This window comes from Equus przewalskii, chromosome 8, assembly GCF_037783145.1.
Source record: "Equus przewalskii isolate Varuska chromosome 8, EquPr2, whole genome shotgun sequence".
NCBI lineage: Eukaryota > Metazoa > Chordata > Mammalia > Perissodactyla > Equidae > Equus > Equus przewalskii.
Window position 1 is genome coordinate 70,114,759 of NC_091838.1, and position 121,896 is coordinate 70,236,654.

General features: G+C 39.8%; 2 long non-coding RNA genes across 3 annotated transcripts; one reads left to right on the forward strand and one right to left on the reverse strand.

Moving 5' to 3' along the window:
• Positions 1-36,862: 36,862 nt before the first annotated feature.
• Positions 36,863-42,006, reverse strand: LOC139085127 (uncharacterized). Of its 2 annotated transcripts, none has more exons than XR_011543190.1 (4): positions 41,383-42,006; positions 40,743-40,789; positions 39,987-40,056; positions 36,863-39,035 (listed from the first exon to the last, which is right to left on the reverse strand). It is a non-coding gene; the product is annotated as an uncharacterized lncRNA (long non-coding RNA). The 2 variants fall into 2 exon arrangements; XR_011543189.1 differs by having other exon boundaries at positions 39,896-40,056.
• On the forward strand, positions 41,724-113,861 carry LOC139085125 (uncharacterized). The gene is made up of 5 exons (XR_011543188.1): positions 41,724-41,832; positions 42,554-42,678; positions 58,708-58,771; positions 61,566-61,673; positions 113,704-113,861. It is a non-coding gene; the product is annotated as an uncharacterized lncRNA (long non-coding RNA).
• Positions 113,862-121,896: the final 8,035 nt, after the last annotated feature.

Consider the following 121,896-nt stretch of genomic DNA (forward strand, 5'->3'; position numbering starts at 1 on the left):
AGAGTCCTACAGTAGAGATAAACCAGGGGCTATGAACACGCATAAGAAGGGGCAACTCCTCCAATCTTCCCAGACCTCTCAAGGTTATATTAACTGTTCTTCTTATGTGTGTTCATTGCCCCTGGTTTATTTCTACCACAGGACTGTGACAGTAATAATAACAGCCAACGGTTACTGAGGCCTTGCATTTGTCAGGCAATGTTCTATTTGCTTTCCATGTATTATCTCATTTAATCATGGCAACGCCCTCTATGATGTAGCTACTATTGTTAGCCACACTATACAGGTGATGACATTGTGCCTTCGAGAGATTAGATAACCTGCCCAAGTCATGCAAGAGGTAAAGGGTGGAGCCAGGATTCCAATCCAGGCTCTCACTGTTCAGTTCAACTGTCTTCTGGAGTTAGCCAGGAAAAGAAGGGAGAAAAGCCTTCTAGATACTGGGATCAACACAACAGCAAAGGTACAGAGCAGTGAGAGGGCATGGCCAGTCCAGGAGCTACGAGAGTTTGGTGTTTCTGAAACCCACAGTGTACATGGCGACTAAGGGAGGGGGTGAAGGTGAAGAGGGGGCATGTGATAGATTTTGAACCTCTTTCTCTGAGCTTTCACTCTGATCGTGGCTAACATGCTAAAATGAAATTTTTGTCAGGAGAGAAGGAAATGAAGAAAAGAAAATCCATGCATTAAAGAAAAAAATCAAGAAAAAGAGTGAAATACAAAATTGCATTGACCAGAAAAAAAGGAATAATTTAGTTTAAGTGGAATGAAGCCTAACATGGAAGAAGAACCCACACAAAACTGGGAGCTCCCTAATGTCAGGGATTATAATAATAACAATAACAACAATAAATTAAATAATAAATTATTATTATTGTTGTTGTTTTGGTCTATTTTACTCACGATGTCTAGGACAGTACCTAGCTCATACTAAGTACTCAGTAAATATTTGTTGACTGACTGGATGAATCAGTGAATGAGACTGATAAAATGAGTTGGACCCAAATCATCGAGGTGTTTGAGCGCTACATTAGTAAAGATTTTAAATTTCGTTTTTCTCTGTAGAAGGATTTTGATCAATGGTTTTTGAATGGAAGAATGATATATGTGAATCTAAGAAGAATATCTTTGGCTACAATGGGCACTATGGATCATGACCAGGAAAAATGGCAAGACTGCAGAAATGGGGCATTTAAGGAGCCTTTGCAGAAGCAGAGCAAAGTGTGATGAAAGCCACACATTCCTTTTGAGACATGTATTTGCCTCGACCATCTAGATGGAGAAGTCCAGTAACTACTAGAAATCTGATGTCTGGAACTTGGGGAAAAGGTTAGGGCACAGAGAGGGAAATACAAGTTCAACATTCACAAAGCAATGAAACTGACCGAGGAGAAGGAACAGGAACAGAAGGAAGGAAGAGAGACAACAGACTTTGGGGGAAAGCCTCCAGAGGTGGTCAGAAAGCCGGCATACAGGGAAGGACAGGGAGAAGAAATAGTCAGAAATGTTTCAGAATAGCACTCAGAATAAAATGACAGAAGAAGGAAGGCTATTTCAAGAAGGTGGCTATCTTCAGGGCTAAATGTTAAAGGAAGGAAAGAGAAGTAACATGACTACTGAGGAAGATCCTTTGCGCTCGTCACTAAGATGGCCATGAGTGACCTTGGAGAGAGCCATTTGTCTCAGGGGTTAAACCACATTCCTAGGAGTGGAGGAGTGGATGGGAGATCAGTTTTAAAGTGTTAGATGTGCTTGGGATGTTTAAAAAGGAGAGGAGAAAAAGAGTGACAGCAAAAACAAAACAGAAAAATGCTTGTTTTGTTTTCTGAATGGAAACTCTTGAAATAATTGAAGAATAAGGAATTGGCCAAAGAGAAGAAAAGAAGAAATGTGAAAATGAATAACAAAGGAAGAGAATGGAGACAAACGCAGATGAAGGCAGTAGACTTGCTAGGAAATAGGAAGCATTTCTTCCTTAGACATCAGAAGAAAGTGTGGATTCAGTTTAAGAGAAAGTTTGAGAGGAAGGAGAGAGAAATGTATTAAAGATCTTGGTGTTCTCTCTGAAGTGTTAAGACCATTTTTAATAGATGAATGAATGAATGAATGAATGAACAAATAAGCCTCAGACTTCCCTTAGTGTGAGTAGTCTTCTTGGAAACCACTAATCTAGCCCACGGACGAGACTGAGTAAATATTGACTGAGTGAATTAGGTCCTGTACGAAGAAAAGAATGTATTCATGCTGAGAGGGAAGGGCCGGCATAAGAGCTTCCTGTATGGAAAGTGGGAACCTCATTATGGAAAGTGGGAACTAGGTATGACTAACAGAGGTGCCTCTTAGCATTCCGAACCCAGCTGAGGCTGGGTATGAGTTTATAGTGTTGCCAATTAGCATCCATAAGCGTTTTTCCCCGACAGTACTGAGGAAGGTTAAGGAAAGAGAGTAGGGGGCTTGCAAGATTGCTGTGGAGACAGCTCCCCCATGGTCTCCAGCTAGCAGGAGACTCCAGAATGACAGATCCAGGGAAATGGGAAAGATTTAGGAACAGAGTTGGAAATAAGGCCAAAGTAGCGGAAATGAAGAAGTGGAATATAGAAGAATAAAAATTTGCTTGCATTTTTTTTTAAGGTAACATTTATCAAATGCTTATATGTCAGGAATTGTTGTATTTAATATTCCCATAAAGAGATAAATATCAATATCACTCCCAATATTGCAGAGGAGGAATCTGAGGTGTACAGAAGTTAAGCAATTTGCTCAAGGTCACTCAGCTTGTAAATTTCAGAACAGGACCCAGCACCCAAACCACCCGAGTCCTGAGACTGAAATCTTAGCCCCAACATTATGGCAGCACCTTAGGTTGTATAAAAAAACCATGAATTTCAGACTCTGAGACTTTAGAATTGGATTGGTTTTTTGGTGATGGTGATATCTAAGGGAGTGGTGGTGTGCGTTGGGTGGTTAAAGGGCAGTGAAGGTGAAGGTTAAAGAATTACCTCTAGATACTGGGTCAACAACAGGAACGCTGAAATTTCCCCAGTCAATTGCCAGAAAAACCCAGGCATATAGAGCTCTCTTGGACACCATCATCTCCCCTTGTAACCATGTGTGTGCACATCCAGATTGATCTAAATGTACAGAAGCTGAGTTAGCATCTGTGTTTGGGAAAGCTGCACAAGATGCCATGAAGTTCTTTTTCCTTCCTCTATCTGTCCTCAGCGTGTTTCCCAGGGGGATCACTTGCACTTTAATAGCAAGAAAAAAGACATTCATCTCCATGGCTGAACAACTTTTCGGAAAAATAAGAACTAATGTAATCCTAACTGTCTGGCTTTTAAGTCAACTCCTTAATTGGGAGTTGACCAGTTATTGGCAATTAACTTGGAGTTTAATGGACCTTGGTCTTCTTTGTCATTAGCTTGACCACACTCTGATAGATTTGCCTTCTTACTGAATGTGGCGTGTCCTGGTCAGGCATGTATTACCAAAAGATACTCAGGTTTTGTAGATAGTTGTTAAGACGCTTCCAGCCTAGGAATTGAGAAAATTCTCTACACAACCTATCCAAGTCAAACAGGTTTCAAAAAACGAGAGGGATGACGCCTGATTGATCACGTGTCCTCATTTCACAAGAGAAAAAACTGAGACTTTAGAGAGACAGTAGTTTTCCTTCCCAAAGATCTTGGATAGTTCATACCATAGCTGGCTTACAAAACATTGTGTTTTTTGTTTTTAGCTATTTCATGGATGACCATGGCAGAGATTATCTATAGCTGAGCTCATAAACCATTCTACTTTTTGTTTAGTATCAGACCCTAAGTTTTACCTGGGCATATTGCTGCCCGGTCAAATTTCCCACCTTTCAACAAGATGTGGTCATGTGAGTACATTTTGGCCAGTGTAATATGAGCAATAGTGTCATTGGGATCTTCCACGAACTTGCTTTAAAAGAGAGGAGGCTTGTCATTCTCTCTTCATTCTTCCTTTTTGCTTCCAGAATGTGAGTGTGCTGGCTGACTTCAGAAGGAAATTTGGATCGTGAGGATATTTTGGGAATGGAAGTCATACATTTGCTGTTAGTGCCATTGAGTCAATTCCAACTCCTAGTGTACTCCAGAGCAGAACCCTGCCCCATCCTTTTGCGCCATCTTCTTACCTTCCAGCACTATATCAGACAACGTTACTGCTATTCAGAGGGTTTTCATGGCCAATTTTTAAAGAAGTGTGTGGCCAGGCCCTTGTTCCTGGTCTGTCTTGGTCTCAAAGCTCCGCTGAAACCTGTCCACCATGGGTGACCCTGCTGGTATTTGAAATACCGGTGGCATAGCTTTCAGCATCATTACAACATACAGCCACTGTAATGACAACCGATGGATAAGTGTAGTTCCCTGACTGGGAAACAAACCCTGGTTGCAGTGGTGAGAGCCGCGAATCTTAACCACTAGACAACCAGGGAAGCCATACAATAGAGGACTACATATGGAAGGATCCTGGTTGCTAACACTGTAGACCCCATGTATCAGCTCTTGAATGCCCACCTCAAGACTTGTTAAACATGAGAGAGAAATTAACTTCTTCTTTATTTAAGCAACAATTTTCTAGATCTCTTTAAGTCATAGCAGAACTTAATCCTAATGAGCTCAAATATGTATGACTTTCTTCCTTGGAAATACCATTCTGATGTCATTTTGACCTCTGGTGTTTGAATAAATACCAAGATACTTTGGGTTCCCACCTACTTTTCCATCAGTGTCAGTAATCTTGAGATGCTGACAGCACTGGTGGTTTGACACATTCCCTGTTCCTAAATCATCCATTGTGATGTTTGGGTCTCCTACATTGCTGAGGAATTAAAGAAAATCAGGATTCTTTGTGGCTAGGTAGATTTTGAAAATCAGGATTCCTCTGATTTGGGGGCTCCCATTCTGTTCCAAAGATATCAAAAATTAGGATTTCCCTGGGTCTCTGGCCTTCTGTAACTGCCTCCAGCTTTAATGGTCCCTCTGAAAACCCCAAGACTGGTTGGTGGCCAAAATCAATCTGATCTTGACCAAAGAAGTCATTTTCCAGTAATGACACCTCCTCGTATGTGGAGCACTCACACACACAGCTCTAGGCTGAACCACTTGCAAGAATGAGTGTGAGAAGCAATTTTGCAACATTCTAGATTCTTTACGTGGAAAATCCCAATAACCAGAAACTATGTGGGAGAAGGACATATGGCAGTGTTGTTCTCTCAGTGCTTGGCATGGGGTCGACCCTTTGAAGAATGAGTTAAAAGAAAGAAAATAGAAGAGAAACAAAAAGAGGATGCAAAAGATGAAGAGAGGATTTTATGCATAAATGTCTAAATAATATATAAATATGTGTGTGTTTAGATCAGCTTTAGGCAAAACTTTTTGATAACTAGACTCCTCTTTTCCATTTCTCACCTAGGTTCTGTCGGTTATTAGTGAATTTGGCCAAGGAGGTTATTCTCTTGAATGTCAAGATGCCACTGCCTTTCACCCAATTAATCTCCCAATGCAGAGTTAATTCTGCAGCTGGTTTTAAAAGGCCCCAAGCCATTGACCAAACGGATCCCTCAGAGTAATTAGCTTTAACCTCTCCAACCTTTGTTTCCCATTTGCTGCCCCTACAGGCTGGAGATTTCTGCAGCTTCCTTGAACTCTGCTATAGGGCATCTTTTTGAGGAAATGGTTTTCAGGAAGGGCTTTGGGAGATTGGTCAGTTTCTATGAATACTTGGCAGGCCCCGAGGCACCTGACCTGTGACATGGAGATTGTTCTCGAAAGACTCCCATTTCAAAGATTCTTGTTGAAGAAAGACTGGAAGGCTCAATCTAGCCCCGTGGGCTCCTGTGAAGTAAGGGAGATGATGAGCTCATGGCACCCAAGGAGATGATAGGAGGTCACCAGCTGTCTCATAATCAGGAAGGTTAATGGTGGCTTTATGTCTCTCCAACTTAATTGCAGCCTAAAGGCATAAAGATACCTCCTTTAGCTTTGCGGCAGCTATACCTGCGGTAGCAGAATGTACAAGATAAACAAATGAGGTTACTTTTTAAAAATCACGTTATTGAGATATAATTCACATATCATACAATTCACCCATTTAGAAGTGTATAATTCAATGTGTGTTACTATATTAGAAACACTTTATTCAAAGAACTGCTGATCATCCTCCAAGATCTTGCTCAGGATGAACCCTTATTCAGATGACATTGCCACTGCTCAAAACATGTTTGGACATTCCTGAGAACCGCCTTCAGAGCTTACGGCACATACTTTGCAGTCTTCCCCATGGTGCTGAATCTTTATTCTTTGAAGGTAGAGTTGATTCTTTGGAAACAGAGCCAATTCTGTTGAATTAAGGCTGTGATCAAGTTGTGTAATAATATTTGGGGTCAAAAACCAATGGGTGGATTTAAAATCTTCATTTATTTTCTCATGTGGCTAGGAAGCAGGTCCTAAATGGAATGAAGAAATCATTTGACTTTAATCTCACTAGCTAGCCTTGTTGGATTAATTGGCCAAATTTCCTTTCAAAAGGATAAATCAATTTCTTTCCCTTATAGTCACACTTATATGTACACATGTTCTCTTCACCAGAAAGAGAGGGGTGGACAGAACACTGGACCAGGAAATATAAGATCAGAAGAAAACTCCAGGTCCCACCACTTAATATCTGTTTGACCACAAATCTGCCACTTAATAGGTTTCCATTTCTGCTTGTGTAATTGAGAATAATACCACCTACCTCATGTATTAGGTGAAATTATACATGTGAGTCTGCTTTATAAACAGTGAGTTGAAATGTGCTATACACGTGAAAGGGAGAACATCTAGTCTAAAAATGCTCAGCGTTGCCACTTCAAGCAAAAATATCATACAGAGTTGAAAACCATGAGTGTTAGCGATTGGATGGAGATTTTTCCTGGAGGCATCAGTTTCTAAGAGGGTCAGGTCTGAGAGAGTAAATCTATGAATCTCTTATCCTGGTTCAATAATCTTGGTTAACTCGTCCTTAAGGAATCCTTATGGTTCACTTAAGATACATTTTTCTGTGTTTCTTTATTCCTACTCTTCACCTGGTTAACTCCTGTTCAGCCTTCATATTTCTGTTTAAATATCACTACCTCTTGTATTCCTTCCTGATATCCTCTTCCCGCAACCAGTTAATGTCTCCCTGACACATGGTTCTATAACATATATCCTTCTCGTCTATGCAAATCTTTATCTATTTACAATATTTGTTAATATCTTTCTCTGTTTAGCTTACCTCTACGTTTCCAGTACTTACCATGGTGGCATGAGTTAGCAGCACAGCAAATATTGACTGTGTTTACGACCAGTTTCTTCTTTCCCTATTATCTTTAAGCTTGATAGGATATTTCACACAGGAGCTCATGCTATATTTTTCTAAAAGTTCTCATGGGGTGGTAAATTTGAAGAAGAAGTCTTAATTTAATGCCCATATTCTGCTGAGGGGAAAACTGAGGCTTTAAAAAAAGAACTTTGTTGAATGTTAACAAGCTAACTAATGATAGAATCCGGACCAGAACTCCCCTTAGTTGTTATCAGTTATCCAGTAACTGTTTCCCAGTCCAGGGTTCATTGTGTTGCAGCAGGTTGAAAGAATAGCTATTTTCTAAAGGTTTCTGAGTGTCAGCTCTGTATGAGTCAGGATTCACTTTAACGATATGGGAGAGAAAACACCAAAACACAGTTTTTGTTTTTGTTTTTTTAAATTGAGGTCTATGTCTCTTTTAGGTCTGAAGGGGTCCATATTAGGGACCAGAGTTTTCCTATCTTTTACTTTTTACATGTGTCTTCCATGCCCAAGTTCTTCCCAATATCCAAGATGGTCATCCCAGCTAGCTCTTCTGGAGAAAGAGGGAAGCAAGAACAGGCCCCTCTGGTTAAGGACCTTTCCAGGAAGTTGCACTCAGCACTTCTGCTCACGTCCCATTGGGCAGAACTAATCACATGACCATATCTAGTTTCAGTGGAGGAAGGAAAATACTGTGTTTATCTGGGGCAACCATGTGCCCAACTGAAAAAGCAGGCTTCTGTTACAGAGGAGGAAGGGGTGCATGGACATTGGAGAACAACACCTACAAAACTCTTAGATTTCATAGGACCTTTTGTTCATGTATGTATGTATGTATGTATGTATGTATGCATGTATGTATGTATTTAAAATATCAGAGTGGAATTTTCCAAGGCTGGAAGAAAAAACAATTGTGTGGTTATGAATGTAGAAACATCAACAGAGTAAAATACCACGGCGTTTTGCCTTCAGATAGACTAACTTGGGGAGCGGGTAGGTATGTGTGAAATTGAAAATTCACAGCACTGGTCTTATAAAATATTCCATTCTTTTTTTCATTTGTACATTAATTCACTAATTCATTCACTGAACACGTATTGGGGACCTGCTAGGTGCCATGCATGAATTCAATTTCCAAATGTTGTCAAGGCTAGGCTAAACAAATCTTGACTCCCCACTTCTGCAAGTCCAGTGCTTTAACTGAGTGCTGATGGAGCCAGGCAGCTACCATCCGAAATGTTCTGTCATCTCAATGATCTTATCTCAAACCTTGAGAACTAAGAACTAATACAATATTTCCTAAGAGAATGAGCAAATGTGCTCTCGGGCAAGAACGTGAATGTTCAAGTCACACCGTGGGAACCCCCTGAAGGGCTGTGTCCTTGTTTCTACAGAGCTAACTGCACTTGGGGCAGGAGGATGCTGATTGCTAATGTCTGTGCACAGCCAAGTATCTCTGCAACCAGGCAGTGGACCACTTAGAACTTTAAATCAGGACATTCTTTCAAGAATTACATGCACTCCTTTATTTCACAGTAGAATAAATGGCAGCCGAGAGAACTTCCCATGAACACACATTGAACAGGAGTGAGACAATAGCCCAGGTCCACTGCCTGCTGCTACTGAAGACACTTTCTACTCCACTACTTGCGGAATGAGTAAAGAAGGGGTAGATTCATAAGACAAAAGGATGTGTAATCGCAGAGTATAAGGATCTTCTGTTTACTGTATTTAGACGTTAACGTTTGAGAGCTGTGGAAAGATTAAATTAGGGCTGATTGGTAAATGATGGAGGGAAGGACATTTAAATCATTTCCTACCCCCTCTTGGACTGCGTGGATATGAATAAGGCCACTCACTCCCTTCCCACTGGAAGTGGTTCACACCTTAGTTGTTATCAGTTACACCTTAACTACCCTATCCTGTAACCATTTAATAAGGATTAGTTGATAATCAGTTGAATAGAGGCAGATGATGTCAGAAGGAGGATCATGGGGCCTCCTAACAGTGTACTTTATATATTTCCTTGGTGCTGATCATATTTCTTGAGAAATTTCATTTGTGCCAACATCATATGGCAGAAAGTGCTCCTCAGTTAGAATCCTGGTTCCCTCATGTGCTACACTCACTTGGGGCACAAGTTAAGCCCAACTTCAGTGATAGGAAACTAATGCTCCCTACAAGATGTGTTATGACAGGGGCCCTGTCAATCTGTTCATCGATGTATCCTCAACATCAAGTGCATGCTGGACATAGTAAGTCTTCAATTAATAATTGCTGAATAAATTGAGACTTTTGAAAAATACTCAGAATTAAAAGGGTACTAAGAGTTGGAGTGGGACTATTTAGAAGCTATTTTCATAATAAGGAGAATAAGGAAGGAAGAGACTCTTTGCCCAGTACAGAAAACACGATGTTAAGAGATGACAGTGAGGAAACAGCGCTATATAAGTCTTATAAAATACATCACCTCTTCAAGGAGAATAATCTTCCAACTGCAAAGGGTATAACATGGAGAGGAGGATGCAAGAGGAAACACTATGAAAGCATGGAGGTCGAGATGCAGAAACAAAACACACAGATCTGCACGGGACAGGGACAGACTTTTATTAAAGGACATGTCAGGCACTGTGTTAGGAGTTTTAGATATGCTATTGAATTGCTTTCTCATAACAACTCTGGGACACACAAATTATATCCATTTTACAGATAAGAAAACTGTGGTGCAAAGAAAATAAATAATTTACTCAGGGTCACCACCTTGAATAAATTACTTTAAATAAAGACAAGATCTGAACTCACATCTAAATGGCATGCATTTCCTACTAAGAACATAAAAATACAATTGGAACTCTAAGTAATCTCTAAGGAACTGAAGAGGACAATTCCAGAGGACTGAAGATGGACAAATTACTTAATGTTAAGTAGGAAGGGAAGATGGATGTTAGAGTTTACATGTAAATTTTATATCTATCTCTAAGAAAACTCTGCAGTTGAGAAATATATATATATATATATATATATATATATATATTTCTCAGCACTTAGAGAAGGAAGCAGTGATCACAAGGAACTGGTATGGATTACCCAAGAATAAGAAGAGGTGATGACAGGAAAGGAGATTCCCCTTTTTCCTTTCCTGATAAGTTTGTTAGACCAGCAGAGCAGTGGGTGCCACTGAGGCCGTATGTGTCAATTTCAGCAAGGGACTTGGAAGTTTCCTTCAGATTATTTTGGAAGAAAAACTGGAGAAATGAAGGCTGAATGATGGCAAATTTCAACAGATACACACTGGTTGAAGAGCAGGGTAACCTTTGGCTACCCGATGTATCTGTCTGTCCTTGCCTTTCCTTGTAAATATGCAAGTTATTGTGTGAAATGAAGACTGAGTTCGTTAAAATGTCTGATGCCATGGCGTCGGGAAAGATTTCTGGATAGGGACCTGGGATCAAGACTTCAGTCCAAGAAACAAGTGTGATGAGAATGGACCAGTCATTAAGAAGGGTGAGTTTAAGACAGGGACACACTCAGGAAATGTCAACAAGACCCAGTGAGGAACTGAGCTACCAGTCGGACAGTTGGGCAAAGGGACACCGAAGGAATATAATTGTAATAATGACCACATAATTGCTGAGCTGGACCATCAGCAAGCTTCACTTTACAGGAAGTCTCCTCAGCACATCATGCTTTACTTAAGAACAACATCAGTAACAAAGTTTTAAAGAAGGAGAGTTGAACCCGCCAATTGACAGTGTATGTGTGCATGCATGTGCATCTGGGGAGAGAGTCATGTGACTCTGGACCTGGGAGTCAGAGCTAGGCAGAAGTGGTATTTAAGCTGATGGAGAAGAGAAAGATTATAGGGATTCATTAGTCATCTTCAAATAATCAATAGGCTTTTTATGTGGAGAAGAATTCATTTGTTTATTTTATTCATATACATTTGCTCTTCATGTCTTTCTTCCAAAAAGGTTTTGAAGTCACTAAAAAGTATTCAAAATTGACTCTGAGTAGCTTCAGATGTCAGAACTAGGACAAATGGTGAATACTGTAAGGAGCCCATTCTAACTACTTGAGTTATGAAACAATGGTGTGACTTGCCTGGGCAAGAAGTTACCTCCCATTCCTGGAAGTATGCAAGTGCAAGAGTGACCAGAAGTGATGTGTGCGCACACACACACACACTCACACACGTGCTTACACTGATTTGACTCAGTTAGCTTGCTAAGGTGTCTTCCAATGTAGTTTCTATACATATTTACGTAATTAAGTTGGATCACTCTCTTGCATATATTGGTTTATTTTCAAGATTTTCTTTTTTGTTTCTTTGGGTGAGGAAGATTGTCCTTGAGCTAACATCTATGCCAATCTTCCTCCATTTTGAATGTGAAACGCTGCCACAGGATGCCTCAATGGGTGGCGTGTAGGTCCGAGCCTGGGGTCCGAACCTGCAAACCCTGGGCTGCCGAAGAAGAATGTACAAACTTAACCACTAATCCACAGGGCTGGCCCCTAGATTTTCTTTTTAATAACAAACTTGCTATGTTCCAGCAAATTTTAGGCCGTGGCTCCAGTCGTTAATGTCCTGCACAGCTAAACCCAAGCTTGTGAGGATAAGATTGTCTTTTGGAAATATAGCTAGTTAGATCTATGTTCCTGAAACACATAGTGATCACGAGCTTATTATTAAATAGTTTCTAGTTATTTTGGAATGAGACTAGAAACTGTGGCAGAGATGGGAACAAAATATACAACAAGACTTTTCTCCAGTGCCTCGGCCCCTTGCTCTCTAGGCAACTCTCTTCTGCATATATGGACTTTTCGTTTTCCCTCTTCTCTGCCCATGTGCAAACTTGCTTGCCCTTGACTTCTCTTTAGCTCCTGGGGGAGAGGGGACTAGAAGAAGCTGTTGACACAACCGAGAGAGGCATTTCACATTTCATCAAGGGAGTTTATGTTCAAAGAAAGGGAAAAAGAAATAGAACGACTCACTGCTCCCCACCCAACCAAGGACAAATCAAGCAGGTATGAAATTACAACCATCAGACTCTCTCTGTTGTCTTTAAAGTCTTGGCCAGAAGAATATGGACTCTCGTATTTCTGCAAGACTCAGGTTTGCAAATGCAAGAAAACAGACAGCATTTCCTGAGGAAGCCTTCTCTGGCTTCCCTTGGAAAGTTATCCTTTCCTTCCTCTAACCTTTGTACGTGCATCTTCTGTGTTGTCATTTATTTCCATATACTTGTCTGTCTTTAAGAGGAAAAGTAACAGAATGCTTGGAGCATGCAACATGGAGCAAGAGTGCCTGGGTTCAGATCTTGGGTTTGCCACCTACTAACTTTGTCTTGGACAACTCACTCATTGGCATGATGAGAATAATAATGTCTACCTCATGGGGTTGTTTGAGCACATCCTGAGATCACGATGCATTCAAGACCCTCGATCAAAGTTAGCTACTGTGATGACAGTGGTTAATAGAATGGGCTCTGGAATCTGACCTGCCTGGTTTCAAGTTCTTTAGGTTTGTTACAATTCTCCCTCATTATCCTCAGTCTTCCTTGGCTGTAAGATGGGTATAACAATGATCTCTGTCTCAAAGGGATTGCGCAGTAACGCAGGGGAAGTGCCTGGCTCATAGCCCTCAGGAAAGGCTACACACCAGCCTCAGGTGTTTCAGGGCTGTGACTTGTTTTAATTCATTTCTGTACTCTTAGCAACTATCCTGGGGCTGGCACATAGTAGGGACGGGAGAATCTTTCAACTCTGACTCCCTTGGCTAATCCCCCTTATCCTGCCCTCCCTCAGCACACACACACCACAAACACCATACATACCACACATATATACAGCACAACACACCACACACATAAGCACCACACACACATGTATACCCTGCATATACAGCATACACATACAAATACCACACACACCACATACCAAGTTCACAGGCTCAAACACCATACACGCCACACACACTCACACATACATACAACACACATTACAAACACAAACACCACACACACACATATGCACACCTTTGCCTTCTCCCTCAGCTGCTCTATTGAGCTGAAGGGATCTGTGTCAGTTTCAAGGATGTGATTCAACTTCCAGGGCCTGTTGCTGCAAGCATGAGGTCCCTCATCAGCTGTGGCCACGTCCCTGAAAAGGCATTCAGGGTGAGTTCCAGATTTGCATTTTGGTCTAAGGGAAAGGGTGTGGAATTATTTTCTTTCCCCTTCTGATTGTCAAATAACAATCTGCTGCGGCCAAGAGACCATTTCTCCAAACAGAGCTATAGGTGAGGCTGGTTATTCTTTCTGAAATTCCACACAGCTCTAATGAATGCCATATGTGTCACATTTAACAGGCGTTTCTCCCTGAGTGGCCAGCAGCAGAGAAAATGATATACTTCAATGCTACCTTCCAGAGAGGCACAGAACGTCGAGGCTGGAAGGCTTATTGGAGAATATTCCTCTTGTCCAGTTGTTCTCACCTTACTGGATTTTAAGAATCCTTGGAGCTCATATTACTCATACATATTACAAGGCTCCAATCCTCAGAGATTATAATTCTGTATGTCTGGGGTAGGTCTGGAGTAGTATCCAGAAATTTGCCTTCTAAATAAGCAACCTAACTGATTCTGACACAGATGGGTATACAGATGATACTTTGAGAAACACTAGACTGTCTTATTTTATTTTATTTTTTTAAGTATGCTTTTTGGTGAGGAAGATTGGCCCTGAGCTAACATCTGTTGCCAATCTTCCTCTTTTTTTCCTCCCCAAAGCCCCAGTATATAGTTGTATATCCTAGTTGTAGGTCATTCTAGTTCTTCTATGTAGGCCACCGCCACAGCATGGCTTGATGAGCAGTATGTAGGTCTGCACCCAGGATCCGAACTTGTGAACCCAGGGCCGCCAAAGCTGAGTGCAGGAGCTTAATCACTTGGCCATGGGGCTGGCCCCCTGGAATCTCTTATTTTATATGTGGGGAGAACTTGATCCCAATCATCAACTGACTCATACGGTTAGTTAGTAGCAAGGCTGGGACTGGCCTCCCTTGGTCTGCTTCTTCTAGTCCAGCACTTTATAAGTATTTGACTTGAGTCCATTTATTCTTTCTGACTTTACATCTCCAACCTCTTTAGAGTAAGTCTGTGGCAGAGAAAAGCACTGAATTTGTCTCAGAGGGAAACAAGGCTCCTCTGTGGCCACAGTCTCATTCTTCCTGGGAGACTCAGTTTCCCCCACAGAGCCTGCCTCTTGGCTGTCAAGTCTATTGGTTATCCTGTAATTCTTAACCAAGTCCGGCTAGGTTCCAATTGCAGAATATCACAAAAAGGGAGAAGTTAAACTTCTCAGTTGAATTGGCCTGGGCCTCCTCCTGCTCAGAAGCCAAACCTATTCTCCAAAGCAACATGCTTCAAATCTTCAGAGACTTCCAGAAAGTTTAGATCAGTTTTCAGAAAATTATAGCCTGCAGCCCAAATCTGGCCCTCCATCTATTTTTCTAAATAAAGTTTTATAGGAAAACTGCCATGGACATTTGTTTACATATTGTCTATGGCTGCTTTTGTGCAAAATGGCAGAGCTGAAACATAGGCCAAATAGCCTGAAAAGCCTAATATATTTACCATCTGGCTATTTACAGAAAAAATTTTATTGACTCTTGGCTTAGATTGTTACTTGGGGCACTCCCAGTGGCCACAGAACATATAATGCAAATTAATTCCAAACACTCGAAACAAAGAACCTCCAATAAGAGCTATGATATACTCTACAATGTCGCTTTCCACCCCATAGTGTATAGCCTTTATTGATGATGAAATCACAGCAACCCAAAGACTATCATGCTGAGCACTCTTGGTCATTTCAGAAGCTTATTTAATAGACTAATGAAATTTTCATTAGATGAAGTGACTTTTTACTTCGAGGAATTTATCGAAGAGTCTATTGTGTGAAAGTATGTCTTAAGACAGGCTTGATAGGACATGATGTTGGTTTCTTTATTAAGTGCCAGGCATGTCTTCTTCATTCTCACCCACTATTAAACATGGTTAGTGGTGCTTCATGGTTGCATAGGTACGTCCCTTCCTGGATCCAGCTACTTTGTGAAAGCAGGTCTAGAAGGGAAGGACCCAGAGCAGAGGGATGCTTCCAGAAGCACATTCTTTCCCCTTCCCATTTTTGTTGTAGTTGCTTAGCAACAATTTGAGAAGGGCAAGAGAGATTCCAAGAGCCTGAGGAGTTGGCACAAAATGATGCAACGGCCATTACTGAGAAATGATCCCTGAGTTATATTTTTCATTGAACTTCTCAATTTCGTATGTGCTTTATATTCACACACCCATTGGCCATTCAAATAATTTGCTCTATAAGAAGAGGTTTAATGTACAAATTCTTCAACAAAGAGTTTTACTGGGAGACAAGAACAAAGTATAGCAAAAGGCCATCATCATGATAGATGTTCCTATAGGAGGCATAATTTCAAACCTGCTTTTATAGGAAAAGCAGCCTCATGCTTAAGCCCATGGAGTTTGGGGTTAGAACACTTGACTTGAAATAATAATGGTATCTACTTTATAGGGTTGCTGTGTGGATTAAATAAGAACATTTATTTATAGTCTAAGCACAGCAGTTGGTGCTACATGAAGGCTAGTTGTTGTTGTTGTTGATGATAATGTGATTTCCAGCAGGGATTAAATTAGGTAGGGCATTACAGCTATACTCTTAAGAGGTACGCAAGTCAGAGGGAGAATTTGGAAAGTGGTAAATCAGTTGCACTGATGGGCCCACTTAATGGCTTCTTGTTATTCATGCCTTTTCTCTTGTAAGTTGAAGCCCCTCCCCCTGTGACTTTGGACTAAGAGTGTTCTTTGCCTTGACTATTAGGATGCTGGCAAACATGCCACAAGTAGAGACTCAGAAAGCCCTTGAGTGTCTTTGCTTCTCTTGCACTATTGAGTTTGCTTGAACATAGAATCCTACCAACTCCGACAGGACCCAGCCTGGATTAGCCTGCTGGAGGATGAGAGATCAAACACAGCTGAGTTGTCACAGCCAAATTCATCTTAGACCAGTCCATTCGCAAACATGAGACACAGAGCCAGCCCTGATGGCCTAGTTGTTAAAGTGCATCATGCACTGCTTCGTGGGCCCAGATCTGCTTCCCTGTCATGGAACTACACTACCCATCTGTCAGTTGCCATGCTGTGGTGGTGGCTCACATAGAAGAACTAGAACAACCTACAACTAGGATATACAATCATGCACTGGGGCTTGGGGAGGGGAAAAAAAAAAAAAAACATGCAAAATAGAAGCTCAGCCAAAATCAGCAGAGCTGCCCACCTCACTTGGTTGACTGCAAAGGTGTGAGTGAGCCCAGTCAAGATCAACCAAGCTCGGCTTAGATTAGCAAAACTTCCCACATCGTCTATAAATTAATGAGAAATACTACATGGCTGTCATTTAAAGCTACTAAATTGTGTACTGATTTGTTGAACAGCAATAAGCAACTGGTAGAGAGAGTGTAGTGTCCGTTCAGTACTAGCAAATGATTAGTTCATGAAGGGACTTGAAGTGTGAAATGTTCTGGTGTCATCAGATATTTTCCTTCCCCATACAAATGGTGGTGGTCTAGAAGCCCAGAAATTAAAATCATGCTCAAGTTAACATCTATGTCCTTTGTCAAAATATCAACCCAGCCTATTGAGATGGCTAGTTCATAAATACCATGATTGCTAACATGTTAAAATTGAGGATGCATTCTAAAGTATTTCCCACTGCCTACAGAAAGGAAGTCTCCTGGAAAGAGACACACCTAATTCATGCTAAAAATAACACAGCTAAATTTCTGGGAAAGAGAACAAGATTGGAGGAAAAAATACTCAGCCAAAAAAAAAAAGTGGTTTTCTTTTTCTATAGACATCACGGGCTTCCTGAATGTCTGTGCCAGCTTGCTTGTGATAAGGGAGGCTGAGTGAGATACTGTTATGGTTTAAAGTGCAGCAAGAGACAGAGCTGGTTTAGCAAGGGAGAGCAGAAAAGCATAAAGAGAAGACCATGGGTGAGAGGGATGCTGTCACCCAGCTTCGATATTGTGATTTGTGGATGATTCAGCTCTGGGTTGAAGAGTTCTGCACCTCCCTGGCCAAATTTAAGTGTTCTCAACCCTGGGAAAATCAAAGCAGAGAGGAAGAGCTGCAAGTTCTTCAACTGTAGGCTTGCAGCGAAATTGTGAGGTGCAGATTGTTCAAGCTGGTAGGCAACAGGTGATAAGGAATCAGAGTTAGTTATAGAGAGTACACAGGTATATGCCATTCATTCATTTATTCATGCAATTCTGTTATAAGATAAATTACAAACCGTAAGTATGGTATAAAGTTTTCATTCATCCGTCCATTCACTCATGATACTTATTGGGCCAGATAATATGATAGATACTGGAGACATAAAAACAAAAAAGAACATCATTGCTGTCTTCCGGAAATTTACAGGCTAAGGAGAAGACACAGAAGGAGAAACTGGTATTGACTATACTGAAAACCATCATGAAGGAGGTATGAGGTGCTGCTTTTTTCTCTGTCAAGTTCTGAGTCCATTGAGAGGCACAGGGGAGGAAAATCATGGACAGAAACATGTCAGTTCTATTAGTGATAAAAACTGGACTTGAGGATATGATGCTAAATCTGTCACCCAGAGGTCCCACTAAGAACACTTCAGGCTGGAAGTGAACTTAGCCACCCAGCTTCTGTTATACTAGGACAGCCACTGCATCCCCCACAGAGAAATGCTCTTACTAATTGGTGAAGAGCTGCCCATAATGCAGACATCCTGCAGATAGTCAAGCTTCGGGGAGTAGAGGAACGGAGAGAGAGAAAAGAAAGGAGAGGTCAAGATAAACTTGCTGAGTCCCTTCTCCTGGACTCAGGAATCAGATACCTTGCTCTTTCTTCCATGGGAAGAAATGAGTGAGGAATGGAAAGAGACAATCCAAGTGTGTTTCTCTCTCAGTGCTGTCTCCTTATGGAAGGAGGAAGCCAAAGATAGATGAAGGTTTTCCCCTAAAACTTTGGGATAACACAGAAGGAACCCTAAACCTAACCTGCACTTGAGAATCAAAGGACATTTCCCTAAGGAGCTGACCCATTCTTATCCCTGAGGAGGAGCTGTAAAGAGAAAGAAACAGTGTGTTATTGGGTTTCAGAAAAGACAGCCGTGAAGACATAGTTCACAAAGACATAGTATCTAAAATGGGCCTTGATTGGTCAGTATATTGCAGTAAGTGGAGTAGCTTGGTAAGCTCATTCAAGACAGGGGGAAAAAAGCTAGCTGCCATACAGTGATAGGAAAGCCCATGTTCACGGAGATGAGCTGCCAACTTCAGTGTGGAGAATATGTAGAGTGTGGGGGATAAGACGAGAACTGTGTTTGGGGCCAAGTACTGGAACTTCTAGGATGCAAGGATATCAAGATGGAATGTGAGTCCATTTTCTTTGTACTCTATCACACTTGACCTCCTGGCAGGAGCCCAGTGAGGGGTAATGAGGTCCTGGTATGAAGTAAAGTGGGATGGAGAGAGGAATAGATATGGGTAAGATATCATGGAGACCAAGAATGTAGAATCTATGGGACCCAGCATAACTAGTATTGGTGAATGAAGACCCAAGTATGATAATAAGATGTTTGAGGAAAGGGAGATACGAATAGAAACTAGAAAGTCAATACCCATGGGGACCATTCAGTTCTCTGAATGTCCGGTTATAGAACATCATTCTCCCCAAGGTGGAAATGCCTGGCAAAAGTTGGAAAAATGGACAAGGTAAGAAAAAAATGTTGAGTCGAGATTTAAAGATTCTGGCTAAATTCTGAGAGTAGACGAAATCTCATACATATAAAGCAGTAGGGAAGAGAAATAAAAAGGTCAAGGAAATTACTTTGGAGAAACTCTTCTGTCTAAGAAGTAGGCACAAGAAGAGCATCTCTCAAAGAAAAACAGAAGATGCAATTATGTTGGACAATTTCCAAAGTGCAGTGCCACTAAAGTGACAGATATTTAACTGGAAGTGTTAATATATCAGGATTGATGTCCACTCACTTTTATTTCTGATTTTCTTTATTTTTGTCTTTCTTCTTATCTGCAAAATGGGAAGCAAAACTGCTGCTCTAGCATTTGGGGACTGAGAAGCTGGATATCTAAGGACAAAAATAATGTTATTTTAAGATATCTATCAATTGATTTTACTTTAATATTTATGCCGTTCCGCATCCTGACTGCCAACATAGCACAGGGAATGGGGGAGGGTTGGATGTCCTTGGGACAGAAGAGGATCCTGCATAGGGTAAGGCTCCCTCTCTCTGAGCCTCCAGGACTGACAAGGAACCCAGAGATGGGAAAGGAAGGCATCCCCATTTCCCCCATAGGATACCTCCAATGCCTGCTCTGGAGGGGGAAGGAGGTGTGCTGGATAGACTGGGAGACTCTGTAGGGCAGAGGGCTCTGGCCCAGCTCCCTGCTGAGGACTTCAAGGAGGACACTATAAGGCAGAGCAGCCACAAGCCAATACAAAGAGCTCTGGCATGGCTTAAGAGGATGACCTGACATACAGAGAAGGTTTTATTGGCAATTCTGAGAATCCCTAGGTTCCAGTAGCAGCATAAAGAACACTAGGTTTAGAGCCCTTGAACTTGCAAAGGCCTGGCTAAAATGGGGTTGAGGAAAGCCTTCAACAGAAGCCAAGGGATGGCTTCTCAGCCAAGGCTAGAGGGAGGAAGTGGTGTAGACTCAGAGAATTCTGTGGTGTCAGTGAGAACTGAGGAGGGTCTTGGTGGGGGCTTATGGAGTGGAGGCATCTGACCCAAGTGGGCTGAGAAAAGTCTGCAGAAGAGTTTACTATTCATCAATGTCAGCATCAGTGTCCCTGAAAACCTGGGGATGAAGCAAAACCAAGGATATTTAAGAAGATGGTGACCAACATACACTCAAATATCAGTCCTTGGGAACTGCCTTCCACACAGCTCCATGGGGCCGTCAGCCATTCTCTCACATAACCAGAGATGAGCAGGGATGCAGAGGGCACCGAGAAAAACAGCAATTTTTTCAAAGAGATGGCCTTAAATACAAACAAATTATTTGACTATTGACTAGATTCATTCTTTAATTAGCAGGGACTAAATTTTCAAATATTTTTTTCTTAAATATTTAGCAAATTGGGGTTCAGGTGAAGAAGAGTGAAGTAACAGTAGAGAAATAAAAGAGCCACATGTCCTTTGTATATCGAAGTTTCACTTAATTCTGCTTCAGAACTTCAATCTCTCTGGTTTGCCATAATTCATTTACTGTCTGCCTAACTCATACAATCTCGTGACTAAGATAGCAAGCTCTGTTAAAGGTGGGTGCACTGTGTATTGTTTGCTGTTTAACTTGATGTTTGTGAAATAGTAGGTATTTGATACATATTATGAAAAATGAATGCTTCTTTCTACTGTTTAGCATATCTGAACTGTAATCATGGGTCTTAGCAAAAGTATAAGAGGGTTGACATTTGGTTTGGGGCCATCTCTTCACTCCCTCTCCATCCTTATGTCTCAGAATCCGTGTCTTAGTCTTTCTCCAACCAATTTTTAATTGGAAGAAAGGATCAGAATCTCATTTAGACTAACAAATGGCAGATAACAATGTAATATGTCACGTCTGCTACAGATGTTGGTTCATTAACTGATTCCAGTCCTTGGCCTCAGGATGGCATTCCTGCAGTGAGGTGGGACCTATGACAACAGTTGGAGGAGAGATCTTAGGTTGAGAAACCCTTCAATTTATACATCAATGGCACTGGGTTATTCTGCTTAGGTGAATTCCCCTGCTCCCATAGCAAGTTCTACTTGTGATGACTAACCCGTACTGCAGAGATTTTCATGAGGGACAGAAACAACACTCTCTTAATCTCCAGAAAGGGAAAGAAAATCTAGTCTTGAAGTTTTAAATTCCCACCCAAAATGGGCTTTTTAGTTTAGCTTTTTTTTTTTTTTAAAGTCCAATTTCATTGCTTCCTCCTTGTGAATGAAATATCACACAGGCATGGGTTTCTGAAGGTTATCTATAGCATTGCCTAAAATGGTTATAATTGGAGAAATGAAATAGCGCTAACTGCAAAGGCTGAATAAAATTATAACATTATGCAAAATGAAGGCACTTTAGAAGAATAAAGGAACGATGACAATGCAAATCAGAGCCAGTGAAGGTCAGATGTTTTGCATAAAGTGCCTTGCAATCTAATTCATGTGAACTTCGCCCGAGGAGAGAAAAGTGAGTTATTAAAGCACAATGCTTTTTCAAAGAGCATTACTGTGGAGCTCTGGATCTGCTTACAAGTCCCACAGGCAGCTGCAAGGATTGGGTGAGGAGCTGGTTATAGGCATAGCCAAGCTGAAATTATAGAACCTTTGTTCAGAAATAAAATATCTCAACCTCATGATTGCACTCAAGCTGGCTTTCTTAACCCTTTGACGGCTGAACTGAATGGATGTTGCTTAGGGAAACAGACGGAGCAGTATTTTAGTTACTTACAGGCTACCATGATTATTATCTCCTTCTGTTTTCAGAGCCATTTAAAGCAGAAAGTTTTATTTTGTTCTTTTTACAATTGAGGCTTTTGAACCTCAGAGTGTTAAAGGCATTAGCTTATGGGGCCCATACTTGTAAGTGTTGGAGCTGACATGCAAACTCTGTTAGACTCTGAGGGTGAAGGTTAATCCACTGTATCATATGACCTAGAGATAAGTGTTATCTGTTCCTGATGAGAATATTAAGTCCATGGACTTAGGGTTAGGTCTTGGATGATAGGAAGCTTCTTTAGCTTGACATCATTGCATTCTAAGTCCCCTGACATCTAATGGCTGCCCTTGTTTCTCCTATATCAGATTTCCTTGCTCTAAGACAAAGGTCCAGCCCGATCATGGGTTCTAACTCCTCATCCTCCTTTCTGGCTCAGTAGAAAGGATAATACTTTATAATACCATTGAGAGGCTCAAATGTGATCTAGATGGGGAAGCACTGTATGGAGCTAAAACCAGAAACTAAGGGTCAGACTTCCTGGATTGGACCCCTAGCTCCACCTTGTACTAACTGGGTGACCCTCCGCAATTTTCCTTGTCTGTAAAATGGGGTAATACAAATATCCAGCTCAGTAAGTAGTGTAAAGAAGAAAATAATCAGTCATTTAAAGTTCTTAGTGATTTACATTATAGTAGAAGTTCTATAGATGTTAGCTCTGTTACGTTTTCCAAAAGCTCCTAAGATTCTGCTGGTACACTCAAGCTTAGGACTGGAATAAATTCTCCATCATGACCAGACCCAAGAAAGAATTTGTACTTTTCCTTCAAAAAAGTCATATATGTGGCCAGTCTTGCACAGGCTAGCCTGATCATTTGAACCCCCTGAAACTGTTGGGTGAACATCTCAGTTCCATCTTAGAACTGCAATCTGGGGTACACATGAAAACTTAGAGGGGTTTTAAAAAATGCTGATGTCTGGCCTCCGCTCAGGTCCCACCCAAGCCTAGCTAAACCAGCCATGCTGAACTTCCACTGTATACCACAGTTTTAACAAATGTACCTTATTCCTTGATAAGGCAAGGACACCAAAGTCAAATGTTCATTGCGAAGCTTTCCTTTAGGCTCTGGGTATAAAACCCTACAAAGAAAGCTGGCTTGGCTAGTCAGATGTGATTGGGAGTAAATGACCAGGACAGCTAGAAGAACTTCCTGCCTCTAGGAAGTGGAATTCTTTTTGCATAATTTACACAATAAATAATTCATAGAATACAGGAGAGGACAGAGGCTCTGGTGATACTCTAAGTTCCACCGGAATTCAGTAGAGAAAATGAGCACATATGTTAGAGGGAACAGAGAGAGAAGGTCTTTGGCTCCAGATAGAGTTGAGTTCAAATCAACGTCCCACTTCATGCTGATCATGGTGACCATGGTAAAGTTACTACATGATGAGGGATGTTACCTATTTGGCAAGATTGTTGTGAGAATTAACAGTAGTGTTTCAAATTTAGCCTAGTATCTGGCTTATAGCAAACATTCAATCAACTGTAGCTATAATTTCTATGGGCCAAAGTCTTCAGAGATGGTTTCCTGGAAGAGAACATTGGGAAAATCTTAAGCCAAGCCTTAAAGAATGAGAAAGTTGTATTTTCTGTTTGGGTTAAAGGCAGAGGAAGGGAAAGAAGAGACTGAGAACAAGGCACTGAAGATAGAAAATGGTCATCTGATGTGACAGAGGTGTTAGTTATCTGCTTAACGTCCACTTCCACCATCCTCCTTGATAACAACAGCCTCTGCAATGTGCGCAGTCCCAGGCAGCAAGTCATGATTGATTGAATTCAGTCATCAACATCTTTTTCTTTTTGCAAAAGGCAATTTTCTTGCCTTCCTTCAAGCTAAGGGAGATGTTGTAACCCAGTTCAGGCCAATGAGAGAGTAAGTGGAAGTTGGCTGGTAGACTGAGACATTTTCTTTCCAGATCAAAGGGACAGATAACCTCTTCCCACTTTCTTCCTGCCTTTACTGAAGTTGTGTTTCTTGAAGCTTTGGGATCCATTTTGTAACCATTAGGTGATAGCAATGAGTATGCAAGACCAATCTACTAAGGATAGCGAAGTTGAAAGAAGCAGTGGGTATTCCTGATAGGTATCCTTGAGCTGCCATATTACTTTAGGACTATCTTTCTACACATTTCTTCATATATGAGGGAGAAAAACCCAACATTTGCTTAAGCCACTCTTAGGCCAATTTTCTCTTATTTGCAGCCCAAAGCATTCCTAACTGATATACATAGCTGAGGAACTGAGAAATATTACTTCCTTTTCCTTCTCCAAAAACACATGGCTTGACTGATCTTCTTTATATAATTATATTCACAGATCTAAGAGAAGAAAGACCCAGAAAGGGACGTTTTTTGGTAGAAGATAAATAAGATGAGAAAGAGACCTTGATCACCTAGGGTTTTTCTTCCAGGAAACACTTCTCAAATCTTTCTTTTTATAGCATATATTTCTCTGGAAGCTTAAGGAAAGGGCACCTGGAGTCCAGCCAATATGGAATAACCATTACCTGCTTGAGACAAATGATTCATTGGGTTTCTGGAAATCACAACCACACCACCCAAGAGAAGAGAGCCAGTCCATTGTTTCAATACAATGTGAAGCATTCCCAACAGTTTGCTCAGTGTCTTCCACAAACCATAAGAGTTAAATTCTTCCTCCTGAAACCTGAGTGAATTTGGGCACTCTGAGGGGATTGGAGTCACATTTTCTGCAAGCAGATGATTCCTTTGTCACTTCAGGTGTAAGCCATTATATGTGAGGACGGCTGGGCACAGCTATCAGTGCAAAATTTGCTTCTATCAAGTTTCATGGAACATAAGGGTATGAATCATACCAAAATTGTATATTCTCATGAAACCACCATGTGTTTGGTCTAATGCGCTGATCATTGTTGCTGCTTAAACATCAGATGATGTTTTTCCTGCGTTCAGAGCTATCAAATACAATATGCTGATAGATGGAGGGTGTGGATATCCATATAATGGATGGGCTTCCATGGAGCCCATGAAAATTGCTGTTCCCCAATTTTTCCCCCATCCTGGTGTCACACTGCTTGAAATTCCTGCATTCTTTTGCTTTCAATTCTCTTTTAAACACATATGCTGCTAAAAGAGATGCCACATTGACTAGCTTATTAAGGTAGAGGTGGTTAATTTGACCCTCTTGTCTTGGTTGGAGGACCCAGATAAGCTGGGGCAGGAAGTTCTAGCTACATCGCACCATATCTTGTTCCACAAACATGCCCTTCACTTTTTAGTCTTGATTCCTTTGATCACACGTTCTTGGCTGTACTGTAGTTTCCTCTCCCATCTATATCTGCCAATATGGTATTGGCCATCCAGTATTTAGCTCAAGATGTGGTTCAAGGGTCCTCTCCTCCATAAAACTTCCAGCATACCTGCTCAGAATTAATGCTTCTTTTACCACCTTTGTGCTCCCTAACTCATGTGTTGGTTCATTCACTCATTCACTCACTTGTTCATTTCTCATCATCCCTGCCCTGTGCGGAGTTTAGAAAGGGAAATGGAGGTTACTCAAACAATCACAATATTCAATATAGTGTGACTCAATATACTGGAAATCATTATAACGAAGAGCTGCTTGGCTGTAAGAGTGTGTTGTAGGAGAATTTGACCTGGTCCAGTAGGTCAGTGCTTCCCTAAGGAAGTGAGGATCGATCTACGTGTGGAAGGGAGAAAGGGGGTTAACTCAGAAGCTGCAATTGACTCTGGGTATTCACAGGGTTGTGAATTGTTAGGAGGATTAAATGAGTCTGTGACTGCTCTTGTTAGGGTTTCTGGCACCGCATTCAATAGTATGGCCTTTTAGCCTTTGGCAAAGTAGGCTGAAGTCATCTAGATACAAGGTCTGTCCAGGAACTTATTCTTTCGGTAGTTCAAGTTTTATACCATGGTATGTGGGACTGAAAAAGCAACCGGACTGATACCCCAGGTATGATATTGGTCTCATTTCTTTTCCCTCCCTCCTAAGATATGGATTTTTCTCTTCTGGCCACTATTGTAAGTTGAAAAGTAGAAATCATATTTCAATGTTTATCAAAATTGTAAATGTGCATATTATTGGACCCAGCAATTCTCTTTCTAAGAATCTAACCTGCGGAAATATATAAATTCCCAAAAACTTAAGTCCAAGATTGTTCATTGCAACATTCGTTATAACAACAAAACAACTAGAATCATTTAAATGCCCATCAATCAGAAAGTGGTTCCAGGGGCCAGCCCCATGGCCAAGTGGTTAAGTTCGTGCTGTCTGCTTAGGTGGCCCAGTGTTTTGGCAGTTTGGATACTGGAGGTGGACATGGCATCGCTCATCAAGCCATGCTGAGCTGGTGTCCTGCAGAGTAGAGCCAGAAGGGCCTAGAACTAGAATATACAACTATGTACTGGGGGGCTTTGAGGAGAAAGAAAAAAAAAAAAAGGAAGATTGGCAACAAGTGTTAGCTCAGGTGCCAATCTTTAAAAAAAAAAAAGAAAAAAGAAAGTGGTTCCATATATTTCTCTATATCCTATCTATGAAAGACTACACAGGGGTTAAAAAAATGAGGCAGATGTACATGAACTGACACATCAGGAAGTCCAAGGTGTGTTTTGAGTGAAAATAAAATAAATCATATAGAGTATGATCCCATTTGTGAAAAACAAAGCCTAAAGCAAAAACACTACATGAATTGTTGAGATAACAAATAGCATAATGGTCAACAGAGCATGCTCTGAAGTCAGACTCCCTGGGTTCAAATCTCAGTTCCCCAACTTCCTGAATGGGTGAGTTTGGGGAAGTTATTTAACTTCTCTGGCATCAGTTTTTCCATTTGTAAAATGGAGATAAAAATAGTACATACCTTAAAGGGATGTTGTGAGGATTAAACAATTTAATATGTATAAAGTGCTTAGAATACTGCTATGCTCTAAGGGCTTATATGTAATGATGATGATGATGATTAAATATTTACATAAGTACATAGAAAAAAGACTGTAGAAAGATTGCATACTTTTCAGTAGGTTATGGATTAAAAAAACAGATGACACCTATATATTTATGGTAGGTTCCTGCTTCATTTAACCAAGGATGCTCAAGGTAAGGAAGGCAAGCATGACCCCACCCAGCTCACCTTGTCATGGCTTTCACTCTGGGGACTTGGATCCTCATCAGGGCCAAAAGCTGGAGGTGGCACTCTTTTCTCAGGTTGGGCTCTGCAATGTTGAGAACAGTCGCTGTGGGGAGAGACCTCACAACACTGCAACCGCGGGGGAAGAACTTACTTTTACCAACTGGGTATTTCGGTTTAAGGAAGGGTTTGCAAACTTCTTGATGACAAACTGAACTCAGTATTAGGAAGGTCATATTCTCCTACCGGGGAGAAAGCAGAGTGAGCACCCAGGTGTCTTTCCAAAAATAATATACCGGCATCCAGCCTTCCAGCGATTCAGAAAGCTCGTTTCCTCTTATTCTGCTCCTGTTCCCTACCCCGCCCCATGACTCTGCTTTTATCATTTTCTTCCTGGATGATTTTGGCATTGAGTTTGGCCCAAGGACACAAATCCGTTTTCCTACTCACTTCCACTAAACTATTAATGGTGGGGAGAGGAGCGGGGCAGGAGCTGCTGGGAGGAGTTGACGGGGAGAGGGAAATCCACAGGGAGGGAATTCACTTATTACTCCTCATACTTCTTGATGGTTGGAAGCTTTTGCAATGAGTAAATATTCATGTCTTAGTTACCTGTATGCATTTTTTACATAAAAGACAGGAGTTCTTGTTTTCTTTATCCTAAGAACAATTTTGGTGGTTGACCTTTGGTTGGTCAAATAGGATAACAAGAGATGATGTTCCACGGTTTTTTTTTTTTTTTGCTAATTCTAACAGAATAACTTTACTTCTTTTTTTAATTTTTAGTATTCAATTTTTTACACACAGAAAAGTAAAGAGAATATGATAATGAGTATTTATACCTTGACTTAACATTTACGAAGCTTTTGCTGCATTTGCCTTATCCTTTTTAAAAATTTTCTTGGTATTTTAAAGTAGCTTATATTTTAAAGCAAAATACAGACATCATGACATTTTACTCCCAAACATTTCAGAATGCATCTCTAAAAAGTGAGGCTATTATCTCACATAATAATAATAATACAATTTTCATACTCATTAAATTAACAGTAATATCTTAGTTGCATGTAATGCCCGTCCAATTCAAATGTCTTCAGTTGTCCCAGATGTTTCTTTCGGAGCTGCTTAGTTTAGACCACACACTGCATCACTGCACTGGGGAGTCTCCTGTGGCTTTTGAAAGGCATCTGAAGGGCATCAGGACTAGGAAGGCTGCCTTGATCCTCAGCAGGAAAGAGGCAGTGATGGAGAATGGCTTTGCTTTCCTTGGGTGATGACTGCCTGGCAGAGGCCAAGGTACTCAGCATTCTTGCTTCATGACCAAGAACCAAAACAAGAACAGGCCTGTGATTACCCACTGAGGTGAGTTTGGGATTGGGTGACCAGTATGGAAATCACATGCAAATCTAAGCAAACTTCACTAACTTCCCTCAAAGGGGTTACTGAGAAATGACAAGCGTGAGGACGATTGCATCTATTAGGAAAGACAATATGTTCTGTTCTTAAATTTGTTGAATTGAGGCTTTGTTGGTTGATACCAGTTTTAACTTCATTTTCCCTCTCCAGAGAGGTGAATTTGGCCACTTATCCACAGCTTCCTGCTTAACTGTTGAAACCTGAATTATTTGTGTTGAGTGGCAAATCTCCTTAGCTGATCACTGCTTATGCTGCCCCTTGATTGCCACAGGAGTCCCACATTCAAGTCCTAATTCTACCAATAATTGCATGTGACCTTCACTTCAGCTTTAAAAATCGCTCATACACATTGGAAAATGGGGAGCTTGACTCAGTACTCTTTAAGACGATTTCTGGTTTTGAAGTTCCAGGTATCTTTGAAAAAGTCTGACTTTTTTCACTTCAAATTTCTCTCTCTGTCGTTTGGTAGAGATTGAGGTAGTAGATATTCCTTTAGGGTGCGCTAATAGGAAAAAAATTCCTGTTAATTTTACTAGCTCTCTTCTTGTATTGCAATTTTATTGCCCCATTTTGTTTTTCGTTTGTTTATAAGACAGACTATCAGTAGGGTATTTGGATGTCTTCGTCAAAACTGGAGTTTTGCTTTCTCTGAAGGATTTTAAACAAACAAAAACATTTTTTTAAAAAGTGTCATGGGTGCTCTGTGACAGATCTTGATAACTTGATACTGGTTAAGACAGAAAAACCAAACCCCTTCAAAGATGGAGGATGAGTGAGGGGGCCTGGGAGTTTGCAGATTGTGTCTAGTTTCCCTGCACAATGGCCAGCTTCTATCCTTGAACTCCGGAAGGGGAAGGGAGAAAACATTCCTTGAGCCCTTGCCATGGGCCACGCCCCATCCAAGCATGACTATTTAATCTTCACCACAACTATAAGAAGTATCATTATCCCCACTTTCCAGATAAGGAAGGTGAGGTTTAGAAAGCAAGTTTAAATCATCTTCTCAAGGTCACACAGAAAGGAGATGTCAGTGGCTCCATGGCCAGACTTGAGGCTGAAGCCCTCACTCTTCCTCCTTTTCACTGCCGGCTCACCTGTCCTTCATTTTACGTCTTAAAATGACAGATGTTGACACTGGCCAAGACTGAAAATTGAGAATGTGTGTACGACAGAAGTAGCGTTCAAGAGGTTTTATTTGTGCATATATTTTTAACTGGTTTGTATTTGAGTTTCAGTCTTCTTCAGAAATCAAGCACTATTCTGTCATCTAATATTAAATTAACTAAGCTCTCAGTTACTTCTGGTCCTTCAACCCTATTCTTGTGCTACTGGGATGACTCTTTGCCTCCTTTACCTGGGTTCTCATCACCTTCTCATCTTCTTTCTCATCACCTCCTTGGAGAGCCTTCTCTGACCCCTCAGACTAGGGTAAGTCTCCTGGTACACTCTCCTAGCTCTCTGGCTATCTCCTTTTTGATCATCTAATATATATATTTGATTGGCACATTAGCACAGAGCTTAAGTGGGCTCCAGAATGGACCTGTCTGGGTTCTTAACCTAGGCTGTACTACTTGCCAGCTGTATAGCTCTTTGACAGGTTTCTTAACCCCTGTGTGCCTTAATTTCCTCACCTGTAAAATGGGCTAATGATAGCACCTAGTATCCATTGGCCATCAGTGATGATTAAATCATTTCATCCGTGTAAAGTCCCTAGAACAGTGCCTTGCACATAGCAAGCACTCAATCACTCTTACCTATTATTGTGTCTTACTTTCTCAATGGACAGTGGTTCTACTGGAGCAGACACTACATCTGTCTCATTTACTGTTGCATTCCCAGTGTCTACCCACATTGTGGATACTCAATAAATATTTATTGCATGCTCTAATTACTACCTTTATGAATCACACAGCACTCTATCCTACTGAACACTTGGGGACCTTCATATATGTATGTATAATCTCATGACTCTCGTAAGTTAGTTATTATTGGTATAACGATTTTACTGATGGGGAAAGTAAGGTTCAGAGAGGTAAACTGCTCTGCTTTGGGTCACACAGCTATTAAATAGTAGAGATTGTATTAAAACCCAACTCTGGACCCACTGCTCTTGCTCTTTTCTCTTCCCTAGGCTGCCTCTTTGTGCCACAGAAAGAACAATGAACCTTATGTAAACCCTATGTAAATAGGAGGTTCTGGTTTCAGGAAACTAAAGCCAAAGCAAAGTAAGCAGAAGTTAACAAAAGAGTCACAGTCATCTGATCTTTTAATTAAGAAAAAAAAAAAGATATCTCCTCCTTCTTTCCTAGATACCAAAATGGATGTTGATTCCTGAGTGCAGATGGAAAATCATTAAGGCGTCTCCCATGGAGGTCACAGATTTCTGTATGGAGGACTAAAGAACCTATCACCAATGCTGACTTACAAGTAACCATTATGGTCCTCTTGGGCCACTCTGAACTATAATAATTCCCAGTGTTGGACGACTGAGCTAGAAGGCTTTTGGGAACTGTGACTGTACTGAATTAAGGACAGTTTATGTTGGTGCTTCTCAAACTTCCCTGTGCACATGAATCACTTGGGGACCTTATCACAAAAGCAGATTTTAATTGAGTAGGTCTGGGGAGGGGCCTGGGATTTTGCATTTCTAACAAGTTTCTAGCTGCTGCCGATGCAGCTGGATCACAGACCACCCTTTGTAAAACGAGGGTTTATAGGACTTCCTTGGGCTGTATTCTAACCAAAGGACCCCAGTAAATGACGGCCTTTGAAATCACAGAAAGAGCAGGAGTCTCCTAGAGGAGTCATCTGCAATCAAATCCAGCTCTGTTACTTAACAGGAATGGACCCATTGGCCAAATTCTTTCCTTCTTTGGGTGTTTTCTTGTATAATTGGGCATGCTGAGTATTGGGAAGGAGCAACAGTTTGATGCAAATTATCTCTAGGGCCCTTTTCAGTTCTAAGATTGCATGACTGCTTGACTCATTCTAATGCTGGCATTAAGGTTGAAATTTGTATTTTTTAAGAAGGGAGCCAGGAGGGGCTTGGAATCTTGTGAAAGAGACTTCTAAGCAGTAGCCTTGGGAGGCAGTCAATGCCCACAAAGACCCCTGTCCATGATCCAACTCCTCTGCCCCTTTCTGCTCCTCTGTGGTCAATGACCACTCCATCAGATAGCCAAGAACATTTTGTCACCATGATACACTGGTATTTTGTCCTAAAATTTCCGGACCATGAAGGCAGCCTTGGAAAAATGATGGTAAACTTGAGCTAGAGCCATACATCCACGGACCATCAGAGATGGAGTGACACGGATGCCACAGAGCCAAAAGACCTCATATCAGAGAGGAGAAGACACTTACCCAAGGACAGTCAGCTTGAAAGAGATCTGGGCCCAGAGTTCTTGTTGGCCTACTGCCAGCCCCATGTTTTCCTGTGGAGTAAATGAACACAATGTGCAGGTTTTTATAATATGCCCTGGATGTCCTTAGGTAACTGTCATAAAATAAATTAACACTCCAATGTGAGGAACACTACCTGTGTTTTCAAGTTCCTCTTGATGTTCTTATTTTATTTATTTATGTAGGCCGTCTAGTTTAAAAATAAAATCCCTAAGACTGGTCTCAGGTATTAGGTATTGTTGGCAGTAATTGAAGACACTGAACTTGAAAGCTACCTTCCTCCTCCAATTATATGTAGGGAGAATTAGGCCTATTTCCCAGGAACTGGTACTGCCATCTTGCTCCAAGTACACTGAACACTGAGAAGTGCTTTTTTATGTGAGAGAGCGAGGAGAGATCAAGGAAAGGCAGAAAAGAAGACAAGAAACACAGGGAGAAAGACTCTAATGCAGTTCACGGCATCATGGAAAACTAGAAAACCCACTCACCATCCTTCATGCTTCCCATCTTCCTGGGTCCCATACTTTCTGTGAAATTTGCATTCTCTGGCACATTCGGGGCTTTTAGAATGTTACTATGAACAGAAAGAAAGTGAGAAGGAAGGAGAGAGAGAGGGAGGGAAAAGGAGAGAGAGGGAGGGAAAAGGGGAGAGAGGAAGGAAGGAAGAAAAGCTTACTGTTTCCCTATGTTTATTAACATAAAATTTTATGAAAACATGCTTTATCATAGAGTGTTATTAATATTGGCTTTCTTCCCATGAAATGAGATATTAGGACTTCTATAAGAAGAAAGATGTTCACTCACAAGTAGACAGAATCCACATGTCACAGTGAGACCATCACTGTGACCACTGTCATTGACTTCTTTGCATAGGCCGTCTGGCAACGTATATTCAAAGTTGATTTAGTGTCAGGTGCCATGGAAGGTGTCATAGGAGGTACAGACACACATCGTACTCAGAACCAGGTTCCCAGCATGGTGAATTGTCAGGTCGTCTCCCGTGAGAGCTGCCAGAACTATAAACTATCAGGCATATCCTCGCCTTGTCACAACACAGCCAAGCATTTCTCCCTCCCATCCCTCCCACTGTTCACAGTGCCTGTCTTGACCCTCTTACCCCTTGCTCCCTATATCATATCTTACCCCGCCCTTGATCTTCCCAGTTCCTTACCTGGCTATTTGCTTCATCCTGTCATTCCATGTTAGTGCTGAGGATGACTATTCAGGCTCTGCTCATCTTTCCTCGATTTGTCAGGTCACATTCTGTTCCTGGCCACACTATTCTTGGCCATCTGAATAAACTTTAAGTCAACACTGTCCGTGGGAGCTCCCACGTTACCTAACCTCATGGGTCAGTGTATTCACTTCCTATTGCTGCTGGAAGAAATTACCGCAAACTCAGTGGCTTAAAACACAGTAATTATCTTACAGTTTGGAGATCAGAAGTCCAAGATGGATTTCACTGGGATAAAATCAAGATAGCAGCAGGACTTTTGTAGGCTCTGGGGAAGATTCTGTTTCCTCGCCTTTTCCAGCTTCTCAAGGCTCCCACGTTTCTTGGCTCATGACTCCCTTTCTCATTTCCAGAGCCAGCAATACCCCGGTGAGTTTTTCTCATGATGCCGTCTCTCTGGTTTGAATCCTTCTGACTCCCTCTTTCCCATTTAACGACCCTGTGATTACAGTGGGCCACCTGGATATTCCAGGATAATCTCCCCATGATAAACATAGCTGATCAGCAACTTTTATTCCCCTTACAATGTAGTATAACCTACTCATAGGATCCGATCTCCAATTTGTTCCCTGGACCTGGGAGAAGATTACACCTGGAGATAGGCAGGAGACAGCTTGGGTAGGCAATTGGTCAAAGAAGACAAAACATTCAGAGACATTCTTGCCACTGTACTGCACAGCTTGCTCTCACCAGCTTTACAGTTTTGCCAAGAATCATCATATCTTGCTGAAAACATCTTACTCACTCTGAGACTACAACAGAAATTTGATATGTAGCTATTGCCATCAAAAAGACAAAACAAATATGCATTAAATATTTAGATCACAACCTATGGAACATCTATTATTCAATGCAACATAGTTATAAATGCAATAAATAATAATAATAATAAATAGTTTTAAATATTTTTAAGACACCTCTGTCAAACAATGAACTGAGTACTCTACATGCATATTATCTCTTAATTTCTACAACATCTCTACGAGTTAGGTGCTACTGATATTGACACTTTTAAAGGAAGTATAGGCTTAAAGAGGCTTGGTATATTACGACAAATTACACAGCTAGTATACGGAGCAGAGGGATTTGAACCTGGGATGGATTCCATTGCTCAAACACAACCACTAGGCTACACCACCACATTAGCAGGTCAGAGGAGGGGACGATCAGAATGGCATGTGCAGTAGCTGAGAAATGCTTCCTGGAGGGGGTGATACACGAACACACATTTAAAAAGTTGCTCAGTGGGAATCTCCTTAAAATTCCTCTAAGACTGTAGGGGAAATCACAATTTATTTAACTCCATCTACCTAAACAAGTTCACTCCCTAGGGCTTGCCTGTGCTGGTAGGGCAATGTGCATTTACGAACAGTGCTCCTTTTATTTCAATTTCCCATTCCCACCTTGGTGAGGCCATTAAAAGAGAAGTCACCTTTGTTTCCTTTAGGTCTTAGATTGGCCTCTTCCCTGTAGCCCTTGAGGGACCATTTCCCAGCATGGCCAGATGAGGGTGTGTTTGAGTGTGAGGGAAGGACAGGTGGGAGGTACTGAGTACCGCGTATACGCCTAGCGGGCTCTAGAGGCCAGTTTATGGAGCATGAATCAATATGATAGAAATTACTTGTATCCCATCAGAAGCTCTGCAGACCACACATGTCATTCATTCATTCGTTCATTCATTCCTGATCAAGCATTCATTTTGTAGACAATGTGGATATAGAAATGAGCAAGATATGGCCCCTTCCTTGAAAGATCCAAGAATCCATAGGAGAAAATAAACAAAAATCATCTTCTGTGAACAAATAAATTCAGACGCAGATGCAGCAAGTAAGTATTAAGTACAAAGTGCCAAGAGTCTATCGTCTGAACATACACCATATGTATATCACCGTATTCTAAACTATTTGTATACACATTGTAACTTCTACTAGGGTGAGATCTCTTTGAAGATAGACTGTTTGAGCCACCATTGTTTCTTTAGAGAGCACCACATGAATTCTTACCCATAGTAAAGCCTAATAATGCTGGTGTTGGGGCAGATATAATCTGCTTTAATGTACCAAGGAGACTCCATGGAGATGGCCATGCATATTTGTTTTGTTTTGAACCAAGTCGTTAATTCTGAGACAGGAAAAGACATGGTTTTTCTCCTTGGAGTGGCTTTTGGAAAGGCCCTAGAATTCATGGGTAGCTTGGTTTTCAAGCATCACAACTCCCGGGCATGTAAAGCAGGACAGCCTAATGCTTAAGATCCTGAGCTTCAGAGGAAGACAGATCTGGCTCCTAAATTTCTTTCTGCCACTTTTCCTTTCTAGGAGACCATGGTTCCATAGGTTAAAATATATCCATGCTGATAATGATGATGTTTTGATGATAATGATAAAAAGTTCATATTCATTGAATCCTCATTACGGCCAGATACTAGTTTGAGAGCTTACATATGTAAAGTCATTTAATTCTCACACAAACATCATTATCCTCATTTGTGAGATGGAAAAACTGAGGCACAGACAAGTTAAGTAATTTTCTCAAAGTTACCCAGCTAGGAAGTGGCAGAATGGGATTCAAGTGGCAGATTAAGCTGGCTACAGAGCCTGTACTCAATTATTGTTAAAATTCCTATGATATTTGTGACTTCTCCAGGGGAATTTATATGAGGAATTGTGATTTCAATAGAACTGGGATGGAAGTTTCTCAAACCTGAGTTTGGAAGCAATGATGGCTCTCTCTTTTATCTTTTCCCTCTAAAATTACAAGCACTATAAAAGCAGAGGTCACCTCATCTGCTTATGGATTCTTTTGATTTTGTTTTAATCCACTGAGCAAGTGGCTGGTGCTGCCATAGAGTGGAATTGCTCACCACACCCTTCCGTTCTTCTATTAGCAGATGAATCTTCTGCTGTGTGATATGAAATTGTTCACGCTATGGTGGTTAAAGAGGAATTGAGGGGAACAGCTGTGTTCAAAGGAGAGAGGCCATTTTGGCAAGAAGACTTGAGACAGTGGTAATATGCAGGTGCTCAGTCTACAGAAGAGAAGACTTGGGGGCCATGGTTGTGGTCCTCAACCATCTGACACACGGATGTTCCCTCGAGGCCACTGAGCATCATGGGTAAGACCCTGATGCACGGTATGCTATGGAGTGAGGATGACCTGTGTCTCACACCACTCCACACTTCTGAGCTATGTGCCTCAGGGAAGCTACTTCCGGAGTCTCAATTTCTTTACCTGCCAAATGGAAATAGTAATACAAATCCAAAATGCCTCATTTGCATTCCTAAAATCCAAATATATCTGAAAACAGAACATATTTTCATAAGTCCATGACAAACTCATTTGGCAGCTAAACCTGACCTGAGCTGGCATGAGGCTTGTTATAGTCTGTCTTTATCCTACTCTGTGTGAATATGCATGTGTTTTGTTGTAAAATATTAATGTGTTTGATTAAAACGCATATCCCAGGTCCTGCTGATGGTATCAGATTAATTACAACATATACACTATATTACCTTTCTAAAATAATAAAAATAGTTATGAATTTCAAAATACATCTTGCTCCGAGAGTTTTGGATAAAGGGTGGTGTGCCTGTACTAACTACCTCATTAGTTCCTATGTGGATTAAGTGGAATAAAATACAGACAGGGTTTAGCAGTTACTAGCACATCATAGATCAACAACAAATGTTTCATTTTCTAAATTGTTATTGCACTTAATGTATTAGGCACATCAGTTAAGCCATTTGTTGTATGATGCCATTAATTTTATTCTCTTTATAAGAACATTGTAATACACATTGTTGAAGAATGCTCTACTATGGTCTTCACCATTTTTTTTTTCAAGATGCCTTCTGAACGTTTTGATGCTGGTGCTGTTGTGATTTTCAGAAAGTTTAAGTTGTTAAGGTTTTTTTAGGTCCCAAAAAAGACTTCTGTTCCTTATTATAACAGTACTTCAATGGTTTGATGACTGAGATGTTGAGAGCCGGTGGTTTTCACCACACTCCGAGGAACAGCCAAGCTCACACATGCACAAACAACATATATGTCACATCCACTGCCCAGCCAAGCACAGTCAAAGATGCCTTCGATTGTTAAGAAGCACTCCAAGTTCAGAGATAAAATGTAAACAAATACGTATCTATGAACTGATGAATTGCAGGATGGTCCTACAAAGAGTAGAATTTAGTTGGGGTTCAGGGGGGCCACTTACAGCAGGCTATGAAAAACCAACCATCGACCGCAACAAAACTTCCTCACAAATAGATTTGTTCAAAGATGGAATGGGCTACCTTTGGTTTTGTTAAACTCCAGTTCTCCGGCAGTGGGGAAGCTGAGCCTGGATAAATGCTTACAGGGGTTATTGTAGCAGGACTTCAAATCCCTCAAGGTGGTTTGCATTAGATGACTTTCGAGAACCTTCCCAACTCTGAGATTCTGTGAGACTCGAGGAGGCAGAGGAAATAACCCAAGCATCCGGGAAAGAAGCCCATGAGATTCCCTCAAGCTCCCAGGTTTTGCTTGGCTCTTGGACTCTTCTCTTTCGAGTGACTGGTTTTGAAGGCTGAGTTCAGTTCTCATCAGTCATACATTCTGCTGTGCTACTGTCTAAAAAGTATAGAAAAAAAAGGTGTTGAGTTTTGAGACATCTTTCAACGGGGATGAAGTAAAGCATTTACATTTCCCATGGAATTGTGGATCAACTTGACACTTGTAGAAATCTTGAGGATGCTACGCAGTCTTTAAATTAGCTACTGCTAATGCATGTTGACATTCGCTGATGGATCGGGTGAATGCAGCATGCCCTTTATCCCTGTCGGAAGTCTAAATCAACAGGAGACCCAAGAGGGTTGACAGAAGGAGAACAAAATGCCAGCTTTAATACTGACAGAAAGAATACTGGAGATTGAGGCAATAATGGGCTTGGTAAAATTGGTTGACTTTTCCACCTGGCCACTGACAGTGCTAGAAAAAAAGACATTTTTCTCTTTGTGGCAAGATCTTATCCTACATGGCAAGGAACACAGCTGCCCTCTGCAAGCAGCTATGGAATGTTAAAGGGGAACAGAAGGATGGTCTATGTCCCAAACTCTCCAGTTAGATGACTTTGGGGGCTCTCTCTGGGGAACAATAGGCAGAGGGACAGGAGTATTTAAGGGGAAGTTTCCTTCAGGGAGACCTGTGAAGTGGGGAATAAGTATTTCCTACCAGATTAGCCTTTCCTTGGTTGAAACCTTTACTTTGGAGAAGAGTCTATATTTTTTATGGTTTTGGAAGCATTCCACACTCCTGAACAGAATTTTATATTTGCAAACTTTCACATACAAAAAATTGTGAATAACCCTGTCCTCGATATTTGGGAAAAAAGAAGTGATGGCCTCTATCAAAAGAGGCCTCCATTTAATCGCATACCGATGTGATGGTGAAGCATTTTGGGAAGAGTTTTCTTTAGATAATTCTGTGCAGAACGAACCAGCTGTGTGAGCTTGGCCAAGTCACATCACTCTCTGGGTCTCTTTTCCCTCAGGGGTTAACCCAGTGGTGTGTTGGTTGGCTGCCTTAATCCCTTCCATCCCTCGCATTCTCTCATACTCTGCTCTCCTATTTCCAAGAACAATAATTGCCGCAGAAAATATCATCTTGCCCTAGATCGTAATCTTCATGACTTCATCCGTGTGAACGGACAAACATCAAAAAACAGCTGAAGCAGAACACAGGATCTACGGCGATGTCAAGCAGCCCTTCCTTAAAATCTCCCGTTGAGATAAACTTTCAAACAAACAGCACTTGTGTGTCAGCGGGGAGGCGGCGGAAGGTGGTACAGGATGAAGCAGAGTCTTTATTCAGTGTATACGCTCCCATTTCCTGGGACAGCGGGAACTTTGTCTTTTCTGACATGCTTGCCTGTGTTGTCGCTTGAAGATAGGGAAGAAAAGGACGTGTATGAGCTGCTTCCTTCCTCAAACCTTCAATCACTCTCTCAACCTAAGTCTGCAACTTTTGTGGCTCTGAGCTAGGCTCCTGTGCAAGGGAAGCCAGGTCGGCTTGCACACATGTACACACACAAGAGTAATGATACACACACCTTTCTACTGCTGAGCTGAGCCAGGACTGAGACCCCTGTGAAGGAAGGGGCAACGTGACACAATGCCCTCACGCGGTGTCCACTCCTCTCGGATCACATCCTTGATTCACCTCTGAGGACTTCACTGCTCCCCCCTTAACGTCACCACAGCACAATAGATACATGTCTCCATTACACTTTTTCTTTTTTGAGGAAGATTAGCCCTGAGCTAACATCTGCTGCCAATCCTCCTCTTTTTGCTCTGGAAGACTGGCCCTGAGCTAACATCTGTGCCCATCTTCCTCTATTTTGTATGTAGGACGCCTGCCACAGCATGGCTTGATGAGTGGTACACAGGTCGGGCTGTGCTGCCAAAGCGGAGCCCAGGAACTTAACCTCTAGGCCACTAGGCCAGCTCCCCCATTACACTTTTCTATCTAGTAGGGCACCTATTTTGTCTTCATATATGTCTATTCCTTCTAGACCATGAGATCTTAGAATGCAAGGACTGTCACAGATTTATTTTTGATTCCCTGGTCCCAAGCCCTGGCATATAAACAGCAATCCATAAATGATTTTTGAATGAATTTGGGGCTAAGGAACACAGTAAACACCTTCAGACTCTCTGCCCATTTCACAATCACCCCCATTTCCTGAAAACAACCACTGTTCAGTAAGAGGGGTGGACCCCTGGCAGTGGGTTTATAGTACCTGAGACCCCCCTCCCCTGCAACAGTGGAATAAACCTTGACTCAGTCTGGCCAATCAGATTCCCTCTAGCAGGTTCAAAGGTCAGCTCCACCTTTCTCATGACAGGAACCAAATGGGAGGCGTTTCTCTTCCGCCAGGTGCCCAAAGAAACAATGTAAGCTCTGTAGAAGATACAGAAATGAAGACTGTTTTTATTAATGGAAGAAACGCCTGTTTACTATAAAAATACTGACAATGTATACATATACGATGTAGAAGTTAATGTTTAATAATGGCTAAGAATATGTTGTAAGAGAAAAGTAGTAAGTGGTGGGGCCTTGTCCTACCAGATGAAAGCGGTATGGTAGTCGAGATGCATAAATATGTTGGTGGAATAGACAGGACCCAGCTATAAATGTGCACTCACTCTATGATAAATGTGCCATTTCAGCTCAGTGGGGAAAGGACAGACTGTATTTTAACGGTGCAGAGACAACTGATTTCACATTTGGATCAAAGTGAAGTTAAGCTATGTTAAAAGAAGTATAAAAATAAATCCTCATGGACTAAATGTAAACATAAAAATAAATAATTGTTAAAAAATAATATTAAAGGGGCTGGTCTCGTGGCCAAGTGGTTAAATTCGCATGCTCTGCTTGGGTGGTTCAGATCCCGGGCACAGACATGGCACCGCTCATCAGACCCTGCTGAGGCAGCATCCCACACAGCACAGCCAGAGAGACCTACAACTACAATATACAAGTATGTACTGCGGGGATTTGGGAGAAGAAGGAAAAAAAAAGTTTGGCAACAGATGTGAGTTCAGGTGGCAATCTTAAAAAAATAATATTAAAAACTATATTCATACTTTGAGGTGGAGGACGCCTTCCTGAGCAAGATGGAGAAACCCATAAGCTGTAAAGGAAAAGGAAAATTAGCAGCTATAGTTACGTTAAAAATTAATATTAATAATTAAAAAAATTCTAACTGTTAAGAAACTCCACAAAGAAAGAAGGCAAATAACTGATTATGAGAAAGTATTTGCAACTCCTATAACACACAAAAGGATAATGTCGCCAGGATACGAAGAGCTTTTACAAATTAAGAATTAGAAGACACTCTAACAGAACAATGGATAAGGGCATAGTTTTAAAGCGTTTTGGGGGGGGGGGTGAAATACTGATTTTTATTCAAAGCAATAAGTCAGCAAAAGCATAATTTGTTCCGTGCCCTCTAGATGTACAGCCTATGAAGTTCTGGGAATCAGCTCTTCTTAATATGAGCTGCACAATTTGACACTGAATTCACCCAACCTGTTTTAACAACAGAGTCATCAAGAATGTGTCGAGTGCCCGCTTACTTTCATTTGACGACTCTGTCAATATCACCGCCTACCACACAGGGCTTTTGTGAGAATTAACTGCGATAATACACGTAAAGTCCCAGGAGCCCAGGAAAGGGGCCTGGCAAGCAGTGCGCTTAACTCAGCTACTTCCCTTCCACCTTACCTTGTCTCTTTCGCCACAGTGCTTAAAAGCAGGAGCTGTTTCAAATGCATGTTTGTATCGCAGAGTTTGTCCCAGTGGAAGGAAGGAGGAAGGACAGAAAGGAAGAAGGGAGAGGAGGAAGAAAGGAGGAGGGAGGGAAGGAGGAAGAAAGGAAAGAAGGAGGGAAGAAGAAAAGGAGGAAAGGAAGGAAGGAAGGAAACGACAAATGGGTCCACATCGAATGTGGCCGAGTCCATTCACGGAGCAGTTCCTCCTCCAGCCACATGATGGCGGCATGAGCATTGCGGCGCTCCCGCGCTTGCAGGCCTGGCGCTTTAAATCCCCATATTTTAAAGCCGAGGCGCCTGGGTGTGTTTGTGTTTGTGCTTACGAGTCAAAGCTACGCCCAGGATCAGCGCTCTCAGCTGAGCTGTAGTGCAGGTCGACACGAAAATCTTCGAGGGTTTCATGGTCTGTCTTTCTACAAAAATCCCAACAGACGTTTGGGAGTAAAAAGGACTTTGTAGTCCTTTTCAAAATGGGGAGAATTTCCTTAGATACACAGCATCGGCTCCGCTGGGTTTGCAATCTGAGGGCAGGTATTGCGGTTAATGAGCCACTGGCTTGCTGCTCCCCGGGCTGGCTGGGGCGGTCAGCTGGTGGCATGATGGGAACGGCAGTGAGCCGCGCTGCAGCAACATGCCCGGGGATGGAAAATGTGATTTGTGACACAGCAGCTTGGGAATAATCATGAAAACATAATTGCTCCGGGCGGATTGCTGTCTTGTCTTTCCATTGCAAAGCTGCTTCACTTCGTATGAGAAGAACCGTGGGTCTTAGCTTTTGTTTCTCGAGGACAACCAGAGGCACACCCAGCAACTGTTCTGCCCCCGGTTACTTCGATGTGTCTTTGAACCCCAGAGAAAGGCTATCCCCAAACCGGGAAGAACCTGCCTGAGCTCCAGGCTCCCTGTGGCAGCCTGTCTGTTCAAGCAGAACCACCCAAGTCATGGATGTGGCTTGGAAACCTGTTCATCCTATCCTCTCCTACCCGGGAACGTGCTATTATATATAGACAGATGAATTTATTTTTTTATATTTTTGCCTTTTGAAAAAAATGTATAAGTCTTTTCATATGCACTTCTCTTTATAGTTTACACACATTTCTCATTTTGTCTTTGTCATGGCCCAGGAAGGAGGCAGAGGTCATTCATTGACAAGAACTTACAGACAAGGACACAAAAACTCAGAAAGATGAAATGCTGTGTCCAGAATCTCCGTTTCCCAGCTCAGTGGTGAGGAGCAGAGGACTCTGAGGTAGGTAGCCTGGGTTTGAGACCCTGTAGGGCCACGTTAGCTTACCTACATCAAGCACCTTTTTACATGACTCCCCGTCCTCCCAGCCCCGGATTCTGTGCCAACAGTTCCTTATAGTTTCAATAGCTTTTGTTCCTGAGCCGTCCTCCTGCCTGGGGCTTCTCGGGCTCACAGTAGGACTATTGCGCAGCTTTTAAGGACTGTCTGAGAGATTGATGCTGGAAGAGCCACCCCTGACCAAACAGGGGCTGGAACTGTTGGATAAATGCTTCCCCTTTTCATCCCCCAGGTGGATATTTCAAATGGGGCCGAGACTAAGCCACAGTCACTCCCAGTGGGAACCAGATTGACAGCAGATTTTCCCACTTGTGTTCCTTCTGTGCTGTTTCATTCACCGGAGCTTCACTCTTATTCCTTGGGCTTACCTCCCGGATCAACGACCTCGCTGCGAGCTCTGACTCAGGCTCTTCATTTAGGAACCCAGGCCAGGACAAGATGGGAGGGAAGCCAGACCTCTTACTCCAAGGTCAAGAGTCTGTCAATTCATAGACACACACACGCACACACACTTTTCTCCATGTCCACAGCAAGCAGGTGAATGAAGCAAGAGGCAGACTTGATTAGCTCTAGAATGTTTCCAGAGCATGTCATAAGTTGTTGGGGGCCCCCAAAGGGCAGGTCCTTGAAGGACATGGGTTCCTGTGCATTAATGGGTGCTAATGGACTTTCAGGCCCAGACACCTCTGGAGCAGCCACCTCCTTAGACCCGAGGCTGGCATCAGGCAGAGCCAGAAGCTGTCTCCATGGTGTGATTTAAGGGCACCATAAGGCTCTGTAATGCAAATATATGATATGGGTGGGGTGGCACCTTAACCTCAGCCTCTTTGCCACACCGGGGGTACGTTGGAGCTTGCAGGGGAGTAGGCAGTCCCAGGTGAATGCCTTCTGCCCAACCCCACTTTAAACTCCCATTTATTGACCGGTTATGAGTCACTGCCGTTCTGACACTTCTATACACATCAGTCTTTTCTTAACAAGGCTTCACAATAGAATCACCTGGAGAAACTTGAAAGATGCCAGTGCTAGGGACTGGCCAGGTGGTGCAGTGGTTAAGCGCGCACGTTCCACTTCAACGGCCTGGGGTTCGCTGGTTTGGATCCTGGGTGCGGACATGGCACCGCTTGGCAAGCCATGCTGTGGTAGGAGTCCCACATATAAAGTAGAGGAAGATGGGCACAGGTGTTAGCTCAGGGTCAGTCTTCCTCAGCAAAAAGAGGAGGATTGGCAGCAGATGTTGTTACCTCAGGACTAATCTTCCTCAAAAAAAGAAAAAAAAAAAAGCCAGTGCTAGTCACCACTCCCCGTTCTGTTTTAATCAGTCTGAGGGTGGGGCGTGGGCATCCAGAAAGTTCCTCAAGTGGTTTTCATGTGCAGTCAGGTTTGAGAACCATTGTTTGGAATTGTCTGCATTGTCTCTGCTCACTGTCACCCACACCTTCCGAGGAAGTTACCCTTCCCCCTCACTTTGTAGAATGGGAAGCTGTGGGTGTCTTGGAGCACTTCAGACACACAGCCAGTTAGCCATGGAACAGAAAGTCAAGTGCAGGTCTATCTGACTCTGACATGTCAGGTTCCAACAAAGAGAACACTTGTCAAGTTTCTCTTCTAAAAATCCCAACACAGAGAAGGGTGAGCATGTCCCTCCTGGGGAGGATATTCTGGGGACCAAAAGCAGATTGGGAGTTTTTTTGCAGTCCCATGCTTCATCTTCAAAGCTTCATATTTGTTTTTATAAAAAGATAACATTTTACCTGATTCTCTATAAAATTGATACTCCGGGGAGAGTGCCTGGGGTCATTCATACTACACCATGGTTACAGGGGGACCGCACACTCTGGTTGAGCAACTTGGTCCGGATCTATATCCCACCCTGCTAAATGGATGAGAGAGAATTGGGGGTCATGATGAGGGGATGGGGGTGGATGGAGGAGAAGGAAGAATGTGGGTAGCAAGAGTGATGAAAGTCTGAGGCTCCTTCAGGGTCAATTCTGTTAATATTTCTCACCATGTTGAAAAAGAAAAGTTCTTAGCTTTGGAAGATGCAGGCGCTAAAGATGGGCGCAAGGACAGCAGCTCACCAGCTGGTAATGTGAATGTCACTTATCTTCCATTTCAGGGGTAAACAAATATTTTCTGTAAAGGGTCAGATAGCAAATATTTTAGGCCAGTGGCCCATATGGTCCCTGTCAGAACTACTCAAGTCTGTTGCTGTTAGCATAAAAGCAGCCATAGACACTACAGAAATGAATGGGCGTAGCCGTCATCCAATAAAACGGCATTTACAAAGACAGGCCCAGATTTGGCCTGTGGGCAGTATTTTGCTGAACTCTGCTCTATTTTGCTTACTTATAAGCCTGACGGAGGCAATTAGCCTAACTCCTCCTCTCCTCACTGATTCAGCTGTAAAATCTCCAAGTAAGGGCTGGGCTCGATACTCATCACAACTACCATTTTTGCTCTCTCTACACACACATGCACATACACTTGCAGGCACGCACATGTGCACACACGCTGCTCATCTTCACAACCTGGATTTGATTTCTTGTAAGAACCATGAAGCTTAGGGCAATTTGGTCTAATGCTTCCCATAGAATAAGTACCAGGCCAGAATTTATACCTAGACCTTCTGGTTACTAAAGCCCAGATTCTTCCCCAGGCTATTGCAATGCCTCTAAGCAATTGTTTGAAAATACTTCTAGCCCATGAGTCTACAAGGCTATGAATTCATTTACCTTCTCTAGGTGGCTCTTTGCCCAATATGCAGACAGCACAAAAAAGTACCAGCCAAGCCACTTTTTTTTTTTTTGATAATGTACCTAAGATTGAAATCTTTTCAGCTGAGCATGTGGACTTGGCATCCTTTAGGCAAGTGTCAGGAAATCAATTTCTATTGGACCCCACCTCCTGCAGCAAGGAAATATTTGGAAATGCATCTGAAGCATCTCCTTATGTCTGACCTTCCAGCTGTCTCCATTATCAGAGGGTCATTTAAGCACTTGGAGAGTCCAAGCCCAGTGACACCAGCCTGCTAATGCAATAAATGCACTTTCTGTGTGTATTACCTTTAAATGCCTTCTCTGGAAATATCCAAGAGGCCAAAACTCGCTGTGGTCCAGATGCCTACTCACCCTGTCACTCATTTCCCTCTACTTAAATTTCAGCTCAGCATGTATTGATGTGTCCAATGATTCTAGACATATAAACGAAGAATAAAAATTTGATCTCTGCATTTGCCCTCTAGGAGCTGTGGTACCAGGGCCTATGTTAGATAGTTAAATATATTACTTTCATTATGCCATTTAATTCTTCCAACAGCCTTATAAGGTAGAGATTGTTATCTTCATTTGACATGTGTAGAAGATGTCTACTGGGGCGGTGCCTCTTGCCCCAGAAAACTGGGTAAACTTGGCTCAAATCTCCACTCTCATGGGTGGGGAGAGTCTTGAAACTTCCCCTGAGATTGCTGTGAGGCTGTCAGTAGGAATGGCCTTCATGTCTGCTCTGTGGTGCACTCAACATGTTTTCAAATGGGTGAAGGGAAAAGGGACAAATCTCAAGTCAGATAGTGTCATATACCATTGACCCTTTGGGGTCATAAATACTTCTGAATATCTGATTAAAGTTTAGCAACTTTTCCCTTAAAAATGTATAATTATCTATAGTTTGTATAACATTTCAGAGGGTTTGTGAATAAAAGCAAGTTCCTGCTAAATGTAGGTTACTGGGCTAGATACTGGGCTGTTGCTGACATACAGTAGACACTTGGAGCAGATGCTTCTGGAAGCACCCCTCATACCCCATATCCCAGTGCCCTTACCACTTCAGTGCTCACGGGACCAGCTTCCACCTGCAGCTCCTGTATTTCTCTGCCTAACAGCTTTCTCTTAGAGCTAGGTTCACCACCCTCCTGGCAGCCTGAAGTGCCAGGAAATGAATAGCCCCTGGAACAGCCCTCAATCAAAGATTGACCATTGTATAAATACCCCAGCTCCATTTCTCTTTGGTGGGATCAATCTGAGGCTCACGTTCTACCTTGTTTCCCCATTTATTCAGTGGGATCAAGCTCCATTGCCCACACTGGTGGTTATCTTCTTTTTCCCCACTCCTCTACCAGTGTTGCATTCATTGTCAAATAAATTAGTGGCGCTAGAATCCTTGTTTCAGAGAATGCTTCTGGGGAACTCAGACTAAGACAGCATGTAATAATTATGTGTAGAATGATTTATTCCTTATGCTTTATAAGGTGGGTCTTAATGGGTATTCACTTTACACATGCGGAAATCTGACACATACAGGCTTAGCAACAAGCTCAAAAGTCTGCAGCAAGGTTGATCTAAGCTCAGCCTGGACCAGAGTCTCTTTACCCAGAGACTTGCCCTCTTTACATTTATTTAAATAATAAAACTGCTATATTGCCAGGCATTGGGTGAAATATTGGGGATACATAGAACAGCAAGTCAGATACGGTCTCTCATTATATGGAGCTCATATTCTAGGGAGAAGAGAGAAACAATAAGCACATATAACAATGAAATAATTGTGAGTTTTGATGAGGACTATCAAAAAATACATAGCATGGTATAATGCAAAAAAAGAAAAATGAAATGGAAGAGAAGCCCAGCCTTAGAAAGATTTGAGAGAAGTCCTCATCCTCCTGAGTTCTCCATCTTGGTTCATTGTATCTCCATTACTTACCTACAACAAATTCTTACTGAATGCATATTATGCAGCAAAGAGAATAGACAGTCTCTACTCTTCAGGAGTGTATAATCTAGGCAGAAGAAATAGGGAATAAACAAATAAGTAAATAAATGAGGAAAAATACCAGACAGTAATAACCACTTTTAGAAGAAGAATAACAGGAGATGAGAGAGCATATTTTGCCTTATTCAGAGGGGTTCCCCTAGAGAATTAAGTCCAACTACTCTAAGGCATACATTGGATATAGTTAACTAACTTCTCTTCTGTGCATCTGGAGTGGTGCTAGTAATACACAATCCTTGAGAAAATTCGGAGGAAAAGTTATTGAAATCATTTGCTGTGTTCTGTGGTTCAGATGAGGAACCCCAGTGGAGAGTCTCCCTTAGGAGGCATCATTTAAGCAGAACTCTGGATGTCAAGAAGAAGCTAGCCATTGAGGACCAGAGCTTGCAAGGTAGGGAGAAGGGCTACTTCAAAGTGCTGAGAAGGCCAGTGAGACTGGAGCAGAGTAGATAAGAGGTGAAGGGAAAGGAAGTGGTACTAGGGAGGTGGGAGAGCGCCAAAACATGGAGAATCTTGCACATCAAAGTTAGGAGCATGTGTTTTATTCAAAGTCTGGGGAATAGTTTATAGAAAACCAATAATCAAAGAAGGAAGACCAGTTAAGATATCATTGCAGTATGTAGCCAAGAGGTGGTGGTGGCTTTATCCAAGATGGTAGTGGAGTCAATAGGACTTGCTGGTGAATTGGATATGGGGAAGGAGGAAAGAGAAATCAAAGATAATGACTGGCTTTATGAGTGATGGAGCCATTTACTGGGACAGGAGAGACTAAGGTGGAACAGGTTGGCAAGAATAAACACAAGAATTCTGTTTTGCCCTTGTTACACTTGAGGTGCTTATTTGAATCCAAGTGGAAATATCAAGTTGACGACTGAGTATGAGTCCAGAGTCTGTAGAGAACTGTTTAAGAATCTTTGCCACGTAGAGGATGTGGTCACCTAGAAACACATCTGTGGTCCTATAATACTTATTGCCTGGTTTAGCATTTTAGCTCCCTCACAGTGGATGAAGGTGATTTTGAATGATAAATTAAATCAGCACCCTCCATCGAGAGAAGAATAGATGGAGAAGTAAAGAGAGTTTAAGACAGACCTCAGGATGCTTCAACATTTATGGGTTGAGGAAAAGAGGAGGAGCCAGCACAAGAGACTGAGAAAGAATAAAGAGTGAGGTAGGAGGAACACCAGGAAATTGTGTATCAGAAAGACAAAAGAAAACATGTTTTATGAAAGTGAGATGTCAACCATGTCAAATGTTGCTCGAAAGTCAAGCAAGCAAAAGACATCCATTAGATCCCTATATTTCACCTGCTGGAAGTCATGATTCTAGCAGAAGAGGTAACAACTCTCTTCAGGACACAAAACCAACTGCTCCTGAAGCAATCTAGTCTGTGGCATCACACGTGATGTAAGGACAATCTGCAGTCTACTTGGAAAGACCACAGAATATTTTATTTAGCATGCTCAGAACAACTTAGACAAATTGAAATTTCTTGAGATGAAAGAATGATGTCTTGCCTATGACATTGACTCATACTAAGCTCAGAAATTTATTTCAGAAAATAGAGAGCCTCCAAGGGCTCAGGTTTACTAATGACTGTTCTACTACCATTATTACTACTGTCTGTTACTACCACTACTACTTCTATCACATCAGCTCTTCCAACTCCCGTCTGGGGCTGTTTGCTAGCAGATCATGCTGTCTCAGCAAAGCTCCCTGGCTGGTTATATAAAAAGCAATGTGGGAAAGAGTTAACTGGCAAACAGTGACTACATTTGCAACCCAAGAAGGCCTGCTGTGACTTGTTATCTGCAGAGCTAAGCAGCTTGCTGTACAAGTGATATTCCAAGCTCATTGCTGTTAATGCCAATGGGGGCACTTAACACCTCTCTGTAAATGGTCTCAAGATTAATATCTTGCCACTTATTTTATGTTATTTTTTCCACTTTGGAGGGGAAGCCTTTCCTCATCTCTTGCCTTCAGGAGCCAGAGCTGAGAGAAGGTCAGATCTGGGAGAAACCTGGGGTGAGCTGCTAACTTGACAGCTCCTTCCAAGCTTCTCCCTGTGTAGCATGAATCACAGAGTTGGAGCATTGCTCAGCAGAATGGAAAGAGCATGGGTTTTGGGATCAAAAGCCTGCATCCAAATATTTAGTAACTAAGTGAAAGAGCTACTTAATTTATCTCAGCATTATTCTTTTCATTTGTTAAAATAAATATATATATATATAATGAAACCTGTACCACAGGCTTATTATAAACAATCTATTCTGGCTTCTGCCTGATCCACTTACTGAATCTGGTCTTGAACTGCTGTCATTTCAGTTGTACGTTCAGCACAATTGGCCCATCCTCCTGCCTGAAACGTACTCTTCTTTTAATTTCTGTGACCTCACCCATTCCTGGTTTTCTTTCCACCACTGTGGCTACACCTGCTCAGTCTTCTTGCTGGCTTCTTCTCCTCTGTCTGATCTCAGAACTTGAAAATAGATCCTCTTCTCTCTTTTCTTTATAATGTCTCTAGATAAGAGCCATTATCATCTCATTAAACACTGTGTATATGCTGACAACTCTCAAGTTTCTCTCTCCAGCCTAGATGTGTATTTTGAGATATGGTCTTGTTTATCCACCTGCCCAGTTGACATCTCCACTTGAATGCCTCCCAAACATCTTACACTTCACATGCTTATGAATCTTGAGTTTCTTAAGAATCCGTTAGACCCCAAGTCTACCACATCTTAGTAAATGGCACCCTAATCAAGCCCATGACTCCAAATAGAAGCCTAAGATTCATAGTTAATGCCTCTCTCTCCTCTGCTTTCCATATAGAATGTATCTGCACCTTGTGGGCATTCTATATCCAAGCATATCTTGAATTCTTTCATTTGCCTTCATCTCCACCATACCTGGGTGGCATATTTTCTATTTCCCTTCCAATTCTATTCTCCACCCTTCTCCATCCGGCTCTGTTCTTCAGCAGGCTGGTCTAAATAAGCTCCATCAGTAAGCCCTGTTGCCCTTGGGCTTCCGGTTGGATTCAGTTCATCGACAGTACTAGCAGGAAATTGGAGGGAAGGAGAACAGTGAGGTCATGGTGTGTGTTCCATGGGCTCCTTTCTTTCAAGATTGCAACAAGCTTGCAAGGATGCTCAAAAGAAAGTCTCATTTCCTGCCAGGAGGCAGCCCTCTGTCTCCATGCTCTAGTTACCCTTCCATCCATTTGTGCCTTTGTGTGTGGTCTAGTAATGGCTGTCTACTGTTCCTTGTCCCCAAGGTACGGCACTGCCCTCTTCTGGCTTCCTTATACCCCACCTCTACCTCTACCCTGTATTAAACTCCCAAATTATTCTTGTTCGAAAGTGCCATCGGTTCCTTGCTGGAGCCTGAATCATGAGTCACTGAAAAACAAACAAGAAAACAAAAAACATCCTCCTCATTGGTCTCCTCCAATACTGAACCCAGCCCAGTACAGTCTCTCTGCAGCAGCACTGAGTGATCATTTTAAAACATATGTCATTTTACCCCTCTACTGAAAAGCATTCAGAAGCTTCCTGTTCTGTTTCTTGTAACCTCCTTGTTAAGGATTAAGTCCTTTCATGGTCTGTCCCCTGCCTATTTCTCCAAGCACATCTTGCACTCACTCTTCTATGGCTTATTTCTTCTCCTGCAGCCATGTAGATATTATTAAATTCTCTAAAACACTCCAAGCTCTTTACTGCCTCATAGATTTTACATATATTCTTAAGGAGAACATGCATATTTGCCTCCTTCCCATTGTTGAGGTCTCAGCTTAGTTGGCACCTCATCAGAAACATCTTTTCTGTCACTCATCTTAAGTAGTTCCTTCCCCATTATTTTCTGTCATGCTTTCTCTTCTTTTCTTTCTTTTCTTTTCTTTTTTTGAGGAAGATAGATGAGCCCTGAGCTAACTACTGCCAGTCCTCTTTTTTTGCTGAGGAAGCCTGGCCCTGAGCTAACATCCATGCCCATCTTCTCCTACATTATATGTGGGATGCCTGCCACAGCATGGTGCCAAGTGGTGCCATGTCCACACCCAGGATTCGAACCGGCGAACCCTGGTCCGCCAAGAAGTGGAACGTGTGAACTTAACCGCTGTGCCACCGGGCCAGCCCCTCTCTTCTTTTCTTTCATAGCAATGATTTCCCTAATAATTATTTATTATTTAATTATGTAATGTATGTATCCCTGCAGTAGACTATATAAGCTTAAGGCCGTGGTGGTGGTGGTTGTTTTTAACCTCAATATGCACATTGCCTGATGTATAGTAGGTACTCAATAAATACTTATGGAATTAAGAATTAGGCAGGTGGAGATACCTCGCTCATAGTGTGTGCTCTATTTATTGAGCATACACTATTTACCGAGTACTCTCTGATATCTCATGTTAGTTAATAATATTAGTAATATCATCAAGTCCGCTTGCTCTTCAGGTGATTCTGGTTATCATGGGTTGGTTTTTGAGACATAATACATGGAAATATGTAAGGTGACTAAATCAATTGATTTTCCTAATTAGGGGGTGTGGGGATATCTGTTCTCTAAAGGCACTATTTTCTAAATACTGATATTGTTTTGATAAGTCAGAATAAAGAGAATAAAGCATATTCACACTTCTAGAAGCTCAGAAAATGGAATTTATTGGTGGCTATTAGAACCAAACTATCCTAATAAATACATGTTACTGTTTTTTTTTGTTTGAGGAAGATCAGCCATGAGCTAACATCTGCCAATCCTCCTCTTTTTGCTGAGGAAGACTGGCCCTGAGCTAACATCTGTGCCCATCTTCCTCTACTTTATATGTGGGACACCTGCCACAGCATAGCTTGATGAGCGGTGCCGTGTCCACACCTGGGATATGAACCGGCGGACCTCAGGCTGCCAAAGCGGAATGTGCACACTTAACCGCTGCACCACCGGGCCGGCCCTACATGTTACTATTTTTTTTTAGAATTTATTATTCATGTTAAGTAGATTCCAACATGAAGAACTAGAGAAATGCTTTTGGATGAACATAGCATGGTCTGAGACTTCTCCACCTAGTGGTGTTTATCTGAATTACAGGCATAGCCCTGGAAAGAAAGCAACCAGCCTCCAGGATGCTACTATTCCCAGTATGTTTGAACAAAGACACGTAATAAATACAAATGGACATAATGGCTAAATAGCATCACAAACATTTTTCAACAATTTAAATGATGGGAAAGAACAAAATGCCTGCTGTAGGACCTAGATTAAAATAAGTATTTTTTTTTTTCTGTAGAATTATAAATTTCAAATGTAGAAAAAAATCTCAAGTGATTGTCTTCTGGGGCCCATGGCACATAGACGTATAGAAGAATCACCAGTCACATCATTCAGTAAATGAGGTAACTGAGGGCTATGGAGATTATACCTTGTGCCAGATCAAAACCACTCTTTCAGGTCGTCACTGAGAACATCTGTACTTGACTCCCTGCCTCCTGAGATGCTGATGGTCTGATCCACGTGATACAGAAGTCCTCTCCAGGCTCATATTTCAAGTCTTTTAAATTCATTCAGCATCCATTTTGCACCATGTATGGAAAGTTTAACAAGATGAGCGGTTGAAAGCAGGAGCCCTTTCATATTCCTTTTCTTAGTTAAGCCCCATAACCACTGGGCAAAGTTGGTATTTTGATTAAAGTGAGACTCAGAGAAGGAAGAGAGGAGCTTTCCTGTGGTCGCACAACCAGAAAGTGACAAAATAAGGGCTCAAACTGTGGGGGTGCTGATTCCAAGTCTTATCACCTTTCTACTTTGTGGTGCAAAACCAGTGGAAATGGCACAGAGTCTCTTTTATTCTTTTCTTTCTGTTTTTGTTTTTATGCAGCAATTTTCTTTTAACATCTGTAACAAAAGTGTGACATACTTTCTTATTTATCCCCAGCGGCCAAAGGGTGGCTCCTTCCTCTGACGGCTGCTTGGGTCAGCTTCAGTGCAGAACCACCTACAGGATCATGAAAAGAGAATTTAGCCCAAAGGGCCTTCTCAATAAAGGCACTAAGGAAAAGAAAATAGAAGGGAGTGGGGCTTTTCCCTACTATCTTTATTATTACTTTTTATAGGCAATATTGTAGTAATGGATAACTACAGGCAAATAATAATAGCTCTTGTTCTGGTCCCAGGATTCAGGCTACAAGGTTTTGCATAAATAGAATCCATCTGTCAGTGCTGTGAGGTATGGGGGAAGGAGAGCAGGTCAGGGAGGACACAGACTGGGGTTCAAAGCACAGCTTCATCACCTGCTTGCTTGTGGCCTTGGACAAGATACTTAACATCTTTGATCCTCACTTCTTCACATCTCAAAGAAGGATAATAATATTTACCTTATTGAGTTTTTGGAAGTTTAATTGATAAAATGTATAGAAAGTGCATAATATAGTACCTGGAATCAAATAGACACTTTAAAAAATATTGGTTTCCTTTCCCTGTCCATCTGATGGTGGGTAGAGTAGACTTCACCATAACATCCACTAATGGCAGTGCAAGGGAATCCTACTTTCACCTTGAGTAGAGGTGTGCCTGCAGGGGATTGCTAAATGTTGGGATGCTGTCAGCTTCTCCAGGGAACCATTAGCCAAGGAAGTGACGTTTAAGCTGAAATTTAAAGGATGAATAAGAGCCAGGAGAAAAGGAGAGAGAAAAGAGTTTGGAGCAAATGTTGTGGTGCGGCTGTGGAACAGAACCAAGATCAGGTGTGAGGAACCCAGAAACTGAGAGGGAGACGGGCAGGGGAAGCTGGAGAGGCCAGCAGGGGCCAAGAGCAGGTGGCACCTTGGAGGCCATGCCAGGGATTAGGGACTTTGTTTTAAGAGCAAGAGAGGTCATTACAGGTTTTAAGCAGGAGGATGAGGCATGATTTTCTGAGTGCTTGGCAAGTATTGGGTGTTATCATCCTCACACCAACTTTATGAGTTGGATACAGTTGAGTAGATTGAGGCCTAGGGAGACTGACTAACTTGCTTAAGAACGTATAGGTAGTATGTGGCCAGGGCAGGGTTTACCCAGAGGCTAACCTGCTCCAGGGCCTAAACCTTAACCATGGCGTGGTCCTGTTGTTCAGGATGCACCACACACTCCATGTGATAAATCTCGCTAATCTTTCATGTGGCCTGATTCCATCCAGTCCCATTGATTTCAGTCCCACCCCCACACCAGTGACTTCCTCACTGATGTGTCCAGTTCTGATCTTCCCCAAGAAGGTCAAACTCACCTATCACTTGCCGTCTCCACTTCTACGCTTATTGGCATCTCAAACTTAACTTGTGAAAATGTGAACTCTTGATTTCTCCCCAAAGTTCTTCCTCCTGCAGTCTTTCACAACCCAGTCAAGGGCAGCTTCATTCATTCTGCCCCTTTTCCAGGTTATAAAGCTGATTGTTGTCCCCCACTCCTCTCCCTCATACCCCAGTCCAATCTGTCAGCAACTTACTTTGGCTCTACTTTCAAAATATATCCTCCTACTCAGTCTGAATGCAAACTACCAACATCTCTCCCCTCAGTATTGTAAAGGCTCCTTAGGATTCACCTGGTTTCCAAAGTGATCATTCTAAATGGAAGTCACATCTTGTCACTCCTTTGTTCAACCCTGTCTGTCTTAGTGAAAGCTGAAGGCCTTACCATGGCCTTTAAGAGACTACTTGTTTTGTTGGATTTTTATTGTCCGTGTGCTTACCTTCAGTCTATAACTGCTTTCAGCCTACAACAACAGAGCTGAATGCCTGCAACAGAGACTATGGGGCCCACAGTCTGAAATACTTGCTCTTGGCCCTTTGCAGAAGAAGTTTCCAGAGCCATCCTCTATATGACTGCACACACTCCCCAAGATGTGCACACACACACACATACACATACCTTGCTGAACTCATATTCCAATACTCTCACCCTCTCCTATTCTGTTCTAGCCACTCTGGCTTCCATGCAATTTCAGGAACTTTCTAAGCATGTCCCCATCTCAGGAAATTTTGCTTGCTCCTCCCATTGCCCAGACCACCCTTCACTCATCTATCCAAATGCAAACCCCCCTACCTGCCTTTCAGGTCTCTGTTCAAATGTCATCTGATTTTAAAAGTCTTCCCAGGTTGCCCCAGATAAAAGACCACCCTCCCACCCCCCACTCTCTTGTCCTCTTACTTTCCTTCTTTATCTTTCTTTTATCCCCTACCTCCACTGGCAGTGTGTGGTTATTGTATATCCTCTGCCCTCCTACTAGAATGCAAGCACCATGAAAGCAGAAAATTAATTTTATTGACTGTTTTATCATGTATGACTTGTAGGGATCCAGGCACATAATACATGCTCAATTAGGATTTTTGAATGAATCTGAAAATACCTAGAATGTAGTAGACAATTACAGCGTAAGTTCTAGAATGTTCCTTGGGTGTCTGCTGTGTACTAGGCACTTGCTGAGCACTTTCATATACGTTGATTTCATGTTTACCCTCTCCACAACCTTGGTAGGAAGGGGCCCTTGTTTCTCTCCTGTGCTTTCCGTAACAAGATAAGGCTATCTCTGAAACAAAGCTGTTACGCACAGAGTGGCAGGAAGAGGCCGTCTCTCCGGTGTGCTCACCAGTGACCATTCCTGAGTTCTGAGCCACTTCTTCCCTCCAGGTGGCAGCTGAGAAAAGCACTGTCTCTTTAAAACAACTCACAGCATTAAGATACTAATAATACATCAGAGTTATGTGATTTTTCCTAAAAAGATTAAATCCAGGATCCTTCCCCAGAAATCCAGTTCCCGCCACAATGAGCATCCTGTTTACTGTACTCTCAATAATAGAGTCCTAATTGGAAGATGTCACAATGGAGTTAAAGGCCAAAGGACATATGGGTGGAGCACTTTGAATTTTTCTTCTTTGTTAAATACTATATATATCTCTCAAAACACTGCCTGGCATTAATCTTTCCTTTTTCGTTGTGCTAAAATGTACATAAAATAAAATTTATCATTGTAGCCATTTGAAGCATATAGTTCAGTGGCATTAAGTACATTCACAATGTTGCATAACACTTACCATCATCCATTTCCAGAAATTTTTTGTCTTTCTAAGCTGAAACTGTGCCCATTAAACAGTAATAACCCATCCCGCCCTCCTCCCAGCCCCTGGCAATTGCTATTGTACTTTCTGTCTCTGAATCTGATCCCTCTAGGTACCTCATTTAAGTGGGATCACTATTATGTCTGACTTATTTCACTTTGCATAATGTCTTCAAGGTTTATCCATGCTGTAGCATATGCTAGAATTTCATTTCTTTGTAAGGCTGAATAATATCCTGCTGTATGTATATGCCACATTTTATTTATCCATTCATTGATGGACACGGATTGCTTCTGCCTTTTGACTATCGTAAATAACGCTGTTATGGATGTGGGTGGACAAATATCTGTTTGAGGCTCTGCTTTCAGTTCCTTTGGGTATATGCCCAGGAGTGGAATTCCTGGATCATATGGTAATTCTATGTTTAATTTTTTGAGGGACTACCATACTGTTTTCCAATCAATCTTTTATTAAAGTTCTCTTAAGTAGTGTTTTAAAATCTGAATTAGAAGACGGGTTTTCAGAAATGTTACAAAATAACAACAAGTACTGGTCTCCCACCTGGTCTCAAGTCTTAATGAGTTAGTCACTGGCTTCCCAGCCTGCTCTAAAGTCCCCTTTGTCATTATAATAAGGCGCAGGTACTCTGTATTTTTTTCCTGTGTTTTTGTTCCCCAAATGAGTCAGCGGAGGAAGCTAGGAGGCTAAGGGAGCAACGCCAAGCTTTTTGTATTTTTTCCTTCCCTGTTCCCCTAAGTCCTCCAACTCAATATCATCCGACCCGAGCCAGGGAGCCAAGCATCCAAGCTATTTCCTTATAACCCCTCGGTGACCTCATGAACCTCCAAATGGGCATGAACAGACCCTGCCAGACCAAGGTAAAGAGCCGGAATCACACAATCACATTAACTCAGCACCTGGATTGGAGTATTAAGTGTGTGAACTCCTGCACTTCAGGGCCATGAAAATAGCTCTGGGAATAGAAGTTGGAAGTTGTGCTGGGTCCTAGTCTGTGCTCTGCATCCAACCCATTTAGCACAATCTTGGTTAAGCTACTTAACTTACTCTGGGAGTGAATTCCTCCTCTCACTCCCTTTTTTTTTTCCATCAATAGGTCCCCAAAAGCAAATAAAATATTACACAGAATCTCACTATATGACACAAATAATAATAAAAGTGCTAAAGGAAAGCTTTCTTTACTCACAATTCTTCTGACACCAAATGTGTGGGATTTTTCCTCACAGCAATTCTCCAGCTCTGCACACCAGCGGGGTGTCCTACAAATTAACTCAATTCTGACACTATTTACCTGGACTAAGCACAGACCCCATAAATTATGGGCTCAGTCCCACAAGACTGCCCTCACTTCAGATGCCACGGAAGTCCAGATTGTTATCTGTACTTCTAACCACCCAGCTCTAACTCAGGGATTCCCACAACCCCCCTCCTCAGATTTGATAATTTGTTAAACTGGCTCAGAGAACTCAGGGAAACACTTTACTTACATTTGCTGGTTTATTATAAAGGACATTGTAAAGGGCACAAAGGAACATCTAGATGAAGCGGTACATAGGGTGAGGTCTGGAATGGTCCAGGGCACAGGAGCTTCTGCGCTCCTTCTGGTTTGGGCTCTGCCAACAACTTAGATCAGGGATGCATTCACCAACCCAGAAGCTCTCTGAACGCTAGTTTAGGGGTTCTTATGGCGGCTTCATCACGTAAGCATGATCCATTGTTAACTCACTCTCCAGCACCTCTTCCCTCTTTGGAGGTTGGTTGGTAGGGCTGCAAGTTCCAAACTTCTAATCATGGTTTAGTCTTTCTGGCAACTAACCCCTATCCTGAAGCTATCTAGGAGCCCACCAAGAGTCACCCCATTAGAACAAAAGAGGTTTCTGTAACCTGGGAAATTCTGAGGGATTCATGTGCTCTGTGTAAGACGCTCCTATCAGCCCCATCACTCAGGATTACAAGGATTTTGGGAGCTCTGTGTCAGGAACTGGGGCAGAGACCAAATATATATTTCTTATTATGTCACAGATGCTTTGCCTAAAAGAAGATATGGAGGGTATGAAACTCATCTACTCATTGTCAGTTACCTACTTCACCTTTCCTGTCCCCCTAGAGACTTTTGAAGCTCCATTGTGGTACCCTGGTGTCCAGTGGATCCCAGTTTGTAAGCCAATGAAGTAAGTAGATAACTTGATATGGATATGCAGCTGTAATATGCAGTGGATGAAATTGGGTTTCCCAGACCCCAATATGGAAGCTCATCTAATTATCAACTGGCTTCCCTGAATGCATTTCATAAATACAGTTATTCACCAGAAGTCTAAAGATACACAGCTAGGTCAGGAGGATTCCTGCCATCTGTTGGCGGTGAGCAAAGCTGATGAAATGTTACTCTGATTCATTGCTTTGTTTGTATTTATGAAAGTTTGTCAGTATTTTAGAGATGGGAAAACTGAGGCTTAGGGATGGTAATAGGCAGAGGAGCCACAATCTGAACCTAGGAAATTTGGCTCTCAGAGCCTCTACTTTAAAAAGTCTACGTTACAGCCTCCTTTTAAAGCCAGAAATAGATGAGTAGAAAAGCTTCTGTATACAGCAACTGTGAGAGACAAGAGCTGCATCCCTTGGACAGCCCACCACTATTGTTCCAACACCGCTGTGAGAGGTGACTATCCCTGACCAAGTCACCAACCTTACCTTCAGAGAACCAAGTTCCCTGGGCCAGCCCTGTGCCCACATACACATCAGCAGAGCTCTTCAGCAAATCCTAGCAGTTAAGGTGACCCGTTAAATGTTCAGAGCTACAAAACAATTCATTTGGTCCAAGATTGAGTCTTTGGAATTGAATCCTCCATCAATTTCCGTGTCTCTTTCACTCCATCTTTTTTGCATTGTAAGGGGGGCGGGGGAGGCTTGTCCTTTTTAATTATGCAGGTGCTTCCTCTTAGGTTTTATTTTCTTCCTCAGGCCTTGCCGCAGAGAATTTACTCTAGTTGATTGCTAAGAAATTATTAATTCCAAGGGCAGAGTTCAGGAATATTCTTCTAGGTGGATCATGTTGTTAATAAAGGGTCATCCCAAAAGGGCTTTGGGGTAGAGATGTTGCTGAAATCAGAGCTCTCAGCAATGGTAGCAAGAGAGAGAAAATGGCCTGATGACCCATGCTCAGGAAGGGAAATTAAGAGAAAGAAGGGATGGGATCAAAAGTACTATACCTCTGGCATGCTAGAATCCTGGATCTGCTAATACTAACCTTATAACCTTGGACATGCTTCTTAACATCTCAAATCTCAGCTGCTTCTACTGTAAAGTGATATAAATAACATCTTCAAAGGGTGTTATTGGGATTAAGTAAAATAGTATATGTAAAGCACCTTACAGTGATCCTGCCACATAATAGGCAATATAGAAATGGTTGTTTTTAATAGCTATTATTACTGTTACTGTGTGCTTTTGTTAAACATTCACCAGCCTCCCAAGTGATAGGTATCAGCTGGAATTCTCGGTTTCCAAATCATGAAGCAAAGATGTTGCACAACTCTTGCTTGTTGGGTGATGGAATAGTGCTTCTGTTTATGACTTCTGTATGAAAATCAGACAGAATGATGGCTGTCGGGCAAGAGAAAGATGCAGAGGAATGAAGCCAGCTGAGGGGGCAGAACTTGTAAATTTTGCAACTGTCCTCAGTTTAACATTTGGCATTCTATCCTCATTACTGACTGTGTATGTCTTCACAATAAATTGGGAATTTGCTATGTGAGAAAATGAAGATTTATATAAAGCCAAATTGAACAAATGGTGAATAATTGATTTAGCTGACCTGACAGCTTCCACTTGTAAATAACACAGAATGTTTTACTCTGGCAGTAATTTAGTTTTCTGGGCATCCTGACTCCTTTTAGCAGTCACTATAAAGATCCAGGGCTTTCTGACCTTCCTATAAAGCAAAACACTTTAGATCATGAGCTCTGTTTGCATGTCATCTTGGCTTAATCTATAGGAAGTTGGTCTCATATTAGATACTGTCTGAAGAATCTAAGGGTAGTTTATTTAGTCCTCTGATGCTTGGCCTCAACTTAGTAAAACTTGAGATATATTTGGCTGAATTCAAGAATTAACTGTGTTGACAAGTCCTATAATACAGTGTTTAGGAATAAAGTAAAGTAAAATAAATAAATTAAAATAAATATAAACAATGTGTATCATTGTTTAAAATCCCCTTGCTGACATCTGGGTACAGGAAATGCCATGTGAGAACACATTAGCAAAGGAAGCATTTATTTCCAAGCTTGGTATCCCAAGGAATGGTATAGATGAATGTATATGAATCTTCCATTGGCATTCCCTCACCCAAGGCTGTATGGATCACAGACAGCTTATTAAACAAGATACGAAAGCAAATGGTGGTATTTTAGAAGACTTCTTTCTAGCACTCCAAAGTCATGGATTCCTAGGATTAAAAGTGTCCTTGAGAGGTCATTCTGGTTAACCTCTGTAGATTCAGTTTCATTCAATAAACGCAATGAGCCCCTAGAATGTGACAGGCATCAGGCTAGGATTATTGGTGGGGGCATGTGTGTTTGGGACATAGGCTTATGAAAAAAAGAAAAAGAAGAAAATATCTGCCATCAAGGAGTTTATATGCTGGTGGAAGAGCTATTTGGGTACCCTTAGACTGAGGCAAGTGCGACGAGGTCGATGTGAATAAAATACTCTAGGAGCAGTTTAGGAGGAGAACATGTTATTAGCCTGGGCAGCAGGGACCCATTCATAAAGATGAGCTCATTTTCATTTCACTCATTGATCAAAATCTATTGACCATCTTCTATTTGCCAAAACCCTGTGCTAAGCATTTTGGGGATGCTAAATACAATAATCATGATGCCCTCATAGGCCCAAAGTCTAACAAAGATGGCTGGAAATTGCAGTGTCGTAAGTATTCTTAAATGTTGTTGTGTTTCCCTTCTTCAGATAGACCTATGTGTAGCTGCCCTGGAATGCCTGTGGGAAGAGATGACCCAATACAAGCGAGAGAATTGCCCAATTTTGGATTCCTCTTTCTCAAGTTGGAAAGATAAGGTATATGAATAAGAGGACAACTAGCTTATCCTAATTAAAAAATGTAGACCTCAAATAAACATGAGTTGTGCTAATTTTGCTAGGCAAAATGCATAATGATGAACTGAAGAGGTCTGTGTGATTTCTTGCTATGATTTTGTGCAGTTGAATACTTTCTGGACTGTGAGTCAGGCGTTCCAAATTCAAGCTTCAGCTCTGCCATGGAAGTAGGTGTGTATCCATATTGGCGGGATCTTAGTCAATTACATTGCAGCTCAGTTTTCTTTGATGGGAAGTGAGGAAGTTGTGTCAGCTGACGTCTAGGTCTGTTTGTTTTTCTTTGACTGGACTGATTTTTCACTCACACAGGTGGAAAGTGGCAAAGCTGGGACTTGAACCCAGTCAGGTATCAGAGACTGTACTCCATTCACTGTATTGTCTTCCTGCTTGATTAGAGTCCATAAGCTTTAAACATTAAGACTCATTGACAATACGAGCCTATGAAACTCTCCTTCCTGGCGGGCTTTTCATACCCGTCTGTGGACTATTCCATTTACCCAATGAATACTGATAATTATTATTAATAATTCTTCCTGCTTTGTCCTAGGACCAGAATTGTAATCCAACTAAGTTTTAGTCATGATTAAACATTAGGATCTCAGAGTATATTTAAGAAATATCATTAAAGAGGATAATTTTTTGAGTTTTCATCTTTTACGTAGTCACTATTTATGCGTGCCAGAGGTCTCTGATTTCTTGCTTGCTTGAAAGCTCACCAGCTTTTTGATTTACAGGAACAGAATATTGAAGTGGGTGATGGCGAAACGTATTAATGAGGGCAGCTCTTATTTGTTGAGCACATATTACATGCCAGGCACTTTATATCTTTTGTTTCGATTTTCATAATAACCTTGCAAGCTAGATATCATTACATCCATTTGACTGATTTAGAAATAGAGGCTCAGTGAACTTAAATATTCTGCCCAGAGTTTGTAAGTGTTGGAGGCCAGATTGTAACGCAGATTAACCCACCTCCAAAGCTTAGCAAATTTTGCTTCGACTCTGTCTCCCTGGAGTGGGAGGAAATGGTGTTCACAGGAGAAATAGGAAGAGAAAGACTTTCTCTAACTGATTACTGTGAAAATGTGTGTGTGAGAAGTGATTTTTTTGTGTGAATATGGTATTCATTCTGAAGACCTTACTACTTAAATGAACCAAGTAATGACACTTTGTGCAAAATGAAAAATATTTTTGTACAGGAAGTAACTTCCCCATAATCACTGATGTGGGAAATCTTCATTTTGATCTAACAGGTTTACTTAATGAGCTAGATGTGCACGCTGTTCTTTTTCTCGTGACACCCAGGATTACTCCTCTGACTTCACCCCCATTAGGGAAGTGATGGGGGAAGGGGCAAATAAATACTGTAGGAAGGGCAGCTGTTAAAAAAGTAACAACAATTTAGGTTCATGTGGAACTTTAACGTTCTTATTGGTTCAACTTCACAATCACCCTGTGAAGTAGTCATTTTATCATTGTCCCCGTTGAATAACAATGCTCATAGATGAGCCAAGTGTGATAACAGAGAAGTTAAGAGCTGGCCAGATCTCAGTCGGAAGAAGCAGAATCAAAACTTAGACCTTAATCTTTGGGTGCCTAAAAGAATGTTATTGCATCTATCTCACACTGTTTTGTGGGGGAGCAGGTAGAAATGAAGGGTTCCAAGAGTTTGGGGCAGGAATAACCAACAGAAGTAATCATTTAAATGCAATAATCAGCACAGGTTGGTGTTCTTTTGATAAGCGTCAATTTTTAACCAAGTACTCACTTTGGTCACCTGGAAACAAAATTTAAACTACCAGTCATTATCGCTTATAGACTATAATCTGATTTTTGCTACAATATCAAAAAAAATATTTCAGGAAGGTTAGAAGTAAATATAATTTATGCAGAATTCATTGAGCATGTACCATGTGCAATGCAGTTTTTATTCTAGGAGGAGAAAAGTAAGTATATAAATTATTATAATAGAATAGTAGTAAGCTTTAGTATAAACATATACTGTGGATGTTGGAGGGGTGTGGATGACTTACTCTTGAGGGTGGCATTAAAGATAACCACATACAGGTGTCAAATGGCAAAACTAAAACAATTTAGTAACAAATCTGATGTCCTTTATTCAAGGGAGAACAATGCATGGATTAGGGGAATACAGTGCCTCCCAAGCAGTGGAGCACTGTTCCTGAGAGATCTGGGGCAAAGAACCAGTTTTATAGAGCATTTGAAGAGGCAACGTGGAAACAGTGCATGATAGGCCAGGAGGCTGAGGATTTCTTTATAAGGCTAGCAGGTCCTGTCTTCTCGGGTAAGGTAAGCTAACTAAAGCCGAGTTGGAGGATTGTGATTGATGTATGTTACATTTCCTTGACAGGTGTTTCCCATAAGGGCAGGCTGACATGTTTAGATTTGTGACATGGACTGGGCCACTGGGTGGCGTCCATTTTGTAGGTCCTGATATACAAATTAATTTTATTTAGGTTGTGTCTTGAAGATCTGTAAGAGTTCACCAGAAATGCATAGGGAAAACTGAATTCAGATTGAGGGAGATAGCCAACGAAATAACATTAAGCCGTGAAAAGGCATGTTTTAAAAACAGCAAAAGGTGAGCCATTCAGTGTGTCTGGAGAATAGAATACGCAGAGGAAATGTTTGTCAATAAGATCGAACAGAAAATTTGGAACTTGATTGTGCTGAGCTTAGTTTGCTCTGCTAAAGAGTGTAGACTATATCCTACAAGCAGTGGCAAGTCATTGAGTGTTTTCAGGAAAGGGAGTGACATGACCAGGTGTATGAGAAATATTTCATGGGCAGCAATATGAAGAACGCAGAATGAGACTAAAAGCAAAGAGACAAGTTAAGAGGTTGATGCAACAATCCTGGCAGGAGATGGTGAACCCCCAGGGCAGTGGCAATGGGGATGGAGAATATGCCCAAAAAGAAAGAGAAATCTAATTTTGTGGGAATGTTTTCCAATACCTTGTGTGGACCGGATCTTAAATTTCCACTCCACACCCCCTGTGCCTTCCTCATGAGAAGAGCTGTGATAAGGATGTTTGATTTTTTTCGTTCATTTATTTAATCTGTCTTCAAAGAAATTACAAAAGAAAATTGTTTTCACTACAACCACTGAAGCAGTTTGAAGATATGAAAAGAATAGCTAATAATGTTCCCTCACCCCATTCCTTGTCTCTCTAGGAACCAGTATTAACAGCACGATCGGTATCTTTTCATCCATTTTCAATGTTCATGTAAAACATATGCACTTTGCGTGCTTTTTATTAAAAGCATCAATTTCATACACACATATTTCTTTCACTTGCTTAAATTCTCTATAAATTTCTCACTTTTATAACTCATCATGGACATCCCTTGAGGGCAACAGATAGAGCTCAAACTCACCTTTCTAAATGACTGAATAATATTCCTTGCATGGACGTGCCCCAACATGCAGCCATTTCCTTATTTAGATATATTGTCTGTCTTTTTTTTTTTGTCACTAGAAACTATTACATAATGATATTTACATACCTCTTTACTAGATTATCTAAACATTGGCAGCAGATATTTAAAAAAAAAAAGTCACTTTGCATCCTTTCACAGCTAGAAAGGACCTGAGAAAGATTTTTCAGCCTCCTAATTTACAGTGAGGCATCGGAGGCACTGAAAGGTGAAGGGACAAGCTCAAAGTCACAGAAGTAGTTTGGTGGCTTCTCTGGAGCCAGAATCCAATCCTCTGGCAGCAATTTAGCTCCCTTTTCAAAAGCAAAGTGCTTGTAGAGAATGGAGATGTGGATTCCTAAATGGTGGGGGATTTGTAATCAGGACGCAGAATCCACGTGCAGAGCTGATCATCCAGGCCTAATTTAAATCATAAGGCAGCCCCTTTTAGCAGACAAAACCTCCTGGGCCACAGGCCAGGGTCCGGGTGATAGGAAGCACATCGTCCCCTCAGCCTGTCCTGAGGCATCTGGGGTGTTCGCCCTTCCTTCTGCTCTAAGGAAGTGCCCTTCTAGCAAGTGTGGGGTTTCCTGGGTAGGGGACAGAAGGTACTTCCTCTTTCCTTCCTCGAGCAGAGCAGACCCCTTTGACCTCTTAATCATCCCTGGAAGCCCTATTGTGCTTACTCTTACATGCACAGCCTCCAGGCTCCTGGGAATAGGTAGGAGGAAAAAACTCAGTGTTCCTACCAAGAAACCAAGAAACGCTACTGGGAAGACTGGGGACCTTTTTCTCTAGTAATTTCCAGACCTGTCAAATCTTCAGAATCACCCAGAGAGCTTGTTTACAATACGAATTACAGATCCTGGACACACAAATATATATATATATGTATAAAACATGTAACTTTTCCTTTGGAATTGCATTATATGTTATTATTATAATATATATATGACCTATATATTACATATGGAAATTCTGAAAAAAATATTTATGTATTATTTTTAAGTCTACTATTTATAAATTATATTTATATGTATTTATTAAAATATATATAGGGTATTTTTTCTTTTTGGAGTATCCACGTATTGCAATGATTAGCTCAGTTTTGACCTGTGGACCATGTCCAACATGGTTGTTTTCTCAATGAGAAAGCTGAAGTCAGAAATGTTCTACAACTTGCCAGAAACCGTTCAGCATGTCTGTGGCTGAGCAGGGACCACTCCCAGTCTCCCACGTCCTGGGTCAAAATCTTTTCAAAGAATTTATAAATACAGATTCCTTTTAGAACCGAGGAGAGATTTATCTTTGTCAAAGTGCCACTGTGAGAGGATGTAAGAGAAAGAATGAAATACAAACCAGACTAGTGCTCAGGTTTTCACGGTGTTGAACAGAAGCAGCATTTCTGAACGGTCTGATGGGGGTGCAGGAAGGTGGGTAACCAGAGTCCAGGGGACGCATGGGGGGCAGAAGGTCTCCTTCGCTTGTCGTATTTCAAAGGCCAGTGAATGGAGAAAGCCATTGTGGTGGAGGCCAGTCTCATTCATCTCCTAAGCATGTGAAAGACATTTAGAGACTGAATGATTTTCAGTCCTTCTAGGTTTGGGAATTAAAGGTAAATATGGTGCGGAAAATGCTTTGGCCTGGCTTTAAAGGCTTGTGTGAAATGCTTCCCGAGGGGGGAATTGTGGGTCACGAAAAGGTTGCTTCTCGCTAATGCCCTTGATTGGCTGTTGGTGCGCAGCTCCCTCTGAAGTGACAATCAGTCGGAGTCACCACTGCCCTTTGGCTGCAATTATCAATGGTCCGGCAATTTCCCTCAATTTTAATCAATTTGGTTTCTGAATAGCTCTTTTCTTTGTTTTAGACAAAAGAGGCAAGTGTTTGGTCGGGAAGTTTCTCTTCTCCCTGGCAGCCCCTGTTTTCTTTAGGAAGCTCTTGGAGACCTTGTCCACCTTTAGGTGGGTAGAAGGCCCGCATCTCCTTTCATTAAAGCAAGAGCCATTCTGGCTGACATTCCTGCCCCACCCAGTGTGAACAGCCTTGTCAGTGCCAAGGGTGGGGTGGGATGAGGGGGTGATCAGAGATGGGGTGGGGGTGGGGGTGGAGAGAACTGTGGCCTGAAAATGGACTTAAATGATTGGGGCTGTGGGCATGTATTAGGGTTACCAATTAAAATACAGGACTGCCCATTACATTTCGATTGCAGATAAACAACAAATTCCCGTGGGACATACTTATACTAAATTTTCTTTTGTTGATGATATGAAATCCTGTTTTAGCTGGGTGTCCTGTATTTGTATTGGCTGTATCTGGCAACCCAACTATGACTAGATGAAGGAGAGAAGGGAATCAGATCAAAGTCCATGAAATCAAGTAGGTGATGGGTAAGATGAACAATAAAATAACAACAATGTGACAAAGCAATTTCACTCGTTAGCGCATTTGCTTATTTGAAGATTCAATGATTTAGAAGAGATTTCTTGAATCTTGCTATGCAGCCAGCATTATGATGGGGATATTAAGATGAACGGAGCAGATTAGTGTGGTAGAAGATGTACAAATCAATGTTATGATGCAGTATGATAAGTCAGTACAACTAGGGTTCTTCATGCTGTTTCCCATCCATCACCCAAGAGAGCCGTGACCAGCAACAGCAGAGATCTCAAGCCAATAAGACTTTGGGATATACCAATCTTTCTTAATTGGGAATCGCTCCCTTTTTATTATCTTCTTCTTCTGGCCACATTCTAAGTAATTCTTCAGGAAGTAGACGGAGAGGGTGAAGCATGAATACTAAACACCTATATGTTTTATTTGTAAAATAAATGGGTTTCAACGGAATATCCCTCTATGTATGGGAATTGGGCCGTAGCCATCAATAAATTCCACAGCTGTGTAAGGAAAAGAAAAAATAAAGGAAGATGTGATATATCCACCTCAAGTTCTCTCTAGATGGGAGGCCCTAAGGCATCTTATTAAAAATTCTTTTTAAGCTATATCAAGACCCTTTGCTTGCCATTTGTTTTCTGTAAAGGATTATAATACCTTTCGAGTGTGTTTCATGCAGTCTGTGGTATGAGCACACACACAAATATCACATGCACAAAGACGCTCTTTTCAAACCAGAGTCAGAATTAATGAGAAGCTAAAACCAATCTAGTGAGAAATCAGTAAAATTGGATTTTAAAAGCATTCGTGCAGTACCCATTAGTTGCTGTTGGGGATGCAGAGATGTATAAGAGACTGTTTATCTCATAAAAGGAATTTAGAGAGAGGTAATGGAGACAAGACGGTTCACTGGAGAGTCCTTGCTTCAGATGACTGCACACCATGGCCACCTTTGTTCGAGTTCCCAAAGAAACACAACCTACTAATGGAAGAAGTCTTGCTGGTGCTAGGTATGAACCCAGCACCATGGCCAAGCTTAATTTGCTTGGAGTAGACACCTAACTCAATGACAGTCAATTGGCCAGCAGACTATGGGTGGCGTGGAAAGGCTGGCCAGTGGGCATAACAGTGACCAGCTTGACAGATTTTCTCTGATGGAGATTTGCAGACAGCAGACAGGGAAAAACAGGATAAGGGGAGTGGGAGTCAGGGAGAAGAGAGTCCGGCTCAGCAGCTCCACAGGCAACCCATTTCAGGAGAGGCACAGGTGCCCACTGGGCCATGTGTGGATGCCCAGGTGTGCACATTGTGTCTGTGTGATGAATGCTTGCTGGGACCCAGGTGACCTTCCCGTTCCTGAAAGTGTTTCCATCTCTCTGAGGCCTAGATGTGTGACCGTTTCTGTTCTTCTGGTGGCCATATTGGAGGGATGCTCCTGGTTTCCATGAGATGCTGTGGAGATTCCTGTTTTTCTTATGGCCATGCATTTTCTCACAATAACTTTTTACGTGAGGTAATCCAAGGGAGACCTGTGCTCCTTCCGTGCAGAAGTTGAAACTCACAAATCCAGGCCCAACAAGATAACTATGTTGCAAGGCAGCATAGGACCTGTGCTTAGAATGGAAAGAAAAGAAGCTGAAAAAGTGGAGATGGGGCTGGTTTCTGCTGGGAGAATTAGACAAAGCCTCATTAAAGACACAGCATCTGAAATGGGCTCTCAAGGAGGGGTCAAGAGTTTCCTAACCTAGGCTGGTGCCTTCTAAGAAATTAAATAGAACCATGTGGTTGTAATAAGAGCATTCCTCTGCCTACTGAGTTGAAATCAGATGTCCATATTTGCAACACACTAACCCACACACATTTGGCATTTACTTGTCTCACTATCTTCATTAGGAAACACTTCCATGTCTTTCCGTTTGCTCCTTACAGAGAAAAATTATGACGGAGAAAGAAATCTAAGAAAATAAGCAGACGGTCATTGAATACCTTGCCTCATCCCAGATGCGTATTACCTGATTGGAAACTCACAAGAACATGCTGATATAGTGCTCCCTTTTTATAGTTGAGTTAACAGATCCAGAATGGGTAAATGATTTGCCCAATATCACACAGACATTAAGGATACAGTTTCCTTTCTTTTTAAATTAAAAAAATGTGAAAACAAAAACTCAGGTTGTCATAGTGGACCTGTTCTCAAATCCCGCATATGCTCTGGACCAAGGTCCTCTCATTGCTTCCCAGTGGCTCAGGACCCACTATGGCCACACCGGAGTCAGGTCAAGGTTCCTTCCAGTGACCCAGGATCTATGATCATTTTGACTCTCCAGACCCCATCTTAAAACTTACTGCCTTATGTCTCTTTCCCTCAGATTCTTGCTAAAGAATTGCTTGTAAAATCAGCAAATCAGACACTGAGGTATTAATAGATGATAATGGTCAAAGTACAATCCCCTCTTACGACTGTGTTTGCAACTTATCCTGGAGAAACTGAGAACTCAGCATATCCCTAAGAGTGGGAGTCACCTTAGCACCTCAGATTTTTTAACAACAGGTCAGGCAGATCATTAGAACTGCAAAGTGGTCCTGCTTATGAGTTCTGCCCTGACTCTCTTCCCCAGAGAGTACTGTTTTCAGCTTTTCCTTATAAATGCTGGAACTCTCAAATACCAGACCTGAAGAGTGTAATAAACAGATAGAGTTTTTTAAAGCCCACCTCACATTGCAGCTTCAAGTACAACATCCTTTTGAAAAAGGTGGAAATTAATAATTATGTGCTTAATTTGAATTGAAACTGTGTTTGGAATCCACCACAGCTGTAGGCTGAGTGACCAGTGTTTATTTTCTTAACAACAGTGGCCTTCGGTGGCCTTTCCCTGGTGGCGTGCAGTTACTGCCCTGTCCCAGCTTGCAAGAATTGAATATTAAATTTTTAAAGTTTTGTGAGCTTGTTGACTTGACATGGAAAGCTAGTAATTGGCCATATTAGGAATATTTACACCACAGAAACTGGCAAACATTATAAGTCCAGGATTTATTTATTTATTTTGACCACAGAATTAGTTGTTAAGTTGTTAACCATTTATCAGGAAGGGAAGGAGGAACTCCCTCCTTTCCTTCCTGTCTCCCTCCTTCCCTCTCTCCCTCCCTCATTATTTTTCTTTTATTTTCTCTGTCTTCTAATATTTCCAATCTGTACTGAGTGTTTCAACAGGCCATTTACAAAATATCTCATTTCATAACTATTTTAACTCAGTTTTTTAAAATAAAGAAATAGAGGCTCAGAGAATTTATGTAATGCTGAAAGGACACTGCCAGCGGATAGTAGAAGTGGTATTGAAATACAAATCTGTCTTGTTTGAAAGCTATATTCATTACCCAAACCTGTACTAACGCACATACACACACAGACAAACACACCCCAGAACAAAAACAAACAAAAACACTAGGTTGGCGGTTCCCAGACAGACTCGCTCTGTTTCCAGATCTTGCCCTGAAAGATCTGTTTAGATCTGTTACTGGATGCCAACGATGCCTTGACATCCCCACCAGACTTCTGCCTCCAAATTAACATATCACAGTTAATAATGAGGATGGGAGGTGGCAACCTGTCCTGCCGTTGTCTGAGAGTAGAAGATGCAGGTACAAGGTTTCACTATCCATTTGAGAATGTGCGATTTCTTAGAAGGTTGGTCCACAAGAGGTTGCCCTATCTTGGCGGAGAAAACTAAGGGCAGAGGTTACTAGGTACCACTGCCACCCTCACCAACTCCTGTAAAATTCTGACGGGAGATATAATTTAGAAATGTTCCAGCTCTTTTTTCCTCTTTAATCCCCTGTCTCTGGGGCTGCTTTTTTTCCCCTCTCTGGGCACTGGTTTACTAAAGGAAAAGCTCCATAATGCAGCTCTTACAACATCAAATTCTGGACAATTCGGGGTGGATGGTGCAGAAACATCTGGGTCTAATTTCCTTGTTAACACACATGGGATTGGAAATTAAGGGGAAAAGTTTTTGGCACATGGTATTTGGGGAGATTGTCAAGCCCCAAACTAAACTCAAAACCTAAAATAGAAAAGGATGCATTCGTTTACTCATTCATTCAAGACCCATTGATTCAGGAGGCCCTCCTGTGTGGCTGGCACTGCTCTACGCACTGGAAACCAGTGCTTGGCCACCAGGTAAGGCTCCTCTTTCTAGCAGAGCGGGATGGAAAATGAATTTGCAAACCTGGAAATAAACAGCATAATTTCAGATGGGATTAAGTACTGTGAAGAAAATAAAATAGGGTCTTTAAGAGTGCACTTGCCAAGTAGATTATGGATGGTGTTGTTATTTTGGACTGGGTGTTTAGGTAGGGCCTACCTGAGAAGAGAAGGTTGGAGCTGAGACCTCAGCCATCCAGAGAAGCTTTGTGAGATATTTGAAACTCAGTGATAAGTAAATCTCTTCAGGGCCCTCATTCTCCCGCCGGTACTACTGCTACACGTCTCAATCAGCCGACCCTGTTTTATTAATTCCCAGGCCAGCTACTTTCCACTACTACATTCTCCCTCTTGTATGCTAAATCTTCACACAGATTTCAAGGTCTGGTTCAAATGAGGCAAAAAAAAAAAAAAAAGGGGGGGGCCAAAATACATGGATTTGGGAGTCAGCTTTGGTTAAAATCTTGGCTTTACCACTTAATGATAGTATTATCTAATATATACATTTAATTGTACATGATTAAACCGGATAATTTGATTTTTTTGAAATAAGTAAATACCCACAAAACCATCACAAAAATCAAGATAATGGACATATTCATGATCCCCAAAGTTTTCTCATGACCCTTTTTAATACCTCCCTCACAAATCCATCCTCTTCCCATCCCCAGGTAACCAATGATGTGCTTTCTGTCACTATAGATTAATTTGCATTTTCTAGAATTTTTATGTAAATTGAATCATACACTTTTGTAGGGGGGCTGGTTTCTTTCACTTAACGTAATCATTTTGAGATTCAACCATTTTGTTCCATGAATCAATATTTCATTTCTATCTTTAAAATTTTTAAATTTTTTAAAAATTTTATTGAGGTAACATTGGTTTATAACATTATGTAACTTTCAGGTGTACATCATTATATTTTGATTTCTGTATAGATTGCATCATGTTCACCACCAGACGACTAATTACCATCCATCACCGTACACATGTGCTCAGTCACCCTTTTCACCCTCCTCTCTCCCAATTTCCCCTCTGGTGACTACCAATCCACTCTCTGTCTCTATGTGTTTGTTTGTTGTTGTTTTTATCTTCTGTTTATGAATGAGATCATACCATATTTGACTTTCTCCCTCTGACTTATTTCGCTTAGCGTAATGCCCTCAAGGTCCATCCATGTTGTCACAAATGGCAGGATTTCATCTTTTTTATGGCTGAGTAATATTCCATTGTGTATGTGTACTACGTCTTCTTTATCCATTAGTCACTTGATGGGCACTTAGGTTGTTTCCAAGTCCTGGCTATTGTGAATAATGCCACAATGAACATAGGGGTGCATGTGTCTTTACACACTCATGTTTTCATGTTCTTTGGATAAATACCCAGCAGTGGAATAGCTGGATTGTTTGGCAGTTCTATTCAAAATTTTTTGAGGACTCTCCATACTGTTTTCCATAGGGGCTGCACCAGTCTGCATTCCCCCTAGCAATGTGTGAGAATTCTCTTCTCTCCACATCCTCTCCAACACTTGTTATTTCTTGTCTTGTTAATTATAGCCATTCTGACAGGTCTGAGATGATATCTCATTGTAATTTTGATTTGCATTTCCCTAATAATTACTGATATTGAACATCTTTTCATGGACCAGTTGGCCATCTGTATTTCTTCTTTGGAGAAATGTTTGTTCAGATCTTTTGCCCATTTTATAATTGGTTTTTTTTTTGTTGTTGAGATGTATGAGTTCTTTATATATTTTGGATATTAACCCCTTATCAGATGTGTGGTTTGCAAATGTCTTCTCCCAATTGTTAGGTTGTCTTTTTGTTTTGTTGATGGTTTGCTTTGCTGTGCAGTAGCTTTTTAGTTTGATGTAGTCCAATTTGTTTATTTTTTTCTATTGTTTCCCTTGCCTGGTCAGAGGTGATACTTGAAAATATGTTGCTAAGACCAATGTCGAAGAGCATACCCCCTGTTTTCTTCTAGAACTTTTATGGTTTCAGGTCTTACGTTCAAGTCTTTAATCCATTTTGAGTTGATTTTTGTGTATGGTGTAAGATAATGGTCTACTTTCATTCTTTTGCACTTAGCTGTCCAGTTTTTCCAACAACATTTATTGAAGAGACTTTCCTTTCTCCATTGTATGTTATTGGTTCCCTTGTTGAAAATTAGCTGTCCATAGATGTGTGGGTTTATTTCAGGGCTCTTGATTCTGTTCTAGTGATCTGTGTCTTTGTTTTTGTGCCAGTACCATGCTGTTTTGATTGGTATAGCTTTGCAGTATATTTTGAAATCAGGGAGTGTGATACCTCCAGCTTTGTTCTTTCTTCCTAAGGATTCCTTTGGTTATTTGGGGTCTTTGTTATTTCATGTAAACGTTAGGATTCTTTGTTCTAGTTCTGTGAAAAATGACATTGTAACTTTGTTAGGGATTGCAGTGAATCTGTAGATTACTTTAGGAAGTATGGAATTTTTTTTTTGTTTTATTATTTCTAAGCCTGTTACTGAAACAGCCTTGTTACAGGCTATTTTTTTTCATTTTTAAAGATTCGCACCTGAGCTAACAACTGTTGCCAATCTTCTTTTTTTTTTCTTTCTGCTTTTTCTCCCCACCTCCCCCCAGTACATAGTTGTATATTTTTTTAGTTGTCGGTCCTTCTTGTTGTGGCACATGGGATGCTGCCTCAGCATAGCCTGATGAGTGGTGCCATGTCCGCACCCAGGATCCGAACCAGTGAAACCCTGGGCCGCCGCAGCAGAGCACACAAACTTAACCACTTGGCCACGGGGCTGGCCCCAGGAAGTATGGACATTTTAACTATGTTAATTCTTCCAATCTAAGAGCATGAAATATCTTTCCATTTCTTTGTGTCTTCTTCAATTTCTTTCAACGTTTTATAGTTTTCAGTGTACAGATCTTTCACCTCTTTGGTTAAATTTATTGCTAGGTATTTTTTTCTTTTTGTTTCGATAGTAAATGGGATTGTATTCTTAATTTCTCTTTCTGCTACTTTGTTGTTAGTGTGTAGAGATGCAGCTGATTTTTGTATCCTGCAACTTTATGGTGTTAATTTATTACTTCTAAAAGTTTTTTGGTGGATTCCTTAGTGTTTTCTATATATAAAATCATGTCATCTGTAAATAGTGACATTTTCACTTCTTCCTTTCCAATTTGAATCCCTCTTATTTCTTTTTCTTGCTTGATTGCTCTGGCTAGGATTTCCAATACTAAGTTAAATAAGAGTGGTTAAAGTGGGCATCCTTGTCTATTTCCTGTTCTTAGAGGAATAGCTTTCAGTTTTTCTCCTTTGAGTATGATGGTAGCTGTGGGTTTGTCATATATGGCCTTTATTATGTTGAGGTAGTTTCCTTCTATACCCATTTTATTCAGAGTTTTGTTCATATATGGACACTGTATCTTGTCAAATGCTTTCTCTGCATCTATTGAAATGATCATGTAATTTTTGTTCTTCGTTTTGTTAATGTGGTGTATCACATTGATTGATTTGTGGATGTCAAACCATCCCTGCATCCCTGGAATAAATCCCACTTGATCATTGTATATGATCTTTTTAATGTATTATTGTATTTGATTTGCTAGTATTTTGTTGAGGATTTTTGCATTGATGTTCATCAGTGACATTGGCCTGTAATTTTATTTTTTTGTGTTGTCCTTGTCTGGTTTTGGTATTAGGGTATTCTTGCCCTCATAGAATGAGTTAGGAAGCTTCCCCTCCTCTTTAATTTTTTAGAAGAGTTTGAGAAGGATGGGTATTAAGTCTTCTTTGAATGTTTGGTAGAATTCACCAGGCAAGCCATCTGGTTCTGGACTTCTATTTTTTAGGAGGTTTTTGATTACTGTTTTTTGTCTCCTTACTGGTGATTGGTCAATTCAAATTCTCTATTTCTTTTTCATTTAGTTTTGGAAGGTTGTATCATTCTAAGAATTTATCCATTTCTTCTAGATTATCCAATTTGTTGGCATATAGTTTTTTGTAGTATTCTCGTATAATCTTTTGTATTTCTGAGGTATCCATTGTAATTTCTCCTCTTTCATTTCTGATTTTATCTGAGCCTTCTCTCTTTTTTTCTTGATGAGTGTAGCTAAAGGTTTGTCAATTTTGTTTATCTTTTCAAAGAACCAGCTCTTAGTTTCATTGGTTTTTTCCTATTATTTTTAAGCTCTATTTCATTTATTTCTGCTCTGATTTTTATTATTTCCTTCTTGCTTCTGATTTTGGGCTTTGTTTGTTCTTCTTTTTCTAGTTCCTTTAGGTGCACTGTTAGATTGTTTATTTGAGACTTTTCTTTTTTGTTGAGGTAGGCCTGTATTGCTATAAATGTCCCTCTTAGAACCACTTTTGCTGTATCCCACAAATTTTGGTGTATTGTATTTTCATTTTCATTTGTCTCCAGGTATTTTCTGATTTCTCCTTTGATTTCTTCATTGACCCAATCATTGTTCAGTAGCATTTTATTTGATCTCCACATATTTGTGTCTTTTCCAGTTTTCTCCCTGTAGTTGATTTCTAGTTTCATACTGGTGTGGTCAGAAAAGATGCTTGGTACTATTTCAATCGCCTTTAATTTATTGAAACTTGTTTTGTGGCCTAATATGTGATCTATCCTGGAGAATGCTCCATGTGCATTTGAAAAGAATGTGTAGTCTGTGGTTTTTGGATGGAATATTCTCTGTATATCTACTAAGTCCATCTGGTCTTATGTGTAATTTAAGATCAGTGTTTCCTTATTGGTTTTCTGTTTGGATGATGTATCCATTGGTGTAAATGGAGTGTTAAAGTCCCCTACTATTATTGTGTTACTGTCTATTTCTCCTTTTATGTCTGTTCATAATTGCTTTGTATATTTAGGTGCTCCTATGTTGGGTGCACAGATATTTACAAGTGATATATTCTCATGTTGGATTGTTCCCTTTATCATTATATAGTGCTTTTCTTTGTTTCATGTTAGTGGTTTTTGTTTTAAAGTCAATTTCTCTTATGTGAGTATTGCTACCCCAGCTTTCTTTGCATTGCTGTTTTCCTGGAATATCTGTTTCCATCCCTTCACTTTCAGCTTGTGAGTGTCTTTGGTTCTGAAGTATGTTTCTTGTATGCAGTGTATATATAAGTCTTGTTTTTTAATCCAATCAGCCCTCCTATGACTTTTGATTGGAACATTTGGTCTATCGACATTTAAAGTAGCTATTAATAAGCATGTACTTACTGTCATTTGTTACTTTTCTTCTGGGTATTTTAGTACTTCTTCTCTGAGCCTTCTTTTCTTGCTCTCTTCCCTTGTGGTTCAATGGCCTTCTTTAGTATTGTGTTTGGGGTCCTTTCTCTTAAGTTTTTGTGTATTTATTATAGTTTTCTGGTTTGTGATTATCATGAGGTTCATAGATAATAACCTATGTATATAACTATCCTCATTGAGTTGATGATCTCTTAAGTTTGACCTTTTGCTAAAAGCTCTACTCTTTTACTCCCCTCCTCCCAAATTTTATGTTTTTGATATCATATATCACCTCTTTTTTTTTTTTTTAAGGGTGATGGGCTAGATTTTTTTTTCTTTAAAGATTGGCATCTGAGCTAACGTCTGCTGCCAATCTCCTTTCTCCTCCTCCTCCTCCTTCCCCTCTTTCCCCTCCTCCCCTTCCTGCTCCTCCTCCTTTTCCTTCTTCTCCTCCTCCCCAAAGGCCCCCAGTACATAGTTGTATCTTCTAGTTGCAGGTCCTTCTGTTTGTTCTCTAACCTCTTTTTTTTGTGCAAATGTATCCATTATCTTCTTATTATGGAAATAGATAATTTTAGTACTTTTGTCTTTTGACCTTCATATTATCTTCATAGGTGGTTGATCTGTTACTTTTACTGTATATTTGCCTTTAACAGGGATTTTATTGTTTTAAAATAATTTTCTTATTCCTGTTTGTGGTCTTTTCTTTTCCTCTTAAATAAGTCCCTTTAGCATTTCTTGTAAGGCTGGCTTTTTGGTGATAAACTTTTAGTTTTTGCTTGTCTGGAAAACTCTTTCTCTCTCCTTCCATTCTGAATGATAACCTTGCCAGGTAGAGTATTCTTGGCTGTAGGTTTTTTCCTTTCAGCACTTTAAATATATTGTTGCACTTCCTTCTAGCCTGTAAGGTTTTTGCTGAGAACTCAGATCATAGCCTTATGGGGTTTCCTTTGTATGTAACCTGTTGCCTTTCTCTTGCAGCTTTTAGGATCCTCTCTTTATCTTTAATTCTTAACATTTTAATTATAATGTGTCTTGGTGTGGGCCTCTTTGGGTTCATCTTGTTTGATGCTCTCCATGCTTCCTGTACCTGGATGTCTGTTTCCTTCCTTAGATTAGGAAAGTTTTCAGCTATTATTTCTTCAAATAGATTCTCTGCCCCTCTGCCCATCTCTCTCTTCTCCTTCTGGGACACGTATAATACAGATGTTAGTATGCTTGATGTCGTCCCCGGGGTCCCTTAGACTGTCCTCATTCTTTTTAATTCTTTTTTCTGTTCAGCTTGGGTGATTTCCTCTAGTCTTTTGTCCAGTTCACTGATCCATTCTTCTGTATAATCTACTCTGCTATTGATTCCCTCTAGTGAATTTTTCATTTCCATTACTGTATTCTTCAGTTTTGATTGGTTCTTTTTTATGCTTTCCAATTCTTTATTGACATTCTCACTGAGTTCTTCCATTCTTCTCCCAAGATCAGTGAGCATCCTTATGACTACTAGTTTGTACTCTTTATCAGGTAGATTAGGTACGTAATTAGGTACGTCAGCTACATCTCCCAATCTTGGAGAAGTGGCTTTATGTAAGAGATGCCTTATGAGGCCCAGCAGTGTGCTTCCCTCTTGTCACCAGTTCCAAATGTTCCAGGAGTGTCCCCTCTGTGGGCCGCATGTGTTCTTCTGTTATATCATGGTTGCTCTTGCTCCAGGTGCTCAGGGAGGCTAGGCTGTCCTCCTGCTTGGCTGGTTGTAGTACTCAGCTGTGTGAGGCTGCTACGATCCCTTCAGTCACTTTGTTGAGTGTGAGGAGCCCTAGAACAGTTGGCCGTAAGGCCTGAGAGCACATTCCTACTGCAGTTTTTCTGTTAAGTGAGTAGGCTACCAGTGTGCCTGGTTGCTAGTCTCAGGGGCTTACAATTACTGTAGACCTCTGCCCTACAAGGCTGTTGTCAGCTCTCTCAGCAGTGTAGCTGTGTGGGGCTGGCCCCTGGTGAGGCAGCACACAGTTCTTTCAAGCTTTGGAAGTTGAGGCTGATCCCCTTGTGGCTTAAGATTGTTCCTGGCCTTGAAATGTTCCAGGTAGAATGTGGCTTTTTCCTATCTAGAAAGGGATTTCTGCCTCTTCTGCCTCAGTCAGCAGTGTCCCTTGTTATGGGGCTTCTTTTTATCCAGTTTCCGGTTCTCTCTCAGGGGTCATTGTTCCAAGGGTAGTTGTAAATTTGTTGTATCCATGGGAGGAGGTGAGTTCAGAGTCCTCCTACGCCTCCATCTTCCCCTCAAATATACCCTTCATTTATTTTTATTGCTGAGTAGTATTCTGTTATATGGACGTACCATAGTTTGTTTACCAATCACATGTTGATGGATAGTTTCCAGTTTTGCCTATTGAAAATAAATCCTCAATGAATATTTATGTAGAAAACTTCATGTTACTATTTATTTAGTTCTTCTATGCTTTCCTTTCTCTTGGATAAAGTCCTAGAAAAGGAATGGCTGATTTTTATGTTAGGTGTATGTTTTACTATTTAGGAAACTGCCAAACTGTTTTCCAAATTGGTTGGAGCATTTTAAATTCCTACCAGCAGTGTATTAGAGTTCTAGTTGTTCCACGTCATCACCAACTCTTGGTATGGTGAGTTTTTCACTTTAGATAATTTAATAGGGTTGTAATGGTGTCTTTTTATTCTTTTAAATTGTATGTCCTCAACTACTAATGACATTGAGCATCTTTTCATGTGTTTATTTGCCATGTCTATCTCTTCTTTGGCAAAGTGTCTCTTTAATTCATTTGCCTATTTTTCACTAGAATCTTTTGTTTCCCTATTGAGTTTTTATATATTGTGGATACAAGTCTTTTATCAGATGTGCAATTTGAAAATATTTTCTACTAGACTTGGCTTGTTATTTCATATTCTTTACAGTGTTCTTTAAAGAACAGAAGTTCTTGATTTTGATACAGACAATTTGATAATTATATTTCTTTCTTGGATTGTAATTTTCATGTCCTATCTCAGAAATCTTCACCTAATCCAATGTCAAGAATTTTCCCTATTTTCCTTGAACTTTCAAAAATAATTTTATGTTCTCCATTTAGCATTATGATCCATTTTGAGTTATTTTTTGTATATAGTGTAAGTTATGGATTGAAGTTCCTTGTATCCATATGGACATCCAATCATGCCAACATTATTTGCTGAAAAGATTATTCTTCCTCCACTCAGTTTTCTTTTGCTTTTGCCAAAGATCAATTGTTTCTATATGTGTGCATCTATTTCTGGACTCTTTATTCTTTTCTATCAGTCTTTTTGTTGATCTTCGCACCAATACCACACTGTCTTGTTTACTGTAGCTTTGATAATAACTCTTGAATTTGGATGGTATAAATCTTCCAACTCTGTTCTTTTTGAGTTATTTTTGCCCTTCTAAGTCATTTGAACTTCACATATTTTTAATAATCTGATGTCAATTCTACAAAAAAAATCTGCCAAGATTTTTATTGAGGTTGGGTTGGATATATAGATTAATTTTGGGCGAATTGACATCTTAACAATAGAGTATCTTCCAATCCACGAACTTGATATATCTTACCATTTGTTTAGTTCTTCTTTAATTTCTCCAGAACTATTTCTAGTTTTCAGTGTCTAGGTCTTGTACATTTTTTGTCAGATATATTCCTAAACATTTCATATTTGCATATATATGTTTTATTCAGTTCAAAACACTTTCTAGTTTCCCTTTTGATTTTTTTTCACTGACTCATATTTACTCAGAATTTTGTTTTTCAGTTCCTACATAGATAGGAATTTTTTGAGATCTTTTGATTATTAATTTTTTAATTTTAATCCACTGCAATTTGAGAGCATCCTTTGTATGATACTCTTTTAAATTTATTGAGGTTTATATTATGATATAAAGATATTTAGATAGTATAAATAAAAATGACTAAATAATTAAATACAGACTTAATTTAACTTCATCTACTTATCCATGTTTCTTCTTGATTTTTCTTCCCACAGTAGGTGTTACAAAATACAGTATAAAGTATGTGTTACTGTGAAAAAAGTTCACTGCTTTAAAATAGTTATCAGGTACTAGAACATCTAGTTTAAAACTTTCAATATAATACACATTAGATAATGTTTGTTGAATTGAAATTCAGTTTCATACCTGTTTTTCTCCCTTCTTCTAATTACTCTCTCACATGTATATTAGAAACACAAACACTTCATGTGGTTGATCCACAGGAGGCCATATTACTATAAACTAGTATATCAGCTTCAAGGCCAGGGCCCACACACCCCCAACCAGCACCCCAAATTACTTAACCTAAATCATATTTAGAATTTGCTTCAGGTTTTACATACTCAGGAATGAGTTTCAATGCAAATGAGACTCAGATTAACAAGCTGACAAACAGAGCAAATATTTTGTATCACTCTGTGAAGAGCCATTTGTCAGAAGGAAGTCACTGCAATAACTCACACTGACTTTCAAGAAATGGTGCTGACCCATTGATTTATTGGGTCAATTGCTTATAAATACAAAGGAGATTTCAACTCTAAGGATTTTCCAAGTTCTCACTCTAGAAACCAATGAAAACTGGGTTTAGAGAACAGTCCTACATTGTAAATGTGGGGTATAAGTGTGTTGTTTTCCTGATAGCTCTGAATGTGAAGAAAAGTGAGCAGGTTTTTCAGACTTAGAAACTCTACAGTTTAATATGCACTAAAGTCTTTCTAGGAAGAATGGAAGATAAAAGGAAATCTAGTTTTGTCTACCAGGTTTTATGCTAAGTACTTTTTATGTATTATGTCTTTAACATTTACCATAGTATTTTGTGAGGTAGATATTATTTTGTTCATTTTCAGATATGGCAACTGAAGCACAAAATGGACAAGTAATTTGCTTGAGGTCACACAGCAAGAAGGTGGCAAAGCCAGAAAATCTAGATAACACTTCCTGTATATTTGTCAGTCACTGTGTTAAAATCTTCAAAGATATGATTTTGTTTTATTTTCACATCACCCTTCTGAGCTTGATTACAGCATTTTACAGGTAAAGCTATGGAGGCATACGGAACTCGGGCATCTTACCCAGCATCACACAGCCAGCAATGGGCAGTGTCAGGATTCGAATCCAGGCTGGGTTGGTTCCAGAGTTCTTCTGTCCTCTATGATAATGAATCGTGCCAAGGAAGGAAGTCTGCCAGAGAAGTTCCATGGGAGAGCTCACATTTAGGCTGGATCGTGAAAAAAACATAGGCATTATTCCCCAGAGTTGAACAGAGATTTACACGGAAGGGAGCTTTCAGACTGAGAAGGCTTATGGGAAAGTGGGGATAAGAACACCATTTTCCCAGCCTACAAGCCAGGCTTGAAGGTTCCATTCTGAGAGGAACTGGGAAGGCGATCAGCCTCTGGGGATTCAGAGAGAAGATTTAAGCCACTGGATGTACATTTTGACCTAGGGAATCATTGAGGAAGCTGCCACACGATGCCCTCACAGGTGGCCAAATGATTTCTCCATATGCCACCAGGTGAAGGCATAGCTGAGTATTTTCAGACCCTTTTTGCTAGAGTAAAGAGTGATCCTACTTCTCCTTGGTCTGCATGACAGTTATGTTGTAAACTCTAGATTCAAATGGATGTGGTTTCTAAGCCTACATTAGCCACTTAATAGCTGGGTGACCTGGGACAGATTATTTAAGCTCTCTGAACCTCAGTTTTCTCATCTGGAAAATGGGGATAATATGAACACTTACCCCATCATTGCTGTTCAGTTGGGAGGATATTGGGGCAAGCGGGAACTGGGGCCAGATATAACCTTTACAGTAGATGCTATTTAGTGACCTTTTTCCTAAGCTTTTCTGATATTAAATTTGACGAAGTATTGAATCTTTATTGATGGAAACCTGAGGTTAAAGATATTGTTATTAAGTATATTGCCTAGTACCTCTCAAAAAACTTACTATTCAGACAGCCATATCTAAGATAGATCCATTCTTTTTGTACTCAGAAAGAGAAAAAAGAAAGAAATCTAAATTTATTGAGCACTTACTGTCAGGCAATATACTTTCCACTTTATATTCAGTATGATATTTAATCTTACAAAACCACATTTGGCAAATAGTTTTCATATCATTTCACATATGAGAGAAATAATATGTAAGAAATAAACTTTCCCCAAATTGCAAAGCTGATAACTCAAGGATCCAGGATTTGAACCCACGTTTGTCTAACTCCAACATATGTGCTCCTTACCCTGTGCCGCCTTCTAAGCTGGAAGTGAGAGGCTGGGCACAAAAAGATCTGTTCTGAAAATAGACTGACTTCCCTCCCATAGCCCCTGCCTGAACAGACCCCTTGTCTGAACTTGGAAAAGTCCAAAGAGGACTGGCCTTCCAGGGGAGCTGGGTATTGTTCCTCAGCATTCCACAAACTATTTTCTAACCTGCCTGTATCCTGTCACTCCAGCTTCCTTCCCTTGCTGATAACCCAGCCGCCTGTAAGCTGCAGACCTAAGGTACACATCACTTGCCTCTTCGCCCCATTGCCACAATGATCCTTGATAGAAAAGATTTATAGCACTCCTCCACTTCCAAGGAAGCACCCTCCAGATGCAGAGTTAAGTTTACCGACTCTTTCTTAGGGAAAAAAAAAGAAAGAAAAAAATAAATAAATAAAACAAGGGCAGCTGAAGAGCCTGGTCCACACCCTCCAGGGCAGACACTTAATGTTCCTTCTGTGCAGTGTGAGTGACTTCCCTTTTCCTTTCTTCTTATCGCTTTCCTTTAAAGTGTGCCTGGAAGCATTGCAAAGGGGAAAGTATAAACAATGTCAGGGGTGGTGCTATATTTAAAGGAAATTTAGGTCTTGCATCCTGTTCTTCTCTTAAAATAAATAAATAAATAAACTCGCAAGAAAATCCTGTCCATTTTGTAACCCTGCCTGGGTGTGCTGGCTTATTTAAACAGATAACCGGTTTAGCTTTTAAACAATCTTAGAGCTGACTTTCTGGCTTTCATGTTTGAAATGAAAGGCAGCAGATCCCAGTCTTCTGGACAAGCCTCTTATCCCTCTAACAACTGTGTTTTTTATAATTCCAGGAATTTCCTCTTTAACACTCCCCCAAAAAGGTAACATAATAGGGTTTGAGTTAGAATGACCTTCAGAGATGGAAGGAAACATGGTGGGAGCAAACTGGAGACCTGTGGGTGAAATCTTCTTATATATGTGTTTTGCTTGACTTTAATGATATTTTTAAAAGATAGGAGCCAACATTTAGTCATTTATAGGTTTCACATTTCAAAACTCTGAGTTTGGGAGTTGTATTGAAAAAGTGAAAGATACGGCAACCTGGACTGACAATTCCACCTGGTAACAATTAGGTGAAGTTCTGTAGCCACTGCTCCCTGTAGGAGAGGTAAGCCTCTTTCCTTATGTGGTCTCACTCCTCCCCCTGTGTCCCCAGCATTGGCCTCAATATTATGCCGTTATATTGCCTTTGCCCATTGCTGATATTTTTAAGACAATAATTACTTTTCTCTACCCATGCATCTATCAAAAATGGGACCCTAAGAGTTGAACCAAGGTATGTGATGTTTTCTTTACACCTGACTCACCCTTTAATTTATGTGACTTGCCTTTCCCATTGGTGCTTAACTTGTCTACCCTTGATCTAGGCCAGTGCCTTCAATTAGAAGACCAGGAAAGTGAGGCCTGGAGACAGATGCTGACTTGTCCAAGGTCAGACATCGAGTTAGGCAAAATGCATGGATAAAAATTCACATCTTGTGACTCTAATCTTATGTGGTAGCACTTACAGGAGATGTTTTGGTTTTGTGATGACATTTTTGGTTGTCCTAATGAATGGATGGCTCAACTGGCATTTAGTGAGTGGAGGTCAGAGATGCTGGAGATGCTGTGATGCACAGTTATAATCAAGAATTGTCCTGTGTCCCACTTGAGTTTGGAATTCCTTACAAGATTAGTTGAAAACCCATTTATAATTACTTAACCCTACAGCCTATTTCAGTTTTACATTTACATACATGTTACTTATACGTTATATTTTAATGTGTCATTTTAACATACACAGAATTTCCCAGAAATGCAATTTCAGTGTAAATCAAGAAAGGCAGTATATTAGTTAAGAGCACAGACTCTAGAATCAGACTGTGAGGGTTTGGACCTCAGCTCTGCTTCTTGACAACTGTATTACCTTAAGCAAATGACTTAACTTCTCTGGGCCTCGATTTTTTCCTATGTAAAATGATAATCATAGTAGTAATCATGTCATTTGGGTGTCCTGAGGCTAAGTAAACTAATATGTATGAAGTGTTTAGAACAGTTCCACACACACCTTAATTGCTACAGACATATTATTACTATTAATTTAGTTCAGGATTTAGCAAGAGTTGTTCACTATTTTAGAAAACAGTACTTGCCAATATAACTTTCCTCTATCAGTCTGCCTGTGTAGAGTTGTATTCTTGGTGAGTTAAAATTTATGAGTGAGTATCTCATTACTTCATGATGCCTTCTAGGGTATTTCTTTGGGAAGATACATACTATTTTATTTTAAGTCAATTTCCTTTTTCCCATTTCTAATACTTTTATAATATGTTATAGCATCTGTGAAATTTATTTCAGATATCAAAGAGGCATTGCAAAATATTTGCTCTGGAACGAGAGTATGAGTTTGATTACATTGAATACCGTTGGTCTAGTGCTTTCTATACATGGCCTGACTTCCTGAGACTTTTAAGGCACCATTTTGATCAGTTCCCTGTCTGACTTGACAACATTTTAAGAAAGTCAGTTTTATGCATAAACAGAATAGGGGTCATATTATCAGCTTTGAATGACTGAGTCAGCTGTCTGGAAGGGTACCACCTACTAATTGGCAACCTCCCAAAAGGAAGAGACACTTGCGGGGAAGGGAAAGCCTGTGAGAGATTTATCCTTCTGCTGCCTATTACCTGGATCTTGTGGCTTGAGGTTGAAGCCATGTAATATTTCATTCAACCCCCAAAGTATCTATTAATATGTGCCCATTTTATTCCAAGTTTGATCGGAAACTATTGGAGGGTTTTGAACAAGTACTTGATTAGACTTAATTAAAGTTAGTTACTGGTCTGAGGAATAAAAGAGCAAGAGTGGCAGCAGAAACATCAGTTAGGAGATACTAACTCAGGTGAGAAGTGAAATTACAATTGGTATCAGTGGAGATGATGAGATTTGGTCCAATTAAAGGTATATTTTGAAGGCTGAACAAAATAAGTGTGCTGATGGATTAGATGTGGGGTGTGAATGAGAAGTGTTAAAGCTGACTCTTTTGCAGTCAAACAACATGAAAGGTGGTGCTGTTGACCAAGATGGAGAACAATGGCTAAGAAGCAGGTTTGGGCATGTGGAATCAAAGGTTCCATTTTGAACATGGTAAATTTCAGCAGCCCATCATTATCTAAGTGGAAATGCCAATAGACAGTTGGATATGTGAATCTAGCCTTTCTAGAAGAGGTCAGAACTAGAAATATGATGCTAGGGTCATCAGTGTGTTGATACATTTAAAGTCATGAGCTTGGATGGAATCACTAGGGAGTAATCACAACACGAAGGTTGAGAAGTTCAGGAATATAAGGAGGATCTAGCAAGAAAGAAAAAGGAGGAAAGGACAGAGATAGGACAAAAAATATGGGAACACAATGTTATGGAAGTCAAGTGACAAACACATCTTAAGAAGAGGAAGTAATCAGTTGTGTCAAATGCAACTGATAAGTTAAGAAAAATGATAATTGAGAATTGGCGACTGGATTTGGCAAAATGGCTTTTCATCCCCTCTTCCAATGCTTTTAAAAGTTTCATTATCACATGCCTTAGAGTGAGACTTTAAACATTTTTGTGCTGAGCACTCAGGTTTTTAACCTGAGGATTTGTGTCTTTCTATTCTGAAAAAAATTTTCATAGTATTTCATTGTTTTCTTTCCCTTCCACTTTCTTCGATCACTCTTCCTGGAATTCTTAGTCAGAACTTCCTGGATTGATTTTTTTAAATTTTATTTTCTCTCCCATTCTCCATCTTGAGGTGTTTGGTTCTACTTCTGGGAGGTTTACTCAACTCCATTTTTTAAAGAGAAAGAGAGGCCAGTCAGCTAGCTGGCAAGGAGAAGAACCTAGGGGATCCATTTGCTTCATATACAGACTTTAAAACAATCTCTTCCAGTCTTATACGTTAGATCTTCAGTACTTTATAAGAGGCTGTGCATATCCTTTGGCAATCTCCAGTCGGATTTTGAAAGCTTAGAAGGACGAGAAAGCATGCCTTGAGGGGAAGGAAAGATGCCTGAGAGATTTACTTGTTTTGTGGCCGCAAGTTGAAGAAAATTTCCACCAATACCAGGCTAAATCCTAGAGGTTCCCGTTGGTCTCAGAGGAATTTGAAAGGCTGCAGGGCTTGGTTCGTTTTAGGTGGGTGACTCATCTGCTGATAAGAAAGACAGACCTGAAGCAATTTTATCCCCAAGTTCCTTGAGGCTTTGGTGCTCAGGGGGCCCAAAACTCCAGCGTGTGGCTCCCATGACTGTTCCCTATACCTTCAGCTCTTTGGCTCACAGTTTGTCAGGGTGTTTTTCTAGGTTTCAAGTTTTGTGATTCTATAATGTTATCGTCTCTCAAAGTACTGAAATGTTATGATTTGAGTCCATAATTGTATACTACATTTTCCACCCAGTGCTAAGTACCCTGAGAGACTGAAGAACAAAAGACATGGTCTCTATGGTCACCTTTATGAACAAAATCAAAGAATGGGGACAGAATGGGGGCCAGGAAAGTCTACACATAATGGAAAACAATGGACTCTAAATTTGAGATGGCAAATATGTTTTTTCTGGCATGCTAGGGCAATGGGATTTGTAGAGGCTGCTTTGAGTATCATGAATTTGTAGTAAGAAATTCATGTTGAATCGTGCCTGGGTTCAACATGAAGAAGTGTCACATTTGATAAGAGATATCAGCCTTCAGCACAAAATGGAGGAATAGCAGTTTTTTCCTTCTGTGTTTTTTTACACTTGTCTAGGTGCTTTAAAAATTTATGAGAGAGAGATTAGTGATCAGTATAAGCTGGATCAGTTAGAGAACATTTCCTTTGGTAGGTATAAGGTTTTGCTGTGAAGAGACTCATGAACGACATCCCAGGGAAGGAGAACGGAGAGAAGGAGCAAAGATGTATGACTGTTTCATGCCAAGGCTTCATTAACACAACCGTTAGCATCCAGGAGCTCTGACCTCTGGCCCCAGGTCCATCAGTCATTAGCTGTGAGTCCTAACACAAATCATTCCTTCCTTTTCAGTCAATATTGTCACTCATAAATAACAATTTCATTCCTGACTCAGTATTGTCATTCATAAGATGAGAGGAAGATAACATGGCACAGTCTTGTGTTCCCCAAAGAGTGTTCCATGGAATTCTATGTTCATGAGATGTTAATGGATGTTATCTGAAAAAGCGTTCTCTGATCAAGTTAATTAAGGAAATACTGGACAGACAAAACTGAACTGGATTCTTTAGAGTTTTTAATATGTCAATGGAATTATGAATTTTATGGGAGAAATATTATATGCAGAAATATTCAACTTATTTTTATCACAGACTTTTTATATAGACGATCATGAGGGGCTGGTGTTGATGTGTTGCTGCTCCTACTAATCATTTTTCTAACATCTGGTGCTGTGGAAGAAACTCGGAAGAGATGCAAAAGGAGTAGATAATGTACAGATGGAACATGGATGGTGAGTCATGTAGACTGGCTTTGCATTCCAGGGCTGCAACTATGCGATCTTGGAAATGTTGATGAACTCTTTTGAGTCTCAATTTCCTCATGTATATAACAGAAATTATAACATCGACTTTGTGATTGTTGTTAGAATATATGGAGACAGAAAATCTATGACCTAATGGCACAGTTCCCGGTACTAAGTAGGTGCTTAATAAATGTTAGTCTCTCTTTTACTACTTTCTTTTCTTTTTTTTTTTTTATAAAGATTGGCACATGGGCTAACAACTGTTGCCAATCTTCCTTTTTTTTTTTTAAGGATTGGCACCTGGGCTAACAACTGTTGCCAATCTTTTTTTTTTTTCTGCTTTATTTCCCAAACCCTCCCTCCCCCACTCTGTACATAGTTGTATATCTTAGTTGCAGGTCCTTCTAGTTGTGGGATGTGGGACGCCACCTCAACGTGGCCTGACGAGTGGTGCCATGTCCGTGCCCAGGATCCGAACCCTGGGCTGCCTCAGCAGAGCGCGCGAACTTAACCACTCAGCCATGGAGCTGGCCCTTTTACTTTCTTCTTACCATATAATTTTGTACTTTAGTCAGGAGTAAATGGCAATGGGGCTGATGTTTTTGAATGTTTTGTGTAAAGGAATAAAGAAAATGAGAACTCTCCTTTTCACGCCAAAACATTGTTGATCTGGAGGGGCAAAAACGAAAATTTCCACATCACAGAGTGACTGGATGTTTACAAACTTATTACTAGCACAGGATCACAAACATTTGTGTAAATGTTTGTTTTCATCTTTTTCAAGTGGCAATAAGAAGACAAAGCTGGAAAGCAGTTTTAGGCTTGTGGTTGTAGAAGAGCAGTGGTACCCGACCAAGCTGTCGCGAAGTCTTATCCTTTCTTGTGTCTCCTTCCATTTGAATTTCTCTACTCATAACATCCTTCTTTAGAAAGAACCTCTAGACTGTACTTGGTACAGGGATGGCCATTATTAGATAGTGTGGGCAACTGTCCCAATAGCAGCTTATATCTAATAATACTTGGAAGTTTGATATCACAGGTAGATAGATAATTACCAAATACCAATTAAAATGGCTCCTTTTGTGATTGAGGCTAACATAAAAAGAAATTGGCCAACCAAGGGAGAATAGAGCAGATAGTTAAAGAGAAGACATGCAGTCATAAGGCCTTTTTCTTGTGGCTCCAATGAGTTCCTGCTTCTTAATTAACAAGAATATAAGTAGCATATGGAGTTCATGAGTCTCTCTGCCTCAATATTCCCATCCTGTCCCATCCTGTCCTTTACAAAATTCTTCCTCCACCCAAAAGTTGGGACAAAACTGAAATATCCCATTGCTCATTTTTCTTTCAAGCTTGCAGCTTGATTTCTATTCTCGCAAGTCCAAAATGAGGTAGTCCCTGAGTTGATTACCCAGGAAGGTTTACTTCAAAGTGACTGAGAGATGAAGATCAACACGAGTTTGTACAGATCCAGATGAGCCAAGCTTGGGTGAACTCCCTCTTGGTTGCTTGTCAACAGCTTTGATGCTATGCCAGGTGAAGCTGTCTGTAGCCATTAGCTACTTCGATGACATCAGACAAGTATTACCTGGCAATGTCAGTCCTGCATTCCTGTAGAAACTCAGGTTAATCTTGGAGGATCCTCTGAAAAATTCCTTTGGTATTGTAGGGGAGGAAGAAATATTCCCCTAGCCTCTGGGTTTTTCTGACTGGTTTAAGAATTAAATTTACATGAGACCGAATAATAGGAGAAAATCAAACAAATTTAATAACATGTATACATGGGAGAAACCCAGGAAACTGAGCAACTTGCCAAAATGGCTGAAGCCACCACCTTAAATGCCATCTTTAGTTAAAGACAGAGGAGGATGTTGGGGTAGTGGTTTAGGACTTCAAAGGAGAGGAAGGCAATTTCCATGGAGATGGAAAAGCAAATGTTTGGTAAACAAATGTTTCCTGGGCCATCTATAGACAATGTGACCCAAGAGAGCTTTAATCAAAATGGGCTTAGCAAGTTTCCTCCCAGTCTACCATACCCAGAGTTATCAGTGGTGATAGCTCCTTCCTGGGACAGGCCTTCTCTCTTAAATTCTTTCAGGCAGTTAGGGGAAAGGTCAAAGTTTCTTTCTGAGTCTTTTGTTCTTAAAAATAATCAAGCCAAGGAGATATATTTTGGGGTGGCAAATTCTGATCCCCCACAGTATGTTTCTGGGGCTTTATTAAAAATGGTTGGCTTAATATTTATCTTTCAGATAAAGTCAATAGCTATATCGTAATCCTTTCCTCTTTTGCAAAGCCACAGATCCTCTGAGCTGAGGACTGACACCAGCAATTATATTTTTTGCAGAGATTTTGTGAGGGCCCTCCCTGTTTCAGTGGCTATGAAACTGAAAAGAATATGCACTAGACTGGGACTGATGAATCTCAGGTTTTAACCCATGCTTTTCCACTAACTGTCTCTGTCACCTTCTCATATCCTAACTTTCATTTTCTAAATTGGGTAGAATTTAGATGAATGGAGCTTAAAATCTTCTTTCTCTAGAGATCAGGGTGTCCAATGGCCTCCATTTTACAGTTGAAAAAACTGCAGCTTTGTGCAGCAAGCTCTTGCTGGGATCCAGGGATGCTTCAATCATGAGAGGAAGCTTTGCTTTACAATGGAACCAAAGAATAAGTGGGAAGAGAATAAGTGGTATGAGAATAAAAGGTATGAAGATTGAGTCCTGTAGATATAATTTGAGTCTGTAGACCCAGCCATGTCTTAGGCTAGATCTTGGAACCAGACTGCCCTAGTTTGAGTTACAACTCTGCAAGTAACAAGCTGTATCACCTCCTTGGGCAAGGCACTCCATCTCTGTATGTCTCAACCACCTCATCTGTAAAAACGAAGATAATGAATGGAAAACTACTTCGTAAGGTTGCTGTGAGAAATGACTGATTTCGTATGTGTGTGTGTGTGTTTAGAAAAGGGCTTGGCGTATAGTAAGAGCTACATAACTGTTTGTTAGTATTATTATTACTCTTGTTATAACTGGACTTTTCAGTTATATAAGCCAGTAAATTCCATCCTTTGTTTAAGTCAGTTTGATCTCTGACAAAACTGATTAGTCATCAACTTAGTGGCAGATCTTAAAACCAGGTCTTCTGACCCCCATTTCAGACAAATTAATTCTCCATCACCACAACTTAGCCATAAGTTACAGGACATAAAATTAGAGTATTGGACTGGACAGAGGACCAGTCAGTACATTTTCTGAGTTTATTGAATTGCGTGTATATTGATGTCAAAGACTGGGTATTCAATAAGAGGAATTGTTGATTTTGTTTTTGTTAGATGTAATAATGTTATTGTGTTATCTTTTTTTTAGAGAGAGATACACACTAAAGTACACAGGAGGCAATGTTGTAATGTCCCTAATACACCTTAAAATAATTTAGCAAAAACCACAAAATGAGGTGAAACAAATATGACAAAATGCTAGCTACTGCTAGCCTATTAAATGATGGATAATTGAGTATTCATTATAGAATTCTCTCAACTTTTCTCTATGTTTGAAAAATTTTAATTATCAAAATATCAATTTTGATTATGATTACTGGCTTGATTATATGTCTTCTCTACTTGAATGTAGGAACCATAAGGGCAAGGAACATGTCTGCCTTATTTGCTGTTGTATCCCAGAGGCTGTAATATGGTTCATGCTCAATATGTAATTAAAGATGAACAGGTTAGGCCTTGTCAGTTGAGAAGGAGTTATACCTTTAGGCCAGGTATAGCTGAAGCTGTGGGTGCTCTGCTGTATACTCTCATCATGGATCATTCCCATGCATGCTGATAGCTTCCTAGTGCAAGCATCTGGGACTACTCTCCTAAGAGCTATCTTTGGGCACTCAGTCTCTGCATAGGGCTGGCGAGAGTGCTAGAAAGTTGTCATCCTCCAACAGTAACCCTGAACCAATGGTTAACAGAAACCAGAGGATAAATATTTCAGCCTCCTTGCCCCTTGAGTGGAATAACTCTGAAGCTTATTCCACATCATCTCCCAGAGGTCCTCAGTGTGATTGAGCCCCAATTGCCCACAGCCATAGCCTGCTCACTAATACACCCTTTATTCGATTACTTCCCTTCCCTTTCTTACATCTGCTCTCCCTACCAAAGCTTCTTGGGATCACTTCTGAAACTATTTGCCTTCAAATCCTTGTCTAAGATTCAACTTCTAGGAGACAACCTAAGGCAGAAAGGGAGAGAAGATTGAGCCTAAACAAAGTCGCCAAGTAGATATAGAGAAGGGGGATTGGACAGGAAATCTTTCTGGCTGGATTGAACAAAACTTGGTCTCTTATTGGTGCGGGTTTATTAAGAGGCAGATATTTCTCCCTGGGGGCATCCTGTCATCTATGCACATCTGCAGGTCCTCTGGTTACCTGCACATTGGACATTAGGAAAACCCTGTGCTTAGTACCAGCTCCACTATTTCTAGAACTAAATTACTCAGCTATTCGACTTTCAGCCCCCCTTCTGCTTTCTCCACGGAGATATTTCTTGTTGCTGGGATTTTGAATCACCAGCCAAATATTCTTTTCCTCTCTGCGTGGTGACTTTGCAGTACAGTAAAGACATATGCTCTTTCCCAAGAGCCAAACCTAAATTCCAGCCTGGCTTCTTCAAATGCCCTTGGATGAAAATAGACATTCCTTTCTCTGGCAATCTTTGTGTTAATTCTTACTCATTAGACATGCTATGTTAAATCCATTAATAGAGCAGTTATGCCTATGAAGCTCCTAAATTGTAACCGACTCAAAATAAAGCCTTCACAAAATGAAACACAAAGATGGGAAAAAATAAAGCTGCCTTAGCTACTCATTGTCTGTGGGGTATAATATAATCTGCTCAGTGTGACAGTCAAGGACCTCAAAGACTCAAAGCTCCAAAAGTAGTGGGAAGGATCAAACAGACCTGAATTTGATTTCTGACTCTGCTGCGTCTTCCTCCCAGGTGGTTTGGAACCTATGCTCTGTGTTTTGTTATCTCTCCAAACAGGCAGCAGCACACACAATCTACAGTAACACTTCATCTCTTACTTTCCTGGGCAAATGAGGAACTTGCTTCTCATAAGAGAACCGTGTTAAAGGGATGAGCTAATCACATAATGCATCCTTTATCTTATGTAATATTTCCAAATGCTTGCCTTGAATTCTTATTAAATCTAGTCACCCTAAGTGTGAAAATTCAGAGTCATCATCAACTTCTCTTGCTTAAACTTTTCTTAAAGGTCTTCCTGAATCTTGTTGGTGCTGTTTATACAATGTCCCCTCAAACCTTTACTGTCCTTTCCATTCCAACTTCCCCTGCCTATGAAGAGACACCTTCACCTATTGGTTGTATAATTTCAAAGCTTCTCTAAGTGGTCTCTCTGCTTCCAGCACCCCCCTACCCACCTCAACCAGTTGCCCCCACTCCAGGCTCTATTTTACTCTGCTGCCAGTGTGATTGGCCTAAACATGGGTCTTATTATAAGATCAATCTCTCGTTCTCAAGTATTCAGTGGTCCCTCCACTGAGTTCTACTTTGTCTCTAGCTAACTAGATCCAGTTTTATTTCTCTCTTCAGTACCTTGAATCTTATACTTCATCCTCACAAGTTCTGGAATTTTCCTGCCACTCTCCCCTTGCTCAAGCTGTTCCCTCTCCTGGATGCCCTTCTCAAGTATACATTTCTCAAAGTCCTCTATGTCCTTAAGGTGTAGCTCAAGTTTTATTCCAATTCTAAATAGTCATGATTTTTTTCCTTACCCATAATCCATAGCACATGGCTTCTGTATATTAAAGTTTACTATCTTGTTTTGGAATGACTTTTTTCTCTTTTCCTCATTTGCTAGTGAGCGTTTAGAAGACAGCTACTGCTTTATTCATTTCTTATTAATAGATTGCCAGTGGTATCTATTTATATTGTCCCTCTATCCTCTTTAAGTCTTTCCATTTCAGTGCTTTGAAAAAAGACTGTTAGCTCCTAAGAACATGATTTATACATTTATCTGCATAGAGCTAGAATGGAATTCTGTGAAACTAGGACTTTAATAGATAAGAACTTAAAGTAAATCTTAGTGAGAATACATCAATTATAGATTGCCTACTGGTTCAGACATTTATATGGTGGTAACTAGCTTTTCAACTCTACAAATAAGGACAGGGAGAATGAAGTTAAAACATTTGCTCAAGGGAACACATCCAGCAGCAAGTGTTGAAATCAGATGTCAAGCCCAGATGTGCACAATGTCAAAACCAAGCTCTTTTCCCTAAACCAAACTTCTCAACTGTAGCTGTCCATTGTAATCAACAGGGGAACATTGAGTAAACTTTGAGAGATTCTGGGGCACAGCCTGAGCATTGGGATTTTAAAAAATTTCCAGGTGATTCTAATATGTATCCAAATTTGAGAACCACTGGACCACCATAGACCCTATCAAACTGCATTCATTCCCAATGGAATTTAGCCATACTCGTGATTGCTCCCAATTTCTGAATTTGAAATTAAGCCACTTGATTCTGCTGAAAAAGGCAGAAATTCCCCAAGACAGTAGCATCCATTGGCTATAAACTAGGGGGAGAAATGTTCTAAGTGAGGAGAAAATAGAGAGGACAGAAACTCTGACCTTGAGCTACACTGACATTGAATGGAGAAGGAGATTTTATTACACACTGGGAAACTGATCAGCAGTTTTCCCCATATTTTATATAGCGAAACTATTTATTCGTATTTCACTTGTGCTTGAGTAATGGTCATTTCCGTTGAATGAAAGGATATTACAGCTAGAAGGGAACCTAGAATTTGATTATTTTATATACAAAGAAACTGAATCTTTGAGAGTGGAAGTGATTTGCTAAAGGCCACATAGTGAATGAGTGGCAGAACTGGGTTTAATTTAAATATTTAGACTCCTAAACCATGGATCTTTCCACAACACCAGAACACACTCTTTTCAATTGGGAGAATAAGTAGATGTGTGTTATCCATGCATCTGTGTTTTACTTTCCAAAAGTATATAACTGACAAAGAGAATTTCAGCCTTTTCACATCCATGTTCTGCTCCTCTCTGCAGAGTGCTAGATTTCGGGGGCTTTTCAGTTGCTTTCTTGTGCCTGGAAACTCTTTCCTTAAAGATGCTATGGCTGCCTCCTTTACTTCATTCAAATCTTTGCTCAAACGTCTCCTTACCAGGGAAGCCTGCCCTAACTGCTCTATATAAAATTGCAGTTATTCCCTAGCACTATCTATTCCTTTTACTCTATTCTTTCCAGAGCTTTTATCATCAACCAAAATATATTTTGTTCAATTACTTATTTCTCTCTCTTGTCCGTATACCACTAGAATGAAAACTGCATAAAGGCAAGATCTTTGTCTTATTCTTTTGTTTATTCACAGCTGTACTCCTAGGGCCCGGTAGCCCAAAGGAGGCCCTCAATGAATGTTTGCTAATTAAATGCAGAATGAATAGTCAAATCTTCAAGGATGAACCATCCTGAGAGCTACTAAATTCAGCATCAAGAAATACATTCAGGTATTGGTTGGGTTAGCACTTAATGGGGACAGAGAAAGTGGTAGTCAAACACAAATGGGACATTGAATCTAGTAACTTCCAAAACCGATATTCTGCAATATAAAAGATTTCTTCTCCAAACAGAAGACTCATGGTTGTTCAAATTTTCATTGATTCTTTAAATAAGTGTTTAATTCATTCAATATTTTTATTCATTCAAGACATATTTAATGATGGTCTGGCTTATGCATGTTGGGTACAGTTGTTAGATGAATGATGCAAGATTAAAGTTATTATCTTGAGCCCATCTTTTCACTACTGATTGCCCATCTTCTTCTAAATATTTCACTACTTCCAAGCATTCCTTGATCATTTTTAGAAAGGCAAATTTAACCTAAATGGTGACCATTAGGAAAAATAATAGTACATCAGTGGCATAATTTTGTAGTGTATGAGATTCTGACCTTCTTTGCACAACAACTCATAAGAAAGGCAACTGCATACCAAGACTCCCCAAGGTTGCACTCTTTCTAAAAGTAAATGAAAGAAGGCCATGCCCTGAGCTAACATCTGTGCCAATCTTTCTCTACTTTGTATATGGGACGCCACCACAGCATGGCTTAATGAGCGGTATGTAGGTCCACGCCCAGGATCTGAACTGGCGAATCCCGGGCTGCTTAAGTAGAGCACACAAACTTAACCACTACACCACTGGGCCAGCCCCCAGACTGTCTTTCTATTTCTTTCTGTCTTTTTGTCTTTTTATTTCTTGACCTTGGATGACTTAGACCTACAATGTAACCTAAAAATTCAGGCAGTTGCTAGTAAGGAATTAAAAGACCAGAAGAGGTTCTTTTCACTTGTCCTGAAGTATTAAACTCTTCTTGGAATTATTTCAATTGTCAACCATTCTCCATTACCCACTCTGAAAGAAGGATTAGAAGTAGATATTTGCATTTTAAACCACTAAACCTAACCCTCCTTAGGTGCCTTCACTTCCAGGCATTTAACTCACACACTCTTCCAAAGTTTCTATCAACAAAAATCATCCATGTGCTGAAAATACTGTATTGAACCTTATGATTATGATGAATAACATTTAAAAAAAATAAGATTTACAGAGATATAATTCACATACTATAAAATTCACCCCTTTAAAAGGTAAAATTAAGTGGTTTTCAGTCTATTCCTAGAATGTGCAACTCTCACCACTATCTAATTTCAGAAACTTTCATCAACCCAAGAAGAACCCTATGCCCTTTAAAGGTCCCTCCCCCATTGTCCCTTCCCACTAGTTCCTGTCCAACACTAATCTACTTTTTGTCTCTGTGCATTTTCCTTTTCTGGATGTTTCATATAAATAGAATCATACAGTAGGTGACCTCTTTTGTCTAGCTACTTTTATTTAGCATAATGTTTCAAGGTTCGTCATTGTTGTAGCAGGTGCAACTATTTCATCCCTTTTTGTAGCCAGATAATATTCCATTGTATGGACATTACATATTTTATTTATCCATTCATCAGCTGATGGACCTTTGGGTTATTTCCACTTTTTGGCTGTTATGAATAAGGCTGTGGTGAACATCAGTGTACAAGGTTTTATGTGGACATATGTTTTTAATTTTCTTGGGTGTATACCTAGGAGTGCATGTGCTGGGTCACATAGTAACTTTATGTTTAACTTTTTGTAGAATTATCAAACTGCCTTACAAAAAGGCTGCATCATTTTACACTTTCAGCCACAGTATTGGAGGATTCCAGACTCTTCACATCCTCACCAGTGTTTATTAGTGTCTATCTGATTATAGGTATCCTAATGGGTGTGAAGTGGCATCTCATTGCAGTTTTGATTTGCATTTACCTAGTAACTAATGACATGAAACATCTTTTCATGTACTTATTGGCCATTTGCATATCTTCTTTGGGGAAATGTCTATCAGACCCTTTGCTCGTTTTTAATTGGGTTATTTGTCTTTTTATTGTTGAGTTGTATGAATTCTTTATATGTTCTAGATATAAGTCCCTTGTCAGATATATGATTTGTAAACATTTTCTCTCATTCTTTGGGCTGTCTTTTTACTTTCTTGATGTGATATCTTTTGAAGTACAAATATTTTTAATTTTGATCAAGTCCGATTTATTTGTTTCTTCTTTTGTTTATTGTGCTTTTGGTGTTATATCTAAGAGGCCATTGCCTAATCCATGGTAACAAAAATTTATGACCCTGGCTTCAACCTTCAGTATGGTGTTCAATAGAAGTGGCAAGAGCAGACAATCTTTTCTTAGGGGGAAAGCATTCAGCCTTTTACTATTAAGTATGATGCTAGCTGTGGGTTTTTAATAGATGCTTTTTATCAGATTGAGAAAGAAAGATATTTTGTAGTTTAAGCTGTTAAAGTCTGAGGTCCACTTTAAGTTAATTGTTGTATATGGAGTGAGGTAGGAGTCCATGTTCATTCCTTTGTATGTGGATATTGTTTTCCCTCCACCATTTGTTGAAAAGACTATTCTTTTCTTATTTATTTATTTATTTATTTTTGGATGTACACCATAATATATTTCAAATTCTGTGTGGATTACATCAGGTTGACCACCTGAAAGCTAATTATAGTCCATCCCCTCACCTATGAGCCTAATCACCCCTTTTGCCCTCCCCCCTCCCCAGTTCCCCTGTGGTAACCACCAATCCAATCTCCAATGCTGTGTGTTTGTTTGTCCTTGTTTTTATCTTCTACTTATGAGTGAGATCATATGGAATTTGGCTTTCTCCCTCTGACTTATTTCACTCAGCATAATACATTACCTCAAGGTCCATCCATGTTGTCACAAATGGCTGAATTTCATCATTTCTTATGGCTGAGAAGTAGTCCATCGTGTATAAATACCACATCTTTTTCCATTCGACCCTTGATGGGCACCTAGGTTGCCTCCAAGTCTTGGCTATCATGTATAATGCTGCAGTGAACATAGGCGTGCGAGTATCTTTATGCCTTTGTGTTTTCAAGTTCTTTGGATAAATACCCAGCAGTGGGATAGCTGGATCATATGGTAGATCCATCCTTAATTTTCTGAGGACACTCCATACTGCTTTCCATAGTGGTTGCACCAGTCTGCACTCCCACTAGCAGTGAACAAGTGTTCCCTTCTCTCCACATCCTCTCCAACATTTGTTTTCTCCTGTCTTTTTAATTACAGCCATTCTGACTGGAGTGAGGTGATACCTCTTTGTAGTTTTGATTTGCATTTCCCTGATAGCTAATAATGTTGAGCATCTTTTCATATGCCTGTTGGCCATCCATATATCTTATTTGGAGAAATCTCTGTTCAGATCTTTTGCCCATTTTCTAATTGGATTGCTGGTTTTTTTGTTGTTGAGCTGTATTAGTTCTTTGTATATTTTGGATATTAATCCCTTATCTGATACATGGTTTGCAAATATCTTCTCCCAATTGTTAGGTTGTCTTTTCGTTTTGTTGATGGTTTCCTTTGCTGTGCAGAAGCTTTTTAGTTTGATGTAGTCTCATTTGTTCATTTTTTCTTTTGTTTCCCTTGCCCAGTCAGACATGGGACTTGAAAATATGCTGCTCAGACTGATGTCAAAGAGCGTACTGCCTATGTTTTCTTCTAGAAGTTTCATGGTTTCAGGTCTTACATTCAAGTCTTTAATCCATTTTGAGTTGATTTTTGTGCATGGTGTAAGGGAATGGTCTACTTTCATTCTTTTGCGTGTGGCTGTCCAGTTTTCCCAACACCGTTTATTGAAGAGACTCTCCTTTCTCCATCATATGCTCTTGGCTCCCTTGTCGAATATTAGCTGTCCATAAATGTGTGGGTTTAATTCTGGGCTCTCAATTCTGTTCCATTGATCTGTGTGTCTGTTTTTGTGCCAGTAACGTGCTGTTTTGGTTACTATGGCTTTGTAGTATATTTTGAAATCAGGGAGTGTGATACCTCCAGCTTTGTTCTTTTTTCTCAGGAATCCTTTGGCTATTCTGGGTCTTTTGTTGTTCCATGTAGATTTTAGGATTCTTTGTTCTATTTCTGTGAAAAATGTTGTTGGAACCTTGATAGGGATTGCATTGAATCTATAGATTGCTTTAGGTAGTATGGATATTTTAACTATGTTAATTCTTCCAGTCCAAGAGCACGGAATATCTTTCCATTTCTTTGTGTCTTCTTCGATTTCTTTCAACAACGTTTTATAGTTTTTGGTATACAGATCTTTCACCTCTTTGGTTAAGTTTATTCCTAGGTATTTTATTATTTTTGTTGCAATTGTAAATGGGATTATATTCTTAATTTCTCTTTCTGCTACTTCGTTGTTATTGTATAGAAACGCAACTGATTTTTGTACATTGATTTTGTATCCCGCGACTTGACTGTAATCCTTTATTGTTTCTAAAAGTTTTTTAGTGGAATCTTTAGGGTTTTCTAGATATAAAATCATGTTGTCTGCAAAGAGTGACAGTTTCACTTCTTTTTTTCCAATGCAGATCCCTTTTATTTCTTTTTCTTGCCTAATTGCTCTTGCTAGGACTTCCAAAACTACATTAAATATGAGTGGTGACAGTGGGCATCCTTGTCTGGTTCCTGTTCTTAGAGGGATAGCTTTCAGTTTTTCTCCATTGAGAATGATATTTGCTGTGGGTTTGTCATATATGGCCTTTATTAGGTTGAGGTATTTTCCTTCTATACACATTTTATTTAGAGTTTTTATCATAAATGGATGCTGTATCTTGTCAAATGCTTTCTCTGCATCTATTGAGATGATCATGTGATTTTTATTCTTCGTTTTGTTAATGTGGTGTATCACGTTGATAGATTTGCAGATGTTGAACCATCCCTGCATCCCTGGAATGAAACCCACTTGATCATGATGTATGATCTTTTTAATGTATTATTGTATTCAATTTGCTAGTATTTTGTTGAGGATTTTTGCATTGATGTTCATCAGTGATATTGGACTGAGAGCTGGTTCTTTGAAAAGATAAACAAAATTGACAAACCCTTAGCTAGACTCACCAAGAAAAAAAGAGAGAAGGCTCAAATAAATAAAATCAGAAATGAAAGAGAAGAGATTACAACGGACACCTCAGAAATACAAAAGATAATAAGAGAATACTGTGAAAAGCTATACACCAACAAATTGGATAATCTAGAAGAAATGGATAAATTCTTAGAAACATACAACCTTCCAAAACTGGACCAAGAAGAAGTAGAAAATTTGAATAGACCAATCACCAGTAAGGAGATCGAAACAGCAATCAGAAACTTCCCAAAAAATAAAAGTCCAGGACCAGATGGCTTCCCTGGTGAATTCTACCAAACATTCTAAGAAGACTTAATACCTATCCTCAAACTCTTCCAAAAATTTGAAGAGGAGGAGAGGCTTCCTAACTCATTCTATGAAGCCAACATTATCCTGATACCAAAACCAGAAAAGGACAACACACAAAAAAGAATATTCTTCATCCCACAACTAGAATGACCTGCAACTGAGATATACAACTATGTACAGGGGTGGTTTGGGGAGATAAAGCAGAAAAGAAAAAAAGAATATTCTTTTCTTTTTGAATTGTCTTGACACTCTTGTTGAAAATCAATTGACCATAAATAATAAGGGTTTTTTTCTGGACTCTTAATTCTGTTCCATTAGTTTAAATGTTTATCCTTATGCCAGTATCACCTTATTGATTACTGTAGCTTTGTAATAGGTTTGAAACTGGTAAGTGTGAGTCCTTCAACTTTTTCTTTTTCAATATTGTTTTGGCTATTTAGGGTCACTTGCAATTTCATATAAATTTTGGGATTCCTAGTCAGTTTCTCCATATAATGCAGCCAGGATTTTAATAGAGATTGTGTTGAATCTATAAATCAACCTGGAGTATACTGTCATCACAGCAATATTAAGGCTTCCAATCCATAAACATGGGATGCTGTTCCATTTATTTATGTCTTTCTTAATTTCTTTCAGTGATGTTTTTGTTTTTAGTGTACAAATCTTCCACTTCCTTTGTGAAATTTATTCCTGATTATTTTGTTGTTTTTGATGCTATTGTAAATGGAATTGTTTTCTTAGTTTAATTTTTGAATTTTTCATTGCTAGTGTATAAAAATAAAATTGAGTTTATATATTAATCTTACATCCTGCAACCTAGTTGAACTCATTTATTAGTTCTAATAGTTTTTGTAGTTTCTTTAGGATTTTCTACGTAAGACATCAAGTCATCTGCAAATAGAGATTATTTTACTTCTTCCTTTTCAATCTGGATGTCTTTTCTTTCACTATCTACACTAATGACCCTGACTTGAACCTTCAGTACAATGTTCAATAGAAGTGGCGGACAATCTCTTATAGGGGGAAAACATTCAGCCTTCCACTATTAAGTATGATGCTAACTGTGGGTTTTTAATGGGTGCCCTTTATCAGATAGGGAAAGAAAGATCTCTTCTGTTCCTAGTTTGTTGAGTTTTTTTGGTCATGAAAGAGTGTTGTTTCTGTCAAATGATTTTTCTGTGTCTATTACAATGATTATTTGTTTTTTGTCCTTTATTAATATGGTGTATTACATGGATTGATTTTCATATGTTAGAGTAGCTCTGCCTTCCTAGAATAAACCCTACTTTGTCATGGTGCACAATTCTTTTTATATGTAGCTGGATTTAGTTTGCTAGTATTTTGTTGAGGATTTTTGCACCTATATTCATAATAGATATTGGTCTATAGTTTTTCTTGTTGTGTCTTTATTTTATTTTTGTATCAGTGTAATACTAGTCTCATATAATGAGTTGGAAAGTGTTCCTCCTCTTCTATTTTTTAAGAGTTAGTGAAAAATTGTATTAATTCTTTTTTAAATATTTGGTAGATTTCATCCATAAATTTGTGGGCTTTTCTTTGTGGGACGCTTTTTGATGAATAACTCAATCTCTTTACTGGTTATAGAACTATTTAAGTTTTCTATTTCTTCTTGTGTCCATTTTGGTATGTTGTGTCTTCCCAGGAATGTGTTACTTTTATCCAAGTTATCTATTTTATGGGGACACATTTGTTTATATTATTTCCTTAATCAGTTTATTTCTTCTGTAAGACCAGTTGTGGTGGATGTTTTTCCTTTCTGATTTTAGTAATAAGAGTTTCTTGGTCAGTCTTGCTAAAGGTTAGCTAATTTTGTTGATCTTTTCACAGAACCAATTTTTTGGTGTCTTAATTTTCTTTATCGTTTTTCTATTCTCTATTTCATTTATCATCATTCTAATCTTCTTTATTTCCTTCCTTCTTCTTGTTTAGGTTTTATATTGTGCTGCATACTGAACTTTTTATAGTTTGTTAATGTGTAAGGTTGGGATATTTATTTGAGATGTTTTTTCTTCTTTTTTGTTTCTTCTTTTTTAATATAGATGTGTAGAGCTATAGATTTCCCTGTAAACGCTATTCTAGCTGCAACACAATTTTTTGGTGTCTTGTGTTTTAATTTTTCATTTGAGTATTTTCTAACATCACTTTTGATTTCTTTCTTTGACCCATTGGTTATTTAGGAGTGTGTTGTTTAATTTCTACATATTTGTGAATTTACCCAATTTCTTCCTATTATTGAATTTTAATTTCATTCCATTATTGTCAGAGAACATACTTAGCATGATTTCAAATCTATAAAAGGACCGAATAGAAATTCTAGGGTTGGAAACTATAGTAACTGAAATTAAAAGTTCACGAGAGGAGCCCAATAGCAGGTGTGAAATGATCAAAGAAAGAATCAGCAAGCTTGAAGATAGGTCAGTTGAGACTATGTAGTTTGAAGAAAAGAAAGAAAAAAAGAATGAAAGAACAATGATTAACCCTCTCAGAGACCTGTGAGACACCATCAGCTGTACCGATATACACAGACCAACTGAGCCTGATTTTCACTTGGAAGTAATTAACAGGCAGTGAGTAGCAACTGTAGAAAATGTGGGCTTCCTTTCACTACTGTTCCTACAACTCCCTGTTGTTTTATATCAGGCAGTCTTCACTAATTTTATGTTACCTTCCTAGCTCCCCTGGGGACTGTGTTTTTAACCTCTGAAATAGAGCATCAGAGATAAAAGGAAGAGCATTTTAGGAAAGGAAAAAGCAGGAACAAAGAATAAGAGGTAAGGCAATGCACGGCTTGATGGGGGAGAGTGAAGATGTGTTTGGCTGAGGAGGAGCTCTCTGTGGGAAGGCAAGAGTGAATACACCTGGAAAGAATAATTGGCGCTAGACTGTGGAGAATACACATAGTAAAGCTTTTACATGCTGTTTTGTAGCTCTTGTGTTTCAGAGAACAGGAACACCGAGTATCTTGTTTGATCTCCATAGATACTCTATAAATGGGGATTATAGTTATTATTCTACAGATGTGGAAATTAAAGCTGAGAGTTGCATAGGCTGTCAATAGTTAATGGCGAAACTGGAACGAGAATCCAGATCTCTAAGCTCTGCCCTACTGCTAATAAACAGACAAACAAGCCATCACAAACAAGCCAGACATGAGCCAGAGCTTCATTTCTCTTGTTCTCTGCTCTATTCTTGGCACCTAGAACAATACCTACCATTTGGGTTAAAGAAATGACTAAATCTTGCCAACCACAATCGGCTTACTTTATGGTCAATTATCATTTTGGCTCCCACAGGGGCTCAGTTCACAAATAGCTCTTGGAAGACAGGAAGGCTTAACCAAGAGCAGCTGTTTGACTTCGGGTTCCTAGCTCCTTGCTGAATTGACTCTTTCATTGGGATTTTCTGTTTCAGAAGGCACCAGGGATTGAGCTCGTCACAGCACTCCTTATAATGAGGAAACCTGGCTGCCTTGTGAGTTGGTGGTGAATAGGCTGGGGGTTGGGTAGGGATTGAGGGCCATGGTGAAGTCAGTTGTCACTTGAAAAACATACTCTGTTTCCAAGTCACTCCCAGTAGCACTACAAGGCATGACCACTATTTGCTTAGGAAGGAAAATTTGTCCCAAACTTTATATCCTCTGAGGAGGCATTCTTGGGGCCTTATGTCAATGGATCAGTTCCTCATAGAGTGTTTGTGAATGATTTGATTTTGATTGTGGCATTACAAAAGATAGCAGAATTTTAAAAAGCCCAAACACAGAAGTTATATTTTTTCACTTATGAATTAATGGACATCTAAACTAGATTTAGATTGGTTTATTATAGAGAGAACCAGACATGGAATCCAGAGGCCCAATTCTCATATATGTTCCAAGTGGTAACTCTTAGCCAGTCTCATAGTATCTTTGAGTCTCAGAATCGTTCCCTATGAAAACAGGGATGGGTAAGTCCTAGAAACCTTCCAGGCTTATGGTTCATTTACTTGAACTTTGAAAAGTTGTCTGAGAAGTTTCAAGTTCTGTGATTGATTTTGTTGTTATTGTTGTTCCTAATTCTAGTTGAAAGGAGTGAGGGCTTAGTTACATCTATGACATACTTTTACAGTGATCTCAAATGGTTCCAACCAAATTAAATATTTGCTCTAGCAATATTTCGTATTTACATAGCATGTGTAATTTTTAAAAAATAATATAGATTATTTAATTTGTTTTACTTTTCCACAATAAAGTAAGGAGACCAGATAGGTGGTTGGAGTTAAGGAAATTATTCTCATTTTAGACATGAGGAAATAACCTCAAATAATTTCGGTGATTTAACTAAAATAATGTGACAAACTAATGGAAGATGTGGCGCCAAATACTGGGTCATCTAATGCATGGCCCAGAGCTTTTAAAATTATTATTAAGTAACTACTTATGTATAAATTATTATGCTAGACACTGGCTATGTCTTTAAAATAATACATGTCCCAGCTTTGCAGGAGCTTCCAATATGGTAAGTCTATGTTCAGATAATTTGGGTAAATTGTGTGGGAATTGAAGTAGTGATGTGAGTTAAGGGAACACAGAACAGGGAGGAGGGCAGCGCAACTCAGGGGGTTCTTGAAGGGCTCATGCAGTAGATGACATCTAACTTTGGTCTTAAAATATGGATGAGTTAGCCAGGCATAGAATGGAGAAAGGGCTCTCCCACCAGAAAGAACAACATGAGCAAAGGTACAAAAATGGACAACAACCATGTTCTACTCCAGGAAGGATAAGCATAGATTGGGGAGCACGGATTGGAGTGAAATGAAGCTAGAATGATAGCTGGGGTCAGATAATTGAAGACTGTATTTGCCTTGCTAAGGAGCTTGGACTTTGGCTGAAGGATGTGGTGGAAAGCTATTGAAGGATATGGAGGTATGACTTGGTCCCATTGCAGATGGGCCACTCTTGTGGCTACATGGGGGTTATGAGATGGGGACAAGATGGGAGGCAGGGAAATCAGTTTGGAGACCTTGGCATGGGATGGGAACTTCTCAGGTGTCTTCTATGGAGCTTTCACAATAACAAAGCAAAAGCAGGCAGGTGAGTAGAAATTCTAACATAAGTGATTATCTTTCAAGAGGAAAGTAGGCCCTTTGGGCTTAGTCCTTGGTTCCTTAAAATGTGCACACCAATTCTCTTAGAGTTGTGAGTGATGACTAGATTTCCTATTGGAGTAAACTAAAAATATGCTGTAAACAAGATAAAGCTAATATGGCTACTAATACAGAAAATTGACTACTGCAGTCTGGGCAGGGAGCTAAGCCCTGTAAATTCATATATTATTCAGTATTCCCAAGAGCTTTGTAAAATATGTATACTTGTCACAGATGGGGAAATTGAAGCACAGAGCAAATAAGTTACTTGCTAAAGGTCACAGAGCTCGTGTGTGATCAAACTAGAATTCCAATCCAGATTGGGCTGTTTCCTCAAATGTACCTCTTAATTGCTACAGGGTCTTAAGCAATAATAATCAAACTGGAAAGAATGGAGGGCACAGAATATCAACAGGAGAGGAAGAAGTGTTGTACCTAAAGGGACGTGTGTTCCATGAATGCGCTTCAGTGGCGGCTGTAAAACCCAATGGCTCACTGGTTTCAAAGATGCCAATGTCCTCACCATGGAATAAGTGAAGACCTGGCCGTAGTTACTCTCTGAGCCCTGTTGAAATAGTGCAAAACCATTTTCGCAGGCTTGGATAACAGGCCAGTTCATGGGGTTAGAATTTCTCTAACTGCCCACTGTTCTGGTTCCCATTTTAGGTTTCTTATATAGATTCCATGTTCTGAGTCCTACTGACTTCTCTCTTATTATTTAAAACTCAGATTTTGGGAAACTTTCCCAAACGCTTGGCTATAGCTCATTTTTTTGTGACTATTGCTTTTGCTATGGGCTAAAAAATAATCTACTTGATTCCTTGCTCCTTCTGGATTACTTTCTATCATCTTTCTTTATCCTCTGGCTTTGAAATGAGGGAAGGCAGGGAAAAGGGTATTTTGAAGATGAAAAAATGTGCTATATCGTGATTCAGAACGTTATCCAACCAAATGTAAACATTATTATCTATAAAACCCCAGAACAACCTAGAGTGTTGTCACTTTTCAATAGAACTTACTACGTGAACTCCCTGAGGGCAGGTGGTATGTCTGTCTTGCTCACTGCTGTGTGCCCAGTGCATGGAATTATGTCTGACACAGGGAGGACACCCAAGAAACATCGGTTGGTTGAACAACTAAATAAATAATAATATTTATTTAATTTTCAAACAAATAATTTTCAAACAATCTGTTCCTCCTTGCGTTGAGATCATAGTTGACTCTATGAGTTTTCAGAAACACATCAAGTACCTGTGATGCTTAGGTAGAAGGGATGTCAGTGAAGGGACATAGAGGTGACTTCAAATAGTGGAAAGTCTGCCTTAAAAGAGAGAGTTGCTTGGTTTAGTGATGTTCCAAAGTTGGTGCAGAGAACAATTGGTGCAAATTATAAATAGGTAGGTTTCAGTTCTTTAAAAGAAATATTCTGACAGCTAGAGCAGAACAACCATAGACTCATCTGCCTTAGGATCTTGTGAGGATCATGTTAACAGATCAAATTAGAAGAGGACCGACAAGTGACCCTTGGGTTTGGCAACATGGAGCTCACCAATCATTTTGAAAAGTGGTTTTAATAGAGCAAAAGCTTAATGAGACTGAGTGTAAGAAAGAATGAGAGGAGAAAAATTGGGTACTGTTTAGGAGTTTGCTGTGAAGGGGAACAGAGACATATGGGATAGCTAGAGGGGAAGGGTGGGTTTGAGGGAGAGAGTTCTTTTAGTTTTGAAGGAAGAATAACATGATTGTATACTGGAGGGAATAATCCATCAGAGAGGAAAATTCGATGACAGAAGAGAGAGAGCGTTGCATTGCTGGAGTGATGCCCTTGGGTAGGTGAGAGAGATGACCTGCTGCACAAGGTGAGGGCTTGGCCTTAGCCTGGGGCGTGCACGGCTCGTCCTTAGTGATGGGGAAGGCAGATGTCCATCACTGAGTACAGATACTCATGGTTGGATGGATGCAGAGTGGCAGATGGTTCTCTATGAAACTTATTGTATGTTATATTGGCTTACATGTTCTGCTCTCTCATCAGGTTTTATAGTCTCCTTTGGGACAATGGCTTAGACTTATTCAACCCTGTTTTTTTCTGTCAGGTTTTAGCTACTTCGCCCTGAGTAGGCACATTTAAATGGATAAATGAATGACTAAAAGATACACCTGCGTTTTCCAAATATTAGTGTAATACTGGAAGTATCCAGGAAATAGAGCTGGTGATGGGGAGTTAAAACCTAATGACAGCAGTATTTAATGAAAAGAAGGAATGTGATGCAGCTATGAAAAGACTGTGAAGTAAGCATTAACAAGGTGGGTGGAGCACAGATTTTATGGAATCAGTCAGCAAGTTTTATTAAGAGCCTCCCAGGACCCAGCCCTCTATTCTTTACTGTTGGGACTTGAAGAGAAGAAGGATGTGGGATGGCTCTTGAAGACCTTATAACCTGGTCGTTGAATCCAGACCTTATACAGCTAGGTGAAAAATCATATGGCCGTGACTCTAAGCCTTCTAGCATGTTAGTTAACAGTGTAGGCTCTGAAGTAAAAAAAAAAAAAAAAAATGCCTGGATGTGAATCCAGGCTCTGCCAAGTGGTCTTTGGATAACCTTGGGCAAGTTGTTTTCTCAGTACCTCGTTTATTCATCTTTAAAATTATGAAAATAGTTGTCCCACATTGTAGGCTGTTATCAGGATTAAATGAGTTAATATATGTGAAACACTAAGAAGCGTTTGACGCATAGACATAGCCCCTACGTGTTGAGCACTATCATATTCAGAAGAAAGTGTGAGAGTATGCGCTAGGCAGATAGGATAGAGAAGGCACACTATAGGGTAGCTGCTCATATCTAGATAATTCCTCCCAGCAGCTATGTTCTCCTTACCTCATGACCCCTACCTGTGTTGAACTGAAGAGAGGGACTTGTTGAGCAAAGCTGGAACAATCAAACTCTCCCACTTAGGCATTTGACATTAAAAAGAGAGACACAGGAATTGAGATTAGAAGGAGCAGAGTCGCATTAGTGGCATCAGCTTGGCAAAAAGACCCACAAAGTCCTTTTCCCTGAAGTCTTTGTAGTTCTCTTGGCTGTTTTTTCTGAAGTTCAAGTGTTTAATTTCTCATTTGAATTGTGACTACTCCATTATCTTTCCAATAAATCCTCATTTCAACCAAAGAGCAAAAGTTGCTGCCTATAGCTTACAAACACATACATTTTTGGATATGTAAATAGACTCCAGGCTCAATGGAGCTGCTTCAGGGAAGATCTTATGTCATAGAGCTTTCAGCTATTAAACAGGTCATTAATTCATCTATTTACTAAGCTGACATTTAGTGAGCACGTTCTGTTTTAGTGTTGCTAAGTCTTACGATTACACGGATAATTCAGACACAATCCTACCTTCAAGGAGCTTGAGTCTTGTAGCCAAGAGATTTATGTGCCAGATTCAGAAGAGAAAGGGATTAGGTTCATTTGAGGAGTTTAGGTGAAGTGACTGGGTGAAGGGTGATACCATCAAGTATTGTTGGATTTGGACAAGAAGTGGGGTCTTCAGAGAAGTAACCCAGTCCCCTTCGAGTGAGGGCTTGAACTTCTACCTTTATGCCTCTCTGATTAAGTACCTCCAAATGATTCCCTTCAAAACAAAAACTTTGGAAATGGAAATCTTTGGGGCTGGTGGAAATCTCATTAGAAACATGCGCTATTCTATTTATTTGTTAAAGGAAGATAACATATGCCTCTCCTAATTTTGTTTGTTCAATTTTAAAGTTTTAGCATGGTATAGTATTTTCAAGTGTAAAGAATTTTCGCATTCTGTCCACTCATTTATTTTTTTTAATTTTGAAATACTTTTATGTTAGTTGATCTTTTCAATTTTATTTCTCATTATTCTATAAACACTATACTCCAGCCATCATGGTAGCAACCCTTACATACTTCATATTTTCCTCCCTCTGTGCCTTTGTTCTCACTCTTCTTCTCCCCATCTCCTGAAGTAATTCCTTTTCATGATTTCACGCATAAATCATTCTTACCTTTCTAAGTTCAACTGAAATGTTGGTCACTCTGTGAAAAATTTTATCCCTCTTTCAACTGGTTATTTTTCTTTAAAATTCCCAAACATGTTATCTGTAATCCTTTTTATAGATTGTGTTACTTGATACCTCATGTTGTAGTTATTATCTTCAAAAGTTATCTGCCTTTCTAAAGCTGATTGAGGGCATTCAAACAGAATATTCTAGAGGCTCAGTCTCATCTCTCCCTTGGTAGCTGCTGCTCAAGGAGCCTTCAGATATCTTCCAGTTTCCAAGATTAAAAAAAAAAATGAATATTCTTGTAAGTTCTGATACGTGAAATGTAGATTTTCTGGTTGGCTTGATTGGTAGAAGAGAAAGAGATGAATTTCAGAGAAGGAATCAGTTAACATAAGCCTTGGACAGAGACAGTAGGAAGGAAGGAGGAAAGAGAACAAAACAGATAAGTTGAGATAATCAGGCAAAGACACCTCCATGACTAAGCCAACATGAGGAAAGAAGGATAAGGAAGAGGAGCAGGCTGGGCTCCAAAGGTCATGACCCAAGTAGAAAATGGGTAATAGGTTGGGTTCCCCAGGAAACAGTCTGATAGGGATATTAGCATGCAGATGCTTTCTTACAGGGTGTTTTTGGAATCAGTATATGTGGAAGGGAAGGGAAGGAAATAGGATTGGGAAGTGGGAGATGTCATGCTGCAATGAAGTCTCAATAGAATCCTCAGCTGACCTGGTAGGGAATCCTGAAGATGAGATGAATTTTCAGAGTTGCTCTGAGTTAGGGCAAGAAGGATAAGCCTTTGTGCCCAAGCATTAAGCAGTCATGGGTGTAGGCTGCCCCAGGCAAGGAGCATGCCTTCTGGCAAGGAGATCCCTTTCATCAGAGGTACTCACAAAAGGTATTGACAGACAAGGGCTGTCTGCCAGCAGCACTTCCAGCAGCTGGAGTAATAAGTCTTTAACTGTGGAAGGGGATCTGGGCAAGACATCATCATGTCCAGCAAAAGGTGTTTGGGTGCCTAGGGGCCATGTGGGTGAACTGGAAGACAAAGTGATGAGGTTATAAAATTAGTTTTCAGCTTCTGAACCTTGGGCCTAAGTATCCTCAATAGGGCTTAGTTTCCATCAGTCAAAACACTGGTGATCAAGATTATCATATCAGTAGTGACCTCTATTCAATTATGAAAATGCAGCATTACTCATTGGCCTATTTCTGATGGGAACAATGCCAAACAACCCAGCATTATGTGCACAGTGCCTTGAACACAGTAGATTATTCAGCAAATGACTGTTGAATGAATGAAAGGCCAGCTAACCCCACTGAATTACTAGAGAGCTGAATATTCTGTTATATTTTGTGAATCACTCCTCATTGCCTTTGAAGACCCTTGCACTGTCTTCCCCATTTCAATCTTGGTTTATACCATCTTCATGGTCTCATGCTTGAGTTAATTTTTTTTTTTTTTTTAGATTTGGATGTTACCTCTTCCATACATTGTGTCTCCTCTTTGGAATTGGTGGGAGCTTTGCTTCTCTGTTCGTTTTGCACCTGAGGGTTGTGTGTATGCATGTTTGATCTTCAGCACATCTTTCTCCTGGCCTGGAATGAAAGTTTCTCCATTACAACATCCCATCTTCACCACTCAGGCAAAGACAGCTCCTTGTGAATACTCAAATAAAAGTGCGTATGTTATAAAACCAGTATTATCCCAATAAAATTACTTGGGAAAAAAAAGAAAAGAAAAATATTCTGAAAAATGAGGTATTAAAAGGGCAAAAACAGTGAAAAAAAAAGTGCATAATAAGGAGAAGCTGTTTCTTAGCAATGTCCTTTGGCCAGCTGCCTGGATTTTACCTATGCCTTTCCTCCTTGAGTCTAAGATTTGGGTGGTCTAGGGCTTGTTTCCTGGCTTTGGTAAAATCTAGACAGAATGGAAAAGTTGTGGGTTCAAAAGATGATGAACTAATTTGAGGATCAAAACAGACAGTCCTAGGGAGTCATACTTTGAAGAAGAGTAAAAGGGGATAGACTACAAATTAATTAACGTTCTCTAATCCTAAATTTTCTCATCTATAGAGATAGTATCTAATTCATATGTATTATTAGGATTAAATATAATATATGTACAAAACACTTAGTGTAGTAGCTGGTGCATAGTCTTCAATAAATTGGAATTTTATTGTTTAATATTAACAATTACTATTTCAATTAAAGAATGTAGGATAGAGTAATGTGCTAAATAGAATAGTAATCTCTTTAGAAGCAGTGAAAGATATGAAAAAAAGATGGCAACCAGTGATAGTAATGACAAAGTGGGCTTCAAATCCTCAGAGAACAGATATTTGTAATAGACTTATAAAACAAAGAGATAGGACACTGGACTGGGACTCAGGATAACTGACATTCAGGCAAGCATCTTCCCACAGAGATTTTGGGCAAACATTTCAACTTACTGAGGATCCATAGAAGAATCATATTTAAAATATTATGGAGGGGCTGGCCCCGTGGCCGAGTGGTTAAGTTCGCGCACTCCACTTCGGCCGCCCAGGGTTTTGCCGGTTCGGATCCTGAGCTCAGACATGACACCGCTCGTTAGGCCACTTTGAGGCGGCGTCCCACATACCACAACTGGAAGGACCCACAACTAAAATTTACAACTATGTACTTGGGGGATTTGGGGAGAAAAAGCAGAAAAAAATTTAAAAAATTAAATATTATGGAATATTTATTGCTCTTCACATATTTACAGTTCGCAAACATAATTCTCTGTATTTCTCAGTTTCCCTCATAGTTCAGTTCTGAATAGTTCTAAGCAATAAGCTGTGATCAGAAGTAATTGTGTGCTTAAGAACAGATGTGAGGTCTTCAAATTCTTTCTTCATTTGTTACAGTGATTATGGAGGGTGTGGGTTGAGATGAAGGAGCCACAAGATGGAACCAGATTTAAATACCTGAGTTACAACAAGGAAAAGAGTTGCCTCAGGGAGATACTGAACTTTCACTGTGAGCAATCTATTATGAGAACAGTAAACACACGATTATGTGTTAAGCCATTGAGATTGTGTTTGTTTGTTAATGGAAGGCAATATAGCCTATGCTGACTAACATAAATGTCGTGGGATTAACTGACATCTAAGATTTCTTCCAGCTCTAATCACTCTCATTCCAACCATTAGGATGAGTGGAGAATGTGAACACACTGTGCACAAACATACCTCTATCCTGTGTGTTGCCGCTGTGGAACTTAGGAATAGAATACACAGTGCATGTGTATTCTATTAGCATGAATAAATATTTCTATTACTGCTTTTAACTACTTTGTATCCCAAATACTCTAACTCGAAATAAGACTAATAAACAACAGCCAGTGTACTCATTTTTCAAAAAATACTAAGTAAAAGAGAAAGGAAAGTGGAAGAAAATTATTAAATTAGGATTCAGTAAGGCAAAGGAGGTGGAATGATTTAATGACATTCTTTTTAACTTTTTATTGAGATTTTGATAGTTTACGATCTTGAGAAATTTCATTTGTACATTATTGTTTGTCAGTGATTTAATGACATTCTTAAAATTGATAGAAATAATTCTAGAGTTTAGCAGCTAGGTTAAAAAATAAGTAGCTATGTATGGCTCTATACAGTAAGAGTGTTGTGTCTAAAACACAGATCATGTACAAATACTAGGGAGCTTCAACTGATGGCAAAGTCAATCTGAATCAACAGTGTACATTTTGCCAAGAACAGCCACAATGCACACACACACACACACACAGATACACATATGCTCAACTTCTACATCTATGCAAATTTTAACTGTATTAATAATATTAGAGCTAACTGGCTCTCAGCTTGAGTTTGAAGTAAAATATCTCTTATGATCTGGATAAATTTAGAAAAGTTATTTAGTATCTCTAAGCCTCAATTCCTAAATTGTACAAAGGAGATAACAGTGGAAGAGTAGTACCTATCTCATGGGATTATTCTGAGGAATAATCGATAATGATGTATGTAAAATGTATAACATAATGCTTGGCCAAGAGGAAGTGCTAATAAATGTTACCTATCAACATAATTAAATCACCTCAAAGGAAAGAGTAGCCTTCATGTGATAGAAGACTGTTTACCTTTCTGGCTGCCAAAACCATATCTTTGGGATAATGTTAAGGTGGCTTCTGTATTGATGTGGTATTTTGGACCAAACTACTTTCCAGTTGAAGATTATTTGATAATATGTTTTCTTCAGACCTCCCTTTCAAAAAGAGGCTTTCCTACAAAATGAAATACCCTGCCATAGACTGAAAATGGGCATTGGTTCCTGTCTCTCTCCACCCAGCCCAGGAGAGGCATCACTTACTCACTTCTCAAAAGGGGTAAGCTAACGGTGTGATCTTCAACAGAGACTGGGAAGGGACATAATGGCTCTCTGATCAGCATTTGGGATTTTCTCACGTAAGTTCATAGTGCATAACTTTTTTGGAAGGAGTAAAAATGGATCTATTTTCTAAATGCCTAATGATGTGTAAAAAAAATGAAGACCCTTGTCTACTGCACACAGTAATTGGAAGACTCACTTAAAATATGTTTCTATAATTAAAATTGACACTAATCATAAGAAAGTTGGAGTGACTATATGAATATCAGACAAAGTAGACTTCAAAACAAGAAATATTACCAGGTGTATACAGAGACAGTTCAAGGTGATAAAGGGGTCAATCCACCAAGAAAACATAACAATTCTAAGTATATATGCTCCTAAATCGAGAGCTTGGAAATACATTAAGCAAAAGCTGATAGAACTGAAAAAGAGACATAAACAAATCCACAGTCATATTTAGAAATTACAACACTCCTATCTCAATAATTGATAGAAAAGGTAGACAAGTATATTCAGTGGGATTAGGAATTTAACAAATGGTATAAATGAATATTTGTACCTCTACTACTTACACAAAAATGAACTCCATGGAGATATTATGGCCATAAATGTAAAAGCAAAAGCCATAAATGTTTTAGAAGGAATCACAGGAGGAAACCTTTGTGTCTTTGGATTAAGCGTATATATGTTAGATAAGACACAAAGAGCTGTAACCATGAAATAAACGTTTTCAACATATTGGACCATATCAAAAATTTAAAAAATTATGATCATCCAAAGATACCACTAAATAAATGGATATCTGAGCCACAGACTGGAAAAAATATTTGCAAAATATTATACTAATGATAGACTTGAATAAAGGATATATAAAGAAATCCTACAAACCAATAACACAAAAACAAACAACCCAATAAAAATAAGCAAAAGTCTTGCACAGATATTTCTTAAAGGAAAATATGCATGTAGTTGGTAAGCCTATCAAGCTCATCATCGTTAGTTATCAATGACATCTAAATAGAAATCACAAATAGATACCATTTCTTACTCATTATAGTGGCTAACATCAAAAAGGCTGACTGTACCTGCTGACGGCCAGGATGTGGAGCAACTGGAACTCTCATACGTTGATGGTGGAAATATGAATGGCACAATCATTGTCTTGTAGCCATTCTTCTCCCAGTTATTTACCCAAGAGGAATGAAAAAATATGGCTACAAAAATATTGTACAAAATTATTCATAGAGGCTGATTTATAATAGCCAAAAACCAGAATCAGGTCAGGTATTTATCAACAGGTAAAATAGATAAAGAAATTGTGGTATATTCAAACAATAGAATACTACTCAACAAGAAATAAGAACAAACTGCTGATACATGCATAACGTGAATGAGTCGCCAAAGCATAAAGTTGAGTGGAAGAATCCAGACATAAAAGAAATACTTTAGATTTCGTTTTTATATGAAATTCCAGAACTGTGAAAAGTAATCTATGTTGATAGAAATCAGTAAATAGTTGCCTCTTTGGGCAAGGAGATGAGGTGACAAATGATTAGAAATGGCCAGGAGAAAACTTTCTGTGATTATGTAAATATTCTATATTTAGCTTTAGGTGGTATTTCCCTAGGTATGCAAATTAAAACTCATTCAAATGAACTTATAAGATTTTGAATTTTAGTGTATGTAAATTACTTCTAAATTTTAAAATAAAAATAATTTTTAAAAGAGTTGCTCTGAAGTGGAGGTTGGGAGAGAGAGAGAGAGAAAGAAAGAGATGGGGAGACAGTTTTTCTGGTTTTGTTTTGCTTTGCAATGAGTGCTTGAAAAATAAGCTTCCAGATTAGGAAAAAACAGATGGTCATGACTTTGTACATTTACACGTAAACATATGCACATGTACAGAAATCCGTGAAATTTGTTTTCAAAAAAATATTGATCTGAGTATTTGCTTCCTCAGATATGACTGAATTCTGGAATACATACCACTAATCGTAGGGAGATCAAAGGAGGCAGAAATAGGTAGAAATTGTATGAATTTCTTCCCACTATTTCCTACTCTCACCTTAGTCTTTGTGATAGCTCACAATAAGGGAGAAGAAAACATTAAAACTTTGCTAAATTATATCTAAGTTCTCCTTAGTTTCAAATCATTGAAAAAAGGCCAGTAGAAGTGAAAGGATCATTTGTAATGGGAATGCCTTGGGGAAAATCATCATGAAAAAGAATCTGGGAAGATTACAGTAATTTAGGGCTCAAAAATTGTTTGGAGGTTATTGGAAGAATTTCATCCCTGCTCCAAGCTATGTCGTCCCAGAACAGGTGAGTTTCCCTTTATCTTTGCCAAAGACACAAATCTTATGAGTTCCCCCAGAATACATCTTAGTGGGAAACAGCTCTCAGTTCCAGGAAATATTTACTAAGCAGGGACTGTATGACAGGCACCATGTAGATGCTTTATATAAAATATTCTCTCATTTAATCTTTACACCAACCGTACAAGGTGAGTCTTTTCATTATAATTTTACAAATCAGAAACCTGAGACTCAGAGAGTGTCTTATTTTGAGTTCCTTCAAAATCAGATCCTGAGGCAAGGATTTGCATAGTTCAGATGTGTGCAGTTTATTCGTGAGGTGGAGATAAGACTGGTGCAGATGTGAAGAATTAATACAGCAAAGGGAAGACTTTGGGAAAGGATGTATTATCAAGCTGGCTATGATTATCAGCTATTGGAATTTAATTCCATGGGAATGCATAAAACACATCCCTCAAGGTTTTCCAACCTAAGTGGTGGGGGAACTGGGGTATTTATACCTCACTCTATTAATTATTGGTTGAAGGATGCCCCTGGAGTTTTGATTCCCTGTCAATTATTCCCTCTCTTTGATGTGAGCAGCAAGCTTTCCAAAATGTCAGAAAATATCCTTTGATTATCAAAGAGATAAAGATACTGGCAGATGGAAGTCAGCTGGAGCCCAGTGAAAAAGTAAAATCCAAATGATATTGTAGGGGAATTGATAGTGTCTGTTACAGAAGGGTTAAGGAAATTGGCCAAGGAATACTTGTGCTCCCCAACAGTACTTATAAAAACATAACGATGATAAAAAAATGAACAAAAATAAATAACAAATATAATAAAATATCTCATTATGCTACAAGTAGATTCTAAAAAATGAATCACATGAAATGAAATGTGTTATTTCAAGATTAATGAAAAATTGTTTGGGATCAGCTTTATTGAGTACAATTTTCATTCAATAAAGTTTACCCATTTTAATAATACAGTTCAACAAATTTTGGCAAATGTGTAGAGTTGTGTTAACCATACTGTGATACAGATATAGAAACTTTTCATCACCTCCAAAATTACCCCTGAGCCATTTTGTAATCAATCTCTTCCCACAATGCCAGCCCCAGGTAACCACTGATCTGGATATTTTCTCAATCACTATTCATTTTCTTGTTAAGAATTTCTTATAAATGTGATCATACTATGTTGTCTTTTTTTTGTTCAGCTTCTTTAATTTGAGATTTACCCTTATTGTTGTGTGTATCAGTAGTTTATTCCTTTATATTGTTGCATAATATTTCCATTTATGGATATACCACAAATTGCTTATCCATTCGCTAGTTTATGGACATTTGGATTCTTTCTTTTTCACTATTAGAGTTAAATATGTAATGAATATTTGCATACAGGTTTTTTCATGGCCATATGTTTTCATTTCTCTCAAATGAAAATATAAGAGTGAGATTTTTGGATCATTTGGTAAGTGTATTTTTAATTTTACAAGAAACTGTTTTTAAAAGTAGGTGTACCTTATTGCATTCCCACCAGCTGTGTTTGATAATTCTAGGTGCTCCACATCCTTGCCCATACTTAATTTTAGTCATCCTAATATATATATAAAGGTACCTCATTTTGGTTTTTACTTCCATTTCTCTAATTAACAATACTGTTGAGCATCTTTTCATGTGCTTATTTGCCATTCATATATCTTTTTTGCTGAAAAGTCCAAACATTTTGCCATTTTTTAATTGAATTGCTCCTCTTCTTATTGAGGTGTAAGAATTCTTTATCTATTTTATATACAAGTCCATTCTCATAGATGTTCTCTGCAAATATTTTCTCCCATTCTTTGGCTTGCCTTTTCTTTTCCTGACTATTGTTTTTTTAAAGCAACAGTTTTAACCTTTGATGATGTACAATTTACTGAATTATTTTATAGTTTTTACTTTTTGTGTTGTATCTTAAAAATCTTTGCCTAGTACAATGTCATGAAGATTTTCTTCTATATTTTCTTCTAGAAATTTTATAGTTGTAGCTCTATGATCCATTTCAAGTTAAATCTTATATATGATGTTAGGTAAGGGTTTTGTTCAAATATTTGCATGTAAATATCCAAATGTCTCAATATCATATGTTGAAAGGTTATAGTTTTTCTTATTTTATTCACTTAGTATCTTTGTTTAAAATTGTTTGACCATATATGCGTGTGTCTATTTCTTAACTGTATTCTGTTCCGTTGATCTATATATCTATCCTCATGTCATTATATGCTGTTTGATTATTACACCTTTATAATGAGTCTTGAAATAAGGTAATGAGTCCCTGACCTTTTTAAAAAAAATATTTAGGCTATTCTGAGTCTTTGTATTTCCATATAAATTTTAGGTTCCATTTGTCAGTTTCTTCAGAAAATGTCTGCTGGGTTGAAATTGCACCAAATATATTTTGGAAAATTTACACCACAATGTGAATAGAAAATACATTGCAATTCCATTATATTTGCTGACATTTCCCCTTTTCAGTGCTTTTCATTCCTTCCTGCAGATCTGGGTTTGCATCTGGTATTATTTTCCTTAAGACTGAAAAATTTCTTTTAGTATTTCTTATACGAATGATCTACAGGAATTAATTTCTTTCCCCTTCTATCTTAAAATGACTTTATTTCACCTTTATTTTACAGTCTATTTTTGATGGATATAGGATTTGGGGCTGATAGTTGTTTTTTTTTTGTTTCTTGTTTTTTTCTTTGTTTGTTTTTTCCTTTAAGCCCTTTAAATTCTCCTGTTGTTTTGTGGATGAGAAAACATCCAGTGTTGGATAATGAGAAAATCTCTTATCTTTATGTATCAGTATATAATGTGTCCCTTTTATTCCCTTTTGCTACTTTTGAGGTTTTCTCTTTATGTTTGCTTTTCAGGAGTTTGAGTATGATGTGTCCAGGTGTGGTTTTCTTTATTTATATCCTGCTTCAGATTTATTGAACTCCTGGGAACTGTGGGTTGATATAGTTCATCAAGTTTGGAAAATTCTTGTCCATAATCTCATCAAATATTTTCTTCTGTCCTATTTTGTCTTTCCTTTCCTCTGCAAATCCAATTACACATATGCTAGATCCTTTGATGTTCTCTCACAGATGATCTCCCATCCTCTTAATTTTTCTCACTCCTTTGTTCTTTTTGTTTCAGTTTAGATAACTGCAGTTGGGGTACCTTTAGGTTTATTAATGTTTTTCCTTTGTTAATCCTGTCTGCTGACAATCCCATTAGATAAATTTTTCATCTATATTATCGTATCATATATTTTAATTTTTATAGTCCCTTTTTTCTATTCTGATACCTCTCTTTTTTAAGCATGTTTCCAGCTTTCTACTAGATCCTTTAAAATACTTGTTTTAAAGTCTCTATATAATGTATCTACTATCTGTGTCATCATTGGACCTGCTTCTTTTTTTGCCTTGACCTCACATTTTCTTTTCCTTTTTTATTTTATTTTTTTGAGGAAGATTTTCCCTGAGCTAACAACTGCTGCCAATCCTCATCTTTTTGCTGAGGAAGATTGGCCCTGAGCTAAAATCTGTGGCCATCTTCCTCTACTTTATATGTGGGATGCCTGCCACAGCATGGCTTGATAAATGGTGCATAAGTCCACACCTGGGATCTGAACCAGTGAACCCTGGGCTGCCAAAGTGGAACATGCAAACTTAACTGCTATGCCACTGGGCTGGCCCCTTGACCTTACATTTTTTTGATTCTTTACAGCTCCTAATTTTTATTGTATATCAGATATTATGTGTAAATAACTTTAGATACTGAAGCAAATAATATTTTCCCCAGAAAAGGTTACACATCTTCTCTAAGGCTGCTAATATGGAGGCCTGAGCAATTGACCCTGTAGCTGAGGTCTGGGCTTTATGTTTGCTTTATTTAGATGCAGAATACTACGAATTTATAATCATTTGAGATCAGGATTAAGAACTTTCCTCCTACGGATTGGGGATCTGAGGGTTTATAGCCCACCCATCAGCTTTCCAAACTATGGGAAATCTTTCTCTGTATTATAGTCTGCCACATTTTTGGGTTTCTGGAGAGTTCTCGTTTCTTTCAAGGATGTTCGTGGATTCCTTCTTTTTGAGAGATTACTCCCTTCCTGCTGTCTTGTTCAGCCTTTAGAAACTTATTCATGCTGTGAAGTCTTGAAGAGGAGCCTCAGAAGGAATTCTCTCAGTCTCTTGCTCCATCTTTAGCCTTCAGCACCTGCTGCCTTGCACTCCTTACCCGCTGCAGTCTTTGTCATCCATTACCTCAATCTTGGTGTGGGCTTGAAATTCCTCAGAGACGTTTCTCAATTCTCACTCTGAATGTTGGTAGATATGTACAGACTCATTCTGTGGCTGAGGTCCCTTGGGGTTGCCAAATCTTCACA